The sequence below is a fragment of the Mauremys reevesii genome, linkage group 5 (genome assembly GCF_016161935.1).
Source record: "Mauremys reevesii isolate NIE-2019 linkage group 5, ASM1616193v1, whole genome shotgun sequence".
NCBI classification, from domain to species: Eukaryota; Metazoa; Chordata; order Testudines; family Geoemydidae; genus Mauremys; species Mauremys reevesii.
In genome coordinates, this window is record NC_052627.1 from 121931038 (window position 1) to 122052933 (window position 121896).

A 121896-nucleotide genomic window follows, 5' to 3' on the forward strand; every position below is an offset into this window, starting at 1 on the left:
GGCGTGACATTGATTTAAAACTGGTGTGAGGTGAGATGAGAATCAATCCATTTATTCCAGGCAGAATTCCCTTCTAAACCAAGGGAAGTTCTTCCGGCAGTCAGAAGTGCAGGTTTATACCCTTAGTTAGTCTTGTTTCCTCCAAATTATGACTGCAGAAGAGAGCAAGGAACTCTGGGGGTGGCCCTTCAAACCTTACCAATTGTCTTAGGTAACTACATAGAAATCTGCAGTTAGATAACGTTAGTGTTTGCAGCACGCGAGGGATTTCCTGTCCTCATATAAGGAAATACAAAGAAATATTGCGGTGCCTGAGGTCATCTTATGTATTTCTCTTAGGAAATCAGACATGTTTTTTTTCAGGGACACCACTGCAGAACAGGAATAAAAATGCCCAGATTTTGCTCCTCCACCCACCAATGGAGGACAGCCCAAAATATAGGCAGGCAGTGTGCAGCGAGGAGGCTGCTGTAAAACATTTTTTTAAAAATTGTTCTAGACACTCACAGCTAATTGAACCATTAAAAGTGAAACAGTTCATTGAACCGGACTGAGCTGAGCAGCAAGTTGCAGTTTGAGCCAGCTACTTAAGGGTTTTCTTAATCATCACCGTCATTATTAGTTTAATTCGATCCTTCTTTTCAATTAAACAGTTTATGTGAGATGACTCTCTGGAGATTCCAGTGCCATTAGGAGAAGATGGATCCAAACTATTCATGCCCCAGACTTGCAGGCACAGGGGCCCATCCGTGTGCAGCACCTTGGACTCAACTGTGGCTCACAAAGCTTCTTGCTTGGAGGATTAGGGTGTTAGACAGCAGTGTTATATTCTATTGGGATTTTAAATGACACAGTTCTGTATGTTAAGGGCCAATCCTTTCTGCACCACTGAAATCAGTGGGAGTTTTACCACTTGCTGAAGCAGCTCAAGCCCTCACGGACTCCATTGTACTCTATAGGCACAGGCAGTGGGGGGGAATTTCAAGCTTCTTTTGAGTTCATTGTGACCAGTTGTGTGCTCACAGTTAAGCACACGCTCCAGTGCTGGACTGGGGCCCGGGACCAGCGCTTCCATTTAGGCGACCTAGGCAGTCGCCTAGGGCGCCAGGATTTGTGGGGGGTGGCATTTTGCCGGGAGGGCGGCAGGCGGCTCCAGTGGACCTCCCGCAGGCGTGCCTGCGGAGGGTCCGCTGGTCCCGCGGCTCCGGTGGAGCATCCGCAGGCACGTCTGCGGCCGGTCCACCGGAGCCCCGGGACCAGCGGACCCTCCGCAGGGACGCCTGCGGGAGGTCCACCGGAGCCGCGGGACCGGCGGCGAAATGGGTTGAGCTGGCCCTGCGCCTAGGGCACCAAAAACCCTGGCGCCGCTCCTGCTGAGGCCCCCACAGTGCAAGACAGACACATTTTGGAAAATCAGAAATACATAAACAAAATTAAAGAACGGTGTGATCAAACAAAGTTAATCTGCTTATTTTAAGTATTTATATGTGTCCCATTACCATAATGTCTGAGTGCTTCACAGTCTTTGATGTATTTATCCTCACAACACTCCTGTGTTGTAGGAAATTGTTATTATCCCCATTGTACAGCTGGGAAACTGAGCCACAGAGATGCTAAGTGACTTGCCCAAGGTCACACGGGAAGTCAGTGGAAGAGCACAGACTTTGAAACCCTATCCAACCCTTCATCCAACTAGTGTTTTGCTGAATATCAAGTCATAGATCTTAAGGTCAAGAGGAACCTTTGAATTTATTTAGTCTGCCCTCCTGTATAACACAGTCCATAGAACCACACCCCACAGTTCCTACATCAAGCCGTTGAGTTGTGGCTGTGCTAGAAGATATCTCTTTGAGAAAGAGAGTCATTCTTGATTAACACAGTTCTATTGTGCAATCAGAGGGCTGAATTTTTGTAACTATGGAAAGATAGAGGCTTCCTATAGTAAAGTGGTCATGTTACAGTTAATTGGGTTACTCAGAATATTATGGGATGGATCCATGCTCCACCCCATCCCTTACTTCCTGTGTAGTAACTGGGAGTTTGTGCACACCCACACACTCTGTTGTGATGCACTTGAACAAAGCAGCAAGTTCCCAGCCTGCAGTCCTGAGAGTAAACTGTTGTTTTTGTTGACTTGAGCTGCCCCTTTACACAACTCGCTGACTTTTAACAAAGGATGCCCATTTGCATTCATGCCGCCTAGTTGTTTTGCTTGGCCTTTCCATGTGAGTTTCTATCATGTCTTCTGACATCCTCTTTCTAAACTGTCTTCTTTTGTGATCTTGCAGAAGATGCCCTCAACTCACTTACTTAAATATCTCCTAAGCTATGCGTAGAACAAGCTGAATATGGAACAGAGGAACAATGCATTCTGCATGCGGAGCTATCACCTTGCCCATCACAGACACATTTGCACTTGCTCACGTGGAGTACACACGTAGCAGCTTAGCAATGAGCTTCTTTACAATGAAAGACAGGCATTTGTTCGGTGCTACTGGTACTTGGGGCCTGATCCACCTCCCTTTGAAATCAGCGGTAGAAGCTCCTATTGCATTCAGTGGGAGCAGGATCGGGTTCGGAGTTCACTCATGGGAAGTGGGTAAGTTTCTTCCCACTCTGTACATTACTTGCATGCCACCGGCACACTGTATTGCTGAGCTGCAGAATTATGACTATTATTCATTATTTATATTACTGTTAGGCCTAGGAGCCCCCGTCGCAGACCAGGACCCCTCTGTCCTAAGCACTGGACAAACACGAAACAGAAAGAGGGTGCCATGCTATAGTTAAAATTGTAGCATTTTTATTATTGTTGTTATTATTATTGGACCGAAAGGGCCCAGATCAGGACCAGGGCCCAAATGTACAAACATATGAGATGAGACAGTCCCTGCCCCCAAAGAGCTGGAAAATCTACTGTAAGGAACAATCCTGTATTGGCCGGGTTTGGACTAACCAGCGTCTTTCAGCTCTAAGGTCTTCGGCAGCTGTTTCAGTAATTATGATACACATGGAAAATTTTGCCTTGAGTGACTCTCAAGCCTTCAGTCCTACCAGCATTGGTGTGTTGGTCTTAAGTTCAAACAAACAGAGCTTCCATATGAAAACACACAGGACTCCTGGCAAATCAACAGGAGGTATTTCCTTACTGCACTCTCTGTGCACCTTTATTTAGCTCAGTTTGTTGCCTTTACTCCTCATTAATATTTAGCGCACTTAAAAGAGCTCCAAAATCGGTCTTATTTGTGTTAGTGAAATAAATACAAGAGGAAACCAAAGCCATCTAAAGTGTAGGATGAAGAGGAAATTGTATGAAGATGCAGGCACACAAGGCTATCCTTGAAATGTTGTGATTTCAAACCTAGACCCAACAAGCTTTTTATCAACAAACAACAGATGGGCCCTGAATGTGTAACTTAGAATGCGGTTGTGAAGAGTACAATGGGGTTTTTATGCCCAGAATATATTCAGACTGTACTATATTTGTTAGGATCAGATAATAAATAATTCTCATTTATATTTATATAGTCCCTGGCATCCCAAAGGAATCCAGGAACTTTACGGCTTTACATATACCAGACTAATTTCACCAACCTCTGAAAGGCAGCCACTTCTGGGGTGGGACATGGCAGGTACAAGAGAGCATAACAAAATTACTGCAATTTTAGGACAAAGGTGAAGAAGAATTCTGTATCCAGCTGAGATGAAAGAGGAACTTGAGGTAGGCAGTGTGTAATCTAGGAATGGCCATAATCCGAACTCTGAATCTTAACACCCCTGAAATTGGCGTGGCCCAGATTCTGGATCTGGGTCTTGTTTCTCTTATGGGCTGAACTAAAACATTGGTCTGAATATCCCCACGTGACCTTGTGGGAATTCAGAATAAATGTAGGGGCTGTGACCCAGTTAGGCAAACGGTATTTGTTCTAGGACTCTGGGCTGAGTCCTCACCCACTCCTACTCTGATGGAGAGAGCTGTGGTAATTGTAAAGATCAATGCCCAGGATCGTGCCCATATGTCTCTCATGAAAGGTACTGCAGATATACTGATCCTGCACAACATAACTTCAGTGGGAGTTGTGCCAAAATAAGTGACAGGATCAGATCTATGACAGGTCAATCACTGGAACCAAGGCTGGGGCTTGCTGATGAAGATGGGAGAGGCGGAGGGAAAGAAAAGGGAATGGTGGAGGAAGAAGGGTGAAGGAGAATTTAATGAGTATGACTCACCACCACTTTGCTCCAGTATTACACTGAAGACAATGGGCCAGTTTCTCAGATGGAGTAAACCAACTAAGCTTCACTGAAGTCTACGGATGTGGCCATTTACAGTGGCTGAGAATCTGGTCCAAAGGAGTGACACTAGCATAAAACCAAAGTAATGCAGTGAGGAATCAAGACCAACCTGTGTAAGTTTACAAACAAAGCATACTTCAGATGGAGCTGTGCGGGAACAGGAATTTCCATTTTGCAAGATATTCGGTGATTTCGAAATTTGGTTTTGTTCCAAATGGGAACAAAACATCAAAATGAGAGACAGCCGACAAAACAATATTTTTGAAAAAAAAATGTCATTTCAGCTCATTCATTACGATTCTGGCTTTTTAAAAATGTCTTGTCATTTATCATGTTAAGATCAAATAGCCTTTTGAAATGACAAGCCATTTCGAAATGAAAAATTGAAATATCCCATTCTGAAAATATCAAAAGGGAACATTTTAACATTATTAAAACTCTTTGTTTCAATTGTTTTCAAATGAAAACGAATTGAACTGGATATGTTCCTGCACAAATTTTTTATTTCAGTGATTGATTGATTGATTGATTGATTACAAAAAAATATACTGGCCACAATTTTTCAACTAACTCTATTTGAAACTAATCAAAGATGCTTGAATATTGTATCCCTTGCCCCCTCACCATTCAACTGTCTCTGTCCTTCTGAACTGTAGGCTCACCAGGGCAGAGGCTGAGATTGAAAAGTCCCTAGCACTCTGGTATTGCCACGGCAGTTTAAGTCAGTAATAATACGAATGAGCCACTCTGTTGTTTCCTTGTTGTTTCTCTGTTGTTTCTGTTCTACACGCAAGCTAATACATCACAAATATGGTGGGGAAATTTCTGACTGATGGAAACTCCCCTTGCATTGCTCTGACCACTATGTTTTTGAGACCTTCTCTAAAACACACACAACTTAGCGCAGATAGGGAGAGTTAAATCCTGGCCCCACTGAAGTCAATGGCAAAACTCCCGTTGATGTCAATGGAATGAGGATTTTACTCATAGTCAATATATCAATGCAATACAAGTCGGTTGGAGTGTGGGTTCTATATTTTGCTTCTCCAAATTATCCAAACACCTTGAGTGCAAAACTGAGCTGGAAATTGCTTGGGATCCTGCTTTCTCATAGACTTTTAGACTTTAAGGTCAGAAGGGACCAGTATGATCATCTTGTCTGACCTCCTGCACAGTGCAGGCCACAGAATCTCACCCACCCACTCCTGTAGCAAACCCCTAACCTATGTTTGAGTTATTGAAGTCATAAAATCATGGTTTAAAGACCTCAAGGTGCAGAGAATCCTCTAGCAAGTGACCCGTGCCCCACGCTGCAGAGGAAAGCAAAAAACCTCCAGGGCCTCTGCCAATCTGTGCTGAAGGAAAATTCCTTCCCGACCCCAAATATGGCGATCAGTTAAACCCTGAGCATGTGGGCAAGACTCATCAGCCAGCACCCAGGAAAGAATTCTCTGTAGTAACTCAGATCCCACCCCATCTAACATTCCATCCCTTTCATAAACTTAGCAAGCTTAGTCTTGAAGCCAGATATGTCTTTTGTTCCCACTACTCCCCTTGGAAGGCTGTTCCAGAACTTCACTCCTCTAATGATCAGAAACCTTCATCTAATTTCAAGTCTAAACTTCCTAGTGTCCAGTTTATATCCATTTGTTCTTGTGTCCACATTGATACTAAGCTTAAATAATTCCTCTCCCTCCCTGATATTTATCCCTCTGATATATTTATAAAGAGCAATCATATCTCCCCTCAGCCTTCTTTTGGTTATGCTAAACAAGCCAACCAAAAGACATGTTTATGTCCTTTCATAAAACAGATTTTCCATTCCTCAGATCATCCTAGTAGCCCTTCTCTGAACCTGTTCCAGTTTGAATTCATCCTTCTTAAACATGGGACAGCAGAACTGCACATTGTATTCCAGATGAGGTCTCACCGGTGCCTTGTATAACAGTACTAACCCCTCCTTATTTTTACTGGAAATACCTCGCCTGATGCATCCCAAAATTGCATTAGCTTTTTTAACAGCCATATCACATTGGCGGCTCATAGTCATCCTGTGATCAACCAATACTCCGAGGTCCTCCTCCTCCTCCGAGGTCCTTCCAAGTGATGCGTCCCCAGTTTATAACAAAAATTCTTGTTATTACTCCCTAAATGCATGACCTTGCACTTTTCACTATTAAATTTCATCCTATTACTATGATTCCAGTTTACAAGGTCATCCAGATCTTCCTGTATAATATCCCGGTCCTTCTCTGTATTAGCAATACCTCCCAGCTTTGTGTCATCGCAAACTTTATTAGCACATTCTCGCTTTTTGTGCCAAGGTCAGTAATAAAAAGATTAAATAAGATTGGTCCCAAAACCGATCCCTGAGGAACTCCACTAGCAACCTCCTTCCAGCCTGACAGTTCACCTTTCAGTATGACCCGTTGTAGTTTCCCCTTTAACCAGTTCCTTTCAATTTTCATACTGATCCCCATCTTTTCCAATTTAGCTAATAATTCCCCATGTGGAACTGTATCAAATGCCTTACTGAAATCGAGGTAAATTAGATCCACTGCTAAAAAAATCTGTTACCTTCTCAAAGAAGGAGATCAGGTTGATTTGAAACGATCTACCTTTTGTAAAACCATGTTGTATTTTGTCCCAGTTACCACTCACCTCAATGTCCTTAACTACTGTCTTCTTCAAAAAATGTTCCTTGCATACTTCAGATGTCAAACTAACAGGCCTATAGTTACTTGGATCACTTTTTTTTCCCTTTCTTAAAAATAGGAACTATGTTAGCAATTCTCCAGTCATACGGTACAACCCCTGAGTTTACTGATTCATTAAAAATTCTTGCTAATGGGCTTGCAATTTCATGTGCCAGTTCCTTTAATATTCTTGGATGAAGATTATCTGGGCCCCCCGATTTAGTCCCATTAAGCTGTTTGAGTTTGGCTTCTACCTCGGATGTGGTAATAGCTACCTCCATATCCTCATTCCCATTTGTCATCCTACTATTATCCCTAAACTCCTCATTAGCCTCATTAAAGACTGAGGCAAAGTATTTGTTTAGATATTGGGCCATGCCTAGATTATCCTTAACCTCCACTCCATCCTCAGTGTTTAGCTTCTTCTTTCTTTGTTTTCTTCTTATTTATATGGCTATAGAACCCTTTACTCTTGGTTTTAATTCCCTTTGCAAGGTCCAACTCTACATGGCTTTTGGCCTTTCTCACTTTATCCCTACATGTTCTGACCTCAATAAGGTATCTTTCCTTGCTAATCCCTCCCATCTTCCACTCCTTGTAGGCTTTCTGCTTTTTCTTAATCACCTCTCTGAGATGCTTGCTCATCCAGTTTGGTCTACAACTCCTGCCTATGAATTTTTTACCCTTTCTTGGGATGCAGGCTTCTGATAGTTTCTGCAACTTTGACTTGAAGTAATTCCAGTCCTCCTCTGCCTTTAGATCCACAAGTTCTTCAGTCCAATCCACTTCCCTAATTAATTTCCTTAATTCTTTAAAGTTAGCCCTTTTGAAATCAAAAATCCTAGTCCTGGATCTATTTTTGTTTATCCTTCCTTCTAGTTTGAACTGAATTAGCTCATGTTCACTCGAACCAAGGTTGTCCCCTACAACCATTTCTTCTATGAGGTCCTCACTACTCACCAAAACCAACTCTAAAATGGCATCCCCTCTTGTTGGTTCTTCAACTACTTGGTGAAGGAATTCATCAGCTATTGCATCCAGGAAAATCTGAGCCCTATTATTACTACTAGCACTTGTCCTCCAGTCTATATCTGGGAAGTTAAAGTCTCCCATAATCACACAATTCCCATTAGTGTTTACTTCATTAAAAACATTAAAGAGGTCTCTATCCATATCCAATCGGATCCTGGCAGTCTGTAGCACACCCAAAGCACTATCCCAGGGGAGGCTTTAGTAGCTTTCTTCCCCAATGTGATTTTTGCCCAGACAGACTCTGTCTTACCCATTCCATCACTTCTTATTTCTTTACAGCCTACCTCATCACTGATATACAATACTACTCCACCACCTTTGCCTTTATCTCTGTCTTTCCTAAACAGCACATACCCTTCAGTGCCTGTCCTCCAGTCATAACTACTATTCCACCATGTTTCTGTTATCCCTATAATATCTGGTTTCACTTCCTGAACCAGTAGCTCTAGTTCCTCCATTTTGTTACCTAGGCTCCTCGCATTGGTGTACAAACATCTTAATTTTTGCCATTTGGCTTCACTGACATTCTTTACCCGATTAGGCAAAGACGTTCTACCACCAGTATCACCTATTAGACTGGCATCTACACTACCCTTCCTCTTTATGTCCATTCTCATACCCACGGCTGTATCTTTTCTTACTTTGTTTTCTTCCCTCTCAATGTTAAATTACGACATGGAGATTACCTGGACATCTCCCAACCATCTCCCCCAAATTCCTAGTTTAAAGCTTTCGTACGGTATGTCTACAGAGCAGTTAAAATCACCCATGGCTGACTCAGGTCAGCTGACTCAGGCTCGTGGGGCTCGGGCTGCAGGGCTTGGGCTTGGTATGGAGATGGAGCTGTGGGACCCTGCGAGGGGGAACAGTCCCAGAGCTCAGGTTCCAGCCCAGGCCTGAAAGTCTACCCTGCAATTTTACAGCCCCAGCCCCACAAGCCCAAGTCAGCTGACACGGGCCAGCCACAGGTGTTAAATTGCTGTGTAGACATATCCTAAAGAGACTCGAGGCCCATCCCTGTCCTGAGAACAGCCTTTTTCATGGTCTTTGGAACCTTTTCAGATCTGGCCAAGAAAACTTTCTACAGATATTTCAGTACCTCCAAAAAGGTTGAAATTGGGTCTTAAACAAGTGGGTGGAAGCTTGGGGTAATGGAGGGAATATCCGATCAGTTTAGTTATTCCCCGCTACAATTACATGCTAATTTCTGGCTTGACCAATTCAAATTCAGGGTCAGAATTTGCCCATTGTATGTTAGTAGGTGTTCGTGACATTTTAGCAGTGTGCATTCTTCTATTTTCCTATGAGGGGCTGGCAGGGCCAGCTCTAGGATTTTTGCCGCCCCAAGCAAAAAAAATTTTGGTCACCCCCACTTTTTTTTTCATCCCTCCCCTGCCCCCGGCCCTGCCCTAACTCCACCCCTTCCAAACCCCTTCTTCAAATTCCCAGCCCTGCCTCCTCCCCCGGGTGTATGGCATTCCCCCCCATTGCTTCCTGGGGGTTCCCCACGACCTCCTGCCCTAGCTCACCTCCGCTCCGCCTGCTCCCCCAGGTGCGCTGCTGCTCTGCTTCTCCCCCCTCCCTCTCAGGCGAGGGAGGGCGGAGAAGCGGAGCAGCGGCGCATTCAGGGGAGCAGGCGGAGCGGAGGTGAGCTGGGAGGGGTGCAGGAAGTAATGGGGGATAGAGGAACCACTCCCTGCTCCAGCTCACCTCTGCTCCACCACTGCCTCCTCTCCTGAGCACCCGCCACTCGTCTTCTCCTCCCTCCCTCCCAGGCTTGCTACACGTGAAACAGCTGTTTCATGCCGCAAGCCTGGGAGGGAGGGGGGAGAAGTGCAGCCGGGGCGCATTCAGGGCAGCAGGTGGAGCAGAGGTGAGCTAGGGTGGGGGGGACTGCAGGAAGTAACAGGGGCTAGAGGAACCCACTCCCCACTCCAGCTCACCTCCGCTCCACCACTGCCGCCTCCCGCAAGCGCCCCGCTGCTCAGCTTCCCCTCCCTCACAGACTTGCTGTGCGAAACAGCTGTTTTGCACGCAGCAAGCCTGGACGGGATGGGGGAGAAGCGGAGCAGCGGCAGCATGCTCAGGGGAGCAGGCGGAGGTGGAGCGGAGGCGAGCTGGGGCGGCGGGGGCAATTTTTCCCCATGCCCCAGAGTCAGCACCTATGATGGCCAGCACCAGAATGCCGCCCCTAGAAATGTGCCGCCCCAAGCACCTGCTTGTTTTGCTGGTGCCTGGAGCCGGCCCTGGGGGCTGGCAAGGAAATGTACCCTTTTGATACCGCACTAGTTTAGCTCCTGTGTGAACTTTGACTCCTTGAATTATGAAATCTTAGTGAGACCATACAAAAGAAAGCAAATGTACTAATGCACATTATTTCTGAATCTAGCAATCTTTTGGCTGCTCTGGCAGACATATTTGGAGCAGCAGCTAATCCTCTTAATAATTTCTTACCACTTCATCCACTGACTCGAATGAAGTGCCTGTCTGATCTCATTGTAGGATCGTCTTGGCTATGCACTTCAGACAATCCATAAAAACACTGGAGTAGAATGTGCTTGGACAAAGAAAGAGACATCCTGTATCACCATGACAGCCAGTTTATTTTAATTGAGACAAGAACTGAGATTGTGCTGCTTCAATGCAAGTTACTGCATGTCAGGGAAGGTTTTGTAACAATTTTTAACTGGCTTAGGGCTGCACATGTATTCAGCATTCTTCCATTAGGAAAAACACATAGTCTTGTTGTACCCGGCTGTCAGCAGTTAAGAAGACGTTAAGCAAATCAATAGAAACCGACATGTTGTTTCAAGGATTTGCTGTATTTGTAATTCATGCAATAACATTATTCATCTGTTTTGGCAATAGATGCCTAACAAGAGAGTCAAGACATGGGTTCACTTCACTTCCTCAATGCACACTCCCCATCTCCTCACCTCTTATATTTTATCCTTCGTATAATCACTAAAGCTGTAGACATTGGCTGCTTCAGGAATTTGATGAGACTAGAATCAGCTATGAACTTCCCCGAGGCCAAGAGACTGCACCAGTGAGATGGTGAAAATTGGCTTGGCTCTCGTTTTGAAGTCTTCTGTCCCACAAGTGAATTTCTGAGGCTGTGTATAATGCAAGTCATGGCTTGATCTCTAGGCACCCCAAAAATTAAAAAATTAAATCAGAGGGGGAAGCTTTTGGAGGAGAAAGTGAAGGCTGTGGCTCCAACTAGTACTGTAAGGCGGATTGCAACCAATGCACCTGGTACCAAAGTAGTCTGTCACTCCCCAGATCACCCTACTGCTGATTTTAAAAGGAGCACATGCTACCCTTCAATCCTCTGGCAGAGTAACTGATGTCAATGAGAGAGTGGATATTTTTATTAACCACTTTGCCACTTCATTCTTAAGTGCTGTCTGTACTCTAGGGTGTCAAGTATCAGAGGGGGAGCCGTGTTAGTCTGGATCTGTAAAAGCAGCAAAGAGTCCTGTGGCACCTTATAGACTAACAGACATATTGGAGCATGAGCTTTCATGGGTATGCCATGCATCTGACGAAGTGGGTATTCACCCACGAAAGCTCATGCTCCAATACATCTGGAGGGAAGGGATAGCTCAGTGGTTTGAGCCTTGGCCTGCTAAACCCAGGGTTGTGAGTTCAATCCTTGAGGGGGCCACTTAGGGATCTGGGGCAAAAATTGGTCCTGCTAGTGAAGGCAGGGGGCTGGACTAGATGACCTTTCAAGGTCCCTTCCAGTTCTAGGAGATTGGTATATTACCTGTCTGTTAGCCTATAAGGTGCCACAGGACTCTTTGCTGCCTGTACTCTAGGGTGTATACTATCTGGTCCCAGTGACTTGTTGCTTTTATTTTATCAGTTTGTTCCTGTGACAGGTTGGACCACAGAAACCCCCTTGGGAGCTGCCACCCGATGTGCCAAGACTACTTCTACCCCTGGCTTCCCTGCCAGCTTGGGGCCCCAGCACCCTCTCTTGCTGAGCCAGACACTCCTGTCTGCTCCAGCACAGACCCAGGATCTGAATTTCTTGCCCCAAAGCTGCAGGTTTACCTGAAAGCAGCTCACAGAAGTGTTCCTGCCTTTAACACTCAGATGCCCAACTCCCAATGCAGTCTAAACCCAAATAAACCCGTTTTACCCTGTATAAAGCTTATGCAGGGTAAACTCATAAATTGTTCACCCTCTATAACACTGAGAGAGGGATATGCACCGTTGTTTGCTCCCCCAGGTATTAACACATGCTCTGAGTTAATTAATAAGTAAAAAGTGATTTTATTAAATGCAGAAAGTAGGATTTAAGTGGTTCCAAGTAGTAACAGACAGAACAAAGTAAGTCACCAAGCAAAATAAAATAAAATGCGCAAATCTATGTCTAATCAGACTGAATACAGAAAAGATCCTCACCAGTTCCAGAATGCTCCCTTTTACAGACTAATCTCCTTTTAGCCTGGGTCCAGCAATCACTCACACCCCCTGTAGCTACTGTCCTTTGTTACAGTTTCTTTCAAGTATCCTGGGAGGTGGAGAGGCTCCCTCTTTAGCCAGCTGAAGACAAAATGGAGGGGTCTCCCAGGGGTTTAAATAGACTCTCTTGTGGGTGGAGACCCCCTCCTCACTCCTATGCAAAGTCCAGCTCCAAGATGAAGTTTAGGAGTCACCTAGGCAAGTCACATATCCATGCATGACTCACAGTTTTTTACAGGTAGCATCCATTGTTTACATGCTACCTTAAATGTCCTCAAGTAGGCTTCTTATGTGGTTTGGAGCATTCCAAGATCCATTGTCCCTTAAGTGTTTCTTGATTAGGTACTTAATTTCAACATTCCTTTCTCCAGGAACTGACCAAATGCTTAAGGTTATTTAGAAAACAAGCCAGTACACAGCCAACATTCATAACATTCATAACTTCAAATACAAAAAAGATACATGCATACAAATAGGATTAATACATTCGGTAGATCATAACCTTTGAGATATGTTACATGGCATATGTAGCATAAAACACATTCTAAGTATATTCCCATAAAGCCTTATGGGAGGTACCATCATAGTTCCATCCTCTCTTCTTCTGACACCTCAATCTCAAACAGCACCTCATCTTTATTACCTGAAAAGAGTAGCCATCTCCCCAACATCGTCTGAGGGGAGAGCTGAAAGAAATCATTAGCTGCTCTGCAATGTCCTTATCCTCCTTAACTGCTCCCTTTATACCAGCGGACACACAGGTTCTGACAGACTTCCTGCTTCAAATATACTTCAACAGTTACTCATTGGTTTTTATCTATCTGTGGCAATTTGCGCCGCACATTCCATCTCCCTCCTGATTTCCTCCTCCCATGTTACCTGCCATTACTCATGCTCCTTCTTACTGGATTCACTAGGGTTGATTTTCAGCTCTCTGAGATACCAGAACCTGAAAAATGCAACCATTCCACTGAGACCCAGGTAAGTTACGTTCTTTTCATTCGGAGTGCTGTTTATTACTAGCATCTCTCCTGGGTCATTACTTGGAGTCATGCGCTAGCAAATGCTGCCTCTTGTGACAGGCACAGGGAACTAGCCATTCTCCCCCTGCCTAGCTAGTAGGTATTTAGACATACATATTAATAAGATAAATGGATTCTGGTTTCTTCACCAGATTAGCTAGTGCTTGTACAGCACTTTGATGAAGCATTGTCTATGTAACTGCTAAGTATTCTTAGTATAAGAATGGGATTGAAAGAATGAATCCTTTCCAATAAATAATGCTTAGCACTTACATAGGGCGTTACATCTTCAAAGTGCTGCATGGATATTAGCTAATTAATCCTCAGAACATCCCTGCAGGACAGGTAAGTATCATCCCAATTTTAACATCTGGGAAACTGAGGCCTTCTCGATGCTCAGGAATAGCTCCAATTCAGCATGCACTAGTGAATCCCAGTTAGAGCAAACCCTGGTTTGCCTTCATCTGCACAAAGGGGTCAGCCCCAGTACAACTACAACACCCGCTGAATCTGAGCTGCTGCCGAGCGTAGACAAGGCCTGACACACAGAAGCCGAGAGGCACCAGGGCGAGTCGGTGGGGTTAGACCTGAGGAGCCCCCGGCTCACATGCCCATGCTCAGTTGACTAGACCACGTTTCCTCCAGCCTAGCAAAGACAAAGCTTCACAAGCGGAACAATCCATTGGGTTCTAAAGGGACCAGAAAATCTGCAATCGCGGGGGAAGATAGCGCGGTATTGAGCACAATAGGTCACCCAGGTAATGCCCTGACCTCGGTTATATGATTGGAAGGGGAGAGGCTCCTGTCAATGCCTTTGGGGCTCTCCATAGGATGCTCTCCCTCCATCGCAAACACATAAGTGGGGCAGAGGCACCCATCCAGTCCTAGCTCCCCTTCAGACTCTTACATTTCACCAGTGTGTTGTCCGGACGAAGAAAACCAGCTGATGTTATGCACTCTCGCCGGATAGCTCCTCTGTGACGAGTGTGCTGGAGGGCCACAGTATAGAAGGCCTGGACCTGCTCCTATTTGAATTCATAGGGATGTTGCGAGGGTAGAAGTGCCCCACTAGAGCCACAAGAGTCTGACTACGGACCCAAATTCAACAAGGGACTTAAGCCTGTGGCTAATTGGAAGCATATGGGTAGCCTCAATGCATAAAGTTAGACTTAAGTCTCCTGCTGAATTGGGTCCTAGTTCGGTAGCAATGAAAATGACTGCCGATTTGATGGGCTTTATGGAACTGAGTTTCAGTAGAGAGAATATCAGGAATGTTCCCTTTCCCCAGCACTGTGACTTCACTCGCCATCCCCATTGTATTCTGTTGCTGATATATGAGCGTACTACATTTCAGGACAGTGTGGCTCTGCACTCGCTGCTCAGTTATGCTGCAATAAATCTCCCTGGGCGGCATGGTTAGATAGAGCCAGCTGCACCTTTGGACTCAGCAATCTGCTTTTCATTTTCTCCTTAATCGCAAACAGATTTCAGCTCTCAGGTGTGACAGCATAGCCGGCGAGAGCCCAGTGCAAAGGAGGAGACGGCGAATGCACTAAGCAAGTACATTTCATGCACAGCGGTAGATCTGGAGCTCTGATTAAAAGGTGCCCGGCTGAGTGCTTTGCCTATCAGTTATGCTTGCTTGTACGTAAAGGATCTGCACCCCAGAGGCACATAACTATGCAAACGCCTGCCACTCTATCCATGATCTCCATCCCAGCAATAACAGTAACAGTGGGCAAGTGGAAAAATAAATCTGTGCAAAACAGAGAGAGCCATTCACCTCTAGGTAGTTGGTTCATCCAGCTTAGGTCCAGCTCATTACTGTTCAGTGCCCTGCAATTAGTTAGACTTTAATCTCTTTGGGGCAGAGGCCGGGGTTTTTTTTTTTTGGTTTGGTCTTTGTACAGCACCTAGCACAATGGGGTCCTGGGCCATAGCTGTGACTCCTTCAGGCTATTGAAATTTAAATAATAAATAAGCATCCAGTTGCCAGTTGGTAGGTGTAACAGGGTGGCTTGCCCCTTAGGGGGTGGGACCAGCCAACCCTGATCACTAAGGAGACACACCTGAACAGGGTTCCCTGCTTCCCCGATAAGGAGCAGCAGGAAGCTGGCGGGGGAGTGCCTAGGGGGATCAGAGGCTGCTAGGAATGAGTGGGCTCCAAGGTCTTGAGACTGAAACTACAAGCAGAAAAGGCCTGGGAGGAGCCCTGATAAGAAGTAAATATGTGGACTTAGGAGGCTGTATTTTGAGCTGTGTGGATGGAGAGAGAGCAGACTCCCCAGAAAGGGAAGACTCCAGCCAGGTTGGGCTGAGAGCAGGCTTGGGGGAGAAGAGAAGCCCCAGGACTGAGTTTTGGTTTCTGTTTTATGTCAATGAACTAGACCGTGGGAGAAGGGGGGTTATGGGACAAAAGAAGCCTATGCAGAGTCTATATGAGGAACCAACAGTGGAAAGTGAGGTGAGAGGCAGCCCTGAGGGGGTGCTTGGGAGGAGGCCACTCATTGACACTAGGTGTCTACTGCACAAAAATCACCGGCACAACTGGCACCCCAAGGCCTGATTGGCAGAAGCTAGAATTCCCTGTCACACCGGGGGGATGGGGAGAGTACTGGAGTATGCCATGCAGGGACAGTCTTTTCCTGGGTGCTCCATGGGCACGGGGATGGTGAGAGCAAACTGCTGCATCCATTAGTACGGAGCAGATTCCTGTGGAACAGACTAGAGGGATGACTTGTAGGAATAGTCTGTCCTGAATCCTGAAACCGAGAGCAGTTCAGAACCTCATGGAGCAAACTCTTAAACTCCTCTGAGGGAGCAGACCAGTTCAAAGTATGTATTTTTGCACAACAAAACTTGCATTTTACAGTCTTCTGTATCAGCCTGGCTTCCCTCAAGCCATCTTATTTATTTTTTAATCTGTTTATATAGCACCTATCACCAGAGCAGCTAGTCATGTTTGGACAGGCAAAAGGAAAATAAATCTCCAGTCAACCTGCTGGGATTCTATTTAATCACATAGACGGAGCTTTGACACGTGTGCTTCATGTGTACAGGCAGAGGAAAAACTGAGTGATAACCCTCTCAGAGCCCGATCCCGAGCACAGTGTTTCTAACATGAGGAGTCCCGATTCCCAGTGAAAATGGGTTGTGGCTTGGTCTATGCTACAGCCTTATGTCAGTATAACTACGTTGCTCAGAGGTGTGGAAAATACTGACCTAACCCCCTGGGTAGACAGCGCTATGTCGACAGGAGGGCTTCTCCCTTCAACATAGCTACCACCTCTCGGGGAGGTGGGGTACCTATGCTGACGGGAAAAGCTCCTGTCAGCATAAGTAATGTCTTCACTAAGCGAAACAGTGATGCAGCTGCACCAGTAAATGTAGACAAGCCCTGTGCCTGGCTGGAAGCGTTTGCAGGATCAGGCTTTGGGAAAGCAACAGAGGGCCTGATTCTTGTCATCATTTACAAGATGGGTGTAAAACGCTATCAGGTCAGAATGCACCTACTTTGCGCAGGAGTCAGTAACTACAAAGGCAGGGGCTATCTTCTTGTTTTGTCTTTGTACAGTGCCTGGCAGCTCTCCTAGGCACTACAATGAGACAAATAATTAATAATAAGGTACATAAGAGCAGCCATACTGGGTCAGACCAAAGGTCCATCTTGCCCAGTATCCTGTCTACTGACAGTGACCAGTGCCAGGTAGGGGGAAATCAGGCCAAGAATCTTTACCAGTGGGTGTTTGTTTCTGATCAATAACACTCTCCAATTCGCTCTTTCATCTCCCTCACTCATGGCTTTACTGGTAGAACAAGGATCCTTGCATCTTTAACTCTGGCATTCTGCCCTGACCCATGTGATAGTCATGAGTGAACCTGAGACTGTCTGTTCATCTACCGCCAATGAGCTAAACTATTATTTCCCTAGGAAAATCTTGCAGACAGCTAATACTGTTAGTACTTGTTTTCTGTTACTGTTTCTGGCAAGTCTCCTTGTATTAATCTATTTAAGTACATTCCCAAGGCTGCCTTGGCAATATCATTCCCCCCAATGGAACTCTTTGCATTTGCTGAGGTGCTCTTCATAGTTGGCATACCAGACTTGTTGCATGCCAGAATTTTACAAGTTCCACCTGACTTAAAGATTGCCCTTCCATTCCTGCTACTGTTGGAGTGCGTGTGCATGTATTGTTCTGGTGCATAAACTACTTCCTATTTTTGTATCCGGTGGGTACATTTAAAATAGTTTTCCAGGTGTCTCGAGAAACCTTTCCAACATATGATGCATCTGATATTTTATCTCCATGAGTGTTCATCTCCAACTATCTCTACTATAATGTGATGTGTTTCTAATCCCTGTACCATTATTTAGCATTAAAATTGGTATCATTTGTATTACAGTAGAACCCAGAGAACCTACCCGAGATCAGGACCCTTTTGGGGTAGGCACTACTATACAGGAGCAGCGGGACCTCCCTCAAAGTTGGGGGACCACCAGTGCCCAAACCATGGCCTCACCCCCTCACGCCTCCCCTTCCCCCAAAGCCCCACCCTCACGCTGCCCCCCGAACTCCAGCACCATCTCTCCCCCGAGGCCCTGCCCCCGCTTGCTCCTCTCCACCCCCTCTCCCCCACCACTCACCCTTACAGCTGGTAAAAAGTGATGGGACAATGGCCCTCTGCCCCCCGCACCCCACCCCATTCTGGTGCCCCTGCTACTACATACCCAGAGTGAGAAATGGCCCCTGCTCTGAAAAGTTTCCAGTCTAAACAGGCAAATAAGACAACAAGTGGGAAGTGAAGTCTCAGACCCCCAAATGCGAGCCACCCTGCTGTCCGTGCGCACATCCTCTCAGCAGCAAGACAGGCGGGGAGAGTCCCTGGAGCCCAGTGGGTGGTGATATGGGACACCAGCACGGTCCTTCTGGCAAAGCCCATCCAGAGCATGGCCAGCCCCATCCTTGGGGCAGCGGCGAGTCTATCCCAGCCCAGTGAGCCGAGCTGGGGCTGGTGCCAATGAGGGAGGGAGGAGAGAAGAAGGGAAGGGGCTGTGGAGGAGGGAGCCATCTGTGGCTACTGGCACCACCATACAGCTCCCTGCAGTCCTAGGCCCTCTGCCCCTCCCTCAGCAACCACCCAGTTCCCACAGCCCCCACCCAGCTCCCTAGCCCCTGCTTAATCCCATCCAACCCCCTGCTACCCCATCCCCAAATAAACCCAAACTCCACAAAACCTGCCACAGCCTCCCACCTCCCCACCACACCAGCCCCCTAAATAAACCCACCCCCATTGCACAGCCCCTCAAATAAATGTCCTCATAAAACAACCATCCAAACCCCTCCTGCAAATCCTCCCTCCACTCCTCAAAGGCCTTCAGCCCCCACCCCTAAACCCTCCTGTGCCGCTGCTTACAAATCGCCCCAAGCCTCATTCCCCAATAAACCCACCTCTTAAATCCACCCCTGCTCCCCCAATCCCCACCATCCCCAAACCTCCTTCTTCATCCCTGTCCCCACACCACTCCACCCCTTACTTTCTCCAGGGCCCTTCTGCTGCCCCTGGTGCCCAAGTCTCTCTACCTTACAGATTGGCCCAAATGCACCCAACGCTTGGCTGTACCAACCCCCTCTTCCTTGTGCAAGTTTCCTAGACCCCTGTGGCTTACCCAGGATCCCACCACAATGCCCCTGGCAACCTTCAGCCCTGGCATCAGCTTCCCATCTTCACTTTGAAGTGTTAGGCGGGGCTGGTGACTGTTTCCCCTCTCCCCTCCTTGTCTTTGTGGAGAGGTCAGATGGCTAGCCCTCTGGGGGCTCACTCTTCAACACACACACATGGCCTCGCCTCTGCATCAGGCCACGTTAGAGACAGCAAACCCCACCACCACCCCCAGAGAGGAGTGCCTCACTTTCACACAGTGCCCCCAAAGAATATTTTCCTCAGACACTACAGCCCCCCTCAGTCCCAGTCTAGGGTCCTGTGTGCAGGACCACATGGCCTGTCTCAGGAAATCTGTCCTCCTTTGGCACCCAACCTAATTTAGCCTTTAGTTTTGTTTAGCATACACAGGTCAGCCCTGTTTTGCTGAAGTCCATGCACTTGTAGATATTCACTGCCTGAAAATGTTAACACAGTCAAGGCTGACCCTAATTCTGAATGTCCTGGTTTTCAGAGGTTTAAGAAGAGATGCATTCAGGAAGGATATGAGGCACTGCCAGTCAACCTGAACTCTGTGTTAACAAAGTTTTGGATGGTGAATGTCCCTGTGTTTTTGAGAAAGTGTTGGCTGGCGGGGGAGCATGATTAGGAACACCTATGGGGATGCACAAGGAGGCATCCTGGGAACACTTTACTGCCACTCAGCTGCCCCTTCTGTCCTCCTCCGGCCTTTCCATGCCCCCAGTAGGGCTGGAATATCCCTAGGCAGGTAGATTTTGGGGCCCTTTGTCTATTAAAATCAGATCTTTATTGTGGAAAGGGGCCATATCTGACAAACCCTGTGACTAAATGACCCCAATGACCACTATTAACTCTACCCATGTTCCCATTGTGACCCAGCAATTGTGGTAAACCCAGGACAAACAGCTACAAAAGGGATGGGGGTAGTAATTAGTCCCAGGGGTTTAAAAGGCCTCTCCCAAGCCACTGAGGAGAGATAACTAGGGGAAATAAGGTTCAGCTGGAAAAGGGGTTACTAGGGAACTAATTAGGTTCAGCTGGCTTCAACTGTTTGTGAGAGAAACAGGGAAGCTGTCAGTAGGTTGGGTGCAGTAAGGAAGGCTGCACTCCCTCCCCAGAAAGGAAGGAAAACAAGCACAAGGGACTGACTGGGGAAAGGAATAGCTGGACCCTGTGCTACTGGTAACAATTTGCCCTGTCCAAGCCTGTGTCTCCAAGGCTAAAAAGGACTGAGCCTGCTGAGGAGAAGAAGGTACTGTCTGTACCATACAATATTATAGTGGTGGGGTAGAGCCCTTAAAATCTAAGTAACAACATGATTTCCATGTTAAGAGGGGTGAAAAAGGTCTACAAACATTCAGTCTTTTGGGTTAGTGTATCATTTTAAAATATTTATGGTAGTTTATGCACTACTTGATTTTTCTATAGTTCTCCCCACAACGTCTTCTATCATTTGAGGTATGCTAATGACAAGAGTTGGGGGTCATATTTTTAAAGATATTTAGGCACATAAACATGCAGATAGGTGCCTAGGCACTTTCCAAAATCTTATTAGGTGCCTAATGCTCTTTAATTTCAAGCCACATGTGACTAAATTTTTTTCTGCTGTCTGACATTTCCTTTGGACCCCTTTGTCCAAGGAACTACAGCAATCTGAGGGGGTGAAATTGATAGATTTGAGAATTTGATTTGCATAGTGTAGATGCAATAGTGTAGAAAGAAGATAATTGTGTTTTCATTATTTTTCATGATTGCTGTTTTGACTGACAGTATCCTGGAGCTGAATTAGTCAATATCAAACTCACAGCGGTCCTTAAACTACAGTTTTGTATGATGGGTATGTTTCCTGATGCTCAGCATCAATTCTGACCATGCTGACATTAATGTGAGTTACAGCTACTTGCTTTTCTTTGATCACACTCAGTCCCATAGTTCAGGAGAAAGATGACAATCATGTGGCACAATTATATTATCCTAATACAGCTGCTTCCTAGAGTCTTTCATCTTCCTTCTGAGACATGTTGGGGGTGTGTCTGGGTCTAATCGTGAATACCATGTTGTTTTTATAACACTATTTTGTTGTAACCTCGAGTGTAAAATTAATTTTACATTGTATTCTCCATCTTGTGCAAAGCTATCCAGGGGGTGATGAAAACAGTATAATCTTGACAAGGGTGGTTTGTTCTAGATACTAAGCTAATGCTAGAGTAGAACACCTCAAGGAGGGCTAACAAGGAGAGAGGCATCAATGGCCATCAGTGCTGAATGTCTCTTCCCTGCAGGACAAGGGTTTTCTACTTTGACTTTGAATGGACTCTACATACAAACCTGTCTGGCAGAAGGAGGGTAGTAAGTTCATGGGGGTGGGGGGGGGAATGCAGTAATTGCTGTGTGGACTGTACGTCAACCTAACATAGATTGACTTAATTTTGTAGTGTAGATGAGGCCTTAGTTTAAGGAGGCTGCTTCCCTGAACAGGGGAGCAATTCCATCACCACTGGTAAGCTGAACTTTCTGGAGAGAGTGAAGGCAGAAGGCATGGGTGCCACTTGAGTTCTGTGATCACAGAACTTGTCACCATGAGCAATCCACTTCCTCTGACCCCAGGCTGCCTGTACACACTCTGGCTTTCAGCAGAGTCCCAGTCCTGCTGCTCCTGTGCAAATGACTTTCTCTGGCCGCTTGTCGACTTGGTTCAAGCCACATTGTAGAGCCAGCTTTTACCCTGCATCACTTTTTTCAGATATCACTTCTCCATTCTGTACACTAGCAAGATCAGTCCCAAGCAGGTGACATCTGTTTGGAGAGGATCAGAGCCAAGTTTGAGATTTAGGTATGTGCAAAAACTGTTATAAATTTTGACGTCCATGATTTTTAGGGAGGCTGTATCTCTGGAACCTTCTTGATCAAACTACCTCAAATTTGACCCACAAACTCCACCCCAGGTGACCACGCAGCACAGTAACTTTCAAGACAATCTGAGTAAGCATGTGGATTTCTCAGTACTTTGAAAAATCCACAGTTAAACAATAAGCTACTTACAAACACCCCAAAAGTCGTCTTCCTTTGTATTTCCATTGGGAACACTACATTGCACACGAGGCTATATAACTATGGCTATTACTCTAAGCCTCTGCGAAGAGTTAACATTTTCATTGCCAAGAACACATGTAACAAATTTGTAAAGTGTGAGACTTGTTCCTCTCTAGGAAGTGGTTCATATAGAGGATAACAACCTATTACTGTAGACAGCTTGTCTTCCCTCCTGAGTTACTCCTTTTGCTCAGTTGATGGTGGTTTGTGCTTTGATACTGAAGGTCTCAGGTGCCACAAAATCAAAATATTTAAGGGGCAGAGTGAAGTTTAGAAGCTGGGCCTCAAACTGGAAATCTCAGGCTGTATATGAACTAACTCTAAAAAAGCATATGGTATAATTCCAGTTATGTGAACTCCCTTTATCTACAAATCCTAGTTATCCAAATCCATCGTGTCTTCCCCCATGTGAAGCTGCAGCTCAAAATAGAACTTCTGTTTGTCCAGACACCCAGTTATCGGAAAATTTTGTATGTCCCTCAGCACATTGAGATAAACCGGAGCGTACTGCATTCCTTTGCTGGGGGATTGAGGTGGAATTGCAAGCCATCACTTTAAGAATGGTCAGGGGCAGGCGAAGAGGGGACAGTCCCTGGTTCTGCTTGGAGGCTATGGGGCTCTGTAGGGAGGTGTGCAATCAGAGTCCGTCTGTAAAGAACTCCCCTAAAACAAGGTGAGATGAGATGTCTTGCTGCCTTAGAGAGCAGTCTGTTTTGTCTGTCTCTGTTTTTTTGCTATGGAGTGTTGTCATCTTGAAGTTTAATAAATATAGTGGTGTTACCTTCTGTTGCAACCTTCCAGAAAGAGTATTTGTGTTTATCTAACTTCAGTGTGTGTCTGCTGTGAACATAATACCTTTGTACAGCACCGGTTTGGTATTAAACTCTTCTAAGCGGGAGAACAAGAGGTACCAGCCTTCACAGGTCTTAGCAGATTGGACTGAGACTCAGGACATAAAAGGGAAGGGTCTAGATCTGGTTAGAGTCCAATGGTACTGCCAACAAAAAGGTGCCAGTACTGATACACTACCAGGTAAAATGAAGCCCTGGTTGAAATGTAATTGAATATGAATTCTACCCTGGTACAAGATTTAAATCAGAATGTTCCTGGAGAATCACAGTGATTAAAAATAAACTAAAAAAGTTTTCCAACAAAAGAGCACATTTTACTTATGCCAGGAAAATTAAATGAATAAAAAATGCATACCTTGTTCCTTCCTCACAGCATACCATTGGTGCACAGCTGCCAGCACCTAGAGCAACAATCAGTGTGGAGTGATGTTCATGCTTAGCTTCTCTGCCATGAAGTCTTCCAATGCTGCCTGTTGCCCAGCAAGCAGAAGGTTCTGTTCACACCTCTTAGACGGTTATTGCAAAAAATCACTTTTCCATGCCCATCTATCTCCTCCCCAGGCAGGCATATCAAGGCCTGTTGTGTATGTACTAGAAGGCAGTAGACTTTTCAAACCAATCACTTACACGCTGGCAAAAGCAGAAAATTCTGCCGGAGGGAGTTTTCTACAACAACAACAAAATCATTCACAAAGCATTTCCTATTGACTTTCATTTAGTGCAGAAATTAACATAGATTGGAATTTCCATCCCAGGAGGAGTTCTGGTCTTTCTACAACTATTTCCGTTCCAAATGGGGATGAAATGTCAAAATATCAAAGCTTTTCACCAAATGGAAGATTCTGATTCAAATTTTGATTAAAAATATTCAAATGTTTTCTTTCAACTCATTTCAGCATTGAACTGTGGCTGCCTATGTTGCCGCAGTGCATCACGGGAGTTTGTAGCTCGGGTGCCTCATGTCCCCATACTCCTCGATGGGATTGGCTCCCTGGCTGGACTACGTTTTCTCATCGCTGTCATGGGACTGTGTTGATGTACCACAGTGGTTCAGCCAGAGAGGAGACTGCATGGCATCAGGGGAGAGAGAGTCCAATCAGTGGCCTAACCCACAGAGAATGGGGGCATAGGGCACAGCAGCAGTTCAGGTGGGTAATAGAGTAACATCGACCCAAGCTGAGCAAAAATATTTCATTTCCCTGACACTTTTTTGGTTTTGCCAATTTAAAAAAAAATTACTCATGGGGAAAACTTCAATTTTGTGAAAAAACTGCATTTTCTTGGGGGGTGGGAGGGACAGAAACCCTTTGATGGAAAATTCCCACCTAGTTCTAATGGTGGTTTTGTAGCCTTAAGGATTAATCTGCTGGTCTGTATAAATATCTTTCTTATAAATGAGTATTTGATGTAATAGGCTTATAGATTTATATTAAGAATAAATTTGGCTGTAATGCAAGAGGCCTACAGGTCAAACATCCTGTATGTGACGCTAAGGCAATTTTAGCACATTTTGGCACCCTTAATCAGAAAAGTAGTAATAGACAAAATACCTACGCAGATGTCTAGAGACCTTTGACTGAACCAATAACAGTAAAGGGTGGAAAAGGGGGATTTTTGCCCACAAATCTAACAAGTACACCACAAATATGTATATACCTGTCATTCATATGCACATACATACTAGCCTATGGGGCAAGTGTACCCTAACATTTCCATGGGGGAAGGATTTCTGACTAATGCCCCATAAAAAGGTGAGACAGCTCCCCATTAGGCAGGTAATCTACCCATCTATCTGCTCCCGTCTACTCTTCATTGCCTCCACCTTCAACTACATATCGATTGCTACCCATCTACGATGGCTATTAATAGGACGTATTATTATTTCTTTTCAAACTCTAAGTGTAAAGGGATTTAATTTCCCTTATGTTTTATTTTAGTTAAAGCATATAGAGTTAAATTAGAAAGCAAACAACTTTTTGCAGTAACTTCCTCTGCCAGAGATATGAAAACGCCCAAGGTGCTGCTGCTGTATTCTAACACCAGAGTGAGAGTATTAATCAAGTTTGCAGCTATAACAGTGTATTGTCATAAATATATATCTTAAAGAACTGTGATATTTGTAACTCTGTAATCCTAACTGTTTTACCATTCGCTTACCATTTCATTGATTTTAATAAAAAGGTCTTTATGACTGTCTGTCTCAGTGTAAGCTCCTGTCATGACCCTGAAGTTCCTTTTATAAACTCTGTGAAGCCTGATTCAGAACTAACTTTATCCTCTGATCAAACATATTGGTGAGCCAAACCCATACTAATTAATATCCAATAATAAATTACTGTTAATCATATACAGTTAAATTAAGTGGATAAATTAAATCAACACTACTACCACACCCCAAATCAGGCTACAGTTTGGATCATATGCAGTAAGAGGCAGTAAGAACCCTTCCTGCATCACTTGGATTCTGGATCCAATTATACATGAGTAATCAGGGCTCCACACCTGCTTACTCCCTCTGCAAAGCAGACAGGGAGTAAGTGAGGAAGGGTGGGGAATGGGGTCACACACAGGCACAGCTTTGTCACGGGCCATTGCAGAGGGGGGAAAGGATAAGGAGACTGTTTAATTTGGTACAGGTATAGAGCACCAGAAAATTACCTCTGCTGCCCCCGCGACCCTACTGTAAAAGGAAGCTGGGGCTACTCTTGATGTGGTGCGATTTATGAACTACTGTTTGCCCAGAGAGCTGTGAATGGAGCTATGCTGGTTTATATCAGCTGAGGATCTGGCCCACAGTTTAGTCGTAAACCAGGGTTGCCCAAGAAATTATGTGCATCTCCTTATTGTTCGTCAGCTTCAGTGGAATTACATCATGGATGAATTTGGCCCGGTGTGTCTATTTTTTTCTTTCCTTCCTTGTCATCTTATAATAGTAATGAGAGCCCAGGTGCAGGGATTAACTCTCTAGGGATAAATGGCCAGCTGTGGCTAATAGCTTTGCCCCTCAGCAAATCAACTCCTTTCAGCTATTCATGGAGCCATAAGAAATGCCCTGTTCTTCAGCCATTATTGAATATAGATCTGCCAATGGCTATGGCTAAGTCACACAGGATAAGCGTTAAATCCCCAGTCAGAATTACTGTCCTTGGGCATCAGGTCTCCAATACTTTTGTTTTCCAGCTAAATTCCATCTTGTTTATATGATCGCTACAGATAAATACATAAAAAATGGGCCCAGCTCTGAGCTCATTTACATCAATTTGAGCCTGTGGAATGGTTCCAGATCTATTCTGATCTAAATGAAATCAGTGTCTGGCACAGTGGACCAGACCATAAGTCAATGTAGTACCATTGACTTCAACCAGCACTGACTTACACCAACTGAGAATATGGCCCTATATATTTTGAAGCCAGTGGAACTATCATGGAGTGGTTTACATCTCTGTGTGAGTAAGGATACGAGAACGAGCAGATCCTTAATGAGCTGCTGTGCCATGAAATCATGGTGGCACAATAAGCATGGTACCCCATGCTGCTAGCGCAGTGAGTCACTTCTCAGAGACAAATTGTCCTTTAAGTTAATGGTAAAACTTTAAGGTTCTATCCCAGGGACGGTTTCCAAGAGCCACAATGGCCGAGCAGGTTCATGCTTATCCAACAGATTTTCTCAGCTTCAGTTTTTCAGTCAGGGCCCAGTAGTAATTTTTAGGCCATGGACAGCTACAGGCAATTTTCCATGTCCATTATCTTCCATATTGTTTTGTTTTCTCCAGCCTTTCGTTTGCTGTGAGTTCAGGTGCAGAGGCTACAGACCTGTGACTTTCACAAAGATTTCATTGCTGCTCTTTTGGACATCTTGGGTATTGGGAAAATGAAATCACCCGCATGCTAATTCCCGCCCCATTACCTTCAAACCTCAAGTCCTCCAGGAGCAATCTTGGATCTACACTGTCCCAGACCACATGCAGCTCTTCTAACATCCCTGCCTAGTGAGCCAGGGTATGGAGGGGACAACTGGCACATTGTACAGAAAGGGAGGAGGTGAAATCCAGCCATTGATCACAATAGCTAAATCCTTAAGCCTTTACTTAGGCCTAAATGGCATTGAATGAGTTGCCAGAGTAAGAACACAGGCCCAATCTCCCCAACGCAGAACTGCATGTGGCAGGGGGTCCTCCAGGCACTGATCTTTCTCCCCCCTGTGTGGGACTATGGCTGTAGCTGCCCTCACCGCATCATCTCCTGGGAGGCCTCTCTGTGGGTCCAAGGTTTGCACTGGAGTAGAGGGTGAAGATGGAGCAGGCCTGAGAAGATGAAAGAGGAGGCAGAGAGCAGGGATGCACATGGGACCAACCCCATAGGCTTTTCCAACTCCTGGATAGGATGATTTGGGGAGAGGGGTTCACCCTGAGAAAGAACTTGGCTGGAAATAAGCAAATGTCATAATCCTGTGGATTTACTGACACAAAGGACTCAGATTCTGCCTACTAGGAAACTCTAGGCTCTAATATCCGAGGACCAACACAGCTACAACAACACTGCATACAGAAATGCCATATGTCATTTGAAAGCTAATTTTTCTCTAGTTCTGCAGTAAATTCTTGGGGCCCAATCAATGGCAGATTTGCCTGAGTAAAGCTGGATAAGACATTTAGAATTTGGCTTGTATTGCCAAGTTCTCAGAGGATGTCCATTGGGCTAGCTCCATTGATACCAAAGGAGCTATGCTAACTCATGCTGGCTGCAGATCAGATTTTACCTGTGACCTTGATGTTGCATGGTCTAAGTGCCAGACTCTGCACTACTGGAGTCAATGGGAGTCCTAACACAGTGGCAGCAGGATCAGATCATTAATGGGCTCCGTACATTAGCAGGACAGCTCATGTGGATAAACTTGCAGGCCTGGGCCCCTAGACTAGAAATGCTGTGATTCTCTGCTAGAATAAATTCTGTTTGGTAAGTGTCTTCACTGTCTTTTCCATCCATTTATACTGCACAGTCCATGGGTCAGGGACTTTACCTTCCGCTTCGTTTTGTACAATGCCAAGAGCAACGACAACACCCAGGCCCCAATTCCACAAGATACTTAGCACATGCCTGTTTTTTGACTAGCTCTAGGAAAATATAACCGAGAATCATTTACCTGCCACTTATTTTAAGGAAATTTAAATAAAGTACAATTTATATGACTGGGGACAGATCCTGCTCTATATTACACCCTCTTTGCACTGCAGTCAAATGATCTTAAAGCTGCACTTAAGGAGCTGATGAGAGTTTCCCCAGCATGGGATGTTATTTGGTGCTATAAAACCAGCATTGCCAACTCTGCCTCCTGGCTTCCTGATGGAGAAGTGTGTCAGCGGCAGGAGGGGGTGTTTTGAGGGTTAGTTGGAGGAATGCACTGGCATTACTTTCCTTGCAGGATCATTACTAGTTGGCAGAAGTTAGAGCAGGATATGGACCTGCAGAATTGGGGGAGGAGGAAAGGTGGCTTAGAGCTGCCTTGACCTCTTCCATACTTTCAGGTATACTGAGCTCAGATACCATGGTGATGGACATTGTATTAGAACTAGAATAGAATAGAATAGAGGTCTGGCAATTCTCAAGTACTTTGAGTCTACCCCCTTTGCTATGTGATCTGTCTTCTGGCATTTCCCCTAAAGCTGAGATGTTATGTATCTACAGAGAATGTGCCCCTGGGTGGGTTTCACCATTCTCTCTCTATAATGGTGCTGGAAAAGAAAAAAGGAACCAAACCCAGGTACAGCAGCATTACAACTAACTTTCCGGCAGATCCAAGTGGCCGTCAACTCATGTCGGAAATTAGCTATTTAAGGAAATTTATAAAACAAAAATATAAACTCTTGAAAAGAAGCCAAAAAATACAAATGCCATCATTGATCAAAAAACAGAAAATGAAGTTGAAACTGCAAGGGGAAGGCTGAATGAAAGGCTATATTCAAGTTTGCTTTGCTGCAGCAGCACTGTTTAACTTTCTTCTTGGATCTTTTCCCTTTATTGATGTTGTTGGGAGGCTCTCATTCCATAACCTCTAATGCCATCGTGCTCCGTGATGAGTTACTAAAAGCAGCCATTCTTCTGCATATGAAAACATTAAATTATTTGCATGTTCAGTGTCTTTAATGCCTCTTTTGTGCCTTCATTTTTTTGGAAACAGATGCTGAAATTCAGCATCTTTCTCCTGATGTAACCTGGGCCAGGAGTGGGGTGGAAAACAAACAAAAGGCTTTACAACTACAGAGTAAAGTCTAGGAGATTTCTCAATTAGGGCAGATTTTCTTAATTTACTTAAGAGACTGATGAAGGTGCTTATTCAGGATTCATAGAGATCTGCCAACTGTTAAATAAAGATGAATCCCAGGAATGTCTGCATTACCTAGTGCTCATGCTCATCCACCACGTGACATGGATGAACCAATCAAACCCTTCCCAAAATGTTGTCTCTCACACACACACACACACACACACACACACACACACACATTGTATGTAGAGCAGATTAGGAGCTCAGAAGGCTGGTCTCCAAAAAGTTTGGCAGATGCTGTGGCAGACAGGATTTATAGATGCCAATAACCTCTCTAGTGTATATCTATTTCCATTCTGGATACGGTGCTCATGTCCCTGCATCCTCAGCTTCGATATTCCTCTTTTAAGACAGAACCTGCTAAGATGTTAGTCAACACAACTGAAAAGTGGCACATGCAAAACCAATAGAAGGAAATATTCATACACACACACTGCACAGTTTTCCTATGGAACTCATTGCCACAAGGTAGCATTGAGGTCACAAATTTAGCAGGAATCAATAAGGAACAGGGTGTTTATATGGATAACAAGAATATCCAGAATTATAATAGTAAATACTAAATGAACAAAGACTAAGGATTGTGGAAGGGATCTAAACCCTCCATTCTTCAGGGTTTAAACCAATTTCTAATGACTGGGGATGAAGAGGAAATTTCCCTGGGGATAGGCTGGACCTTCCACCTGGTGCTGGTCACAGTCCAAAAAAGGATACTGGACTAGACGGAGGTCTGGTCTGCTCCATCACGGCAGTTCTTATGTTCCTCCAAGTCTCCCAGTGTGTCATCTTTCAGTGCAGGCAACACTCTCATTCAGCAGGAGCTTGCTTCTTTGCGTTGTACGTTGCCCAGCGCTCACTGGGTGCTCAAGGAATAATAACAACAAATTGTGATAGCTCCTTTGTTTAAAAAGAAAAGGCACAATGGAAAACAAACACAAGAATAATCATTTTCTGAGCACTCCTCACTAATGCACCTCTATGCACCAGATCCAACCCCTGCAAACCCAGCATTCTATAACAGTTCTGCATTAAAGCCCATTGTAGGCTAGTTGGCGGGCTCGTCCCCCTCCAGGGCGGCGGGGAGCCAGACCGCCGGGGAATTAGCTCAGCTGTGCGGTAAACAGTCAGCAGCTCCGGCCCTCTGGCAAACAGTTCAACAGTAACAAGCCCAGGCCCTGGGTCGGGGGGGCAACAAACAGTCACTAGCTCAGGCCCTCAGGCAGGGCTGAGCAAACAGTTTCAACAGCAAACCCCCAGGCTCCTGGCTCTGATCAGCCGGGGAGTGGGGGAGACGGCCACCCGTGAGGTGCGTGGTAGGGGGGATGCAGGCCCACCCACTCCACTGTCTCCCAGCCCAGAGCCCTGGCAGCAGCAGAAGACCCGCTGCTGTCAGTGGGGATCCTGACCGCAACACACTAACATTGGCTCTGGCAGTGTTGCAGCCGGACTCGGGGCTGCTGCCTCCAGGCTATTTCCTTTCTCCCCCTCTAGAGAACCTGGATCCGGATGGCATCCTCCACAGGGTCACACACCATGGGCTCCTCAGGATAGCTGGCGAGCGGTAGGCTTGGCAGCTCCTCGGGGTAACTGGCACACAGTAGGCCTGGCAGTTCCTCGGGGTAATGGGTGAGTGGCAGGCTTGGCAGCATCTCTGGGCTCGGGCTAGCATCAGGCATTGGCTGGTCTGGCCAGTCCTCGGGCCGGCTGCCAATTGCCATGGTCTCCCCACCGGGAGCTACGCCACAAGCGTCTGGTCACTTCGGTGGCTGAGAGCCAAGTGAGCTCTGGGGTCGGGCTTTTATACTTCCTGTCCTGCGCCCTGACCTCTGAGGGGCGGGCGCAGGGTTTGCTGGCTCTGCCCACTTTGGTGTCCAGAGACGCTCATCCCCCTCCGGGGCAGCGGGGAGCCAGACCGCCTCACTACGCCTATAAATGTCCATAGCACTTAGCACCTACCTGGCAATTTGCCTGCTCAAAGCCCTATACAAACATGAACTAATTATGTGATTTCTTCATGTTTCATGGTCTGTTTTGCTTGCTGGGACACCATAGGAACTTCTGAGTTCTGCAATCTGAAATACAACATGAAAAATACACAGAAAGAACAAGAGTACTTGTGACACCTTAGAGACTAACAAATTTATTTGAGCATAAGCTTTCGTGGGCTACAGCCCACTTCATCGGATGCATGCATTGGAAAATACAGTAGGAAGATCTATATATACACAGAGAACATGAAACAATGGGTGTTACCATACACACTCTAACGAGAGTGATCAGTTAAGGTGAGCTATTACCAGCAGGAGAGAAAAAAACTTTTTGTAATGGTAATCAAATTTTCTCTCCTGCTGGTGGTAGCTCACCTTAACTGATCACTCTCATTAGAGTGTGTGTGTGTGTGTGTATGTGTGTGTGTGTATATATATATATATATATATATATATAAATTTTTTTCCTACTGTATTTTCCACTGCATGCATCCGATGAAGTGGGCTGTAGCCCATGAAAGCTTATACTCAAATAAATTTGTTAGTCTCTAAGGGTATGTCCAGACTACCCACTGGATCGGCGAGTAGCGATCGATTTATCGGGGATCGATATATCGCGTCTCATCTAGACGCAATATATCGATCCCTGAACGCGCTCTCGTCGACTCCGGAACTCCACCAGTGCAAGCGGCAGTGGCGGAGGTGGCGGAGTTGGCGGAGGGAACCACGGCCGTTGATCCCGCACCTTGAGGACAGGAGGTAAATCGAAATAAGATACATCAACTTCAGCTACGCTATTCCCGTAGCTGAAGTTGCGTATCTCACATCGAACGCCCCTTCCCCCCCCAGAGCTAGTGTAGACTAGGCCTAAGGTGCCACAAGTACTCCTGTTCTTTTTGCGGATACAGACTAACACAGCTGCTACTCTGAAACATGAAAAATACAGGTTTCCAACACCTTGCCTACATCAGAATACAGCGTGGCAGAGCTATCAGCAGATGCTTAGGTTTACCTTTCAAGGTGTTCGAAAATCTCCAAGAGGCCCTTGTTTTCCCAGTCCTCTGTATCTGCTGTGATTTTGTAAATTAATACTGTTTTTATTGGTCTCTTCTCAGCAGAGATCAGGCTGAGGTTTGCTTTCTCTTTAACAACAGTGCCCCCTCGAGTCTATTATTATATTTGCAGTTTCATTCTGCCTGTGAAAATTCCTCCTCGTGCAGAGACAACTGGGAAAACGTTACACAAATCAATGTAGGTGTTTTAAAAAAATGTGTCAGTCTGCATAGCACCTTCTGTGTTAGTAAAAACAATTTGAAAAAGTGAAAGTCTGGCCTATGATTTTACAAATATTGTATGATTCAAAGCAAGAGGGATCAATGAGTGGGTCAAAGCTAAAGAAATTATACACTCTGATACAGCGCTGTGTATCTGTAGATCTCCAAGCACTTTTAAAAGGAGGTAAATAGCATTATATTCATTTTATGAATGTGGAAACTGAAGCAGAGAAGAATGAAGGGTCTTACACAAGGTCACCCAACAAGCTAGGGGTAGATGCTGGAACGGAAGCCAGATCTCTTAACTCGCAGTCTATGAGCCCAGCCACTAGGTCTCACTGCCTCCCTGAAGGTAATATTTTTCATCTTCACTGTTAAAAGCAGTTAAGTTAATAATATAACACTCTGCCTTTCTCTTTTGTAGCAGAATGCTCTCTATCAAGTTTCAGAGTGGTAGCGGTGTTAGTCTGTATCAGCAAGAAGAATGAGGAGTATTTGTGGCACCTTAGAGACTAACACAAATGTATTTGAGCATAAGCTTTCATGGGCTAAAACCCACTTCATCGGATGCTTGCAGTGGAAAATACAGTAGGAAGATATATATACAGAGAGGACATGAAACAATGGGTGTTGCCATACTAACTATAACAAGAGTCATCAGTTAAGGTGGGCTATTATCAGCAGGAGAAAAAAAAAGCTTTTGTAGTGATAATCAGGATGGCTTATTTCCAACAGTTCACAAGAAGGATGCATCTGATGAAGTGGGTTTTAGCCCACAAAAGCTTATGCTCAAATACATTTGTTAGTCTCTAAGGTGCCACAAGTACTCCTCATTCTTCTCTCTGTCAAGTGTATTTAGCCTTACTGTAGCAAGCAACCTTTCTATGACATCAACTCTTGACAACACTGAATAACCTCTTAGCTCAAGCTAAGGGAGCTTCACTTGGAAAGCAGGGTAAATATTTTAGTACTAACTTCATTAATGCCCATTATTTCCATTCCAGAGCAGCTCATTTTCAGTAAAACACCCAGTGCTGTTTCCCTGCTCATGCTACTCTATGTGAGTGTTTGTGTTTGTATAAAAAGTGACTTTTCAAGATTAGCCTTAAGTTTATCGCAGTGTTGGTGACAGGCTGATTTTAAAGGGCCTGATAGTGCATTCCTCATGCATCCAAAGCTGGCAGTTTTGGTATCCCAGAAATGTGGGGACTCGGTGTAATGCAGCTTCGAGGAAAAGTTGGAAATTTGATTAATTTAAAAGTGAGTTGGACAAGTAACTGGAGATTCTAGCCTGAAGAATAGCATTGATTGTCCAGAAACATTAGGCTAAAACTCATTAGAGTACAGTAGTGCTGTGATAGTCACTGTATGTATCTGCAAATAGTAAGAGATGCACAAAGGATGGAAGAAGACACAGATGCATGGTGATGAAGTGACTTGATCAAGGTTGCACAGCAGGTCAGTGGCAGAGCCAGGAATGGAACCCAGGTCCTGTCCCAAAGTGCAAGCAGTTTTAACAAAAATCAGTGTGTTGGCCCAGTTTTTCAAAGCATGCCTGACAGACACTTGGCATTGAAGGAGCTATTGACCAGCTAAGCCAGTGAAACTGACAACAGACAGGCTGAGCCATGTTCAATTCAAGAACCAGCCACTGCTCAGCGTGCTCAGATACCACAGTGGAGGGAGTTATTTCCTTCTCAAGGAAATGACACTAAATCGCTTTCACTAACCACCTAATGAGAGCTCTGAAATTGTATGTGGGAAGCAGTGGATAGACTAGACAGGTAGATGCAATGTACTACAAAAAAAAAAGCATGCTGGTTGGTTTCTAACTCGGACAGAACATTTCATTCCAGCGGAGTTCCTGTTTGAAATGATTATTTCAATACTGTTGGGATTTGTAACAGGGCAGCCTGCCCCTCAAAGTGCCAGGCAGCCTGGGACCAATCACCATGTTCTCTTAGCCTACTACAGCTGCACAAGGTGTCGGACTTGAGAAGAGGAAAGCCCAGCCATTGAGAGCTGGCTGGGGAAGAGATAAGATAGGTTGTTGTAATGTAGGGCAAGCAGCTGGGTTTGAGCTAGCAAGTGGCTGAGGGCTATGGCCTGTCAGAGACCTTTGGTAGGAGAGAGGACATGATTCAAATGACTGGGTTGGTTGGCACCCAGGAGCAAGGGGCTAGAGACAGGTTATTGCCACTGGGAGCCCACCTGTAAGGAAGGGGGCTGAAGGCTCAGCCCAGTAGGGCTGAGGACTCTTGGTTTTGATACTGGTTTTGGACTTGGACTAAAATACTCTTGTTACCTTGGAAGGCTTTAAAAAGGCCTGACTGGAGGGCCAAGTCACCTCTGTGGTGGGAGTGGCTGAAGATTGTTGTGGGGAAAGGGGGTGGAAGTGCTGCAATGATGGCTCCTGCTGTGGGGGGGTGCTCTGGGATGGTGAGCCTTGCAACAGGACAGTATTGTGTTACTAATTACATGGTAGCTGCCGAGACCGTTAGATAGGTGTCTTATATATCTAACTCTAAATAAATAAAATTAAAAACACCCACAGACTAATGGTCAGACCAGGGAGTTGAGATCAGAACTCCGGAATTTACCTTCTGGTTCTGCCTGTGACTTACTATGTGACCTTGGGCAACTCACTGATCCCCTCTTTACTTCAGATCATCCGTCTCCATACGGAGACACTACTATATTAGTAGTACTGGGGTCACACCTAAGTGCCCTGATCACAGACTTAGGACCCCATTGTGCATGGCACTGTACGAGACAGAACAAAGACAACCCCTGCTCCAAAGAGCTACTTACCCACCTCATAGAAGCAGGGTGAGGTTTTCATTAATCAAGGCCCAATTCTGAACTCAGAGACTGATGCATAATTTCCACTGCAATCAATGGATGCACGAGCAGCTAAGGGCAGAATATGCCTTTCTGCCTGATTTCCCTCCTACTTTAAGCAAGGTAAAGGAGCAGTAACTCCATCAAAGGCAATGGATGGAGTTACGCTGGTATAAATGAGAGGAGAACCAGGCCATTGGTAAGACTGTAAGCGTTTGGGGACCTGGATTGTTTCTTCATTACGTCTGTACAATTCCCAGCACAACGGGGCCCTGATCCCTGATAAATATAAATGATTGATAATAATTAGTACTGGGAAAGTGCTTTGCGCTCCTTTGCTGAAACATGCTCTTTGCAATGGGATACGTCGTGTTCTCCGTCCCACTGGCATAACTGGCAGTAGACTCGGGCCCATTAACTGAAAAGCAACAGCAGTATTTTTTTTTAAGAAAAGAGCAAAGATTTCTTGGGAAATATTGAAATACCAGGACTCTCTTTTATCTCCTTCACTTCGTCTCTCTCCTTTAGTAATGGGGGACTGTACAGGAATAAATCAGCATAGTAATAAAGATGTTAATTGCAGCAGAATCCAAAACAGACTAAAATTTGCACTTTCCTTTTTAATTATAAATTTCTACAGCCTAATTTAAACCAACTTGGAAAAAGTCACTGTTGTTTGAAAGATCACCCAGCCTTCTTTTCCAATCTATACTCATTTCAACAGCTTTGGAATTTAAGTAAGAAATAAGAAAAAACGTAAGGGCTGGATTCTGATCTTGCATGTCCTGATGTAAATCCAGAGTAACGCCGCTGTCGTCACTGGAGTTATTTTGAATTTACAATGGAGTAACTGAGATCAGAATCTGGCCCTGTATCTGTAAGTATGGCTTTAAAATAATGGAGGCAAAAAAATACATTTCTGTTCCCATTTCTTCTTGACTGTGTACCGTGAAACGGTGAAGTAATTGGCATTTGAATATCTGTCTGCAGAGACTGGCATAATCTAGCAGGGCAAAAACCTGAAAAGAAAACATCTACCCCACAGAGCTTTCGCTTGTGCGGCGTGGATTTTGTTACTGCTCTGACTTTGTTTCTGCCTACTGCAGTGCTTGCCTCTACATGGGCAGCTGCCGTTTTAAGAGACGGAGTGAATGCAGCGTGTTTCAGAGGAGATATATCCTCTTGCGCTTTCTCGTGGAGACTTTATTTTTGTTCTTTCCCTTGATCGCAACTGAAAATACTTCAGAGTGAGTTTATGATTGTCTTTGTACATGGAAATACACGGAATCCTGTGGCACCTTATAGACTATTTCTGTTAGTCTATAAGGTGCCACAGGATTCTTTGTTGCTTTTACAGATCCAGACTAACACGGCTACCCCTCTGATACATGGAAATACACAACACTGGCGGACAGATGTGCTTGGATTTCTGGTTTTGCCTGGTGTGTCATCTTGTGTGTTGGCAGTTCTGTCCCTGCGATCACATCCAGCCCCCTGCTGGCTAGCAGAGTGATGAACACATATGAACATAGAAGTGCTGACCTCCAGACATGCCTTAACTGCTGCAAGCAGAGATTAAAACAAAAAAAATTCCCAGACACCAGAGCTTCTGTTTAAGAATTTGATGGCATCACAAAGGAGGGAATTTCTGGTCCTTCCTATGCAAAATGCTCAGGGAAGGGCACATTTTAAGATAAATTCTCCCAAATGGGGTGGGGAAGGGGAGTGTGAGCAGTGGGAATTTATGAAACTATGTGGTGTCAGTCCAGGAGCCTGTTGGGCAGAGATGATGGAGCATGAAGCATGAGGGGGACAAACTGTCCCCTCTGCCTGCATGAGCAGAGGGGATGAAAACCCTAGAGATCCAGGAAAAGGGGCAGGGCAGATGAGATGGAAGGAAGAAGATCCACCTGCATTGCATCATTCCCGCTCAGGCCCAGTGTGGGTGGGGTTACACCAGTGTTGGGGGGAGGGAAAGAGCAGGGCAGGGAGAAGGTTACAGTGGTGTCGGGAGGAGAGGGATGGTCAGGCCCAATGGGAATGGGGATTATGTTGGTGTCAGAGGGAGGCTTGCCCCCTCTGAGTTACAAAACACTGGGACATGCAAATCATTTCATCCAGGAGAGTGATCTTAAAAAAAGAATGAGGATGGGAACACCAGGACAGGTGGCAACCCTAGGGGAGAGTCAGGCTGGGCTGGGGGGCTTTACACCAGTGTTGGGGGCTGGGGAGGGAGTGACAGGCCCAGTTGGGAGGAGAAGTTGGTGAGGGGAAGATCAGGCCCTGGTTTTTTTTCTTATGGTATTTTGACTCCTTTATTTATAGCCCCGTGTGGAATTAAATCTTTTTTCATTAAAAATGCTCATAACTATAAATTCTACAGTAACACACTCAGCCCATGAAATGCATGCAGTCACATAAATAGTGGAGCAGGTTATTAATCACATAAGCCATGCTCAGCTAGGAAGAAACAGGACTCTGGTTCCTGAAACAGGACCCTGGTTCAGACTGATCACTCCGCTGAGATAGGGGCTCTTGTGGATTTCCCGGACCACTGAGGTCCAGCTATTCTGTTACCAGCCTGGAATGCTCGTTGGGCTTCGGGGATTCCCATTTTTAATTCTTGGCCTCTGTCTAATACCCTGTACTTCTCAGGCCTGATTCCCCTTTACCCTGCACCTTGTGCAGTCATTTATACCAGTGCAAACTAAGGGTGAAATCCTGTCCCAACTGACATCAATGCCAAACTCCCTTTGACTTCAGTGAGGCCAGGATTTCCCCATCTGTCTAGATATGCATGTGACCCTCCTCCCCATATTATCCGAACTCCCTCATGTTGATTAACAGATTTTAGTCTCGCAATACTGCCCGTCCAAGGGTCCCCATTCAACAGGTGGAACCAGGGCAGATTAAAAGATTTGCCCAACGTCCCACAGGAAGTTGGTGGCTGAGCTAGGAGCTGAACCCGAATCTCCAGAGCCCTAAGAACCAGTGTCAATTTACACCCACTTGACACTAGTGTAAATGACTGTGAGCTGGATTGTGCTGCACAGGCTCACATGGAGTAGTACCTTGCTCTCTGAATAGTCCCATTGCAATGACTGGGACTGCGTGCAGAGTAATGGAGAATCAGGCCCATCATCTTCAACGGCTCAGTGAGGCAGATGGGTATTCTTATCCCCAGTTTGCCGTTAAGCTTGTTGAGGCCCAGTGGTTTCATTATACCATGTGCTTTGTGTACAATGCGCCTCATCCAACAGCAGCGGGGGGACATTTCCGCCCGCCCGGTGTCATGCTGTGTCGGGCTGCGGGGGCTGATCTCGGGCCCCCGTCCCGCAGCTCCAGCAGCTTCCGCAGGCATGCCCTGAGGGAGGTGGTCCGCTGGTCCCACCCCCCCCCCCGCCCCTCCCCGTGACCAGCAGCAGAGCCAGCGCAGCTGCCCCCCGCACGCCGCGCATGGTGTGGGGGCCTGGAGCCGCCCCTGTCCAACAGGAGAGGGATATTCTGCAGAATGTGGCTTAAAACAAATCTCTAAACAACCTGCATTAGAGCTGTACTTTCACAAGAGAAGAGGAAGGTTAAAGGAAAAGCCATGATCAGAATCAAACAACTTAAAGTGCTTACTGCAAGGAGGAGCCTGATGTGAAATAGACCCATTTGTCTCCAATGACAGCTTCCCTTGCAAAGTGGCAGTGTATGTCAAAGCTGTCCAGGAGAGCTTATCATTTTCATTCTAGAAGCCAATCAATCCATCCCCTCTCTGTCTGAGACACTTATGTTGTCACAAAGAATATACTGTGCAGAAGACACTTCCCTTGAATGCCTGTCTTGTTACAGGAGATTCCTGTGTAATGCAGTCCTGATTTTAAAGGGGGAAAATACTGTTTGCTTAACACATGGGCCAGTTTTTTACATTCCTTACAAAGCTGAAGCAGAACAGGAAGGATGTGGGTGCTATAAAATGTGTTGGTAGCGTTGCCTGGCATTTCCTCGATTGACTGGTTGCATGGATGTGTTTGTCTGTATGTATTTATTTGAAAGAGAATACAGGGAGCGTTTCATTATGTGGTTTATCTTTTTTTTTTTTTCCCCCACCTCTCCTTTCAGGTCACTTATCTAGATCTGCAGGAACGAAAACACCGTCTTCTCACCCACTCTTAATACACACAGGGCTAGATTCTTATCTCAGTTATGCCATTGTAAATGCACTGAAGTCAGTAGCTACTCCACATTTACACCAGCATAACTGATCAAACCTGACCCTGTGTCCATATCCTAACCCACTGTCTTGATCCAATGAATTAGTTGAGTATATCCAATAAAGATAATTAGAAACATAAGACTTGCCATATTGGATCAGACCCATGATCCGTCTAACCCAATGTTCTTTCACCAACAGTACCCAGTACCTGATGTTCCAGAGAAAGGTGCAAGAACCCTGAGTAACCAGCGATGGGATAACCTGCCCATCTGAGAACCTGTCTCTTTAGTTACAGATTGGCTTAGGCACTGAAGCATGAGGGTTATATCTCTTACAAAACTCTTGAGGGAACTTGTTTTTATTTTGGGGGGATAGCTGTTTGGTTTTTTTGTTTGATTGGGTTTTTGTGAAGGTGGGTTTTTTCATCCGTACAGTTGTGTCTCTGGATCTTCTCGTTGTCCATTTTCTGAATTTGGCTATGCTCTGGGCCTTAAGGATATATTGTCATGATGAGATCCACAGGCTACTTGTGCATTATGGCTTTTAAAAAAAATATATTTTCCCTTTGTTTTAAATGTGTTGCCTTTCATTTTCACCAAATGTTCTCTTGTTATTTCAGAAAGCATGACTAGAAGTGCCCAATCTGCCTTCTCTCATTATTACTTATCCACCAGTAGCTATTTCACACTTATAGTGGTTATTGGAAGCTCCAGCATTCCTGGAATCTAGACAGTAACATTGCCCATCTCAAGAGATTTCAAGCTCTTAGCAGGCAGGGCAGAAACACATTTCTACTACAACTGATCTCAGTTCTGACTAGGCATTTAAGATAACAAAGAGACTCCCAATGAAAACTAATTGGTGCTATTTGTTGAATACTGAGAAGAAACAGATTAAAACAGTTGCGGGAGACCTCATCATAAGGCTGTACAGTCTCCTGGTTAAAAATTCTTGTCTTTAATCCTTTTATTTTCACAGGTCTCTGGCATTCAAGCCCCTGGCTTAATGACGTCCTTTCAGCTGAAGGTGACCTCCCTCATTTGGGACAGGCTAAACACAATCCTGCTTCCCTGAATTCCCACAATAATTACAACATATTGGTAACAGCATTTCACTATACCTGCATTCAGTACTAACGTGATTTGTACCTCACACCAGCCAAAATTGATTACTTTGACACTGCTCTATGTGCTGAATATCTAAGCAGAGCAGGAGCAAACTGTATTTACATAAACACACCCCAGTCTCTCCCCCTCCCAGCTAGCTATCAGGGAAACATTCATTCAGATCCTGCTTACATAAGCACAATCTTTTTTGTATGCCTTTAATGTAGACGCTGTATTTTCCACTGCCATTTTATGTTTCTATTCACAGTCAAACATTTGCCTGAGAAGAAGCAACTTGGTTGCAGTGTTGTTGTAGCTGTGTTGGTCCCAGGATACTAGATGGACAAGGGGGGTGAGGCAATATCTCTTATTGGACCAACTCTTGTTGGTGAAAGAGACAAGCTTTTGAGCGACACAGAGCTTCAGCTCTGGGCCCAGTCCTGAAGAAGAGCTCTGTGTAATTCAAAACTTGTCTGTCTCACCATCAGACATTGGTCCAATAAGAGATACAATTTAGATAATGCTTTCCCAGCCAGTATTACACCTCCCTTGTCTCTCAAAGGGCTTGTCTGTGCTTAAAATGCTACCACGGCACAGTGCACCGCTGCAACTGTGCTACTTTAATACTACGTACACTGATGGGAGGGATTCTCCCATTGGCATAGGCAATCCACCTCCCTGAGAAGTGATAGATTTTCCACACTCCTGACGAGACATAGCTATATCGATGCAAATTTCTAGTGTAGCCCAGCCTAAGAAACAACTTGGCTTATTTCTCCCACCTTTTCTTATTTTCTCTTCTTTCTGTGGCGTGACTAAAGGAAGCCAGAATAAATGCATTAGCTTCCATCTTGAGTCATGGATCAAACTTAGAGTTGATTTCATGGTGGTAAGGTCCAGATTGCTCAAAAGCGCAGAGACCAAAGAGGTAACATGGAGCAAAATCCCTGCTCTACTTCTGACTAAAAGGCTCAGAGACTGCGCATGCACACACATAACTCCCCAGTTCATTTAATTTATGCTCTGTTGGCATATAAAGGGCTGTTAAATGGAGTGCTAAGCTTCTCTCTTAAAAGGGGAGCTGTAACAACAGTGAGCAATAAGGATAGGATATACGTTTGTGGGCTTGAATCAGCTGCACCATTACTTTTAAGCCATTCACCTCCGTCAGTAAAAAAGCTGTTGTGAAATCAGCCTGCAGAGCTGCAATCTGTTGCTTTGCCAATACTTTTACATCAAAAATATATTTCCCATTACAAAAAAAAAGTATAGTTTTTTTTTAAATGTTTACTGCTCTTCCGTTGTGCAATCTGGTAATGCAAAGTTGGACCATTTGAAAACCTGGTTTTGGTTTTTTTTCTGTTTGAAAAATATTTAGGGCCAGATCCTTAGATGGTATAACTCAGCATATCTTTATAGACTTCAGCAGTGTCAGTTTACACCAGCTGAGGATCTGGCCCATAACTTCAGTATGTTGTTATATGATCATTGAATTGATCACTGTACGGCAGGGGTGGCTACAGGCACCAGCATGCCAAGCACATGCTTGGGGCGGCAAGCCACGGGGGGCGCTCTGCCAGTCGCCACAAGGGCAGCAGGCAGGTTGCCAAATCTGCGGGACCGGGGACCTCCCGCAGGCAAGCCGCAGAAGGCAGCCTGCCTGCCATACTTGGGGCGGCAAAATACCTAGAGCCGCCCCTGCTGTACTGTGATGTAGACTAAGGACCCAGTGCTGCAAAATGATGCAGCCAGGTAGATCCTTATGCCAGTGTAGTCCATCGAAGTCAAGATGGATCAGCATGGAACAGCTTGCAAGGTCTGGGCCTGAAAGTTTAGGGCAAGATTCTGATCTCATTTACACCCATGCAAACCTGAAGTAACTGCACTGAAGTCAGTGGCATTGCTCCAAATGTATACTGTTGCCAATGGGATCAGAATCTGGCCCATAGCATTCTTCTTACTTATGCACTCATTATCAGATCACAATACAGAAAAAAAAAGTATTGTACATACTGCACAAGATCACTTTTGTTTTGGGCCCATATAGGCAAATGTGTCCACTTGTACTTATCAGTAAGTGGGTAGCAGACTTATTACTATGGGTCACTTATCCAAATATGTAAAAAATGTCACTTGAGCATTACAATATTTGACATACCAGCTATAAAATGAGCATTACATTGACATTCTGCAGAACATCTAAAGAAATCTAACTGCCTTACAGTACCAATGAAAGATGCTGGATGGACATAGGGGAAGTTCTGTCCTTGGGGCATCTAAGACATGATGGAAATGAGATTATCAAATCACTGTATAATATTTTTATCTTCAACCCAGTTTTATGTGCTGTTCACAGCTGTTCATGTAATGGACTAATTCTCCCAGCTGCGGGATGCAAGGGGTGGAGTGGGCAGTATGCCCAAGACTGTATCGTGCACATTGTCTCCAGTGTTAGCAACCCTTGCCCAAGGGACCTGAAGTCTGATGACACTATGGGAATTATTTATCTTAGCTTTCAGCTCTAACTAGGTGCTCAGTCAGAGCTGTTGGCTTTTGGATGGTTGGGGAATTGACAAAGATTTGCTGTACTCTAGGCTGATGGAGTCCGGCATTAAAAGCCAGTCTGAAGACAAGGTGTTGTTGGTAGGAGTGATTGCAAGTCATGAGTGTAATCCTCAAAAGGCAAGATGTGTCCACAATTTTTCCAGTGGGCTTGTAGGGGGCAGTTTTGCCAACCCATCGAGTGGGGCCAGGTGCCTCACTAGAATAAAGAGGGGACAAACAGTTACTATATACATTTTAAAACTCCTGTGAAAATATCCCTATAAAACACAAAATCAGTTTAAAGAAAGTATATGCATGAAATCCTCTGCTCATCAGCTTCATTGACTTCAATGGAGCTATGCCAGTTTACATCAGCTGAGGGCCTGGCTCATGCCATCTATTATAGGCAGGACTGGTAGCATCATCTATCATTAAGGTTGCCCAGCACTTCCCATGATAAGAACCTACTTTCAGTTGCTTATAAGTTTGCCAAAATATAACCATTTGGCCTGAAATGTTTCATGCCAAGTGTCTGCCTCAGGCTGATTCTATTTTTTTTGTTGTTTTTTTTTATGTTTGGTTTTTTGTTGTGTTTTTTGTTGTTGTTGTTGTTTGTTTTTGTTTGGGGGCAGGGAGAGTTGTTGCTGTTTTGTTTTTTGAAAACGTCAGCTAAAACAGTCCAGTTGATTTTGAGAATGAGACTGGTGAAAAATATATTGGTTTGCCCATGTTAAAAATTCTGGTGACCTTTTCTTTGAGAAGCACTAGCATCCCCATATTTTGGGTAAGGGACTTAACATTTGACAGGGGGGTGGTCTTTGTGCCCTTTTCCATCCCCATGAAAATCCACCCAAGTTTGGCCAAGTTATAAGCCTTTGAAAAATGGCAGTTTGCATGTGCTCAGTAGAAACTTGCTAGAGTTTGGCAGCTACGTTTTCCAAAGAATCCATTCACACCAGCTCCAGCTGGTGGCTGATTAGGGCTTTCCCTGCAATTGAAGCTCTGGGAGGCTGCTGGTCATACTGGCTCCTGGCAGCTGAACTGAGGGAAGAGAGAGCCTGTCTCTCCTGTGTTCTCAGTGTCTCTCTGCTGGACCTGGACATCACGGAGGAGGAGGCTGCCTGATTCAAATGTGCGGGGAACAACATGCAATTCTGTAAGGTGGGAATTTGATTGGAACAAGGAATGTGCAGGGGCAAGGGAAGAGAGACTGAGACAGGAGGTGGTTGGGGGGGAAAGGGAGGAAGGAAAACTTGACTGGGAGTTGTGGTGTGCAGGGTGTATTTAGTGCACAGGATGAACCTGTTCTGGGGACGTATCAGGACTGTGTAGTGAAGAAGGCCCTTGTCTGTAGGACCCCTGCCGCCTTTGTGGCAGAAGTTGGATGGTAGGTACCTGATGCAGGTATTGGGATGGGTGAGCTTAGGGTAAGCTCCACCTTATCCCGGGAGGAACCACATGATGGGGGATGTGCAGGATAAGATGGAAGGTGTGTACCTATTGTGGCTGCCAGGAGATGTCAGGTATAAGCTCACCAAAGCTAAAGGCCAGTGAACCCAAGGCACAAGTAAATACTCCAGACAGTGCCCACTACTCCTCAAAGTCTTCTAGGGAGACAGTAGAAACTGCCCAGAGGAGGACTGCCTGGAGGTGTGATTGGACAAGGGATTAGAAGTAGGCCCCACTGTCACAGACCACTGTCTGTCCAGCTTCTTCTTCCTGGTATGATGGATGACTGTCTTGGCCAGCTCCAGGAGGAGGTTGATGAGGAAGTCCATGGATGGCATGTGCTAGGCTCTGGATGGTGTGGAAAAGTGCAGTCTGAACCTCAGAGACTGCACTCAGGGTGCTGCAACCTGACACATCCAATGTAGATGTGTGCCAGACTCTCCCTCTCACAGCAGAAAGGAGAAGGTGTTGGGGGAGTTCATGAACGATAGCAAGTATATGCCCATGCTCATGTCTCCATGAAAGAGCCACCAGCTGATGTCTCCAGCAGGCCATGGGACCAGAGTGGAGTACAGGCTGGCCCATCAGGATTCCTGAGTCTCCTGAGATGGCAGCAGATCCTGCCACTTGGTGTCAGGGCGGGACACTAAGGCGAGGAAATGGATGGCATGAAGCACCAGCATATACAGATGTTTTCTGGGTGCAGTTCAGAGGCAGACCAGCTGGATGGTGTTCAGCCAACATAGGCTGTGTGTTGTGGGCAGCTGGGAAGGTTTGGCGGGCAGAGGCTGGTGATCAGTTCCTGAGGGCCACAGGTGAGAGACGGGCAGAGAGCATCCTCCTGCAGGACCTGCTTGAGGAAAGCTAGAGAAGCAGGAGGCAAGGCTGCCCTCACCTCATGGAGTACACAATGGGGGACACACAGGGTGGGATGGAAGGTGCTCAGTGAACGAGGCAAGAGATTTCAGAAAGAGAAAGGATGGTTAAGGCATGTTGAGTGCTGCCCTGGAGAGTTGAATTCTATTCCTGCCTCTGCTGCCGAGTTCCCATGTGATGCTGGACAAGCCACTGAAACCCAACTTTTGAAAGGCTCTGACTAACTGTGTGTTCCTAATTTTCTGGGTGCCTGACTTGGGAGTCTGAGGTTGTATTTGCAGAAGTACTGAGCATTCACAGCTGTTAGTGAAGTCAACAGGAGCTGCGCCTTGAATAGTTTAGGTTTTATGTAATGCTAAGTAATCTAAAAATTCAGGTTTTAGGCATATCAGATTCTCTACCCAAAAACAGTAGATAATTTCCCTTAATGTCTGTGTTCCTCAGATCCCTATCTGTAACTAGGGGATAATCTCACTCTCTCCCCTCACTGGTTGTTGTGTACTATAGTGATGAATGCTATGGCAAAGCCCATGAGGAAATTAATAACTCTGTCTTCAGAGCAGGGTTTTGATTAGGGTGCAGTAAATAGGGCCTCTGGCCACTCATTAAACAATGAGGAGAAAATAAATATTGAACAGAAGCTCATGAAGTGAGCACTGTCCATTCTGTGCACTGAATAAGGCAAGGGTTCTATGCAAAAAAATAGTGTGAGAGCATGTAATCAAAGACCATATCACAATGCATATACATCGGGGGACTGAAGTGAGGTTTCATGGGCAACCTTAACTCTGGCAATTCATAACTTTTAAGTGCTTGACTTTTCAACCTCAGTAATGTTCTTTTAACATCATTTTTTGTGTGTAATATTTCAGTCAGTTGCTGAGAACTCTCAGCAGGGGGAAATCCCCAATCATCCTGCCTTGTAAGGTGCAGTACACCTGGGCTTGATTATTTGTATCTGAAGCTCCAGAAAAGAAAAAAGCTCTCAGCCCCCATCTGTTGGTGAATAGGGGCAAGTACAGCTACTGAAAGAGCCTCATTTGTATAAGCTTTCTACCCAGAATTCCTCCAGGGACACTTTGGGAGCCAAACCATAAATGGTCACAAACTCAGAATTCATTTGGCAGTGAAAAATCAGAGGGGAAAAAGGGTTCCCTAGTTTGTGGCAAGGAGTGAATCCCCTGTGGTAAGGACTCTGCTCGAGAGTCCTAAAGGTTAGTGATTCCCCAACTCCTGCTTTGTAATATAGGAGGGGAAGGTGCCTCCTCACTAGGAGCAACACAGAGCTCTTTGTTGAAGCAGTGCTAAGTGAACCCTGGTTAGGCCTCTTCTATCCAGTCACTCAAAGCTGAAATCACTCTAACTGGTGGAGTCTCAGGACAGGACTTCCTAAGAAACTCAAAACAGGCTGGTCTGAGTGCACCTCAAGAAACTGTGAGTGGGATTTAGCAGATGACAAAGCGGGAAGAGAGGTGGCAAAAGGACATTTGCCTATTTGATGTTCACAGTGTGGGGAGGGCAGGGCACTACTGCTAAAGTTACTGTGGGGAGTTATTTTATCATTCATGTATATATTGTTGCTATGTTTTCCCTAGTTGAAGCTGCATTCTCTTTTCCATTCATAAAGTTTTCTCTGTTTCATAGTGCTGGTGAGTAGGGAAATTTTGCTTGTTAAGGGCACCCAGAGAAGGTGTTTAGTGACCCCAGTAATTCCAGGTGGACGGTTGAGCCAGTGTGTTTGTTAGTTTTCAGAGGAACCCTCTAGCTATTTGAACCCGCCCTGGCTGCTGCCAACGCCATCTGGCAGAAGGGTTACATCTCACTTAACCATTAGCAGGCTTAGATATGTTTCTGCTCAGAACCAGCGTGAGCAGGTCCATTCCGGTGCTTAACACCTAATCAACGAGTCACAGCTGCTGAGAAACTAAGAACAATATTGCCTTCAAATAGTTTCTGAAGATCTTGGTCTGTTACAGTCCAAACTCTTTCCCACACTTCAGCTCACTGACTTCTGCCCGTCTCAACAATTTAAGGACTGCTGGGGACACAAATATGCCCATGAGCACACAGTCAGTCAGCTCCCTGACTGAAAGGCCTGTGATTTAACTGTGCGAGTGTGCAGTAAATAGTGAGTGAGTGCATCAAAAGTAAACAGTGGGGTTTATGTAGTTATATTTATTCTGCTGAGACATTTCAATGCTAGTTTTGGGAGGGTGGGATTTTGTGTTTTTCTGTCATTCACTGAATGGGATCTGTCTGCACAGTAAGTATCCCTTCAAGCGACATCAATCTGTTTTGTTGCAAGGAGGCTGCCAGGTGTGACGTTATTGATATAAATTGGGACCATATAGAACATGGGTTGCAACCAAGGTCCTGCAATGGCACCAAATCTTAGATAAAGGGGGTCATCTAAGGTGTCTAAGACCAGATTATGGGTTGCTGGTTATAATTATGCTGTCTGTATGTCTGTATCATTTTTAGTTGAAGTTATGAATGTTGGCTCTATGCTGTCTGTATTTCAAGTTTGTGCTGTGATTCTGGGGGAAGCCTCCCAGACAAGCTGGTGTTAGCTCTGCCTAGCCTGCTTGATGGCCCATTAAGGACCATCAGCTACACAATTGACCCATGGAGAGAAGGCAGACACGCCTTGTGACTCAGCAAGGTATGCAGAGACTTGTCCATGTGACTGCAGACTCCATTTTGCTGTGATTTTCCACAGTGAGAACAAAGAGATTCTTACACCTGGAAAAGCCTATATAAGGCTGATGTTTCATCTCCATCTTGTCTTCAATCCTGCTTCTGACCTCTGGAGGGACTTTGCTACAAACTGAAGCTCTACACAAGGGACTGAATAACCCATCCCAGCGGGGGATGTATTCCAGAGACTTGATTTGAACCTGCAGTTTACTCCATCACTGCTGCAAGCCTGAACTAAGAACTTTGCCATTACTGTATGTAATTGATTCCATTTAACCAATTCTACCTCTCATCTCTACCTTTTTCCCTTTGTAAATAAACCTTTAGATTTTAGATTCTAAAGGATTGGCAACAGCGTGATTTGTGGGTAAGATCTGATGTGTATATTGACCTGGGTCTGGGGCTTGGTCCTTTGGGATCGAGGGAACCTTTTTCTTTTATTGGGGTGTTGGTTTTCATAACCATTCATCCCCAGGACGAGTGCACTGGTGGTGATGCTGGGAGACTAGAGTGTCTAAGGAGATTGCTTGTGTGACTTGTGGTTAGCCAGTGGGGTGAGACCAAAGTCCTTTTTGTCTGGCTGGTTTGGTTTGCCTTAGAGGTGGAAAAACCCCAGCCTAGGGCTGTGACTGCACTGTTTAAGCAATTGGTCCTGATTTGGCACTCTCAGTTGGGTCCCGCCAGAATCGCTCCGTCACACCAGGTGAGAGGGTAGATTAACAAACCAGCCTTTTTACCTCTGGACATTTGTGTTCAAATCATGGGCTGAAGTGTAAATCCCCTGGCTGATCCTCAGTGCTGCCAACTCTTACGCTTTTTTTGTGAGTTTTGTGGTTTTTTTCCTGAAAACCCCAGCTCCTGGAGTCAGCTGATTAGGTGGCAATCTCAGCTTTCACTGAAAACAAAAATTGAGTTTCAAGACTAACTAGTTTCATGGTGGAACACAAAGGTTCAGAAACTAGAAGACAAAAAGAACACAGCATTCACTCTTTTAAAAAAAAACTTACAACTTTTAAGCCCACCTTATGATTTTTGGGGCCTGATTTATGGTGTACATTTAAAAAAAAAAACTCCACCAAAACAAACCACTGCACACACAATTCTCCCCCTGAGGAGATGATGAGAGACAGAATGAACTACATGTGACAGATGTTAGTCACACTGCTTAATGCCCTCCTAGAAGGGGCTCAGATACTATGGTGAAGAACCCCTGGAGAACAGAATAGATGTTTGAACTCTTGGGGTTTCTCAAAGACACTAAGCTTGTGGCCCAGAAAGATTAAATGACTTGCTTCTGCTCACACAGGAAGTCACTGGCAGAGCTAGGAACTGAGCTCACATACATTAAGTCTCATCGCAGCATCTTAATCACAAGCCCATTCTGCCCTCTCCTTGCAGCTTTAAATCAAGGGCACCTTTAGAACCAGGGTGATTTCTATTACATTGATTTGTTTCCTTCAGCCACTCCGGTGACTAATAGTCCGATCCATATCCCACCCAAGTCAATAAAAATACACAGAGATGGAGCAGGTCCCAAGCTAGCCCATGGATCAATACTGGCTGCTCACTAAGAAATTGCCTTTATGTTTTGGAATGGTGCAGCCAGAGAATGAAGGGGAGCAGCTCAGGAATTGGAGAGCTCATGCAATAACCTTCTCATCCCCTGCCCTCCCGATCCTCCTTCCCAGTGAAAAGAACTTTGTATCCCAGATGTGTAACACATTTTTCACCTAGGGTGAGTTGCTCCATGCTCTAGCTCAAGGGATTGGGTCACCATATTTTCCCAAAGGGAAAATGGGAACCCCCTGAGCCAGCCCAAGCCCTCCCTGCCTCCAGCCCATGGCGGGGAGGGGGCAGCCTGAGGTCCCCCTCCTCACTGGTGCCCTGGGCAGGCCCAAGCCCCTCCCCTAGGGTGACCAGACAGCAAGTGTGAAAAATCGGGACAGGGGGTGGGGAGTAATAGGAGCCTATATAAGAAAAAGACCCAAAAATCAGGACTGTCCCTATAAAATCGGGCCATCTGGTCACCCTCCCCTCCCCCCCGCTGCTTCCCCCTGCAACCTCTCTCACCCCCACATGCAGGGCTGATCCAAGCCAGCATGCTGCCTGCCCATGTGGGGGGCTGGTCCTCCGAGCCCCCACACTGCCCACCCATGCATGGGACTGGTCCTCTGAATAGAACATCACTAAAATAATTCCTAGAGCAGATCTCTTAAAAAAACATCCAATCTTGATTTAAAAATTATCAGTGATGGAGAATCCACCACAACCCTGGGTAAATAGTTCCAATGGTTAATTACCCTACTATTAAAAATTCCATTGCATTAAAAACTATCTCAATTTATTTTGATGGGATCTATTTTCCATAAACCCATGTTGATTGGCATTAATTATATTACTCTCCTTTAATTCTTTATTTATCGAGTCCCATATCAGCCACTCCATTATCTTGCTTGGGGTCGATAATTACCCAGGTCACCTGTTTACCCTTATTAAATATTGTCACAACATTAGCTTTCTTCCAGTCTTCAGGAGCTTCCCCAGTATTCCAAGACTTACTGAAAATCAACATTGAAAATCCTCAGCCAGCTCTTCAAAAACTCTTGGATGCAATTATCTGGACCAGCTGATTTTAAAATGTCTAATTTTAGTAGCTGCTGTTTAATATCCTACCGAGATAGTAGTGGAATGGAAAGAGTGTTATCATCATCATCATCATCATCATCTTTTTTTTCCAAATATGGAGCAGAAATATTAACTGAACACTTCTGCCTTTCCTGCATTATTATCGATAATGCTAACATTTCCATTTAGTAATGAACCAATACTATTGTTAGGATTCTTATTGTTCCTAATATACTTTTTAAAAAACTCCTTATTGTCCTTAATTCTGCTGGCTATAGATTTCTCCTTGTGTTCCTTTGCTTCTCTTCCTTGATTGTTAGGACTGTGGCTTTTGGGGACAGCTAATAAAGTATTCCTAAGCCATTCTCAATTATCATTCACAGTTTTTCTGATTAATTTTTTCTCCTAGCTGATTTGGCTCATAATTGTTTTCAGCTAATTAGGTGCCTAAATAAGAATCAAGGTGCCAAACTTATACATCCAAGATTGAAAATGTTGATCTATGTGTCTTGTCCAGATTCACATAGCAATAAGTGGCTACAACCCAAATCAATTTCCCCATATCTATCAATTGGCCATAAAACCGCTTAGCTACCACTATAAAGTGCTCTGAGAGCTATAGACAATAGGTGCTGGATGGTATTAGAACAGGATGACTGACCTTCAAGCAAGAGAATGCAGTTTGATTTACAGCAACTCTTAATGTTTAGTCAGATGCAGTTTACTTACACTCACTTTGTGAAGTTGCTTTAGCATTTTTAACCAGATTAAAAATATTTCAGGAAGAAAAGCTCAGTAAAAACGATCGACTGTGTGGCAACTTGCCTGGGAAAAAATCATACCAAATTATGTATCTATAGTTGAGCTGGAAATATGCCTATATAGAGTTTGCTCCTGCCTCACTGAGGTCAATGGGAGTTTTGCCATTGACTTTAATGGGCGTGAGATCAAGTCCACACATACCTAACAGATTCAAAGGCTGAGTGTTAAACCAAGTAAATGATGGGAAGGAAAGAAAGAAGAAAGTCATTAAGAGTGCTACCGGGTGCTGACAGAACAGGCAGTATGCCAGCCAGGTCAGAGAAAGGCCAGGGGAAACAATGTACCATTTGTTCCACTATAGTCTTAAACCCAGTCCCCGCAGCCAGGATTCATATATTATGTTACAACAAAGCGGCACTCACTGGGGTCCAGCCTGCCAGTTTGCTTGATCAATGTTGGTGAGTTTAAAGGGGAGGCAAAATGGAACGGCTTCTGTGAAAGATGTCCCTGGGCAAGTGCATCCGGGAGAGGGGATGAGCCCATGAAAGCGCTCCTCTTGTCATCTGGGATATTTTGGTGTTTGAATTGAGTGCTTGGGAGGGTTGCCGGGCCCCAGGAATCTGAAATCATCTCTCCACAGAACAGGTAAAAGCACAGGCAGAGTAGGTGTTACAAAGCAGATGACAGACACAGTCACAGTATAAACAACGCACATACACGGGGAGTGGAGACTAGTACCCTGCTGTTAAGACCCCACATCATTCACTACTAGAGCTAAAAAACAAAAAAAAACCACCTTAGTATTTCCACTAGTGAGTCCCATATGCATTCTGCACGCCCATCCACTTGTCTGGTGCAGTGGAAGAGGAGGGGGAGCTCCAAACACAGGCTTAATTCTGCTTCCTTTGCCATTCAGCCTGCCAATGGGACAGATTTACAAAAGAGCTCCGCTCCCACCTAACTGAAAGGGCTGTAGATTTTCAGACGCGCTCAGCACCCTGCAGCACCCGTGTTTCTCAGCGAGAGGGGCTGGGTGCTGAAAGTCTGACTCTAAGACCTTGATCCTATGAGCAACTTCCCTTGACATCTGTGAGAGCGGGATCCAGCTGCTTTCTAAAGTGCTCTTTGGTCCTCTGGGATTCAGGCGACCATACAAAGGGTGGTGATTCTTAAAGACAGTGGTTCTCAACGTTTTTTTTTACCCAGGGACCTCTAAACTTAAATAGACAAACCTGCTGACCCCCAACCACAGGCAACACAATGGGAGAAGCGGAAGAAATGGGGTCATGAACCCCCCAATTGATTTCTGCCTTCTGTTTGGCCCTGCTCCCTGATGTGCGGCTGTAGCAGGGCAGAGCAGTGGTCTGTCTCCTTGGCTAGCTGCTGGCCTGTTTGTGGAGTCAATGGCTGTCAGGCAGCCCCTTCTAATGGTAAGGGGAAATCTCTCTTCTGCAGTGACACTGCAATTTTTGCTTGTGCCGCCCTCCCCCTCCCCCCAACTCAGATAGACTGGGTGGCCCACTGAGGTGAGTCTGGGGGTGGAGGTGGTGCTCCCTCCCTCCCTGAGCCCTGCCGTGCAGGGCTGAAGCCGAAGTCCAAGCCCCACCGCCCAGGGCTGAAACCTGCTTGCAGGCCCCCCAGCAGGCCGTGGACCCCCAGCTGAGAACCCAGTGGCTAACGATATGTTCAGAGGGCAACATTTGAGTCAGGATCTGGATTCAGAACACCCCAAAATTCAGGGGTGCTTGGATGTAGGGCTTTTTTAAATGCTGCCATTTGGAAATTTCCTTTTGCCTGGAATCGGCAGACAAAGTCAAAATTTTGAAATGTACTGCAAAAAGGAAAATGTCCACGTTTTGGAAACATCAAAATAACCTTACTGAAACATTTGTAATATAATATATCAAAATTGAAATGATAAAACTGAAATGAAAATGTTGCACCCTTATGAAAAGAACTTTCAATAATTACAACTGTAACAAATGTTGATAATTTCCTGTTGAAAATGTGAACAAAATCAATATATTCTCATGAAATGTTATTTCATTGAATCAACATTTTCTGAGGGAAAACTGTTCCACTAGAAAAGCTTTGACCATCTCTACTCCAGCTAAAGAGAGTAGGAAGAACTTCCCTTCAGCAGTGAATGGATGCCCCGTTTTGGCACATCTAAGGCATCCCAAGCAAAGATATTTTCAGCCATATTTAGCTTTGTTATTTTACAGAACCCCTATATTATGCGTCTCATTTAATTTAGCTTTTGTTTAGTTCCTGTTGTGACAATATGTCTCCCTTGTCTCCTGGCTAGACTCGAGGTGAGACAGACTTGTGACAAAGGAAGTGGTTTCCCCAGCAGTGGGAAATCTATTTTTACAGTGCAAAACAGCTCAAACAAGATAAATGTCCTTCAGATCCCATGGTGGTCACAAACCCTTGGAATGATTCAACACAACTTGCCCAAAGTTTAAAAAATGATATTGTGTGACTTTTTTATTTGTATTTTTTGACTCACTCCATGAGTTTTTATTGGTGATTTCTGCCAGTATGTGGTTTTCTGCCAAACTCTCCGGTTATATTGCTCCAGTGTGGACAAGCAAAGAAGGCCTATTTAAAGTTTCTTGGAAGCAAATAGATAGAAAAACAACTTACAATTATTTGTTGTTGTTTTTTTTTATTAAGGGGCTTCTCTGGAGTACTTTGGAATTCATTCTGTCTGCCGTTTACAAACGTCACCCAAGTGAATTACCCAGTATTAACTGGACAGTCTCTAAGGAAAAGGATAAATGGACACAAATCAGATATTAGGAATGGCAATATACAAAAACCTGTAGGAGAACACTTCAACCTCCCTGGCCACACAATAGCAGATCTTAAGGTGGCCATCCTGCAGCAAAAAAACTTCAGGACCAGACTTCAAAGAGAAACTGCTGAGCTCCAGTTCATCTGCAAATTTGACACCATCAGCTCAGGATTAAACAAAGACTGTGAATGGCTTGCCAACTACAGAACCAGTTTCTCCTCTCTTGGTTTTCACTCAACTGCTAGAACAGGGCCTCATCCTCCCTGATTGAACTAACCTCGTTATCTCTAGCTTGCTTCTTGCTTGCATATATAAACCTGCCCCTGGAAATTTCCACTACTTGCATCCGAAGAAGTGGGTATTCACCCACGAAAGCTCATGCTGCAAAACGTCTGTTAGTCTATAAGGTGCCACAGGATTCTTTGCTGCTTCTACAGAACCAGACTAACACGGCTACCCCTCTGATACCAGTATTAATAGGCATTCCTGACTCAACATATTATAGGCATATGATGCAGGTGGCATGAGACTGCCAATATTTGTATTTTGTATTATATAGATCATAAGATTCAGAGAATTCATAGAATTCAGATCTGAGTCTGATCATCCTCCTCCAATGCCCCCACCTCCCCTCCCACCCACCCTCCCACCTCCCCCCCCCCCACCTGCCGAGGAAGGAGAAGGAAGGAAGGGGAACCCCCCAATCTTCCCTGGAAAAAAGAAAATCCAAACCCCAAAATATGCGAATAACCCCACCCGAGCATGCGCGCAGACTCCCAAGCCACCTCTGGAAAGCACAGCACATCATACCAGGCACATAATTGAATCATAACTAACACATATATATCCTCCCATCCTTCCCCCATCATATCCTTCATTATCCTTATATTCTTAAGTCCCCTTCGTCCTTCGAACTCCTGTTTCCACTGTTCCTGATCCCACTGTTCCACTATTTGATCCCCCCTAATTTAGGAACTTTCTGCCCTGCTGCCTTTCCTGACACACTGACACTTTATAATTATTCGCACTCATTCCCAGCACTTCTTCCTATTATTCCTCCCTCTCTTTTATTTCTTTATCCCTCTAATATATTTATAGAGTATGTAATCATATCTCCTCAAATCTCTTTTGGTAAGAAAAACAAAAAGCCTCTCTCAAGTCTTCCTTCACGAATCTTTCATTTCCTCTCGGATTTCATTCTGCCCCCCTTCTCATCCTTCTCTCTAGTTTGAATTCATCCTTCTTAAACACTCCAAATGACTCCAAACACTCCAACAAATGTCTCAAATAACTTCTATATCCTTATATCCTCTCTTACTCTCACCTCCTTATCCCTAAGCCTAACCTCGCTATGCTTTTATTAGCTTTTTAGCTATTCCTTGCCATATCACATTGCCTCATCCTGCTCATAGTCCCAGGACTCTCCCTCCTTCTCCTCCTCCTCCTCTCTTACTTCCAATCTAACCAGCTTATCTAAATACAAAAAGTTAAAGTTCCCATTCCACTAAACCTAACCTTACACTATACACTATTGAATTTCATCCTGTTACTAATACTCCAGTTCTCTCAAATCTCCAATCCTCCTCTCGATCCTATCTCGATCCTCTCAATTACCCCCAACCACCCAATCCTGTCATCCACTTATCAACCCACTCCACTCCTCTCTACAATCAGTATTGAAAAATAAATAAATACCCAAAACAAGGAATGAAAAAAAACCCCACTGACCTCCAACCAAGCCCACCTCCCCCCCCCCACCCTCCTCCTCCCAGTCTCCCTCTGCCCTCTACCCTCTGGATCCTCACTGATTGATCATTTTATCTTTTTTTATCCATTTTTTCTTCATTAATTAATTTGTATCAAGTACTGATATCATCATGAGATTATGAATATCCAGATCCATTTTCCATAAAAAAAATGTCTAAAAATCTCAAAAAAAAGATCAAAGAAGGAGGTTGGTTGATTTACCTTTTAATAAATGCATGCTGTAATCTATCATTGCCCCCCAGCCCTCATGCTCAACCATTCTCTCTCTTTTTCTTTTTTTTTTTTTTTTTTGCATACTACAGATGTTAGACTAACAGGCCTATAATATAGGTTTTTTTTCCCCCTTTTGAATATAGGGGATATATTAGCTAATCTTAGCTAATCTCCAGTCATGGTACAATAGGGATTTATTTAGAATATTAAGATTTACGCTAATAAATATCTCGCATCCTTCCTTAATATTCTAGGATGAAGAGATTAGATCCCCCCCCCTACGATTTTTAAGCTTGTGTTGTTTGGGCTGCTCTACCAGCCCTACCGTAAATGTCTCCCCTCATTCATTTCATTCGGTCCCTCTATCTATCACTTCCCCTTCCTTTCATTAGCCTCATTAAAGACTGAGGCAAAGTATTCGTTCAGATATTGTGCCATTCCAAGATTATCCCTAATCTCCACTCCATTTAAAGTTTTAAGCGGTCCCAACTTAACAGGCCAAAATAATGACTTTAGCGTCTTGCCTTCCTCAATAATATCTGTTTGTTCAGTGCACTGTTCTAATTTGTCTAAAGAAATTAAACACAAACATTACATTTTACATTAAACATTAAGGGCCCAATTCAGTAGGCGTACTTAAATACAAAGTCTACGCTTACGCTTGGCTTCAATGTGCTTAAGGGCCTTACTGAATCAGGAACAAACGTTGCTAAATTAAGGCCTAAACCTGAAACCCCTGCCCATGCAGGTAATCCTTACTCATGCATGAGGGCCCATTGATATCTATTGGATTATTCACACTAGTAAGGAATACTTGGGTCGCATCAGGCCCTTTAACACTCAAAAATCCAGAAATGAAACCATTACTACTGAATGAACAGCCCTTATTCTGGCCCTTAGGACATCATGAGTCAGATCCTCAGCTGGTGTAAATTGGCATTGTCCATTGGTTTCAATGGAATTATGCCCATTTATACCTGCTGACAATCTGGGTCATGCACTGCTATCTATTCTTTTCTATATTGATCATCGTCTGTTTCTGAAATAATACATATTTTTTTCTACAAAATTAGATACTATTTATAGCTAAAATAAGCTTTGGCTATTAAAAGACCTCATCTTCTGCCTAAGATTAGACACCAGTCACACTTGAAACACTCCACACTTAGATCGCCCCTTCCTCAGGACACAGACTAAGGGTATCTACCCTCACCACAGCCAACCGAGAGGATCCTCAGAAGCTCTTGATGCAGAAATTACTGGGTGAGGTTCTCTGGCCTGTGTTATGCAGGAAGCCAAACTAAATAACCATCATGGTCCCCTTTTGGCCTTCAAATTGTTCCTCCCCAGCAAAACTCAGAGGAGGGTGATGGGTAACTGTTTCTCCTCTCCCTAGGCCCTCGCATGTGGGGTTCCACAGGGATCCATCCAATCCTGCAGATAGACGACCCCTGCATCACCATGGAGAAGTTTTCAAGATAGGGGCCATTGACTGTGGTAGAATGCCTACAGGAAATTAGCTCTTGCATGAAGAGCGGCTGGCTCTAGCAGAACCCAGGCAAGACCAAGGTGATGCTGGCTAGAAAAGGAAACACTTCGAAAAGCTGGCTAAGACATTGTCTCCGCCTTCCATTTAAGATATATAGCCCACATTCATCAAAGTGGTGGGAAGTCTTGGGGTCCTGTTTGACCCCTCACTAAGCTTGGATGAACAAGTAACATTGGTTTCCAAAAATGCCTTCTTTCACCTCCAACTTCCTGAGAAACTTTATCCCTTCTGCGTGGACAAGGATCTGGCCACAGTGACCCATGCATTTGCCACCTCCAGGCTGGATTACCATTATTCACTATATCTGAAGCTGCATGTGAAGACGATGCACGGGCTGTCACTGCGACAGAAAGCTGTTGTCCCCTATCTCTGTGGCTTAGACCATTATAAGCACATCAGGCCCATGTTCAAGCCCTCCACCAGCTCCCAGTCAGTTTCCAATACCAACTTATGGCCTTGACCCTAATTCTCAAAGCAAATGATGGATCCCATCAAAGACCAAATTTCAATCTATGACACATCATAACAGCTGCACTCCTCTGTGGCAATGCAGATCACAAACAGCAGGACTGAAGCATGTGAGATCTGGGGATAAAGCATTCTCTGTCGAGGAGATTTGGCTATGGAACAAACTTCCAGAGGTGATCAGGTGAATGCAGAGTCTGACCATCTTCAGAAAATGTTGCAATACCTTCCTCTTTGAGACAGCCTGTCTGCCATGAGTGACACTCACAATTCCAGCACTGCTTTTATTCTCTAATCCCTCCGAAAACCAACCGACCTCCCAAAAAACCTCCCCCAACCAGGACTCTGATCCCATAAAAGGTGAAGACTCAATGAAGCCCACTAGGGATTTTGCTGTTGTTATGGAGTTTATATGAAAGGTGCTCAGATACTTATGGTAATGGGTGGCAGTGTGAAAATCTTAGATGGATATATGAATAAACAGGTGAAATCTATGAAAACTTCCTGAAGACCCTGGAAGAGAAAACAGTCTCCCTAAAAGAGCCAGGGGCTGGCGAACTAGAAGAATATTGCCACGAACTGCTGATGGAAAGCACTGAATTCTCCTGCCCCATTGTGGTTCCCCAGGGAATTATGGAAGAAGCTAGGTGACTAGAGTGCCCACTGCTGCCTTCGGCACTAGAGATCACACAGTGCTGGTTGCCCACACTCACCATCTCATGGGAGTGCAAGGGACAGTCCTATGCTGGAGCCTCATTCCTATCCGACGGAGCCAAAGGGGCACAAGGACACCCCTTGCTTGTCAGACATATCCCTTCCATAAGGAGTCCCACAAGGTTCAGTTCTCTCTCTCTTTCTCTTCTAATCTACCCACGACCATTCAGAGAGATCCCAAAACACCATTGCCTCAGGTGCCAGGTAACAATTGTGCATCTCCTCTGACGGCAACTCAGCCTCCATCCTCACCAAGATGTCCCACTGCATAGAAGCAACAAAGAATCCTGTGGCACCTTATAGACTAACAGACGTTCTGCAGCATGAGCTTTCGTGGGTGAATACCCACTTCTTCAGATGCAAGTCTTGCATCTGAAGAAGTGGGTATTCACCCACGAAAGCTCATGCTGCAGAACGTCTGTTAGTCTATAAGGTGCCACAGGATTCTTTGTTGCTTTTACAGATCCAGACTAACACGGCTACCCCTCTGATACTTGACACTGCATAGAAGAAATTAGCGAGAAGAATATTAAGCTTGAGCTCATCCCAGGAAAGCTACAAATGATAGTCATCACTATTATAACAAGAATGGGATTTCCCTCCTCCCGGATATCATTCACTTTCTAGAATCACCTGAAAAATCAGGTCTCTTAAATGGAAGGTTTAAAAATATAGTTCACACCCAGAGTTCCCAGAAGGGCAGCTTCACGCAATGCAGGGCTAAGAAATGGACCAAATGATAGCACTCCTCCCAACAGCAAGTATGTTAGCTATACAAGTTAAAAACAAGTGTCAACAGCTATACCAGAACATGATTCAAATATATGTGGGAAACACGTCTCAAAGGAAAGACCGCAATAAGAAATAAACAAGTAAGAAAATTCCCAAATTATAGCTCTAGTGTATCTGTGTCATTAGTCTTCACAGCAGGGCTGTACTGCTATCATGATTACTGTTGCATTCACAGAGCTTGTGTAGTCAGGATTCAAGAGGGAACGGAAGAATGAAAGGAAGAAAGAAAGAGAGAACATTTCTGTCACTGTTGAGCAATGATACTTGGCAGTGTCTTGGAACCAAGCTGTACCTTGTCATTAGCATACACAATATCCTTTGAAAAAGCAAAAGTGTACATGCTGTTCCTTGGCAAATGAAAATAAGGCACAATAAACAGACAAACAGATTTTGTAGCATGTTTTTGAATGGCCAAGAAAATACACTTTATACTTTTTCAGGTCACCTACAGTTTACTATGCAGGATCGATCACTCTCTGGTATGTAGGCTCTCACAGTACACATGAGAAAAGAACCTCTTTGCAAAGAGAAAAAACTTGACAGCAAAAAGGGGGTGAAAAAGCTTCTTGTTTCCTTTCCGCATTGCAAAAAAAAAAAAAACCACCCAACAACCCAAACTTTTCTGCAGCAGTTGGTCAGGAGAGATTTCTTAGGATTAAAAAGGAAACAAAATCCACTTGTTGGATCTCTGTCTTTCAGCAAGTTATGGATAGATAGAACCCATGTGTGGGTCTTCAAACATCCAATGTTTGACTAAAGATCAATGTCATTTTATAGAATCCCATTAGCATGAGAAAAACTCCCTGTCAAAATTCATCTCTTTCTGGCACTGGTTAGGCAAGAGGATAGTTCATTTTATGGTTACCTTAGACTCCCAATCCATCCTGATCTTGTTTGTCTGTTTTGTCCATCTCTTACATTCTCTCTCTCATGTAGATGGTGAGCTGTCCATGGCATGGAATGTCTTCTCTGTTATATGCCTGTTCAGCACCTACTACAATGATCCTTCTCTGGGGGTCCTATGTGTGCCGCAGTGACATAAATACATTAACTAATAATAGAAATTAGCAGTGGAAAGGACCTACTTATTTTCACTCTGCTCAGCCGCACATTTTATACCACAGAGCGCCAGGATGACAGGTGCTAAGATACTGCACAAGAATTCAAGGTTCTTATCTTGAGTCATCCTAATGTCAGGTGTTAGAATTGTGCATAATAATGCAGAGATATTTCTGATGACTCATGCTGGGGTGGAGAGACAGGGTTTTCTGTGCTTCAACACAGAGCATAAGGCGGTATCTACACAAGGGGCCTTAGCAAAAACTTCCCACCAGCGAGCCCTAGCCTAGACATGGCTGTGTCTAAATGTCATGGTGATTAAAATGCCAGAGCCACTGGACCCTGCCTACACTGGAGTTATCAGCAATGCAAGTGGACTGCTGGTAGCCATAGTGGGAGGTTTTTTTGCTAATATTCTCTAGTGCAGACATAGTCTATGAAGGGCTGGGGTGCCTTTCTGGGGCAGAAGGACTTGGGGCAGGGACACTGGGTTCTGCAGTGTTGCCAGTTCTTGTGATAGTTTGTGTTTTGCATAAAGCCCCAGCACATGGAGTCATGTGTTTAAAAAAGAATCTTGTTGGTCATTTGAAAAATAAAAGTTTCTAGTGCTCCTGACATCAGAGAAAATCTTGTTAATGTAAATCCTAAAGGTCCAGAAACCAGACGGGGAAATGAAAAGAACTCAAAATTAGTTTTTTAAAATCTCATGATTTTGAGGGCCTGACTCTTAACTTCTGGATGTTTTTGATCAGCAATACTGTGTATTGTCTGCCTGTATCTAATTTAGGGATGGAGCTGAGGTTCCATGCACTTCCTGGGAACTGCTGAGTATGATCAGTTCCCAGTAGCTTGGTCTTTTTAACAGACAGATGTATACTGACTTCATTATTGTTAGTATTGATTATTTGTTCTTTGCCAACAGTGGGTTGAACTCAAAACCCACTGAAGTCAATCGGCAGGTTCCCAGTGACTTCAGTATGCTTTGATCAGGATCTGTGAGCTTGGCACAGAATAGAGAGGAAGAAATGAACCTTGCTCCATGAATTTAACAGTTTATGGGCCCAATCCACTCTCTGGTAGATCTTTTGAAACAAAACCCTCACTGCCCTTTTGTGTATTCTCTCCCAGGTAATATTTAATCTAGAGGAAGTGTATTACCTTCATCGCATCATTAAAGCTCTCTGAACCTCTCTTAGGTTTGCACTGTCATTTAGTCTTCTCTACTGGCTGACTATATATCAGATCTAATCCAAAGGAATTTCTTGTTCAACTTCCTCTGCTCTATTTGTACATGAGAGATCATTGCTACATTGCTTTAAGTGGAAAGCTGGCAGTAAAGAGTGGTATATTATTGATCAGTCTGAAAAGCTATGGAGAGCTAGATAAAGGAGAGAGACAACTTGCAATTACATTGGCCTGTGGCATTGTTTTGTTTAGGAAGGAAATGGCTGGGAAGCTGTTTATTGGCCATTCCATAGGCCAGCTCTTTGGCTGACATAAGCATTTTATTTCAGTGTAGCAGCACAATTTACTGCATCAGAGGATCTGGCCCATTTTCTTTATAAGAGATTAAAGGTTCCTTTGGAATTAATAATAATAATTAAAAGTAATATTTTCCTAGCAGATGAATACTGTATTCAAGCAGCAGGAATTGAGGTGTCCTCTCCCATCCCTTTCTCTCCATACCGTGACTATGGCTTTGTCTTTTCAGGGATTAGAACAAATGACAGCCATGAGTGTAACCCCCCTACTGTTAACAGGCAAATCCAGTGTTTACACTAGTGCGTCTTACTCCCACTTAAACCCCAAGCAAACGGTCCCTGTGCCAATCATGACTTACAGCATGTCTACACTAGGAGCCTGAATGCATGCAGCTAACACTGCTGGATGGAACTGGGACAAATCTCCAATGGAGTAAGGCCTATTGCATCAATATAACTCCAGCTTCCATGCAAAAAATCCAGTGAAATGTGTCCCGTTGGTCTATTATCCAGTAAAAAGCTACTCCTGGGGAAAAGGGGAATGGCTTGGGACAAAGTTACATACAGCGGGACAATAAAAGAGTGAGCCATGTTCCCCGCTATGACTGACTTCAATAGGGTTTCACCTGAGTAAGTGAGAGCAGTGATTGGCCCATCTTGTTCACATGCACAGGTGTGGTGACATTGGCTCTCACTTGGTGCTGTCCTTCCCTCTTGGCTTTCGCACTGGGATGCAAGCACATCAACAGCTTGTACAGTTTCACAACTAAAGTCAATGAATGACCTTTGGCTGCCCCCCTAAGGAAGTCGGTGTGTATCTGTGGTCTGTTCGGTCTGTCTTGTGTAGATCACATCAAACAAACAGAATGTTACATTTTAACTTGTCCTGCGCTGTGCACGAGTGAGTCTTTTCCACAGAGCACCACCAGCTAGAATGCTGCCAACAACGCTCCTTGAGCTCTCGGGGAGCAGCCGCTAGCATGCCTGCCTCACTTTTCCGTGGTCCACAAGGGGGCACACTCGAGGCCCTTCCAACATAGGGCCCAGAGACAGGCTCATTGCTGAAACTTCAGTGCTATTGCTAAGTCTGATGACACCAGCCCCTCCAGGCCATTTATCTGTGTCAGCCCTAAGTAGGCAGAAAGGTCCAGATTCTCAATGGTACTTGGACATCCAAGTCCCATTGATTTCAATTGGAGTAAGGCACCTAAATGCCATTGAGTACCTGGGCCAAAGTCCTAGAGCCCTTTGTTTGGCCAGCCCAGTTTATTTCCCATTATATTCTCAATCTAATGCTCCTTCCAGGGGCCTTCATTTTTTTCTTGTTAGCAGTCAAAGCTAAAGCAAGTTGCAGATTGTATTAATTAATCCATTTTAAGACTCACAAAAAGTAAGTCACCTCTAAATAGATCTGTAACTGCCTCCATATTTATTGGGCTTGAATCACAGCACTTGATATGAAAGATGCAGTCTGAAGTAATTACTTGTTTTGCTGCCAAGATAGAAGGTATCAGTAAACTATCTTCAGTAAAAGGTTAAGAAACTAAATAGAACTGCGAGCGCAGGTTTTAATTGAATGGACAGTAGTTTCACACAAGGGCAAGAGATGGTTACAGATTGCCTAAAGCACACAATGCTGATGGAACAAATTCCGCTCGTAGAGGCCTTATCTAACTTAGAGACATTTCATGGATTCTAAGGCTAGAAGGGACCATTGTGATCATTTAGCCCGACCTACTATATAATACAGGCCAAAGAACTTCCCAAAAATAATTCCTACAGCAGATATTTTAGGAAAACATCCAATCTGGATTTAAACATTGTCATTGATGGAGAATCCACTACTACCCTGGATACATTGTTCCAATGGTTAATTACTCACACCATTTAAAAACGTACATCTTATTTCCAGACTGGATTTGTCTACCTTCAACTTCCAGCCATTGGACTGTGTTACACTTTCTGCTGCTAGACTGAAGAGCCCACTATTAAATATTTGTTCCCCATGTTGGTACTTAGACAGTAAAAGTCACCTTTTAAACTTCTTTCTTCAGCTAAATGGATTTTTCTCCTTGAGTCTACCATTACAAGGCATATCACCTCTCTGAGATGCTTGCTCATCCAGCTTGGTCTACAACTCCTGACTATGAATTTTTTCCCCTTTCTTGGGATGCAGGCTTCTGATAGTTTCTGCAACTTTGACTTGAAGTAATTCCAAGCCTCCTCCGTGTTTAGATCCACAAGTTCTTCAGTCCAATCCACTTCCCTAACTAATTTCCTTATTTTTTTTAAAGTTAGCCCTTTTGAAATAAAAGACCCTAGTCCCAGATCTATTTTTGTTTATCCTTCCATCTAGTTTGAACTGAATTAGCTTATGATCACTCAAACCAAGGTTGTCCCCTACAACCATTTCTTCTATGAGGTCTTCACTACTCACCAAAACCAAATCTAAAATGGCATTCCCTCTTGTTGGTTCAGCAACTACATGGTGAAGGAATCCATCAGCTATCGCATCCAGGAAAATCTAAGCCCTATTATTATTACTAGCACTTGTCCTCCAGTCTATATCTGGGAAGTTAAAGTCTCCCATGATCACACAATTCCCATTAGTATTTACTTCATTAAAAACATTAAAGAGGTCTCTATCCATATCCAAATCAGATCCCAGTGGTCTGTAGCACACCCCAAGCACTATCTCAGGGGAGGCTCTAGCAGCTTTCTTTCCCAATGTGATTTTTGCCCAGACAGACTCTCTTATCCATTCCATCATTTATTTCTTTACAGTCTACCTCACCACTGATATACAATGCTACTCTACCACCTTTGCCTTTATTTCGGTCTTTCCTAAACAGCACATACCCTTCAGTACCTGTTCTCCAGTCATGACTACTATTCAGATATAGAGTACAAGGTTAAAAATGCAGCCTTTTTAAAAATATATATATGGATGTGAACTCAGTCTGATACAGCACTGCAATACTTCAGTTTCCCACAGCTATAACTGTACTGAAATTCCTCCACGCCAAGGAAATCTCAGCTGCACAGACCCTGCTGGTGAGAATGGTGAGGGAACGCCTAATTTGAGCATCCCAGTTTGGGGTCTCCAGGACTTGGTTTTGAGATACAGCTCTAAGCAGCATGTTAGCTGTGGGGCAGCATGAGCCTAGGTGGCTTTGCAAATGCTAACCAGTGGCCGCTGAGTAGCAGTTTTGAGAATAGCAATAGTCACTAATGGTGGACTTAGGCACATAAGTATTTTTGAAGCTGTAGGCCCCAATGTCTACAGAATCGGGATCAGTCTGATTCTTCTCTCAGGTGGGTTTTATATCACTGTAATTCTGTTGGCTTTCTCCTGGTTTGTAAGCAACAGTCAGGTCCTGTATCCTTTGCCCATAGCACCCGTACACCCTCCATGTTAGGAGCCCCCATTTCCACTTTTTCATGCAATTTAAGAGGATTTTTTTTAACTATCATATCCCACCAATATAATAGTCAAGTGTTTTTAAATGCATATCCAAGCCCCTATACATAGTACAAAGAGTCAACAGCATAAATTCTGCCATAAGGGGGTGCTCAGGATTTGAGGATCCATAGGCAGTAAAAAGAATGCTCAATGAAAAGGCATACATATACTTGCATTTCAAGTGCATCTTTCATACAAGGATCAAAAAGTACTTTATAAATATTAAATAAAGCCTTATACCACCTGTATGAATTAAGTAAGGGAGATACATTTCACCCACAAATAAAATACAGCTACTTAGATGGAAGCCAGCAGCAATTAGCAGCAGACACTGGTTTAGAATGTGATCACGTAACCCCACTGCAACTACTGGGAGAATTTTTGGCAGGCAGAATATAGTTATCTGAATTGAAATTTAGTTCAAGTGCCAGATTTAATGCTCCTAATGCTAACTTTTGTGGCATCTTTAATGATCTCAAGCTGTCAAAACCAGGGTTTAACAACTCAGTCAAGTACCATCTGCTAAATCACTAACCCCACTTCCTTTGGTAGCCAGGATCCTTAAGAGTTCTCCATTTAAATATTGGTACAGCTCAATGCTGTAAGAGCTGACAGGATCACACTGCAAAGTGACATGGGCACAATCTGCTTACCTTTTGGACTATCTCTCCAAGGTTTCTTATATTTTCCACTATCCAGGGAGTTCAAGAATACAAAGAGAGAGCTAAGACAGTGCAACTTTCAGGCTTTATTTCTTCCTTTGTATATACTGTACTATCCCCTCAATCACTTCTCAAAAGTGGCATTTTGTAAGTTCCTAGTCAAAATTCATATTTATTTTACACAATTGTTAATGTTGATTTAAATTTTCAGTTGCACAAAATTATGACTTAAGCTTTATTTTTAGCAATTTACATTGTCCATTATGAGAAATTATGGGGGCAGACAATTGTCAATAAATGTTTACATTCAAAAAGTGAGTTCTCTATAATTAACTGTCAAAAATACAAACTAAATATTCTTAAACTAAGTTCTCAAGCAGCATTTTTCTTACACTGCATATCTGTAAATTTTAATTATCAATGGAATTTTTTTTCATCACTTTGTCTGTACAGTGAAAGTGACTGTCTAATAAAAAAAATCTGTCAACCCTAATAACAGGGAGCCTTGAATAGATATATTATCAGTAGGTACATTTCCCTTTGCCTCTGTTTGCTCATCGTGTAAAAACCTTCATTAGAACAATGAATCTTTAATTCATGAGTGTCTGAAGAACAGAGGAGATCCAATGTATTGCATGTGTAAAGAGAACTGACTAGGTATAGTTTCCTCTCATTATTACAGATAAAATATAGTCTATTTAAAAGGGCAGCAGCTACATCTTGTGGAAACATGTGGCACTGCAGTGGTTTTTAGAAAAATCATAGAATCCATGAAGATTCATCACAGTAATTAGTTCCCCAAAAATGTTTAATGGAAATAATATTCAAAGAAAAATCCCAGGGAGCAATATATCTTAAGACCATTGATAGAGTAGAGAGCTTTCCACTACAAGGCTAGCTGGTTAAATCCACTGCAAATCAGACCAAAAGTCAATATCCTCCAGCTATCCCTGCTGGCTAAAGCTGAAACAGGCAGAGGAAAGTATGGGAAATTTTTGCTGTGAGGTACCTGTTCTGTGAATTATGAGTGTCACTTTCATGAACACTAAATTAATTTAAGTAAGGAAAACAAAATGGGTAGTAAAGCAGTCTGAACAGGGAGAGATTAATAGAGGGCTGGAGGGAGGGAGAGAGGTCAAAGCTGCCTTAGCATGGACTGATTAGTGCTTGCCCCTGCAGTGTGATGCTTCATGTTGTACCCAAAGTTGCGTATGAGTGGCAAAATTCCTCCTGCCAGTGCTGAATGTAATAGGAAACACTGCAGGGCCTTAAGCCACATTTCAAAACAGGAGCTGTAGTTTTAAAGAACTGAATCTCGAATACCTTTACTTTAGGTTGTGTCACAACAGCTCCTTGATGAAGGGTCCTCTGTTCTTTGCAAACAACTCTCCTCTCAGACCTGACAAACTCATGTCAAATACATTGCTTAGTGTCCATAAAATGACATGTGTAAGATCTCTACTGAAAGCTTGCAACTTCTCAATGTTAATTATCCTGGCATGATGGGAAGGGGCAATTTAAGGGATAATGTAACTATATTGAAGTTTATGCCCTTAAGGTTAAGAGATGTAATCAATTACTTAGTGATGGCCTATTTATACCAGAGGGAGTTGGCACTGGTTAGCCAGTGATGTAATGCAATGCTCAACTGTCTACCATTGTCCCATCAACAGGAAACCCTCAAAAAAAAAACCCACAAACAAACCTACCTGAAAACAATTGAAACATTAAAACGGACAAGGGATGACCCTATGAATAAGGCAAGAAACAGTTAGAGTATAACATGAGATGGAGAAAAGGCATCTTGTTGATCTGGGCTTTTCCCCATGAAAAACTGGATCGTGGTCCCTGTTAAACTAGCCAGCTCTGTAGGATGAACATGGTGGGGGAGGCCTACTTAGATAGTTAACTTTCCTATTAGGAAGTTCAGGCCTTAGTCTGGGTTTTATGACTGTTTTGTATTGTAATTATATTTTTCTGTCACTGATTTCTAGAGAAATCCTTATTTTTTAAATAAACCTTTTGTTTTATTACAAGTGCTGATATAAGACAGGACTGGCGATTTAAGGTAAAACTGGGGTATGCTGCTCCTTTGGGGGCAAAGTATGTGGGATTTCTGTGAGTAATCAGTGTCAGGGGCTAGATATCATAGGGGAATGCTTCAGGGGTATTTGGGGTGCACATCTTGTTAACTGCAAGGCAAACAGAGGGCTGGTGTAGCCAGTGGGACATTGAGACCTTTAGTTCAGAGTTCCTGAGGAGATTGCCACGACTAAGGGATTAAGAGCCATGAGTGTCCAAATTTATTTTATTTACAAAATTTGAGTGAAACTTACACTTGCTCATTTATTCAATTGACTTTTCATAGACATGGTGAACCTACTCATTCTAGTGAGTTTCTAAATTAGGCAGACACTCCACATTCATAGCCAATATACAGCCAACATTAAGTGAAGGAACAAATGCCAGTGAAATCTATTACTTTTTATTACTATTTATTATTTTCAACATACATAATTAAAAAGTCACTGAACACACACAGAAAAGAGGACAGAATGAATCTGAGAGTGAACATATATACAACAGTCCAAATATTAGATTTTTTCCATCTTTAAAATCAAGTCGTCACAGATTTTTGTTAGTTCATCATTTTCTTTTGCCTGTTAAGAAGACAAAGAATTAGTGAGTCAAGAACAAACTGCAGCACACATTCATATCATGAAATTGCAGTCACATGAGTCATAGCACTTCTGGAGCTGTGTGGAACAGGAATTCCATTGCAAATGCTCAAATTATGTAAATGCAATAAAGACTTGGAACAAGGCAGCCTAAGGAGGCATCTCTATTAGATTTTGAAGGGTCAGCTACATTATATTGTTTCCTTAACTTTCCAGGCAGTGTCTAAACTTTAGACTGTAGTCTCTGTTAGACTGTTGCACACTTTTGTAAGTTCTCTTTAAAACTAAATAGAAGATACAGCCTTCAACATACCTACTATTGGTGCCTGTTTTTCCACTTCCTAAATGGCTGAAGCAATTCAATGTGGAACTATGTTTATAGCATGGGTGATGCTGGTTCTCAATGCTTTCATTCTCCTAAAGCAAGGAGTATTTAAAAATGCTTCTGTGGTGCTACTAGTTAATCCTTATGACAAGTGGAAACTGTGATCCCACTACACAGAATTTTAAAAAGTTAGTTAAATTTAGAGAAAGTAGGTTGGGTGCGGGACTTCCCTCCACAACAGCTGGACACAGGGGGAAGACAACGTCAGTAGCATCACAGAATTAGTTGCCACTCTGTTCCTTTCAACAGCACTATAGTATCAGTTAAATATAGGAGCAGGATGCTAGTAACAAGCATTGGTTTTGCTGACATACCCAAAGCAGGGAAAAAGCTTTGCATGAATGAGTATTTGAAGAATTTACAATGAGCCACCAATCTTTGGCAAGCCCATTTGTGCCATTAGACACTGCAATAACAATTTACATGCAAATATGAAACCCTGCACTTGCAGATTACTGGATTTTCAGACTTGACTATTCAGGCCATTGAAAAGATGTCAGCCAACAATACTGTCTATTGGATGGTAGTGGTCTACAAGTTTACAGACTGGAACAAGATAGTCCAGGGATTCTCAAGCTGGAGGTTGAGACCCACCCCTCAGGGGGTTATGTTGAGGTATTATATGGGGTGGGTGGGTGGGGGGGGTCCACGGGTTGTCAGCCTCCACCCCAAACCCTGCTTTGCCTCCAGCATTTATAATGGTGTGTTTTTAATGTATAAGGATGGTGGGACAGGCGGGGGGAAAAGGCATGCACTCAGAGGCTTGCTGTGTGAAAGGGGTCACCAGTACAAAAAAAAGTCTGTGCTATTAATATCAAAATGCTTCTAGAACTGATACAGCGCCATCATATTTAAGTCCTATTCCCAGAACAAGGTGTACTGTTCACTTTCAACCTAAACCCGTATTTTAGTTACACCATTTCAACAAAAAGAACAGGAGTACTTGTGGCACCTTAGAGACTAACAAATTTAGTCGTGAGCTACAGCTTTCGTCAGCTACAGCTCACTTCTTCGGATGCATAGAATGGAACACACAGACATGATATTTATACATATAGAGAACATGAAAAGGTGGAAGTATGCATACCAACAGGAAGAGTCTAATCAATTGAGATGAGCTATCATTAGCAGGAGGAAAAAAAACCTTTTGAAGTGATAATCGAGATGACCCATAGAAGGTGTGAGGAGAACTTAACATAGGGAAATAGATTCAATTAGTGTAATGACCCAACCATTCCCAGTCTCTGTTTAGGCCTGAGTTAATTGTATCTAATTTGCATATTAATTCGAGTTGAGCAGTCTCTCTTTGGAGTCTGTTTTGGAGCTGTAGCTCACGAAAGCTCATGCTGAAATAAATTTGTTAGTCTCTAAGGTGCCACAAGTACTCCTGTTCTTTTTGCGGATACAGACTAACACGGCTGCTACTCTGAAACCATTTCAACAGTTCAGCTAGTATCCAGTCTTGGAAGTCTATATATTGTTAATCACTTCTGAGGCTCATCTATGCAAATGAACCCATTATTCACAATAGATCCCTCTGCAAGGGTAGATGGATTGCATTTCTCAGTATCGAAGGGATCTGCCATACCAAAATTTTTATTTTATGTCTCAGACTCCTATTTCACAGTATCAGGGGGTAGCTGTTAGTCTTTAGGGTGTCACCAGACTCCTTGTTGTTTTTGTGGATACAGACTAACAGATTTATTTGGGCATAAGCTTTCATGGGTAAAAACCCACTTCTTCAGATCAAGAAGTGAGGTTTTTTTTACCCACGAAAGCTTATGCCCAAATAAATCTGTTAGTCTTTAAGGTGCCACTGGACTCCCTGCTATTTCACAGTGGTACTCATGAGAACACCAGTTCTGATGCTAGTTTAGAACTTAGCTTATTACAAGTTTAAAACCACTCAAGTAGCAGATACTTAAACTGACCTTTTGTTCAAGGCTTCTTTCTAGAGACTGTACCCTCATTTGTTCTTTACGCAAAGTAGCTTGCAGTGCTACAGACTCCGTCTTGGCTTTGCTCCGTACCTGGGCGATCTCTTCATTTGCTCTGGAATGAAAGTGAGCTAATGTTTAAATCTGACTTAATTCAAAACAGCTAGCAAGTTAGGTTCTTCCACTTTAGAAGTGGTTACAGTATTTTTAAGAGAGGTTTTGAGATTAAGACACTAAAGTGAAATCTTGGTCCATTGAAGTCAAAGAGTTTTGCTTGTGAATTCACCCTACATACAAGGTAAACATCAGGGACTAAGAATGAGAAAGTACTCACTGATGCAGTTTTTCTTCAGCATGTGCCTTCAGGGCTTGATATCTCTGCTCTTCCTTCTTAATCCTTGCAAGATAATCCTCAGCACATTTTTTCAAAGCCTCTTCATTCTATCCCAATATAATGGGAGAGTTCAGTTAATGTCAAGGTGGTTGTTTGCATTTAACCACTTTACCCCATAGGCAGGCAAGACCTTTTTTTTTTAAAACCCCTGCAAAGACCTGTTCAAGAACACAAATACTTAAGGGTAGAGCAGATGTCAGATCTTTCCTCAACACCCAGCCACTTGTTCTCTCCCACCTGTTTTAGACTCACTTATCTTCAAAATGCCAACAAAGGAGAAATTCATCCGTTTGTATCCTCAACTTTATCCCTTCTCTTACCAAAAGCCACCATGTTCTTGAAAGTTTTTCATTCTGTGCCACTTCTATTCATTGAATCAATATACCCCCTACTCTGGCTCAAGCTAAGGCTAAATCCACCCTCTTCCAGGAAAGGCAAAAGATGATGGGGAAAAATTCAGGATTTGGACCCTGCTTCAGCTGAATCAAGTACGAAGCCATGCAGTACAACAAAAGCCACTAGTGAGATGGGAGGAGAAAAGATAAGTTTCCCCTACCACCCCAGACCTGGATTTTAGCAAAGAGACCCCAATATGGCATCAGGCCTCCAGTGACCCGTGTGCTGGAGACGCATAGCAGAGACTGCTATAAAAAGAAGGGTAGGAAGAGAGACACACCCTGCCCCAAAACTTGACCAAAGACACCAGTGACAAATGTGATTTTGAACTTTTAGTTAAAGGAGGTAGGCAAAGTCATTTAAAAAAAAACCCACAACACACAACCCTGGAAATAGGGAAGAGAAGTATATATAAACTCCACCTTCACAAAAACTAATGCAACTTTATGTTTGAGCTGGTCATGACAACATAATACATACTAAACCATAGCTATGGAGTGCCACCAGCACGTCCTTTTTATATAAAGGAGGCAAGTGAATCCAACCTGTCACTAGTACCATAGATTGGACAGTGCACATGTGATGCTACCTTTCTTTCCTCCCACTTATCCCTCAACCTCTTAGTTTACTTTTAAGATCAGACAGAACAAGTGGGTTTAAGTGAGACTCTTTAGAGCAAAGGCCTGGTCCGCCTTGGTTTGTACAGTTCTGGCGCAAGGGAGTCCCAATATAAAAGTTAGGGTCTCCAAGGGCTAATGTAATAGGCAGACTTCTCCTGAACCAGATCCTTCTAGAAGAAATGGTCTTGGCTCATGTGATCACCTAGTCTGACCTCCTGTGGCCTTGGAACCTATGAATAATCCAGAGACAGGCGGTCTTTGGACACATATCTAATCTCCTCCCGAGTCACTCGTTCAATTGTTAATGATAGAAAAGGATGGGATACTGAACTAGGCTGTCTTCAGAGTTGCATCAAAATGTGACAAGATGATATGGAGTACTTTGTTAAAAAACGAAAGGATTTTTTTTTAAAAATACTTACTGCATTTTAAAACATGACTTGAACCTGGTCTACCCCAAGTACTAACATCTTTGAGATGTTAACCAGCCACATTTCTAGGGGGAGTCTAATTTTGACTGTGACCACCTAACACCTAATGTAAAGTGAGAGGTTTTAGAATATCAGCTATTTCCCCAGTCTTGACAGGGCCTTAGTCTTGTTTGGGATTTGGAAGCACAGTACCAGTGTCATTCCATCATCTTACTTTGCGATAGCCTTCTAAAACCTCTTTCTGTTTTTCAAATCGTTTGAAGAGTTCAGAGAAAGACTTCTCCATTGAGTTCAGATCTGACAGAACTTGCTGTTTCTCCTCCAGCATCTTCTGGTTTTCCTTTTTTGAAAGCTCCTTCTGTTTTTGGGCATCCTCTAAAGATGGGGGGAAAAAAAATTTACAAGAGGGCTGGGTGTTTGTTTTTCTTAAAGCAAAGCACCACCTCTTCCCAGTTACTAAAGACATAGGACCAGATGAGCATAATGAGACCTTCCTTACTAAACCTTTAATTCTTATCAGCACATTCGGCCATACTACCTTTCCTGAAGCATTCTCTTTAAAGGACTAAAGGACAAGCATCGTAGAACTGTCATTCTTGTAAATATGAGTCTTCCTTAATTAAGGATTTAATCTAAATTATGCACAGATTTAGCATGCTTACTCTTAAAAGGAGGACTAAATGTATACCCCAAATTAAGTAGTAACAGGGGGGAAAAAAAGCCAAGGCTAAAACAGAGTAAAAGAGGCATCCTTTAAAAATTGGAAGTCAAATCCTATTGAGGAAAATAGAAAGGAGCATAAACTCTTGCAAATCAAGTATAATTAGGTAGGCCAAAAAGAGCAACTAGCAAAAGACTATTTATTTATTTTTTGTTTTTGCTGTTAAATAAAAAGTACATCAGAAGCAGGAAGTCTGCCAAATCAGTAAGACCACTGGACAATTGAGGTGCTAAAGGAGCATTCAGGGAAGACAAGGCCATTGCAGAGAAGCTAAATGAATTTTTTGCTGTAGTCTTCACTGCAGAGGATGTGAGGGCAATTTCTACACCTGAGCCATTCTTTTTAATGGTCAAATCTGAGGAACTGTCTCAGATTGAAGTGTCAATAGAAGTAGTTTGGGAATAACTTGATAAATTAAATAGTGTGTGATCAGGACCAGTTTTGAAGGAACTTGTATGAAATTGCAGAACTACTAACTGTGGTATGTAACCTGTCACTTTTGTACCAGATAACTGGAGGATAGCTAATGTGACACCGATGTTTTTTTTGTTTTGTTTTTTAAGAGACTCCAGAAATGATCCTGGCAATTATAGGCTAGTAAGCCTAACTTCAGTACCAAGCAAATTGGCTGAAACTACAATAAAGAACAGAAATATCAGACCTGGATGAACACAATTTGTTGGGGAGGAGGTGAGATGTATTTTGTAAAGGGAAACAATGCCTCACCAATCTATCTGGATTATTGGGGGGAAGTCAACAAGCATGTGATAAGACGGTTACTCACCTTTGTAACTGTTAGAGATGTGTTGCTCATATCCATTCCAATTAGGTGTGTGCGCGCGTCGCGTGCACGTTCGTCGGAAGATTTTTACCCTAGCAACACTCGGTGGGTCAGCTGGGCGCCCCCTGGAGTGGCGCCGCCATGGCGCCGGATATATACACCTGCCGACCCAAACGCCCCTCAGTTCCTTCTTGCCAGTTACTCCGACAGTGGGGAAGGAGGGCGGGTTTGGAATAGATTTGAGCAACACATCTCGAAGAACAACAGTTACAAAGGTGAGTAACAGTCTTTTCTTCGAGTGCTTGCTCATATCGATTCCAATTAGGTGATTCCCAAGCCTTACCTAGGCGGTGGGGGTCAGAGTGAGATGTTGCAGAATGTAAAACTGCTGAGCCAAAGGCTGCATCATCTCTGGACTGTTGAATGAGAGCATAATGTGAGGCAAAGGTGTGGACCGAAGACCAGGTAGCTGCATGGCATATCTCCTGGATAGGTACACAAGCCAGGAAGGCGGCAGATGAAGCTTGAGCCCTGGTAGAATGCGCGGTGATATGGTTTGGCTCATATTTCTCCAAGCCACAGCAAGTGCGGATGCACGCCGTCACCCAAGATGAGATCCTCTGAGAGGAAACAGGTAGGCCTTTCATTCGGTCTGCTATCGCGACAAAGAGTTGGGGCATTTTCCGAAAGGATTTTGTCCGCTCAATATAAAAAGCGAGTGCCCTACGGACGTCTAGGGAGTGTAATTGCCGCTCCCGTTGCGTTGAGTGTGACTTCGGGGAGAAGACCGGGAGAAAGATGTCCTGGTTAACATGAAAGGCCGAGACCACCTTAGGGAGGAATTCCAGGTGTGGTCACAACTGCACCTTCTCCTTATGAAACACAGTGTACAGGGGGTCCACCGTAAGAGCCCGAAGCTTGGAGACTCGTCTGGCCAATGTAATGGCTAAAAGGAAGGCTGTCTTCCAAGACAGGTAGAGCAGCGAGCAGGTTGCGAAAGGCTCGAATGGGGGAAGACATCAGTTTGGTTAAGACCAGGTTCAGGTCCCAGGTCGGGGCCGGGTGGCGTACTTGGGGGTACAAGCGCTCCAAGCCCTTGAGAAACCTTGAAACAATAGGGTGTGAAAACACGGAACGGCCCCCTTCCCCTGGGTGGAAGGTAGAGATGGCTGCCAGGTGCACCCTCAGCGATGATACTGCTAGGCCCTGCTGTTTGAGATACGAGAGGTAGTCTAAAATAGAGGGGATCGAAACATCAATGGGAGTAAGATTATGTGTTTTGCACCAGCAGGAGAAACACTTCCACTTGGTCAGATACGTTGACCGGGTGGAAGGTTTTCTGCTACCCAGGAGAATTTGTCGTACTGGCGCAGAGCAACACAACTCTGACTGGTTTAGCCAAGCAGCAGCCACGCCGTGAGGTGTAGGGCCTGCAGGTCCGGGTGGCGAAGTCTGCCGTGGTCCTGAGTGATGAGGTCTGGGTGGAGTGGCAGGGCAATTGGGTTGGCTATCGAGAGATCGAGCAGCGTGGTGAACCAATGCTGCTTGGGCCACGTTGGAGCAGTCATGATAAGGTGCGCTCTGTCCCTGCGGAGTTTTAGCAGGACCCTGTGAACCAGCGGGAACGGTGGGAAGGCATAAAGGAGCTGGCCCTTCCATGGCATTGCGCGTGAAGCGAACAGGTCTACGTGGGGAAATCCCCAGTTCTGGAAAACTGAACGAATAACGTCTGGGTGGATCGACCATTCGTGAGAGAGGAAGGGCCTGCTGAGTCGATCCACCAGAGTGTTCCGAACTCCCGGGAGAAAGGACGCTACCAGGTCTATCGAGTGGGCTATGCAAAAGTCCCAAAGGTGCATGGCCTCCTGACAAAGGGGGGAGGATCGTGTCCCTCCCTGCTTGTTTATGTAGTACATGGCCGCTGTGTTGTCTGTAAACACTGAGACACAACGGCCCTGTAAGTGATGCTGGAACGCCTGGCACGCGAGGCGGACTGCTCTCAGTTCTTGGACATTTATGTGTAATGCCATCTCCTGAGGTGACCAGAGGCCCTGAGTACGAATGTGTCTGAGGTGAGCACCCCAGTCCGTCGTTAGGGACATCGAGGGCTGGGGCAGATGGAACAGCAGGCCTGCACACACCAAGCAGGGATCTAGCCACCAGTCTAGGGTGCTCAGGGGAATGGTGACTATCGTGTCTATTGGGTCCCTGCTTGGGCGGTATACCGAGTTGAGCCAAACTTGGAGAGGGCGGAGGTGGAGCCTGGCATATTTGGTTACGAAGGTGTAGGCAGCCAAATGACCCAGGAGACCGAGAACCATGCGAGCCAAGGTCGTTGGGAATTTCTGTAGCCCTCGGATGATTGTTGCCATCACCTGAAAGTGCGGCTGTGGCAAGCAGGCTCTGGCTAGATTGGAGTTCAGGATAGCTCCTATGAATTCCAGCCTCTGCGTGGAAATCAGAGTGGATTTTCCCACATTGATCATCAGGCCTAAGTGGGCCAATAGGTCCTTGACAATGCCCAGATGCTGAGTAACTCATGTCTCGGCGGGCCCTCGGATGAGCCAATCGTCCAGATACGGAAACAGGTGTACCTGACGTCGGCGGAGGTAAGCGGCAACTACGGCCATACGCTTCGTAAAGACCCTTGGGGCTGTAGAAAGACCAAAACGGCAGGACCGTAAACTGGAAGTGCCAACGGTTGGCTATGAAGTAAAGGAATCTCCTGTGCGGAGGAAAAATGGCGATGTGAAAGTAGGCGTCCTTCATATCGAGGGCGGCGTACCAGTCTCCAGGATCCAAGGATGGGATAATGGTCCCCAGGGACACCATGTGGAACTTCAACTTTACCATAAACTGGTTGAGTCCTCGCAGGCCTAGAATAGGTCTGAGACCTCCCTTCGACTTGGGGATTAGGAAATAACACTGGTCTACAATTTTTGAGAAGTCGTCTGCTTCAGAGATAAAATGTGCTATTATGTATTTTGATGTGCTGAATTCAAATATGACAATTAGAAACAGTAGCCAATCAGTTGTTTTAAGTGATGTAAGTTTTTACATTTTATGTCTATGTATATTGTGTAGATAGAGTTTTAATCATAAATTGTAAACCTAGGTCTTTTCATGTGTTTATGGTTGCTTTACATGATAATATTTCACCTGTCCTGTTTATGTAACACTTTAAAAATCAGCAAAAGGGTTATATAAATAAAAATTATGAAACAAAAGGCAAAAAAAAACGTATGTACATAATTTAGTCCTATTCAGTGTCTACTCGGCGCTTCTTGGCTTGTCTCTTGTATTCATTAAATGGAGCATTTCTTGTCACTGTCCAGCAACAGTCTGCAAGCATTGATGGGCTCCATTTGCCCTGATAGCGTTTCTCCATTGTTGCAATGTCCTGGTGAAATCGCTCGCCGTGCTCGTCGCTCACTGCTCCGCAGTTTGGTGGAAAAAAATCTAGATGAGAGTGCAAAAATGTTTCTTTAGTGACATGTTGCAACCAAGGCTTTTGTATGTCTTGAGGAGGTTTTCCACCAACAACCTGTAGTTGTCTGCCTTGTTGTTTCCGAGAAAATTTATTGCCACTAACTGGAAGGCTTTCCATGCCGTCTTTTCCTTGCCACGCAGTGCATGGTCAAATGCATCAACTCGAAGAAGTTCACGAATCTGAGGACCAACAAAGACACCTTCCTTTATCTTAGCTTCACTTAATCTTGGAAATTTTCCACGGAGGTACTTGAAAGCTGCTTGTGTTTTGTCAATGGCCTTGACAAAGTTCTTCATCAGACCCAGCTTGATGTGTAAGAGTGGTAACAAAATCTTCCTTGATTCAACAAGTGGTGGATGCTGAACACTTTTCCTCCCAGGCTCCAATGACTGTCGGAGTGGCCAATCTTTCTTGATGTAGTGGGAATCTCTTGCATGACTATCCCATTCGCAGAGAAAACAGCAGTACTTTGTGCATCCAGTCTGCAGACCAAGCAAGAGAGCAACATCCTTCAAATCACCACAGAGCTGCCACTCATGTTGGTCATAGTTTATGCACCTCAAAAGTTGTTTCATGTTGTCATAGGTTTCCTTCATATGGACTGCATGACCAACTGGAATTGATGGCAAAACATTGCCATTATGCAGTAAAACAGCTTTAAGACTCGTCTTCGATGAATCAATGAACAGTCTCCACTCATCTGGATCGTGAACGATGTTGAGGGCTGCCATCACACCATCAATGTTGTTGCAGGCTACAAGATCACCTTCCATGAAGAAGAATGGGACAAGATCCTTTTGACGGTCACGGAACATGGAAACCCTAACATCACCTGCCAGGAGATTCACTGCTGTAGTCTGGAGCCCAACAGCTCTGCCTTACTCTTGGGTAGTTCCAAATCCCTGACAAGGTCACTCAGTTCACCTTGTGTTATGAGGTGTGGTTCAGAGGAGGAGGATGGGAGAAAATGTGGGTCCTGTGACACTGATGGTTCAGGACCAGAAGTGTCATCCTCTTCCTCGTCTGACTCAAGTGAGAATGATTCTGGTGCATCAGGAACCGGCAGTCCTTCTCCGTGGGGTACTGGGCGTATAGCTGATGGAATGTTTGGATAATGCACAGTCCACTTTTTCTTCTTTGACACACCTTTCCCAACTGGAGGCACCATGCAGAAGTAACAATTGCTGGTATGATCTGTTGGCTCTCTCCAAATCATTGGCACTGCAGAAGGCATAGATTTCCTTTTCCTGTTCAACCACTGGTGAAGATTTGTTGCACAAGAGTTGCAGCATATGTGTGGGGCCCACCTCTTGTCCTGATTTGCAATTTTGCAGCCAAAATAAAGGTGATAGGCTTTCTTAACCATAGTGGTTATACTGCACTTTTGTGATGCAAAAGTCACTTCACCACAAACATAGCAGAAGTTATCTGCACTGTTCACACAAGTACAAGGCATCTCTGCTCACTTTGGCTAAACAGAAATGTGTCCCTTTGCAAAATCAAACACTGACAAATAAAAGAGCACGACACTGTATGATTTCTAGAGCTGATATAGGGCAATTTGTTCAGCAGAGTGATGTAAGCTTCGTTATGATTGCATCATCCATGACTTCTAGAAATAACATGATGCAATTCATATAATATATGATGCAATACCAGCTTCAGATTGCATCATTCATTGTTTTGCCTAAAAAGCAAGTACTGTCCAAACCCAGTCATAGATTTATTCATAGATCCAGTCAAAGATGTATTTTAGTCATTTCTGGTTTAAATTGAGATCCCTTCCCTTTATAACTAACTCACTTATCCTCCGCCATTCCCAAGTCAAGGGTCGTATATACTGACCCAATAGCATAACTTGAAAACTAGAGCCAATCAACAATTTTAAGCATCATTTCTCAGTGACCCAGAATTAGTAAAGTTTGACTACATTTATTTCAGAAGCATTTTGGATGTAGAGCAGTGTAATGGGAGTAAAACCCCTTGCCCCTTTCGTCCATTGGTACCTCGTCTATAGCTCCCATGGCGAGGAGCGTCCGCACCTCTTGCAAGAGGAATTGCTCGTGAGAGGGGTCCCTGAAGAGGGACGGTGTTGGAGGGTGGGAGGATGGGGTTGAAATAAATTGGAGGTGGTAGGCATACTCCACCGTGCATAGGACCCAGCGATCCGAAGTCAACTGGGACCACGCCGGGAGGAAGTAGGAGAGACGGTTGGAGAAGGGTCCTGGCATGTGACTGGTACGCCGCTCTCAGGCGCACCTTCAAAAGTTCGGTTTTGGTCCCGGTGGTGGTTTCGAGGGACCTTGATTTTGGCCCACTTGGGATCCTGAAGGTCACCTGCGACCACCTCGGCCGCGCCGCCTGTTAAAGTCCTGTCTCTGTCTAGGCACAGAGAATGGGCGGTGAGGCTGGGGACAGAAAAGGCCAGCGTTGGGTCACCGGCGTATGCATGCCCAGAGAACGCATTATGACCATGTTGTCTTTCAGGCTTTGCAGCCTGGGGTCAGTCTTTTCGGAGAAAAGGCATTTACCATCAAAAGGCAAGTCCTGGATGGTATACTGCAGCTCCGGTGGGAGGCTTGAAGCCTGAAGCCATGAGATGCGCCTCATGGCAACACCCGAGGCCAGAGTCCTGTCTGCTGAGTCGGCGGCATCCAATGAAGCCTGGAGTGAAGTCCTGGCCACCTTTTTTCCTTCCTCCAAGAGGGCAGCGAACTCTTGGCAGGAGTCCTGAGGAAGAAGCTCCGTAAACTTACCCACACCTGCCCAGGTGTTATAATTAAAGTGGCTAAGCAGGGCTTGTTGATTTGCCACTCGGAGCTGTAGGGCACCGGCAGAGTAAACTTTGCAGCTGAGTAAGTCCATCCGCCGAGCCTCCTTCGATTTCGGGGCTGGCGCCTGCTGGCCATGGCGTTCCCTCTCATTAACAGACTGAACGACCAGTGAGCAGGGAGGAGGATGGATATATAAGTACTCATACCCTTTAGAGGGCACCATATATTTATGCTCGACTCCCCTGGCTGCAGGAGGGATAGAGGCCGGAGACTGCCATAGTGTCCACATTGGCCTGGATGGTCCTAACAAACAGTAAAGCCACATGAGTGGGGGCATCCGCCGACAGTATGTCCACTACCAGGTCCTCTACCTCCGAGACCTCCTCCGCCTGGAGGTTCATGTTAAGCGCTACCCTCCTGAGGAGGTCCTGATAGGCTCTCAGATCTATTGGGGGAGGGCCCAAGGAGGATGTTCCTGCAACCGCCTCATCTGGAGAAGAGGAAGAGGAGATGCCGGGGACAAGCGGGTCCTGTGCGGCCTCTTGCTCTTGGACAAGCTCCTGCTCCAGTGGAACCTGGGAGTCCGGTGGGTGAACTGGGGCGTCCTCCAAAGTAGTCAGAGGGGGATGGCTAATCGTCACCTCTGGCACTCTGTGCTCTGATGGAACAGAGCGGGAAGGCACTACTGGAAGGGCGGGCCTGGTGGTAAGCCCAGGGTGTCCAGAATGACCACTGCTGGGGGCCCTTGGTCCTGAGCCTGGGTCTCTTGGAAGACACTGGTGGGTACCTCAGAGTCATGGTCCTGTGCATAAGAGCTGTCCCCATGGGAAGAACCTGATACGTGTCTGGATGGCCATGGAGGAGCTGAGAAGCCCTGGGCGGAGCCTTTGCCTCCAGCAGACCTCGCTCTACCCGGCACCGGGGACCGGTACCAGGAGGCATAGCAGTACCGGGAACGAGATCGAGACCTGCGACTGGAGCGGTACCCGGAGGTTGACCGAGATCTTGAGGCTCGACATTGAGAGCGGCTACGGGAGTCACAGTGCCTGGAGCGGTGCCGAGAGTGACGGGCCGGCGAACAGGATACTGAACGACGCCGCGAGTGCGACCAGTACCGATGAGGAGAACGGTGCTGGGACTGCGAACGGCATCAGGAGCGGGAGCGCCGGCGGGACTGAGAACGTCTGCGGGACCGTGATTGGGAACAGTGCCGCTCTGGTGTGCCAACAGAGGCCACTCCAGGGGGCACCAGGCCGACCCACCGAGTGTTGCTAGGGTAAAAATCTTCCGACGAACGTGCACGCGGCGTGCGCACACCTAATTGGAATCGATATGAGCAAGCACTCGAAGAACCAGTTAATATAGTATACTTGGACTTTCAGAAAGTCTTTGACAGCGTCCCTCACTAAAGGCTCTTAAGCAAAGTAAGCAGTCATGGGAAAGATGGCAGGTCCTCTCATGGTTAAAAGAAAGGAAACAAAAAGGGTAGATTCATAAATGGTCAATTTTCATAATGCAAAAATATAAATAGTGTCCCCTAAGGATCTGTTCTGGGACCAGTGCTGTTCAATATATTCACTGTTGACCTCTTTTTCCAGATTTATGAAGTGGCAAAATTTGCAGAGGATACAAAATTACTCGATAGTTAAGTCCAAAGCTAACTGAAGCATTACAAAGGGATCTCTTAAAACTGGGTGACTGGGAAACCAAATGGCATATGAAATTCAGGTGTTGATAAATGCAAAGTATTGCACATTAGAAAATATAATCCAAACAATACATGCAAAATGAGGAGTAGGTCTAAGTTAGCCATTATGACTCAAGAAAAATCTTAGGTCATTATGGATTGTTCTCTGAAAACATCCAGTCAATGTGCAGTGGCAGTCAAAAAAAAAAAGCCTTTTCCCTCTTAGAAAAGAGATGACCAAGGAGGGGAGGGGGCATGACGGAGGTCTATAAAATCTTGAATGGTGTGGAGAAAGTGAATAAGGAATTATCGGAAGACAGGAAACTGGGTTAGATTGACCACTGGTCTGACCCAGTATAGCCACTCTCATATTCTTATGACTCCAGATACAAGCTTTTGGCTGACGTGTTAATGGATGCCTTTGCAATTTAGAAGTCACATATACAAACTACAGTTGAAACAAGAAGTGTCCACCAGAGGGTTCCACTGACATTTAGTCAGAAGTGATATGGCTGTGTGTAATCTACAGAAGTGGAACATATTATTGTTCTCGTTTAGTATCAAGCTGTGGACATTGCTTAGTAAGCAACTGGAACTTGTAGCTTCCAACGGACCATCTTGAGTTGAACAGCTATGGGCCATATTGCAGCCATTACTGTGCATGCCTCAGTTAGGTACAAATCAGGAATCTACCTTGCTACACACGTGTCTGTACAAGTCAAGCAAACATGCAAGTATCCTAGTTGTGTAATTAAGATTAATACAACTGTACACACTCTACTTAAGAAATCTGTCCATAAACACATAACTTTTCCAGCTCTGATCTCTGTTCCAAGGATTCAGTATGATACAAGTATAACATGTAATGCAGTATTGACAGCATGACTAAAGTACTAGCCAGAAGAGTGCTAGATAGTCTTGTGTCAAAAAGCCAGCTATACATTTAGCGTGCTTCAGGTCTAAGCAAAAGCCTCTCACAAGTAGTGTTCCATTTACTCAGTATACTTACCCATCATTTGGGTTATTGTACCTTCAAACTCTGCAACAATTTTTCTAAAAAACAATATTGAATATACATTAGACAAAGTAATCAAAAGCAGTAAGTCAAGCTGTACAATTAGCAGGCACTTACCCCATTTCCAGGTATTCCATATAAAGCCTGTCATATTTCTTTTTCCATTCTAAAACTTCCATCTGCTTTTCTTGAACCTTAAAAAAAAATTATAAAAATATAAAACAGGGATTGAGATAAACTGACATTCAGAACAACTTGAAGGGTAACTTAAGGAGGTGTTGACAGAAGGTAAAGTTTTCCCTATGGACACTATTTCATAAGTGTCAGTTATGGCAGAAAGCTCTAGTACAAATCACAGTCAGAGACAGATCAGTAGACTGAGTGATGTGTTATCACTAGTTTCATGGTTCACTGTAATATTCAACATTTCTAAATAAAAAAAGATTCACACATTGTTTTAAAGCGGATTACAAGTGACCTTCCGATGCTATCCCTGTACATGCAGCACTGGTGTTTGTTGCACCACACAGCAAGACTAAGTTTACTATTTCTTCATACATTGATCACAGACTTGTTTTTCCCCCCCAAGTAGACTTCCCCTAATTTGTGATATAGGGCATCTTCTTACTCCCTCACTGTTCAGGGTTTTACACTATTGACTCTCACACCATGCAGCCAGTTTTTAATCTATTCAGGTCAATGTCAATTTGCAGGTTGAATCAATCTTTGTGTTCACACAAATTTGGAGGGAACAAGGATAACCTTACATTCTCAGACAAGTTATATTAAGATGGAATTACAGTTGAGAACAAAAACAAAAAAAAACACCACCACCACATTAGCTATGTAGGAACTATCTTAGTGGCAAGCATTATAACCCCAGGAAATTCACAGTCTTAGTTTAGAATGGTTGGCTCTCTTTTAAGTTATAAAATGCACAGTTAAGGCCTCCAGACAAACATGACTCGGTCCTATAGTGAAGCCATGCAATAACCATGAAGTTATATTAGTGTTTGTGGCTCCAGATTAGAAGAAACTGCTTTGTAAAGATAAGCTTTTCCCCCCGCTCATGTCACTACAAGGCATTTAAAAAACAAAACTAAAACAAAACAAACCAACCACACACCACCTTCCTCCTTCAGAGAAAAACTCATCAAGAACTGTCTTTTCAAGGCATCTATCATTTCTTGTTCTTGTCACAAATATTGCTCTTGGAAAAATATAGCCTCTGCCTCCCACTGGAGTCACTCCCAGTGGGGAACAAACTGTCTAAGCCTGGGATGCACCATCTTTTCTATCTGGAAGAAGAGCGGAAACACTAAAAAGTGCTGATGGACTGTAGGTACTGGCCATCTTTACTAAGGACATTCTGTACCCTTAGCCCTATTGTTCTCAATGGGACTTGCCAATTTGAAAACCTTTGCTGAAGAAATTCTACGAAGACAAGGAAAAGCAACTATTAAATCTGAAATTTCACTTTACAAAAGCTATCCATATACAAAGCACACCTCCACCAGTTTATGTAACTAGACAACACCTGAGCAGAGATAATTTGGGACAAGCGATATGTAAGAAATGAGCTCTCTTTGACAAAAGTATCTTTTAAGATGGATGTTTAAACTAAATTCTACAATTTATTCAGTATTTTAAGAGCAAGTGCAGTAATTTAGAGATGGCTACACTGTTCATAAATTAGCACTGAATCCCTGTTTCATGACAAGCACGTTTTGTAGCATGAAGGGCAGCGGTCGCATTAATATTACTCCTTGGCCCCTCCAACAACAAAAATGGGAGCCAACCTGTGGCTTCATCTGCCATAACCTGGCTCTCTTTAAGGATCTTTCACCATGGCCGATTGCTCCTCTGAAATATGGTCCCCCACCATCTGTAGCTCAATACAGCTGGCCGACTTTGTTCATTTTCCCCTCCACACTGCTTGCCCAGGATCAAGTTGCTGAGGCAAGTGCCATCTTGCTTCACTCTTACCAAAGCTTGTTTTGGAATGAAAATTACATTAGTCCCTTTATGTAGGAGTTTAAAATTTCTCTGAAGGCACCAAACAAGGCAAAAGGTCTCTTGCTAGTAAAGTCTCCTGGATGGAGCCTACTTAAAGCAAGGTAGTAAGTCTAGAAGATTTGACACATGGGGTATGGCAGGTCTATCTCCAACTCTGAAGATGCTTGTGCAGGCTACTCTACCCATGTAAGAAACAAGCAGTAACTCATTAGGAATGGGACACTACTTCAAAACCTAAAGGAGCAGGGGATGGGGGGAGAGAGAAGAGAGAACAACAAGTATTGAAACAGATGCCCAGTATATGCTGAGTAACTAAAAGAGGGGAAATGTTATAATGACAAGCCTTTTCAAAGTAAGTGCCATATTCCTAAAGGCTTTTAAAGCTTTCTTCTTACCTCTAGTTTAACTGTTTCAACAGCTGCATCCATATCTTTTTGGCTATATTTCAGCACTTCTATAATAGCGTCAACTGCAGTGTTGATTGGCACAGCAAAAGGAGAGAGCGGTGAAGCGTTACTAGTTGAGATATCTGGAATTAGAGGAACTGTATCCTTTGTGGAGAAGAAAAAAAAAGTTTGAGTGGCTACCACATCAGCTACACGAGAATCTATTCAGATTATCTCACATTATTTTAACCCCAAAACTATCCCCATAAACTGCTTAATCATTTTTCTAGCTTGACAAACTACTATAGGTATATTGCGATGCAGCACACTGTACTATTTGCCTATTCATGAACAGCAGATAGAGAAACAGCTCTCCTCCGCCCCACAGCAAGTTTAGCATTACTGCTGGGCAAACAAACCTACATCCACATAAAAAGAGTTATACAAGGACAGTCAAGTTTAAAACTTTACATTTAATTGTAGAATTTGGCACAGAGTGCTGCTTATTCAAGAAACAGAGGAACTGCAGTGAAAACCCATTTCTCATCTTACATGGGGTCAGCTGTATGAGAAAAGAATGCTTTGACTGAAATGGGAATTTGAGATGCCTCCAGGGACTAAAAGGCAACATGTAATGACACCAGTCTACGAGTCCACTATCCAAGAACAAGCCTGGTTTAGTGTTTAACATCAGAAACATTGCACGCGATTAATAGCGCCAATTTTCAGAGATATGATCAATGCTATTAGGCATCAGAGAACCATTTAATTAAGTTTAGTTTAAAGGATCATGTACAGAATGCTTCTCGTCATACAAGGTTTTGTAAGAATTTAGCTTAAGGTTATGGTAAGCAAGGGAGATTCTCTCCCTCCCCAGAGGACCAGTGCTTAGTGTTGGAATTTCCTCCTTATCCTGAATTGCTGTACTCAGACACACAATATCTTAGCACAATTTTAAGCCAAACAAATACGTTAAGATTGTAACATTTAACTGCTCTCTAGGAAGAGATGACCCTAGACATTAGAAATTCAGGGTGTGGAAGACATTTTTAGAGATTTGTTTTTACTTGCCATAGTAAAACAAAAGCTCCAACAAAAATGCTATTATATAGCACAATTATAGGGCAGAAGCCTCCTCACCAGAGTCACTATCAAGCTTGTTTTGACATCAATGGTAACAGTTCGCTTAATCATTAAAAATTAAATTAAATTAGTTTTAATACCCAGTATTGGGGCTAGAAAATATTGTAAATATGAAGATCCTTGTGAATGGGCCAACTGCCTCTTGAGCACCCATTCATGGCCTGAGATTATTCTGCCAGTACCTGGCTCTACTAACAGTTTTGCCACTGTCAATCAAGCTACCTAAACAAATTCTATGGTTCAGCACAACCCTCCTTGGGGATTGTTTTATCAGAGTAATCAAAAATAATGAAGTTCTCAAACCTCCATCAAGGCTGCACTCTGCTGAGCGTCTCCTAGGCCTTCCCTACCTGATGCACTTTTCCCTAAAGACTCAGGATTCCATGCTGGAACCTGCTCACTCCCAGCAATCTCTAGTCTCTCTCCCTGAGCACTCCCCTTTCTGCAGCTTCTTGCTGCTTTTTATAAAGGAATCTGCTCCTCCATCTACAGCTGATTCCACTAACTAAACCCTACATCCCATCTGAGGTGTCGCAGGCAGGGCTAGTTGTACAGGGCTGGCCCGCTAACTAACTTTAAAAACTGAGTGTTAAAGGTTAATTTCAATTTTGGAATAGCATGGGGTTCTGATCCTGTGGATCCTGCCAAGACTACACCAATGGGAACGATAGTGCCTGGGGCAGCCCTCACTGACCCCAAAGGGTCAGCCACATTACCAGGTCAGCATAGGTTTGGATCTTACCCAAAATACCATGCTGCCAGCCAATCCTTTAGTGTCTAAAACTAAAGGTTTATTATAAAGGGGAAAAAAGAAAGAACCAGAAGAAAGATGTTAAAGGGTAAGACAGTTACATACATACAAAGACTTCAAAGTCCATATATTAGGCTCCTAGCAGTATTGGTGATATGCTGGCTTGAAAGTCCCTCTGGAATACATTCACAGATGGGTTATTTAGTCCTTTATTCAGAGCTTCCGTTTGTAGCAAAGTTCCTCCAGAGGTAAGAAGCAGGATTGACCCAAAATGGAGAAGATGCAGCTGCCTTTTTAAGAGTCTTTTGCCATGCAGCTTGTGCTTCCTTTGTTTCAAACATACTCTGCCCTGCACATGGCTTGGAAGCCTTTTCTGTCCATTGGCATGCCCCTGCATGCCTTGTTGAGTCATAAGGTGTATCCCCTTACCCTCTCTCAATGGGTCAGTTGTTTAGCTGATGGTCCTTAATAGGCCATCAAGCAGACTAGGCTGTCTAGGGGTGTCACTATCTGCAGGTGTCACCCAGAAGCATAGCACAATATAGACATACATATCTATAACTTATAATAAACACAAATGAGCTAATCAGATCTGGCAAATAACATTTTTGCCGATAGCTTACATGGCATATCTCGCATAACTCATTACAATATAGATATTCATAATATCCTCGAGTGTACTCCAGATTCCATACATTGTCACAGCTCCTTTGTCATTTTAAAACTCAGAGGCAACCTATATGTATTAAGCCATTTAAAGTCTCTTGGCAATACTTGTAATGCCATTCATCCAGTACAGAGTGAATGCATATGCCCTATTTAAGGGTACTGGCAATTGTAACACCAACACTAACCCACAGCAGTGCAGGAACACTAAGCAGGCAAGAAGTTGATAAAGGTTGTCTATTCTTCCCACTAGAAGAATTCATCCAAAAATCTACTAACATGAAAATTGACATGTTTATGATTCACTTACTGGAGCTGGGAAAGTTCCCAGAAGATCCAGTCCTTTAGGCTTTTCTTCATTTTGAAGAGATTTCACTGCAGGCTTTGGAGTTTCCAAAGGCAGTCTACTGAAGTCAGAAAGAGGACTAAAAACAAACAAATAGTTAAAATTAGAGTGTGTTCAAAATCAAATTTATGGGGTATAATTTAGATTAAAATCTTTACTTACCCACTTTGAAATGGTGCATTGATTACACATGTGCTTATTGTTTCAGTAGTACCAGGAGCCAGCTTTTTGGGGCTGTCTCTCAGCAGAGGGTCAAACTTCAAATACAATGATTGCTTCCTCAAAGCAGACTCTTTAAACTGGGGAGAGATAGGTGAGAGATTACTCACATTGAAGGATGTGTTACTTTGTAGCATAGCCAACCCTGAAACTCCAAGTGATGTGCTCTCTCCAGAAGATGGGCTTATTCAAGCCTCAGCCTTGGCTAGGCTGCCAACAAGGACAGCAGCTAGGGTGGGGCTGGGGGTGGGTGTGGGTGTGGGTGTGGGTGCAGGTGCAGAATCATGTGAAAGACTGAGCTCAACCCATTGTCTCGATCAACTCATGAAATGGTACATTAACGGCTACTCCCAACTGGGCCACATTTGAACCTTCAGCCTAGCGGAGAAAGGCTTAGATCTTATTGTTCTCTCCCCATCCCTACTCTTGAGCCAACAAGTTTAACGGCTTAAATATTAAATACTTACTGAGGATGTACCAAATTGTTCCAGGTAGTCTATTTCTATGCCCATTCCTAGAACTGGAAAGGACAAATATTAATAAAAGTGATTTAATGCTGTCATACAGTTGCTAATAGAACAGGATGGAAAGTGTCATTGATATGAAACTGATGGAAAGCAAAGGGAAAAATCCTGTCCCCCTGTTAGATTAAGTTGTTAGCAGGAGAAAAGAACTGTAAACTTCAGCCTAGAAGGGAAAGAGTTGGCATCTTTAAAAAAAAAAAAAAAAAACACCACACACCACCCAACACCCACCCAACCCCACCTCTCCTCTCAAAACTCAGGCTATTTATTTATTGGGGGGTGGGGGGGTGGTTAAACACAATGATTCAAGTATCTTGATGTAGTTGAAAAGCTTGTGTGCATCTTTAAGTTTAACATGGAGGTATCCTCAAGAATGGACATGCTGCTCTTCTATGAGCTCTCCCTTCTTTTAGTATATTGTTGACTGTTCAATCTATGCACGGATTTACACACACAGCTGCTATTACCATAGTCATTGTTTTCCCAAATGATCCACCAACCCGAGTATTAAGAGGTTTATGATAGATTGTAAAAGGGGAACAAGTAAACAATGTGCAATGATAGACCTAGCCCTCTAGTTTTGAGTGTACACAGTCTTTTGAGTTATGCAGCATACCATAGGAGTTTATTTTTTAATAAAATTGCAATTCTGCACTTGATTTCTCTATTTAAAAAGGTATGAAAGTGCAGAAAGGCCATTTGTACTATAACAACAAGCACAGGGTGGGTGCTATGAGTTTATATGACATAAGTGTCAAGATTGTTCAATAGGTTTGTGTTTTGTATAGCTGGCACTTTGGTAATGTGTGTTTTTATGAATGGAAAAGAGTAATTCTGAACATAATGTGCTTTTCTAATGTTACAACCTGCCAAGTCACTAAACAGGTGCAGTGGTATTGTTTAGATTACAACTGGATTTGGCCCCTGGTTATTTAGTGTCAATTGCTCGAGGGGACAATGTCAACATGAGATCTAGTCAGTTTTTGAAGGGGGAAGGGAGGAAAGGGGAAAAAAAAAAAAGTATTTTTGGATACTCCACCAGCTCCAACAACCCTGCCAGTTTTGGTGACCTTAATTACTCCTCTCTCCCACCCCCCCAACTTTAGAAAAAAAAAAGCTATTTGGTTGTACATGCACAAAGGAAACAGTCAAAGGAAACTATTAGAGGGAAACTGACCGTAAACAATGCTTTCAAGGGTTAGTGTAACAAATCTTTTCTTTAAATGTCTGTCAGTTTCAATAATCTTAAGATAAGTTACCTGTCTGAATTTAAGGATTGTCCCTTTAAAGATAGGCAGGATGAAACATTAAGAACTAGCATGAAATAGATGTTAACATGTGTGTCCAGGTCTGTTGCAGCACCTCTTACCTTCTGTTGAGGGTCTGAAGTACTCTTCAGACTCAGTGACTACTGTTGGATCATTTATATCAACTGCCATTTCAATTTTCTTGCAATTGGCTTCATGTTCTTCATCAGCCAAAGGGGATGTTCCACTGCCAATTAAAGGCAAGTTATCTCGACTGTGGGCATCAACTGGTGAGGTATTTGAGCTTGTTTTTTTCTCCTGGAAGGCAGACATACACTTAGTTTGTAATATGGAACACTGGGAGTATGAGTGGCATAGTGTATTTATGGCACTTAAACACATTAGTGATGGTTAAATCAGTTTGTTATACAACAGTTAAAAGGGTTAGCCAGAATAGAATCCATGGGAACATTTCAACAGCAGCAGGAATTTGTTAACCCAATACATTGTGTTAATCCTCATCAGGCAGAGCTGCATTTTATCAGATTCCCCACCCTTGATTTAAGTTTTCAGCCTCTGCACTTTATGCTGTCAACTAAATCAAGAGATTTTAGATAGATATGTTCCATGATACTGACTTGATCCCTTCATTTATGTCAGGCTGAGTTTATGAATTTGCACAGACAGGGCCCAACCCCTCTTTTCATCGGTTTTTAAAAATCAATTTTGTTTTCACTGTAGAAGTATGAGGATCTGTAAGAGTTACAGTTATAGGCTGAAGGGAATGCAAGAAGGGGAGAAGAGCAACTTTATTAGAAATAGAAAACTACTTTAACTTAACGGTTTTACCAAGAACTGGATATCTTAAATATAGATACACATTACCATAGTTAGTTCTCTTGTAGATTCCTCTTCAATTTCTGCTTGAGCTACAGACTTGTCTTCATCTTTGCTTGGTTTTTCTTCAGGGAAGCTACTAAAACAGTTGAAGTCATAGTAATCTAGTCAGTTCAAAGGTCTAAACATGTTCCTAGATCTGGCTAAGAGTCATTTAAGCATAGGAAGTTTGACAGCTTGCCTTACCCCCACTCCACCACTGATATAATGGTCTCTAAATAGCAACAAGCTCTCCATTAACGAACAATCAGCAGGTAAGAATGAATTTACATAGTATTCTAGCTTTCCTAGGAGAGGTATCATGGATGTACAGAAAGTCATGACTGCCACAGAATGGCCAAACAGCCTTTTCCATTAACAAAAAGCAGGGAGATTAGATTTAAAGGAGTTTCTACTTCTAAAACCTGTGGCATTTCTGTGAAAACAGCTCTGTTTGAGTTAAACCCCAGAACACATGGGTTTCCCACCCTCCCCTTAACATGGTCTAATATCAGTAGCAAAGTTTTTATGGACACTCCATAAAGCCACACTGTAGCAGTCCAATACTTTAGCTGATGGCAGTGTAAATTTAATATTTATCCTAAGTTTAACAGAGTAATAGATGGCTCTGTATGTGTGACCAGGATAGTGCACACATTACTCATTCCTGTCAAATGAACGTATCAAATAAAACAGATTCTACTCTGGATAAACAGCTAGTTGTTTCCAATATGTTCCGTAGTAAAGTTGTTGGCATATAAGTGGTTAAAACTGGACTTCAAAACTCAACACCCTACCCCCTAAAATTAACTAGAGGAAGAAAGCTCCAGTCCCTTGATATTACTACTTTTTCTTCCAACTTCAGATTTTGTGAGAAGCATTTATATTACAGATCGTGTTCACAACGAGAAAGCAGTGTTAACTCCCTATTATAGAATAATAGGATGAACAAGAGTGTCATTTCAGGGGGCCATTTAGGGATCTGGGGCAAAAATCTGTCTGGGGACTGGTCCTGCTTTGAGCAGGGGGTTGGACTAGATGACCTCTTGAGGTCCCTTCCAACCCTGATATTCTGATTCTTCCTTGCTAGCTCTTGTCCTACGCCCTAAGAATATTAAGGGTAGGTACCAGAGGTGAAGTTCTGACCCCACTGAGGAATTGATTTTAGGCTAAGAGTGTAAAACAGAACAATTGTCCAGTCAGTTCCGCTCCCTGCTACTGATTCAACCATTATCTGGTAGTTCTCCAAGCTTTAACATCTACAGTGGAAGGAGTGTGACAGATCAGTATATCTACCCTGTTTCCCATTCAATTTTCATTTTGAAGGAGTAGCGGGGGCAATGGTGAAGGAAGAGCAGGCACACAGATCTGATGCTCTTTTATCTTTCACTTTCTAAAGCAAGACAGTCTAAAAATTAAAGATACCTCTATCTCAACACACACACACACACACACACACACACACACACACAAAATCTGTTCACAGGCACAAGCACAGATTTCTCAGAACTGTAAAGATGCCAAAAATTCATGGGTGCAGAAATCATCTTGCCCTGAAAGGTCTTTGAGGCAGTTCTACAACTTCAATCATAAAGATTTACTTACTGAGTTTCAGGCACTATTTCTTCAGCAGTCTCATCTGCAACAACAATTCTGTTAATCTGCTCTGTTGGAAGAGATTCCCTTTTTGGTACGGTGCTATCCTGTTCCTCTTGCTGATTAGCTTTTTCAGTGTTGAGTTTAGGGCATTTGGGTGAGCTAGAAACTTTGGAACCTCCTCCAAATGGATTAAAGTTTGGATCATCAAATTTTTCCCAGTCAAAGTTATAAGATGCACTGGAAACAGGAATTTCATTTTCTGTTTTACTCTTGCTTTTTGCCTCAGAGTTCTCCAATGTTTTCCCTAGAGCTATAGCGGTTTTCTTGGAAGGAGGCTTAATTCCAGGTCTTTTGCCTAGTTTCCTAGGAGGTGGCCTTTTACTAGCTGTATTATCAGTGAAGTCAAATTCTAGTTTTACAGATTCGGCATTGGAGAAGCTCGCCTGTTCTTCAGGTTTTGACTCTTTTGTTGACGTTCCTTCTGCTACTGCTGAATTCTGTATCTTTGATCCACTAGTTTTGAAAGGATGCGTTACATCAGAGCTATTAGAATCAAGGTTGTAGGACACTTGTACAGGTGGTGGAGAATTCTGTGTTTGTGTTGATCCATTGGAAGAACTGGTTTTGCTGACTTCAACAGAGGTGGTCTTTATATCCTGTTCAGTGTCATTAGGCATTGGTTTGGATTCATTACCCGACACCACTACATCCATGGAAACAGTTTCTTTTGTCACACCAATAAGGGTATCTGCATTTAGATTTGTTCTCTCAGACACTGCAGTAGTCAGTGGGGAAGTAACAGGAAGTGTTTCATCCAGTGATAGAGAATTTGTATCATTTTTCTCAGAAACCTTTTCAGGGTTGCTAGATAATATAGGAGACTTTTTTAGGCTCTCATGAGAATTCTGCATCTGAGAGGAACTCTGGAATGGATTGATGCTGTTTAAGTTATCAAAATCAATGCTGTATGTACCACAGCTTTTCACTGGCATCTCATCATCTGGATAAGGAATAGCACTGGCTTCCTCCTGCACTTGTGCATTTTCTCTAGTAGTCTTAATCTCAAATTCAGTTGCTTGCTGATTTCTGTTAAAGAAATAAAGTCAGTGTTAAAATAGTTAGCTAATTATAAATTAAGACACCATTTAAAAAAAAACATTTTCAAACTCATATGCTGGAATTTGCAAAGCTTTATGCTACATGAAAAGAGTTGGATGTGAGAGGGTTGAGATCACCATAAAAGCAAGAGAATTTGACCGATTTCTAAAGAGCCTACCACCTCGTATCTTGCTGTTCAGGGATTAGAGAAAAGCCAACAAGATCTGTCCTAAAGAAGTCAGTTCTCCTCCACCACCACCATTGTGGTCATACAGAAACACACTGCTGAGTCCCCTTCTTTTTCTCCTCAACCCCACCCAGGAATGCTTTACAAGAGAGGCTGAAATTCAGAGCACAACTCTCTGGATAGGCTGAATATGTACTGCAGTAGTAAAGAACCAGTAGTACTGAAAACCCCTACAATACTTAGTCCAGGAATGTGTACCATTATCTGTATCTAATGTAAATATTCACACAGTGTTTGTAAGAATTGGGGGTGACCATCAGCATAATCTATCAAGTAATAACATGACTCACTTCTTCCATTCCATCCTTTGCTTTCTCTGGTCACTGTTGACTCCCCCATCCCCTGCTGTCAGTGAACACTCCCTCCCCTCCCCAGAAATCTATGAAACATGTATGCCAGAATTTCATTTCTGCTCTGAATACAGAAGTTGAATGCTAAGGACTTACTAAAAACAGAGGGGCAAGGAAAAACACAAGGGGGGTGGGGGAAGAGATATGACTGACTGCTGTAAGTGAATAGATTATAGAAAGATTATGCATAATCACCACAGACACATTCCCATGCCACCCCGAGCTCAAGTTTGCTTATTTGTAGCTCATGTACAGACTATAGAGCATTAAGACATTACTTCCTGAAAAAGTATTTCCTCCCATTCTTTTGCAAAAGAGGCAAAACAGAGTACAAAAATAGTTATGAGTGCCACACACAGAAAAGCTATACAGGAAAACAATTAAAAGCCAACCAGTTAAAGTTCCAGCGTGATAAAGTTGGAAGCAAGAAAGGATATAGTTCACTATGGTCTCCCCACCCTGTGAGTCTCTGCAAGACTTGTTGTTTAAGTAATCAGACCCCTCCCAACCTCTTTAAGTACTTAACCAATAGGAGCCTGAGAACTATGCACCACAGTGCCCTTCTTTGAAAGTTTTCGTCTGTAGTGCTTTCTTCTTCCTAGTCCTAAAGTCAGTCTGGATGCTCCTTACCACAAATACAGCACTAGACTGTGCAGCAACACAAGAAGTCTCATTGTAGCATGGGGAAAGGGAGAGGAGACACAACAAAAGCACTCGGTCAGTCTATAAGATGCCACAGGACTCTCTGCTGCTTTTACAACAAATGCAGTAGCTCTTGAGATGCTGTTATTTGTGCCTGAATCATGACTGTACAACACCATCAATAAATGTTCCACTTTGCCATTGTAAAAGTCACTTAATCCCTGCATGTCAGACCTGGACATTTACAGATATAGGAGCAAGAAGTTCAGTTGGCATATGAATTACAACTAAGAAATTAGTGACCATGCCTAAAGATCTAGATCCAAATACTGCTGTTCAGTTCAGAGGGGCTGCATGGGTTTGAGATCAGAATTTGACCATTAGTCAAAGATTATCCAGTTCTTTTTTAGCCAGCTTGGAGATAATGATTTTCTGGAGGGAGGGGGGAAAAAAAAAAAAGCCATACAAGTAGGGTTTTCAAGCAATTAAACAAATGAATCACGATTAATTGTGAAGTTAAACAATAGAATACCATTATTTAAATATTTTTGGATGTCTTCCACGTTTTCAAATATAAAATATCAGAGGGGTAGCCGTGTTAGTCTGGATCTGTAAAAGCAGCAAAGAGTCCTGTGGCACCTTATAGACTAACAGAAGTTTTGGAACATGAGCTTTTGTGGGTGAATACCCACTTCGTAGGATGCATCCGAAGGACTCTTTGCTGCTTTTACAGAATATAAAGTGTACAGTGCTCACTTTATATAATTTTTATTTCAAATATTTGCACTGTAGAAAAATAGTATTTTTCAATTTGCTTAAGTACTGTAGTGCAATATCTTTATCATGAAAGCTGAACTTACAAATGTAGAATTCTGTACAAAAACAAAAGCATTCAAAAACAAAACAATGTCAAAACTTTAGAGTCTAGAAGTCCACTCTGTCCTACTTGAGCCAATCGCTAACACAAGACAAGTTTGGTTACAATTTGCAGGAGATAATGCTGCCCACTTCTTGTTTACAATGTCACCTGAAAGTGAGAACAGGCGTTCGCATGGCACTTTTGTAGCCAGCATTGCAAGGTATTTATATGCCAGATATACTAAACATTCGTATGCCCCTTTATGCTTTGGGCACCACTCTGGCAGACATGCTTCAATGCTGATGATGCTTGTTAAAAAAAATAATGCATCAATTAAATTTGTGACTGAACTCCTTGGAGGAGAATTGTATGTCTCCTGCTCTGTTTGACCCGCATTCTGACATATATTTCATGTTATAGCAGTCTCAGATGATGACTCAGCATGTTCTTTATTTTAAGAACACTTTCACTGCAGATTTGACACAATGCAAAGAAGGTACTAATGTGACATTTCTAAAGATAGCTACAGCCCTTGACTCCAGGTTTTAAGAATCTGAAGTGCCTTCCAAAAATCTGAGAGGGACGAGGTGTAGAGTGTGCTTTCAGAAGTCTTAAAAGAGCAACACTCCTCCAATGCAGAAACTACAGAACCTGAAACATTAAAAAAGAAAATCAACCTTTTGCTAGTGGCATCTGACTCAGATGCCAAAAATGAACATGCGTCGGTCAGTACTACTTTGGATTGTTATTAAGCCAAACCCATCATCCTCATGGGTGCATGACCTCTGGAATGGTGGCTGAAGCATAAAGGGACATATGAATTTTTAGCGCATCTAGCACCTAAATATCTTGCAATGCTTGCTACAACAGTGCCATGCGAATGCTTGTTCTTACTTTCAGGTGACATTGTAAACAAGAAATAGGCAGCATTGCCTCCTGCACATGTCAACAAACAAGTTTGTCTGAGTGACTGGCTGAACAAGAAGTAGGACTGAGTGGACTTGTAGGCTCCAAAGTTTTAAACTGTGTTCAAAAATAAAACAAAAAAAATTCTACATTTGTAAGTTGCACTTTCATGATAAAAGCAGCAAAGAGTCCTGTGGCACCTTGTAGACTAACAGACATATTGGAGCATGAACTTTCGTAGGTGAATACCCACTTCGTCGGATGCATGTGGGTATGCATCCGACAAAGTGGGTATTCACCTACGAAAGCTCATGCTCCAATATGTCTGTTAGTCTACAAGGTGCCACAGGACTCTTTGCTGCTTTTACAGATCCAGACTAAACACGGCTACCCCTCTGATACTTGATTTCACGATAAAGAGATTGCACTACAGTACTTGTATGAGGTGAATTGAAAAATACTATTTCTTTTGTTTATCATTTTTACAGTGCAAATATTTGTAATAAAACAAAGCAAGCACTGTACACTTTGTAATTGAAATCAATATACTTGAAAATGTAGAAAAACCATCAAAATATTTTTAAAATGTCAATAGGTATTTCTATTGTTTAACAGTGTGATTAAAACTGATTAATTTTTTAGTTAATTGCATGAGTTAACTGCGATTAAAATCAACAGCCCTACTTACAAGTGAGTACCACTGGAAAAAAAAAAATCTTAGCCATGTACATGTATTAAAAGGTGTAGGCTAAGGGCTTGTCTTCACAGCATCACTTTATAGGTACAACTCAAGCATTGCCTCTAGTCAGACTCCTTTGACCAGTATCCGTGAAAGCGCTGGGAACAGAACACAGGAATTACTATTGTAGTACTGCTTATTACTAGGGTATTTTTGCTCCAGCTACATAGGCTCCCCATATCATTCTTAATTTCACCACCAGATTCCTTTTCTTGTACAATTTAGAACTTGCTGACAAGTATGAAAGTGTCAAAGTTGATTATCTCTCATTAGAAATTTGTCTGCATAGTGATCCTCAACATATATTGCATTCACAAACTAGTCACTCTTAATAGCCTTAATAATTTGCAAGAAGATCGAGTGCATTACTCACACAGCATTGCTGGATTCAGACAGATGAAGGTCTCCTAGAACTTCAGTACAATCATCTAGTGTGAAAGTAGTCTCAAGTTTGTTTTCCATACTAGGACTCAGGATTCTGTGAGTCTGAGGATCCCGCATAGGAGTCTGAAAAGTTACCTTTGAGGTGGAAAAAAAAAAAATTCTGATTGAATATTTTTAAGCGCCTGACAATACATACATGATTTATTCTCTTAAGAGTGAGGTCCTGAAAGGGTGAGAAGGAAGCGGCTAACATAAATGCAGACATACCTTCATAGCTTTTGATACACTTTTTGGTGGCAGATTTTCTTTCTGTGATGGACGAAGGATAGAAGGTCTCCCTGTGGACTCTGGTGACGGGAAAAGGAAGGAACAGCTTTCTGCTGTTAGATCATCGCTGATGTTTTCACCATTTAAAATCTGCAGACTCATTCTAAAAAATAAAACACATTTACATGCCCACAACGTGAATGAGAGGGTGTGGTGAGACTACTGTGCTTTCAGATAACTGGAAACTTAATAGTCAGCCTGGCATGCTAGTGAAAGACTAACAGACACAGAACTGAGTTTTACGAATATTCTAAATCCTTATGCAAGTTAACATACTACAATACATTGAAAAAGCAGATACATACAATATTACATGAGCAATTCTGCCTTTTAAAACACAACATGGTCCCTACAGTTCTCTTCCCTCCCCTCCCTTCACCCAAACCTGACAGGAATGTGCAGACATGCAGTTGTCATGACATTCAAGCTAGACGTAGCCATAGTTTTTGCAGGGGAAACAGAATGCCTGCAAAATTTCTACATTTTATTTATAATGCATCATGATTAAGCTCTAGAAACTCCTTATTTGAACAGAGCGTTTGATAGTTAATGTTCTGAAATGGTACAGAAGGCATAGAGGTGTAATATGCATTTCCTCCGACTTTCTCAGGATGTCAGTTATTCATCCCCCTCAAATATAAATTGTGACTCAACAGTTCAAGCAGACACAATAAGACACATAGAACCATAGGGTCATATTTACATAAATATTATGTATAATATTTTAGCATGAGAACCGTAAGAGCTTTACAGGGAATACAATTTTTCCATTCAACGTTCCATACCAACGATACACAGCTCACTGGATTTTGTAGGCTGATTGGTTTTGAGTGATTTAGGGGAACACAATGTATAGTATGCTTACTTTTCAGTGCGTTTTATATAAGGACAAAAGAAGGGTAAGTTTAGAACACAGTGAAAGCAAGTATTCAATAATTATTATAAAAATGCTGGCATTGGACTAACTCTGGTGAATTCTGACACTCTTTTCATTAAGTATCAGAGGGGTAGCTGTGTTAGTCTAGATCTGTAAAAAGCAACAAAGAGTCCTGTGGCACCTTAGTCTGTGCCACAGGACTCTTTGTTGCTCTTTTCATTAGTCCATCTTTGTGTGTGTAAGACTGTGATAATAGTTACAGATGCTTAGTATTACTCTTGAATGTTTAAGAGCCATCTATGAGGGTTTTTTTGTTTTGTTTTTTTTAAATGGACAGGGTATGCAAGAAAGTTTAGCAGGATTGAACACGTCTGCTATTCTTTTTAGTCATCTTGTTTTAAAGGGACAGTGTCAATTCAAACTTTGGCCCCAAATTACAGCTCTGACAATCAAGTGAAGTTAACCTTGTTGCTTTTTGTCCAAGCCAAAGGTGTGTGAGGGGTGAATACACACACAAATCTGTGAGCAACAGTGAACTGAATTTTTAGAGTTGTAGTTGTAATATTCTAAGTAGTCAGTACATAAAATAGAAAGTTTAAGATAAGATTTAAGTTGACAGCATCCTTTTAATACCAGATCTCTTTACACAAGAAGGACCATTCAAAAACTTGTTTACTTATTCAATGTAGCTGCCTTTCCTTGTGCTGGAAAAGACAATAAAAGACCACTAGAAGACATATGATGTGCACAATAGGTATGCAGCATTAAGTTAAAGATACAACTTTTAGATAATGTTTTCACCTCTTAGCTCAGAGAGCCGAGAAGCGATTCCGCCCCCCCCCACTTCTATACATTAGCAATCATTTCTACATTCTGAAACAAAGTCATTGTAAATACTTAATCTCTGAAGTGGTGTTGCAGAGAGTGGACTACTTAATGTAAGTTTTGGTTGAGATCTTACCTACACAAGTTAATTGCTGTGAAAACTATAACTTGATCCAGTTGCATAAATATTAGTATACCATGAGATACAACTGAATAAGAATTGTTATGCGTAAATGTGATTGAGTTAGTATGTGAAAGCCATCACTAAGGTTTCTGCCTTGTATATATAAAATCTCAACAATGTAATATTTAATTGCTTTAGGTTTTAGTGAAGGAGATAATTAAATGCATTGGTGCCAAGCTGCAATTGCATATTCAGAATTGTCAATATCATTAGATTAAAAAGGTCAACTCAGGTTTCTCAGACCAAGTGCTATGTATGCCTCAGAATGCACAAAACCTGAAATTAGAAGATGCACAGCTAAAACTGTTTAGCAGTACATTTTGGCGCATATGTCAAATTTTAAGATCATGGCAACAGCATACCCAAATACTCATACAGTTGTGCATACTTAAAAGTTTGCATTAAATATTCAGCATAGAGAGAAGAGACTTCTGTGGAGCATTATGAGTAATGCCTTCAGTTGTTCAGCAGAACACAGGACATGAAGAACAGGTAGCTTCAGTGCTTTGCATGCCCAGTGTTCTATCCTGGCATGTGCATGTTGTCTATGTACAGTTCATAGAACAGTGGCTCTCAACCCACAGACCACTTGGGGCCCCATCTGCACATAGATACAGCCCATACGACATCGCCAGGGCCATACAGGTAGTACTGTATATATTGTGTGGATGTGGCCCACATAACACACAGAGAGCTGGATATGTGACCCACAATGGTAAATAGGTTGAGAATCGGTCATAGAATAACATTGATATTTAAAGATACCATGGGCACGTGTAAAACATGCCACATTGCCAAAAAAAGTTTTTAAAAAATATTTAGCTCTTAGATTTAGCACTCAGTAAGAGCATAGTCATTGGGATGACAATACCCATGAAAAAGAAAAAAAAATTAAGTTAGCAGCAAATGTAAATGAAAATCGATTTTCATTTACAACTGTAAGAGAGGATTGCTAGGCTGATTTTCTCGGACTTCCCAACCACAAGAAGTCATCATGTTTAGTAAGTTCCAGCCCCAAAGGCAAGCCCGCAAAAGCAATACACAACTCAAAGGAACGGGCTTACAGTGACACACCCTCGTCAGTGAGCGGAAGAGATCCCGGTCATGCCACTGCCAAGCCAGCTGATGATTAAACCCCCTGCCCCTCCCCCACGCCCCTGTAACGCATTTCACGGGAACAAAAGAGGGTCTTTTTTTCTGGTGAATCACCAAGACATTCGGTTACCAGCCGAGCCAATAGTGCAGCAGCGAGTCCCCCACCGAGCAGCCACACACGTTACCCCTGAGCTGAAACAACGGGGAAGGGAGAACAGACTCGAGGGGGCGACGGGAGAGTGCGGGGCTTAGAGGCCGATAGACGAACGCCCCCCCCCTTGTCAGGGCACCTTCACCGCAGCGTCACTGCATGAGCCAAACCCGCCTGGCCTAGGGAGTCCCATTAGCCCCCCACCCTAAAATACAAACAACCCCCCCCGCACATCCCCCTCCCCGCCCCCCACAGCGGGGAACCCACCCCGACACCTCAGCGCCTCCCACCCCACCCCGCCAGCTTCCCCGCAGCAGAGGGGCGGGGGGGGGGCTCCCACCTGCCGGCGAGTTCCAGGCCTGAGGCCTCGCCTGTGTGCTCGGCTGCCTCCCCTCTTCGCCCGGCAGCCGCTCTCCCCAGCACAGGCAGGCAGGCAACCAGCCCAGCCACTCGCCGCAGTCTCCGCACTCGCCTCCGCCGTCTCCGCAGGAGCGAGAGCGAGAGGGACAAGACCAACAGCAGCAGCACCAGCAAGAAGAGCAGGAGAAGAAGAAGGAGGAGCCGCCGCCGGAGTCGGAGCCGCCTCAGGATTTCAAATGTCAACGTTAGCTCGACTCTGCCAATGACAGGCCAGAAACCTAACAAGTCAGAGGTGGCCTCGGTATGAACAGACCAATCAAAGCGGGGTCTAGGGGCGGGGCACGCAGCTAATAAAAGCTCCCCAGCCAAGTCTCTCAACAACTAAGCGATGCTGCGTGAGATATGCTGGGAGGGAGTTTTCTAGGGAGGTAGTTTTCTAGACACGAGAACTTTTGTCATCTCGCTCCCGCTGGCTAAGCACCAAATTCTCCCCACGGGCTTCCAGGGGGCTCAGACTCAGGGGCTGATGCTGGTGAGCTCAGGAAAGCCAATGAGAGACCTAAATATATTCTGCTTCAAATATATGTTTCCTACAAGGAATATGCTGTGATATTTACTAATAAAGAGCATAGGTCACTGAAACAACCCCACAACTGTCGGTATTACAACAAAATTTAACCTGGGCAAATAATTACTTTAATCCTACACAGATATTATTTAAAAATCTTACTGCAATATAAATATTGCAATTATCTATTTCAAGTCCCACTACTGCAAGGATTCTTATGCTCACATGGGCACAAATGCCATAATAAGATGTTTGTAGGTGGATCATTACACCTGCATTGACCTCATGTCAGGATTCAATCCCAGGACTTGCATAGGACTTTGTGTGAGGAAGGGGTCTGCACAAGTGGGTCCCATTTGCAGGATAAGGACCTTTGGTATTTATGAAGCACCAAGCCAATAAAACTTGTTTATTTCTGAAAAATGTAAATGTTAACAATGACATCAAACATTGCTTTGGAAAGAACAATAAAATACTCTTGAAATTACTACACAAGGCCCAATCCTGCAATTCTTACTCACATTAATCTCACAGTCAACTTGTGACAATGCCATAGGATGCTGTGAAGGCCAAAAAAAAGAATTAGGCTATGGCTACACTTGCACTTCAAAGCACGCAGCGCTTTGAAGCGCTAAGTGTAGTCAAAGCGCCAGCGCTGGGAGAGAGCTGCGCCAGCGCTGTCCGTACTCCACATCCCTGTGGGGAATAACGTACAGCACTGGGAGCCGCGCTCCCAGCGCTGGGGCTTTGACCACACTGGCGCTTTGCAGCGCTGCAATTTGCAGCACTGGAGAGGGTGTGTTTTCACACCCTGCTGCAGCGCTGCAAATTTGCAAGTGTAGCCAAGGCCTTTGATAAGGTCATGGAGCATAGGTCCATTAATGGCTATTAGGCAAGATGGTCAGGGAGGCAACTCCATGCTCCAGGTGTCCCTAAAGCAGCAACTGCCAGAAGATGGAACTGGCCTCAAAACTGCCCTATTCTGTTCATTCCCTCTGAAGCATCTGGTGCTGGCCACTGTCAGAAGAAAGGATTCTGGGCTAGATGGATGGACCATTGGTCTGACCCAGTATGGCTGTTCTTATGAATAACCCTTACTTGTGTAAATAATCCGGACATGCAAGCTATCACTTTAAGAGTGCGTGTGGATGGATGAAGTTCCAGGTCCACTTGCAGGCTAGGGAATTTAGTCATCTGGGATGGGGAGCAGCACCATAATTAGTCTGAAAAGAACAAGGGGAAGGTGAGTTGTGCCTCTCTGTTTTAGGGAGCAGTTTTGTCTCTCTTTGGTTCTTGTGTGTTATCACTCTGAATTCTAAGAAATAAAGTCGTGTTAAGTTGCACCCGTCCAGAAAGAGTATTTTACTTGTTTATCTAACTTCTCTGTGTTTATGCCATGAACCACTTTGCAAAGGGGGGAATTTTAGAAAATTAAACCCACAGATTAAGAACCAGGACTATCCCCAGCGCTTCCAAACACGACCGTGCCCCCACAAAGCCCAGCACCGGTGCTTCCAGAACCCCACTCCCTCCGGGAAGATCCAGCACTGCCTTGGAGACTCCAACAGCAGCCTGGTGCTTGTGGGAGGACTTTAGCTAACTCGCTCATGAGTTGGTTCCGTGTTCAAGGCTAGCGTCACCCGGGCTAGGGCGGATGGTTGTACACGAAAGCGGAGCTAGAGTGCGCGGCGGGCCGGGAAGGCTGCTCACGGCCCGGGGCGGGGACTCTCCTTGCTTTGCAGCCTGCTGTAGCTTCCCCGCCCCCGGGACGGTCCCGAGCCGGCTCTGCTGGGGGCTGGTATCCTGCTGGGCGGAGGCCACGCCGCGGATCGCCGCCTTCTGTCTCGCCGCACAACTTCCTCTCCCGGGAATTCGGCTGCCGGGCCAGGCCGGGGCGGACTCGGAGCCGCGTCTGGAGCGGGTCGGGCCGGGCCGGGCGCGGGGCCATGGAGAGCCCCGCCGTCACCTTCACTCTGGCCTACCTGGTGTTCGCCGTCTGCTTCGTGTTCACCCCCAACGAGTTCCGCTCGGCCGGGCTCACCGTGCAGAACCTGCTGGCCGGCTGGCTGGGCAGCGAGGACGCGGCCTTCGTCCACTACCACCTGCGGAGGAGCACCGGCACCATGCTGGCCCACGGCCTGCTGCCGCTCGGTGAGGGGATTGGGGAGGGGAAGGATCTGGGGAGGGTAGCGAAGTGGGGGGGCTGCAGGGAAGGCCTGTGGGGAGAGGGAGAGTTGCAGGGAGGGAGATTAGCCAGGGGACTGTAGAGGTGAGGGAGAGTAGCAGGGCGGGGGGGGCGGCTGTGGGGAAGGGCTAGGGGGAGAATAGTGGGGGGCTGTGGGGAGGAAGGGGAAGTTGTGGGGGACAGTAGCCAGGGGGCTGTAGGGGTGGGGAGAGTAGTGGGGGGGGGTTGGAAGGAGGAGAGGGAAACTGGTGGGGAGAGTAGCCGGGGGAAGGGGGTGGGAGAGGATAGCGAGGGGGCGGTAGGGTAGGGTGGGAGGATGTCCAGGCAGGAGAACAGTTAGGGGGTTGGATGAGATTAACCAAGGGACTATGGAGAACGGGGGAGTATACTTGAGGGGAGGGGCTGCAGTGAAGGCAAGGGGCTGGGGGTAATAATAGGTAGGTTGTGTGGTAAGAACTGAGAGGGTGGGTAAGGAGGAAGATGGTGATAGCAAATTAAAATAGGTATTTGTAAAGTCTCTGCTGTCAGACCGTCCCATTGCACCTTCAGTTAGCAGTGACTATTTGTGTGTGGAAAGCCCTGGACCCTGGTCTGCCATCATTTAGTCAGTCTCTGGACAGTGTGGTTTCCCCTTCTCATCTCTTTCACTTGCTGTGATTTGCATCCCTACTTCTTTACTGAATGTAACCTTGTCTGCACTGAGTTTGAAAAATGCACTCTATTGTGTCCCCTTGACATGGGTATGGCTGTGTAGGCTGAACCAGATCTTGAAGGTTGAAGGCTTCTTTACATGCTTCTGTCTCTTTAGCAAATCCACAAACACATCTGAAGTATGTGTGAGGTAAAGCAGTTCCTTCATATGCATCAGAACCTCATTAATTTGCACCAAAATAATCATGGTCTTGCCCTGCCTATGAGTGGAAATCTAATATCAGAATGCTCTAGTGAAATCTGGTATTACTAAGAGTTCATTGTTTTATAAAAATTCAGTGTTAGAATATTTACTCAGATATTAGAGAATATTATAAATAAAACAAAACTACATGTCAATGAAAAAATACTGTGAGATATAGCAGTATCTTTTGACCTTTTAACTGACTGATTACTTCATAATTTGCAGAATCTGACAATCAATAATGGGTTTCCCAGCAAATGGCGCAAATAGCGAGGTTCTGCTTGGGGTGTTAGATGTTTAGAGACGCTATTGAAGGTGGCCCCTAGGGTGCACGTTGTAGGAAGGTAAAATTCTGTGTAAACAGTAAATAAAGACAATCTTGCATTCACCACACCCATGGTGCCCTGTGTCTCTACACCGCTCTAATAAGACAGTGTAAGTGAATATAAATAATACTTGACCTGTAGTGTTAAACAAAGTAATCCATTGTGGGAGGGAAAATTTTGTATCTCACAGGTATGAAATCACAATTACAAGTGAATTGTGAAACTGAACCATTCAGCACCACTGGCCAAGAAAGTCTCTCTGTCTGTTGTCATCAGAAGACCTGCTCTGGTGGCATTAACTAAGTCCAGAGACGGAAACAAGCAAGCACAGAAAGGCAGTTCAGGATGGTAGTGTGGTGCAGGCAAAGATCTGAATCCATTTATTATAAAGTTTAAAAAAAACTGACAAATTTTAAATAATGGAGTTAATTCTGTCTCGGGGAGCTGCATATTATATATATACCACTTGACTTTTATTCTTGGTAACTCTCATTTGGCTATGTTTGACTATATGTTATATAGGGTTATGGTTTTATTTACTCAGAAAAGGCCCCCCTTTACTAACTGTATAATTTGGGTAGAAATAAATGCCTTCTAATGACTCAGGCTAGGAAAGTTGGAATTGAAGTCACCACCCTAAAAAAAAAAAAAGAAGAAGTCACCCAGAGTGGAGCACACCTGCCAGATGAATGATTAGATCAATTGGTGTGAATGTGTGTGAGCTAAGATCAAGTGTAAGTAGTCTCTTGGCCTATCCAGGGCCGTGATCAAGTGTCTTGATGTTTTTGGTCTTTTGGTCTCAAGATGAAAACCTTGTCTGTGTCTCTTGGACCTTGAAGTAAAAATATTATCTTAGTTATATCTATTGTCTTCTGAAAGCAAATATCTTTCTTTGCAGGTTATTACATTGGCATGTGCTTTGCAGCACCAGAGAAACAACTTTTCTATTTTTACCAGGCCTCAGAAGGCTGGAAAATATTCTTCTTGCTGGCTATTCTTGCTCCAACAGTCACCAGCATCCTGGCATATTACTGGTCACAGAACGGCTGGGATAACCATCCTTTAGCTCGGACACTTGCCTTTCATGCTCTTCCACAGTCTGGTTGGCGGGCAGTGGCTTCTTCCATCAATACAGAATTCAGGAGGATTGACAAGTTTGCTACAGGAGCACCAGGAGCAAGAGTGATTGTTACAGACACTTGGGTGATGAAAGTGACCGCCTACAGTTTACATGTTGCCCAACAGCAGGACATTCATCTGACTGTGACAGATTCCAGACAACACGAACTCTCACCTGATTCAAACATGCCCGTGCAGTTCCTCACCATCCGTGTTGCCAGTATTAATCCCTATGTGAAAGCTTTTGATATCCGGTAAAACAAATTAACCTTGCAGTGTTATGCCGTATAGTATATGCTATTTGTTGGTGGTTAGGGAAGCACATGTGTCATATCTGCTGCGGCTGCTGTGACAGATCCCAAAACTTTTAGGGTGTTGACACCTCCCCTTTGCTGCCCACAGAGAAAGTTGTCTCCAGTACCCTCAACGTGCAGGGGGAAATGTTGTTCAGGGAGATTGCTACTCTGTAAGCCAATGAAGGCATATTGGCCAATCAGAGGAACAAGTCACTCATTCCCAGAGCATGTTAAAGAGAGGGAAGGCACTAGAAGAGCTCTGGGTGAGGGATGGGGGAGAAGAGGGAACAAGGAACCTTCTCTGTCAAAATTGTGATAAAAATCAGTGACTCTAGCAAAATTGGCCATGATTCATCCATGATTTCCTTCTTCCTTTGAAACTTACATAACACAACCACATCTCCTAAGGGTATCATTGCAAGCAAACCTAATTTAAAGAACAGGAGTACTTGTGGCACCTTAGAGACTAACAAATTTATTTTAGCATGAGCTTTCGTGAGCTACAGCTCACTTCTTCGGATGCATAGAATGGAACACACAGATAGGAGATATTTATACATACAGAGAACATGAAAAGGTGGAAGTATGCATACCAACAGGAAAAGTCTAATCAATTGAGATGAGCTATCATTAGCAGGAGGAAAAAAAACCTTTTGAAGTGATAATTAAGATGACCCATAGAAGGTGTGAGGAGAACTTAACATAGGGAAATAGATTCAATTAGTGTAATGACCCAACCATTCCCAGTCTCTGTTTAGGCCAGAGTTAATTGTATCTAATTTGCATATTAATTCGAGTTCAGCAGTTTCTCTTTGGAGTCTGTTTTTGAACTTTTTTTGTTGCAAAATTGCCACCTTCAAGTCTGTCACTGAGTGGTTAGAGAGGTTGAAGTGTTCTCCCACTGGTTTTTGAATGTTATGATTCCTGATGTCAGATTTGTGTCCATTTATTCTTTTGCGTAGACACTGTCCGGTTTGGCCAATGTACATGGCAGAGGGGCATTGCTGGCACATGATGGCATATATCACGTTGGTAGATGTGCTGGTGTACGAGCCCCTGATGGCGTGTCTGATGTGATTAGGTCCTATGGTGGTGTCACTTGAATAGATATGTGGACAGAGCTGGCATCGGGCTTTGTTGCAAGGATAGGTTCCTGGGTTAGTGTTTATGTTGTATGGTGTGCGGTTGCTGGTGACCATGGTACTCCTGTTCTTTTTGCGGCTACAGACTAACACGGCTGCTACTCTGAAACCTAATTTAAAGAGTGGACAAGTAGCTTTGGCCTCAAATTTCACCTGATTTTAAATTTAAAATCCTGCTAGCTTCCATATAAGGAGAGATTAATAGGTCTGAACTTTCAGCTTGGAAAAGAGATGACTAAGGGCGGGGATGTAATGGAGGTCTATAAAACCATGACTGGTGTGGAGAAAGTAAATAAGGAAATGTTATTTACTCCTCATAACACAAGAACTGCAGGTCACCAAATGAAATCAATAGGCAGCGGGTTTAAAAAAAATGAAAGGAAGTATTTCTTCACATAACACATAGTCAATCTGTGGAACTCCTAGCCAGAAGATATTGTGAAGGCCAAAACACTAACAGAGTTCAAAAAAAACCTAGATAAGTTAATGGAGGATAGGTCTATTAGTCAGGATTGGCAGGGATGGTGTCCCTAGCCTCTGTTTGCAAGAAGCTGGGAAAGGGGGACAGGCAATGGATCACTTGATGACTACCTGTTCTGTTCATTCCCTCTGGGGCACTGGCATTGGCCACTATCGGAAGACAGGATACTGAGCTAGATGGACCATTGGTCTGACCCACTATGGCCATTTTAATGTTCTTAGTGAATGTCCTCTGGATTGTAAATACTGATTCTCTGTTTTCTACACTGTCCCTCTCTTTTGCTGTTTTTGTTTTACAAGTCACTGTTTATGTAAGAGCGAGATGAACCTATAGTTCTGCAGCAAAATGTAGTTAACAAAGGCTATTTTTAGTGATGCTGACATCCTTAGTAATGCTGTCTCACAAAGGAGTAAACAAACAAAGCCGTGTTTGTTTTTATTAATGCTTCTAGAAGGATATTTAAAACTAGATTTGAAAAGGTAGCTGACAGTGTCCATTTACATGGCTGAATCTGTAAGCTTCTAGTCTGTGGGACAGACTGTCGATATAACTGACAGACCAAATCATAAATGCTAGAGGGCTGTGAAGTCTAAGCTAGAATAGCAGATATATTCAGGCCTGATCTAAAATACTAATCCATCAATTTCAGTGTGTTGCTGTTTATTTACAGTGGCATCCGCTATGCCTTGTCCAAACACTGAAAAAGGATGGTCCCTACTTCTAGGAGCTTAGTATAAGGACAGTTAAGTAGACAGAGCTTAAGGAAAGGAGGGATAGTCCAGTGGTTAGAGCATTGGCCCCCTAAACCCAGGGTTGTGAGTTCAGTCCTTGAGGGGGCCATTTAGGGATATGGGGCAAAAAAAATAGTTGGGGATTGGCCCTGCTTTAAGCAGGGGGTTGGACTAGATGACCTCCTGAGGTCCCTTCCAACCCTAATATTCTGTGATTCTATGAAAAGGCCACAGTAATGGACAACCTATATACAAATCAACTTGACTTGCAGCATGACAGAGGTGTGTCTAAGAGAGATTTAAAAGTGGACCAGGCAGGACCCTTGCAGGATAGCTCAGGGAGGTCATAGGAAGCATGAAAGAAGGCACACGGGTGATTGTGTGAAAAGCTGACAAAGCTGGAACATTTGCAGAACTGTGGGGGGAAGGGAGGAGCCCAATGCAATCCTTGACGAAGGAGTATAAGTAGAGAGGAGCAAATGTGTGTAGGGCTTTGAAGGTGGTGACACAAAGATTACTCATTAGCTGATTATTTCAATTGTGTTTTAATGAGGCAATAGTAAAGTCACATCCACTGTTAAGAATCAGACATGTACCTTGGTAATTTTTTCCAAAGAAATATCAGGGCTTTCCTTTTGTGGCTAAATAAACTGTCACCAAGAATAGTTTTTATAAAATCAGAAAGTTCTTATAATAAGAAAATGCAAAAATAGCAAATTTCCATAGTATAATGTAGATGTAACATAACTAAGTCATAATAGGACAAAACTTCCCCTTCCCACTGTGTGCAGTATGGGTACATACCCACAGGCTGAGCTGCACCACTGTTGGCAACAATGGAAAGTTTTTGCAAAAATTCACTTGTGTGAACAAGGCCCCAGACATCACATATATTCAGCATGAGAACCTGCCCTGAACACACAGGCCTCTACCAATTGCACTGAAGGAATAGAATCATAGAATCTCAGGGTTGGAAGGGACCTCAGGAGGTCATCTAGTCCAACCCCCTGCTCAAAGCAGGACCAAACCCAACTAAATCATCCCAGCCAGGGCTTTATCAAGCCTGACCTTAAAAACCTCTAAGGAAGGAGATTCCACTACCTCCCTAGGTAACCCATTCCAGTTCTTCACCACCCTACTAGTGAAAAAGTTTTTCCTAATATCCAACCTAAACCTCCCCCTCTGCAACTTGAGACCATTACTCCTTCTGTCATCTTCTACCACTGAGAACAGTCTAGATCCATCCTCTTTGGAATCCCCTTTCAGGTAGTTGAAAGCAGCTATCAAATCCCCCCTCATTCTTCTCTTCTGCAGACTAAACAATCCCAGTTCCCTCAGCCTCTCCTCATAAGTCATGTGCTCCAGCCCCCTAATCATTTTTGTTGCCCTCCGCTGGACTCTCTCCAATTTATCCACATCCTTCTTGTAGTGTGGGGCCCAAAACTGGACACAGTACTCCAATACCTCTACTTGCTATCAGCAACATTACCCTTAGCTATAATTCTTCATTTAGCAGTGCACTGGAGCAGCTCTCCAAAGGGCTGTATCATTCCTTTCTCACACAGTTGATTGATTTTTTTCAGTTTCTCTTACATATCTCTCCATTGACCCTCATGCCCAGCCCCAGTTTCTACCATCCTGCTGCTGGCCAGCAGTGCTAAACAACACTTGGGCTTCCCTTTCTACTCCTGGTACCCTGCCTTTTTTGCTTCTCCAACCACTGCAAGGCTTCTTGCACCTGCCTGCAGCTGCAGCTCAGCACACCACTAGTTCACTCTCCAGTACTCTACTCTCCTGCTGCTCCAGTTAACCCCACTCCCTGCCCATTTCTGCTCATTAAACCCTTCTCAGCCTTCTCCCAGGTTAGGTGCATCTGATTCTCTCCCTCTGAACTTTCAGAAAACATTGGGGGTTAGGGCATTTATCCACTCTGTAGTCTGCAGACACCAGAAGGTAGCATCACAAACACTTGAGCAGATGTGATTCCATTCAGCCAAGGGCAGTGGTGACACATTCTAGCCAGCACATTACGAATACATATGTTATTCCAGGAATGTCTCATTTAAAGTATCTCCTAGGTGCAGTCCTCATGAACTATTCATTTTCCTTGTTTATTTTTTGCAGACTCCTACATATTGTAACTTTAACTGGGTAATATTCAGTGTGATTGCAGCCTTACATTAAAATATCATAGAAATGTAGGGCTGGAAGGGACCTCAACCTCAAGAGACCCTTTAGTCCATCCCCTCTGCTGAGGCAGAATTAATTTTACTTTATCATAGGTTAAATTACCTATCAAAATGGTTCTCAGTCTACTGAAGTTAAGATGTAGTCAAAACAAGATGTGTTGTTTTCAGATGCATATGATCAGTATTTAAGCTTAACTTTTAAAGGCTGAAAAGCTGAGTAATAGAGACTATATCTCTGTAGACAAGAGTTTGATCTGTTAAATCAGCTTAGCCTTAGCCTTGAAATATTTCTTTCTAGTAATGGAAGAGAATTCTTTATTGGTTCTGGCTGTGAGAGAACCAAAGAGCTAGTTGTGTCCCTGCAAACTGCACTGTCCAAATAAGATTTCATTACGCTCCTGAAATTACAATCCCAATGTAGGGGTTTTGTGTTAGAGAAAGATCCAGCAGTAATTCCCTTTCACCGCCTGATTTTTCCTGTGTGCCATCACTGTTTAAAGCAAAATTGCTGTATCACTGTGCTGCCTCAAAATGGGGGAAAAGCAGGTTTAAAAAAAGAAAATCTTAGTTAAAGAACCTGGGTAGCTCAGAGAGTTAGCAATAGGATGTAGAGCCTTTACCTCTATGGCCTTGTCTATATTAGAACATTTTTTGCTACAGTTTCTCACTTTTGCTACCGCAGGTTCAGTTCCACCAGTGAGAGCACGTACGAGAGCCCTAGTATAGACAAGTTACCCTCTACCACAGGTTTTAAGACCCATGTTGTGGTGATCTGTGCTGAGCAGTGCTTAAAACAATGGTGGCCACTAGGAGCCATATCTAAACTAGCATTGCCACTGTGGCTACCACCTTTGGAACTAAACTGGTGTTAGCAAGGGTGGGCAACTTCAGCAAAAATAGCCTAATGTGGACACAGTCAGTGTTGCTGGACAATAGTGATACAGAGTTGTTACCATCTAATGCAGGGATCAGCAACCTTTGGCACGCTGCTCGCCAAGGTAAGCACCCTGGCGGGCCGGGCCAATTTGTTTACCTGCTGCATCCACAGGTTCAGCTGATCATGGCTCCCACTGGCCGCGGTTCACTGTCCCAGTGGGCCGAGAGATGTGCTGGCTGCGGCTTCCCACCACCCCCATTGGCCTGGAACAGCGATCTGCGGCCAGTGTGAGCCACGAGTGGCTGAACCTGGGGATGTGGCAGGTAAACAAACTGGCCCGGCCCGCCAGGAGGCTTACCCTGGCGGGCCGCGGGCCAAAGGTTGCCAACCCCTGATCTAATGGGTGTAGGTATAGCTTATGTGAAACATGAAATCTCAGTTGTGTTACCCATAATTCTACATACAAAGCAGTACAATGGTTGGCACTAATTAACACTCATTTATTTATTTTAGGGCTTTCAAGCAATTAAAAAAAGAATCATGAATAATCACACTGTTAAACAATAATGGAATATCATTTAAATATTTTTGGATGTTTTCTACATTTTCAAATATATTGGTTTCAATTACAACAGAGAATACAAAGTGTACAGTGCTCACTTTATATGTATTTTTGATTACAAGTATTTGCACTGTAAAAAAACAATACAAGTACTGTAGTGCAATCTCTTTATCATGAAAGTTGAACTTACAAATGTAGAAGTATGTACCAAAAAAAAGCATTAAAAAATAAAACAACGTAAAATTTTAGAGCTTGCAAGTCCACTTAGTCCTACTTCTTGTTCAGCCAATTCTGTCAGACAAACACGTTTGTTTAAATTTGCAGGAGATAACGCTGCCCGCTTCTTGTTTACAATGTCACCTGAAAGTGAGAACAGGCGTTCTTATGGCACTATTGTAGCCGGTGCTGCAAGATATTTACGTGCCAGATGCACATGCTTCAACCATCATTCCAGGTGACATGGGTCCATGTTGATGACTGGTTCTGCTTGATAACAATCCAAAGCAGTGTGGCCTGATGCATATTCATTTTCATTATCTGAATCAGATGCCACCAGCAGAAAGTTGATTTTCTTTTTTGGTGGTTCAGGTTCTGTAGTTTCCGCATTGGAATGGTGTTCTTTTAAGACTTCTGAAAGCATGCACCACACCTCATCCCTCTCAGAATTTGGAAGGCACTTCAGATTTCTTAAACCTTGGGTTGAGTGCTGTAGCTATTTTTAGAAATCTGACATTGGTACCTTCTTTGCATTTTGTCAGATCTGCAGTGAAAGTGTTCTTAACCTGAACAACATGTGCTGGGTCATCATCCGAGACTGCTATAACATGAAATATATGGCAGAATGCAGGTAAAACAGATAAGGTCACATACAATTCTCCCCCAAGGAGTTCAGTCACAAATGTAAGTAATGCATTATTTTTTTAATGTGCATCATCAGTATGGAAGCATGTTCTATGGAACGGTGGCCGAAGTATGGAGGGGCATGTTTAGCATATCTGGCATGTAAATACCTTGCAATGCCAGCTACAAAAGTGCCATGCAAATGACTGTTCTCACTTTCTGGTGACATTGTAAATAAAGAAGAGGGCAGCATTATCTCCTGTACATGTAAACAAACTTGTTTGTCTTAGCAACTGGCTGAACAAGAAGTAGGACTGAGTGGATTTGTAGGCTCTGAAGTTTTACATTGTTTTTTGTTTCTGAGTGTAGTTATGTAACAAAAATCTACATTTGTAAGTTGCACTTCCATGACAAAGAGATTGCACTACAGTACTTGTATGAGGTGACTTGAAAAATACTATTTCTTTTATTATTTTTAAAATATACACTTTGATTTTAATCAACACAGAATACAGTATATATGAAAATGTATGAAAACATCCAAAATATTTAATAAATTTCAGTTGGTATTCTATTGTTTAACAGTGCGATATTAAAACTGCGATTAATCGTGATTTATTTTTTGGAGTTAATCGTGAATTAACTGCAATTAACCGACAGCCCTAATTTATTTATTTATTTGTATTGCACCTAGCTATGTGATATGTACCTAACAGGAGCAATAACTAAACTGATATCTGCCCCAGAGAGCTTACAAACTAGAATTTAGACATGATGTAAATGAGTGAGTGCAAATGGGTCAGGGACGGGACTGGGCAAGGTAACATATGTAAATCGTGCAGAGACTCAGTAAGTTGATTTACACTTACTGGTGAACAAGGGTTATTTTGTTTTTATGTAATATTTTGATTTATCTCTTGTATGGCCCCTTTTGGCAGTCTTGGCAGAGAAGCCAAGGAATTGAATGGGCATGAATTCCGAACTACGCTCTGAGCTCTAGTAGCTGTGCATCTCAGTCTAGTTGAGGCATGATGATGACCTGCGTGAGAAGCACGCACTGTCCAGGTTATATCTGTCCTGTAGCTAAAGGGATGGCTTCACCCTTCAGGATTGTCAGACTAGCCCCTTTCATGCATGCTTAAAACCAACATTTTCAGAAGTGGCTTCAGGGTTGTGGTGTCCCAATTTTTGGAACCCCAGCTTGACTGAACTTGGCCATTATTTTCCAAGGTGTCATAGTCCTGCAACTCCATTTGAACTCAGTGGGAGTGTTGGTACACAGCATCTCTGAAGAAACAAGCCAAAGGTGTCTCACGTTGGGCACTCAAGACGAGAAGCCAATTTTGAAAATATGGTCCCACATGAACCAACCACAATAATTAAAAAAAGAGTGAACAAGTTTAGGGTTTCAGGGTTTGTCTTGACCTGTGGAAAGGAAAATAAAGATTTTCCTTTTACTACCTATTTAAAAAGAAAAAAAGCCCAAAGTTTATTTATTTTGACTAGATACCAGACTGCACCAAGCTACACAATTTTTCCTAGGTATTCACTTCTTTGATGTTATGCTTCAAAGTAGCAAGCAAGATAAATGTTCTCTTCTTACTAAAATAGATGATGAGGTGACATTTTATTCCATCCTTTCTTCTTTAGGTTGAACTCCACAGAGTATGGGGAACTACGAGAGAAACTTCATGCTCCAATCCGTAATGCAGCTAACGTTGTGATCCATCAGAGCCTCAGTGACTTGTTTCTGGAAACCTTTACATCGCTGGTGGAAATTAATCAGACATACCCTGTTCCCAGCAATCAGGTGGGAGTTTCTAATCACTTGACATAATAATAATTTTAGTTTCTGGCTTAGTCAAATCTATGATTACTGTGTTTGCATAGTGGTTATCTTACAGTTCAGTAAATATTTAGTAAAGTAAATCTGGCTGTTTTTTCTGTTGTTTGCTCCAAGAGAAGCCATTGATTAAGTTTGAGGGAGGACGGGAAATATCATAATGAGGAGTTTTATTTTAATTTAATGTCAACGCTAGGGTTTTACCTGGGGAATTTGGAAATGATGGAGTTAAATTTCCATGTGTTGTCTAAAAAGCTGAAGTCACAACTCCTATTAATAATTGAAATTGATGGGCATCAGTTTCATCTTGCCTTGACAGTTTGCCTTAGCTAGTCTCATACCTTACATCTTGTGTTTCTGGAGAGCTAAGTTACTTTAGATCTGAGCCCAGATCCTTAAAGGTTTTTAAATACCCAGTGTCCTTTGAAATCAATGGAAATTAGGTGCCTAAACATCTTTATGGATCTGGGCTATTATCCTTTAAAACATGAAATGATTCTTAATCTGGATCTTATTTTCATTATAAACAATATTTTGAATCTTTTCTTCAGTAATAATAAAGACCAGGTGTCAATGGAAACAAACCTTCAGGCTCAGAACTGTACAGCTGTTGGGCTGAGAGAGAGTCACTTAATTTCAGTCCTTGTAGCTTGTGCTATCTTTAGGTGTAAAGTACTTGGGCTTCTGGGTTTTGGTTTGATACTGACTGATACCATAAGTAATGGTCTACATTGAAAAAGAGGTGATGATTTGGGGGTTAAAACACAGAAATTGGAATTGGGAGATCCAGGATATCTCCCTAGCTCTGAGACTTACTTTCTGAGTGACTCTGAGCAAGGTACTTGATCCCTCTGTGTCTGAGTTTTTCCCCCTCTGTAAAATGAAGATAATATCTTGCAGGGGAATTATGAGGCTAATTTGATTATAAATAATACTTGGCACTTTTCATTTATAAAGTAAAGTGGTGTACAATGTATGGTAAGTACGATAAAGGCCATTTTACAGATGAGCAAAGTCAGGCACAGAGTGATTAAGTGACTTGCCCAGGGCCACACTAATGATTAAAAAAGCTGAGAACAGAACTCAGATGTAATCCCCCCAGTTTAGTGCCCTATCTGCTGGACTACGTAAATGCTTTGAGGGTCTGGGCTGGAAAGCCCAATGGCGATGCAAATTATTATTGTTAATAAAACCATTAATAACTGTTCTTACAGCCTGCACCTTCCCCAGGGGGCTGCAGGTGCACACCCAACATGACTAACTGTGAATAAATGCCCAGATAGTCTGTCCTTTTCAGTTATACAAAATTTGCTGGAAAACTCCCAGTGGGTGAAATCCTGGCCATCTTGAAAAACACCCATTAACTTCACTGGAGTCAGGATTTCACCCAATATATCTTCCTTCCTTGTGGGGGAAGGAGAAAACATAACAAATGTTACATTTCAGGTAGCTTCGTAAATGTTGTTGAAGAGCAATAAAAGCAATAATTTGCTATACGGTTATGCTTCTTTACCCTTTTTCTCTTTCTATAGGAGCTCGAGCCATGTATAGGATGTATGCAGACTAATGCAAACATCAAGCTTGTTAAAAATTGCCAAGAGCCAAACGAAGGAGAATGCCAGCAATGCTACTGTCGTCCTATGTGGTGCCTGACTTGCATGGGGAAATGGTTTGCCAGCCGGCAGGATCAGCAGCACCCAGAGACCTGGCTATCAAGCCAAGTGCCTTGTCCAACCTGCCGAGCCAAGTTTTGCATTTTAGATGTTTGCATATTACAATGAATAATCTTGGTACAATTTATCTTTTGAAATCTGAATGTATTCACAGCAGGGTTGGATGCAGGCCCCATTAGATTTGTTTCTTGCTCTTCTGCTTCTGAAGAGGTAAAAGCTCTGGAGTTTTCTTCTTCAAAGCCCTGAAAATGGCAACCCAACATTTTCTTTTAATTTTTTCCCACTCCACAAATGTGTTCTCAGTTTTTATTCACTAACATAACAGTTAAAATTTTAGATTGTTGAGTTTTGTGGGGTTTTTTGCTTTTCATTTCCAAACTCTTGGATGCACTTTAAATCAATAATAGTACCCTATTTGCTTCCCATATATCAGAGGTGAAATCCTTGTAAACTTAAATTTTAAGTGCTATTCTAGTTACAGGATTAAGCATTGGTGTTTAATGATTCTTTAGCTAAGGGCTAATTTTCCTTTATAATAAGATGTACTAAGCAAGTTGCTATTGCTAAGGATAGTCGGCTCAAATCGCAACCTACCTTTCTTCATCTTGAATCCGTTTGTAAAGTCCATGTTAATCTTTGTGGGCTTTCCTCAAAACAGATGTCTCAGTGTTGTGTTTTTCCTTTCCACCAAAACAGGCCCACAGATCAATTACTATAGACATCTAGGAAATTACGCTCCCAAAGTTCTGTAACTTCTGCAGGGAGCTTAGCACAAAGAAGAATAGAAAATACAAAATAATTTGTTTCCAGATATATTTAGTATACAAGGAAGCTCATTCAAAAAGCATCGTTTATTCAGTTCATTAACCTGAAGTGCTGTTGGTGCTGTTTAAAGCATCTTATAGCTAAAGCTATTTTTTCCCTGTTTGGAGTCTCAACACTCTCTAGCTAACGCTAATGTTAAGCATGACTTATCCATATTTGGAAGGAGAGCAGTGATCATCTCAATTTTCTGAGTAATCCAAAAGAATGTTCGTCTGTGTCAAAACCTGTAGCTTTTTCCTAGTCAACTGCTTTTCCAAATGAATGGGATGTCAGGACTGGATAAGAACATGTAGCCATGCTGGCTATTTCAGGTATGACCATTATTAGTGAAATGGGTTTTGGTTTGGTTTTTTGCTTTATTTTGAAGCCTGATAATAAACATTTATCACTGCTTTAACATGAATAGGAGAATTTTGCATACCTCTTAGCATGTGTCCCCACCAGGCTCATTTGTCAGCAGATTTTGCACTGTTGGTAGCAGTGGGTGAAGCTGTAGTATAGACAGAGTGTGGATTAGACAACACAGTGGTAAAAATGCCTGTGCTTTCCTATACTACAGCTTCCACAATGGAGCTGCACCAATGCAGAAAGCCTAGAGATTTTCCTGGTGCAGACAACACCTTAGTACTAGCACCTGTGTGGCCTTGTCTACTCTTGCACTTTCCTTAAAACTTTCCTCTGATGCACCTCCACAAGGGGTAGATAGTAGCAGTGGGAGTGTAGACAAGATGCTAGTGGTTGCCAGCATTTGAATCACTGTAGGTCATGTAGGACCACTTTGAGCAGAAGTAGATAGCATAGTGTAAAAAATAATAGCCGCCACTCTACACTAGAGATTTCACCATTGGTAACAATTATGCTTTGAAGAATTAGATTTTAATTGGTAAATGTCAGTAAACGTTGATTTCACCATACATGCACAAACTGATGACAAAATATTTCCAGCAATACTAACTGAAATTTATAGATAGGCAAAGTGAGAAAAATGCTGCTTGAGAACTCATTAGAGTCCCACCTCAATGTGTATATAGCATGTTGTAATGCTGGCTTTAGCAGAGCTGGAGCAAGAATGCCATTTAGGTAGCCTTAACTTTTTGAATCTCAACATCTACTGTCATTAAATAATTATTGTCTGGACCACCACCACCCTCTTCTCTCCCTCCCCGCCTCACCCCCCCACCCCCGTTTCCTGAAAAGGTGAACATTTAAATAGAATCATAGACTATCAGGGGTGGAAGGGACCACAGGAGGTCATCTAATCCAACCCTCTGCTCAAAGCAGGACAAATCCCCAGGCAATTTTTTTTTTTTTTTTAAACCCCAGATCCCTTAGTGGCCCCCTCAAGGATTGAACTCACAACCCTGGGTTTAGCAGGCCAATGCTCAAACCAAATAAATAAAAATCTTTTAAAAAAAGCTTAAAAATAAACCTCTGTATTATCTGTCAAAATTATTTAAAAAACAAAACAAAACGGTTTTGCCAAGCATAGTAATACAAGCAGTGAGCTGCAACAGTGAGAGATTCATTTAAACTTTGGTGTAGTCACAGCCTGTGTGATATGTAGACACAAACCAGGCATGTCAAGAACTGGTTACAAATATGGTTAAAACTTGTATTGTGGACAGGTTTAAGGGCAGTTAGAAATGGCATATAGACCTCTTTTTTGTTTTAATATTCATATATATAAACTGCCAGACTATTTGTATTTGGGGAAAATACTCACTTGAGCATGCATCACAACTGTTAGGCATTCACTCTTTACTATGAAATACTGGCTACTATTTATACTATATATTAATTAATGATGATGATTTTCCTGGGTTTCATATTTTAGCTGTTTCAGATTGTACGTAATGGAAACTTGACACAGAGGCTGGCCATGTGGATCTGAATCTCTTTCATAAAAAATTGCTAACTGACAACAGTGTTTTATTTGACTAGAATCAAATTGAATTCCTTAGGTTCAGGCTTGTGCTAAGTCTGAAAAAAAAATCAGAACACTAACTAATAATTTAAAATACTCTCCAGTAGTTTGTGGGGAAGTTATGTTGAAGTGACATTTACGGTATTCTTTCAGCCTACATTACACAGTCTTAGTGGGCTGAATTCTGATCTCTGATAGGTGTGTGCATTTCCCCTCTGTAATAATTTTTGCAAATAAGGATAACTTATTACCGTATTTATTTCAATCAAGTTTGCACAACACAGTTGTAAGCAGGTGTGGTCTTTGATGGAGTTAGGTGTAGCAGGGAAATGGGAGTCTGAACTTGGCTCTCCCACTGACAGTCACTCAATTTCTATGTTTGTTTCCCCATTTGGAATAATAATCTTCTACTGGAGAGGTGTTATGAAGCTTAATTCATAAGGGATTTGAGATCCTTGGATGAAAAGCACTATAGAATTGCAGAGTATTTTTT

General features: G+C 43.5%; 2 protein-coding genes across 3 annotated transcripts; one reads left to right on the top strand and one right to left on the bottom strand.

Moving 5' to 3' along the window:
* Positions 1-69270: 69270 nt before the first annotated feature.
* Positions 69271-103125, bottom strand: TACC3 (transforming acidic coiled-coil containing protein 3). Of its 2 annotated transcripts, none has more exons than XM_039541289.1 (16): positions 102908-103125; positions 99376-99538; positions 99098-99243; positions 93890-94969; positions 92294-92381; positions 91531-91726; positions 90105-90157; positions 89581-89717; positions 89383-89497; positions 86522-86677; positions 84228-84304; positions 84105-84148; positions 73857-74017; positions 72136-72242; positions 71796-71916; positions 69271-69461 (listed from the first exon to the last, which is right to left on the bottom strand). In XM_039541289.1, exons 2-16 carry the CDS (start codon positions 99535-99537, stop codon positions 69396-69398), a joined length of 2709 nt encoding a protein of 902 aa, XP_039397223.1. In that variant the 5' UTR covers position 99538; positions 102908-103125; the 3' UTR covers positions 69271-69395. The 2 variants fall into 2 exon arrangements, with proteins under 2 accessions (XP_039397223.1, XP_039397222.1); XM_039541288.1 differs by having other exon boundaries at positions 92294-92384; positions 102908-103124.
* Positions 103126-105012: 1887 nt separating this feature from the next.
* On the top strand, positions 105013-120079 carry TMEM129 (transmembrane protein 129, E3 ubiquitin ligase). Its single transcript, XM_039541290.1, has 4 exons — positions 105013-105646; positions 107800-108274; positions 116789-116948; positions 118514-120079. Exons 1-4 carry the CDS (start codon positions 105442-105444, stop codon positions 118760-118762), a joined length of 1089 nt encoding a protein of 362 aa, XP_039397224.1. The 5' UTR covers positions 105013-105441; the 3' UTR covers positions 118763-120079.
* Positions 120080-121896: the final 1817 nt, after the last annotated feature.

Coding starts and splice junctions, on each gene's coding strand:
- TMEM129 (XM_039541290.1), top strand. CDS start 105,442: ATGGAGAGCCCCGCCGTCACCTTCACTCTGGCCTACCTGGTGTTCGCC. Junction 108,275..116,788: donor GTGAAAGCTTTTGATATCCG/GTAAAACAAATT, acceptor TTTCTTCTTTAG/GTTGAACTCCACAGAGTATG. Junction 116,949..118,513: donor ACCCTGTTCCCAGCAATCAG/GTGGGAGTTTCT, acceptor CTCTTTCTATAG/GAGCTCGAGCCATGTATAGG.
- TACC3 (XM_039541288.1), bottom strand. CDS start 99,537: ATGAGTCTGCAGATTTTAAATGGTGAAAACATCAGCGATGATCTAACA. Junction 90,158..91,530: donor CTTCAGACCCTCAACAGAAG/GTAAGAGGTGCT, acceptor TGTCCTTTCCAG/TTCTAGGAATGGGCATAGAA. Junction 89,718..90,104: donor AACAATTTGGTACATCCTCA/GTAAGTATTTAA, acceptor ATCTCTCCCCAG/TTTAAAGAGTCTGCTTTGAG.